Raw genomic sequence first — 116,747 nt, 5'->3', positions numbered from 1 at the left:
TGTATGTAATACATAAATATAATATATAAGAATTACTAAGATAAAATAATTTTGTAATGATATTCTTTTTTTTTTTGCTGCACCTGTAGTTGCAGTTTATTCTCTACTCAACTTAAACACATTTCATATGGTGACAATACATTAGCTACCTGTTTTTGTTATACACATGCAGAGATTGTTCATTATTAAAGAAGATAACAGCTGTCCACCACAGGCATTCCTCATTCAGTAACCTATTTATTAACCCCTGTCATCACAATCACTATGGTCAAAGTGTTTTTATTTTGTAAAGATCTTGAAGAGTTGTTTTTATTGTTTTCTTATTAAAACATAAATTACAGTATGCTATAAGCTGTCTTGGTATTTTAACAGTATGTATGTAAGCGGTGTAATTAGCCATTTATTCAAGTTTGCATCTGAGAAAGATAAAGTTTTCAGTGGAGCTAAAAACCAAACATGTAAGAACATTAGGTAGAAAACAAATATAAAGTTATATTTGATACATCTAACAGCCTAATTACCTATGTGGCATTTTTACTGTCACATTTATGTCATTCTCGCAAGAAGACAAATATGTGGTGAGATAACACAAATACAAAGATTTGATACAGATATTTAAGTCAGTTGATTCCTTTTATATATAGCTTCATTGTCTGATGTTCAAATGTGATGGGGAGGATTAAAAAAAACAAAAGCAACAGCAGTTGAAAAAAAAAAATATTTGTAAAATGTAATTTTAATAGAATTAATAGAACAGAAGAATTTTACTGGTAAAGGTAAAGTTTATGCAAAAAAAATATAAATTCAAACAAAAAAATGAATGCACTAATAAATACATACACTTACAGAGTAAAATCCGCAGTGTTAAAATCACTGTGTAAATATGTTTTTCACAGAGTTGGTGTTATTATTCAGAGGTAAAATTTAACTGGATCTAACAGACTCTGCCTCTTGATTTTGTGTGTGTCTTGGATAGGATAAAAAAGTAACAGATTCTGTGGTATAGCTCACATTTTATAATGTTTTGTAGATTTTCAGTGTTGAGTTATTTTAACACTAGAGTGAGTGGGACAATATGTTATCTAGGACAAATTTAAATTACTGTCAATTTTGCTGTGTATGTTTATTCATGTAGAACTTTAAAGCATTTAAATAGAAGTACACTGCTATTAAATGAGCCCCTAGGTGGCGCCATTTGACACCATCTAATAACAAAGCCTGTCTGTCATCTGTTCTGAACATAACACAACCCAGACTGTGTTTAAAACCACAAGCTATACTATACTATACTACACAAAATGAGAGTAACCTGTATTATGCCATACATAATGTGCTAATAAAACTGCACCTTATGTCTCCTAATGCACATATTATTTTGACATACAGCAACTGTTAATACACAAAGGTATATTTAAGGATATTGGGAAGCGATTTAAAACACATATTTAATCATGCAGTGGAAACACTGCGATACTGAACTTATCTACTGACTTCTTTTGTGTTCCATCCTTACGCAACAACAAGAACACATTCAGTTGACAGGCCTGATACAAGACATGGTACATAAAGAAAGGCTTTCAGAGGCAGAGCCCATCCTTCATCACATCTTCATATGAAATCAAATCTCTGAAACAAGCACCTTAACGAAGATCAAGGTTATAACAATGACAGAGTGCTGAAATACTGTGAGCACAGTCCTTGCTGTCTTATTCAAGGACACCAAAATGAAATCAGCTGCATTGAAATTAACTACAACTGCTTACTCCACACTGACACTCATGTATTTCAGATAAAGCATAAGATAGACCTGGTTTCCATTACATAAAGTCTAAGAAAGACACACAGATAGATTGAAGCTTTATTATCACCCTCTTCAAATTTGTTTCACCAATAATTTGCACCAAAATTCCTCTCACAAAATGGCAAACACTTGCAAGACCACAACATCCGATCTGTGACTCTGCAACAGGTCCAAACAAAGTCTTAGAAATTAATGGTAAAGAAAAAAACTCAGTGACCTTTACACAGTGACAAAGCTGCAGTGACAAATAGAACCAGGTTAACATTCCCACAGGAGGACCTTAGATCTATGAGTTTCATTTATGAGAGACAATATAGCATGTGGCACAATAGAAACAAATGGAACAAGTGAAAAAAACAATCTCTCTTTCACCTTCTAGCAAAAACGTATTACAAGCGCCTTGGTGAAGGTTGTGAGATCATTTATTAGCTTTAAATCAGCTGTCACAACAAAAGCCAGCAGCAAACTCTTGTGAAAATAAATCAATCTTAGTTTGATAGATAGATATAACTGTCAAATAAAAAAAGCACTTTTGAAAGAAAGTTTAAAGTGGTTTATGTGTATAAAAACAATAATGGCTTAAGTATTAAGCCTTGAGGTACAACACTTGACAGATGTTTAAGTCAGTGTACTACTGGAAGAGAATTATCTATGGCATCAATAAAGTGTTTCAAATAATCTAAATCTTTATTCTTAATACTGGTTTCTGTAGTAAACACCATGAATGATAAATCAGGAACAGCAACAACAACAAATCTCAACATTAATTATATTTAGAGTCACATAAGCAATTCCTTCATAGAGAATACACATTAGTACTATTGTTATATATGTGCATTTAAAATAGCTTTTTAGAAATAACTACTGCAAACGGTCCCAATAGTGCATTTATGTTAGGATGCGTTTGTTATTTGATTAGCTAACGGACTCAAAAAAATTGTAGTTTATCGAAAGGGTTAAATGTGTTCTAGGCATGGCACACCACAATTCTGATGTATTATTAGTGAAATGTAGCTCTCTTTGTAGCGTTACGATGTTACCTTTACAGGAGTAATACTAAAATTATAAGGGTGTAAAATGTATCAAGCATTTTCTTACAATTTTTTTAATATGTTGGATATCTAAAGCTTATTTATTCATACATACATTAATGACTGAATCAACTGTAAAGGGCAAGGACAGGAAAAATATGACCAATCATAATCACAGGTACCATTTCATATCGCAGGCATTTGCACACAATAATTTACCAAATGAGCGGATGACTGGACTGGTCTGACAACACTATGAGTATCAGAAATTCCGACTTAAAGTTGGCTCACAAGTGGACACAATGCCCCAACTACAGGCTTGACATCTGTATTCAGAGACTTTAGGCTTTGCTTTGCTGCTCCTCTCTCTCCTGTAGGCTTTTGTTGTTTCAGGAATTTCACCTCGCTTCAGGACAACTGTGTCAATGCAGCAGCTTCATCTGCAGGCTTCACATATTTCAAAACCCATAAACATCTTTGAACATGTTTAAATGCTCTCATGACAGCAGCAGAGAAAAGCAATGAAAGCACAGCGTTTTGTTGTTCTGCTTTCAACTGAAGCCTTGGATTACATGCAAACAGTGACTCAACAGTGGGCCCTATTCTTTTATCTAATCATAAAGATATCATTTTAATAAATGTTTACAAACTAAAGCAGACAGCAGTGTTTAAATTGACCATAATTGTTCAGGAGGACAATAGCTCTCTGTGTTTTTTGTTGTGGAGTGCCAGTGTGATTTAAAGCTGCTGACAGCACCAGACGCTTACATTGCAATCAGCTCTCGCTGGCTCTCTCCCTCCGACATTTGTATGGATGGGTACAAGCCTGTCTGCCTGGGCTGAATATTGCCTGCCAGTGACAAAGGGCACACATTCATTTCGGAAGGGCATCTTATATCGTTTCCCAACAGTTATTGTTCCGGATTACAATCATATCAACCTCACTTTCATTCAGGTTTGTTGACGAGTCCAAAGAGAAGGGATATCTATCAACTGTAGGTCACATCAGCTTTTTGTCCAATGAAGTACCGCATGCAGTTATTTTTGCATTACAGGGGTACACATTTGTATTTCATTGAATAAGTCCTGGATCTAAAAGCTTCTGAACCTCTGACAAAGCAGCTGTTTTAATGAGACACTGTTATATGCCTAAAATCTGAATTTAGTCTCTGAAAAGAAGGTCATTCAGGTAAGTATGTGCATACAATGAATATATGTTAACATGTTATCTCAAATTAGTACTTAGTAGTACCTCACCTCATATGACATAAAAATTACCAAATTGATTTCCCCACTAAAAAATATGTTCTTTCATTATTGGCTATCTATTACACTACTAGAATCAATTATCAAAAGCACTACAAACAACTCAACTAACAACAGACTAAACTATGCTACCCCTACCTCAACTTTTGTGCTTTTTGTTTTACTAGCAATTACACACTACACACCACATCTGACAAAAAAGAACTCTAGAAAAGTTCCAGCTAACTACAGACCTATTTTACACATTAACATCAGAGAGACAGTATGGAACAGGTCTTGTAAATGTCCAAAGAATGTACTGTTATAAAGTCCCAACCCCTTTAAGCAATGTTTGAATATTTCTTAATCCATAAGAGTGTAAAGGTGCCAGTGCAATCCCACCAAAGCTATGTATTTTTCTAAGTTTCATAATGAAAAAGGAATATGTGGAATACATTCATAAATACATTTGAAAATGGACACAACATTTATGTTTTTGTTAATATTCTGCAACTATTTAAAATAAATGTCATAGTATAAACTATATTATACAATAATATAATAATATTAAATCATTTTAAATTAGTTTTCATATATATATATGTGTTTATCATATATATAACCATATGTTTATCATGTTGCGCAGCCCCTTCCCCTTAAGTCATATTTTAAAACCCTTAACACATTAAACTACTGAGCCTAGAACTTTAGCTCCTACTCTAAACAGAGAGGACCAACCATCAGTGTGTGCAATGGCTGTGCAGTGAACACATGTGTTTGGTTGTTCTCTTCTGTCTGTGGAAAAATCTGGCACCTCTTTCAATGTAGCTAGTTGTTTTGTGAAAACAGGACACATTTCTGGACCATGTTAGTTAGCCACCAAGCTTGTTTCCCCCCATACAGTCTGTTTACACTTTGTTAAGCTGCTGACCCAGACAGAAGTCAACAAACTATCCTAGGTGGGTCTATTCAAGCTAAATAGCTAGCTAGCTATGCCATATAGCCCTGATAATGTATAACAGATAACTCAAAGTACCACCTTCAAGTCATCCACAGGAACATACACATGCAAACTAGGGGTGTATGATTTGGACTAATAATGCAATGTGTAATAAATATGTTGGATATCCTGAAGTTAATTTGATGTGAAACACAACAAATTAATGCTACAAAGTCCAATAAAAATGCTGTAAAATGAATTTCATTCTCATGACTTTTCATTTGGAGAAAAGTATGCTCATTTTAGAGTATACTCATATAATGTTTTTACTCAACAGTGACAACATGTTATTGTCTCCAATTAAACCAGGCAGATTCTTAAGACCCAGATATTTGGACATCCCCTGGTACCCACATGCATTTGCTTAAATATTTTTTTCAATCATCCATAATGTCAAATGTGAGCCATAATGAGTTTAAAACTGAGCTTGGTCTGCGAGCTAGCTTAACTGATTATTTAATTAGCAAGATACAGCTCTGGAAAAAAATAAGAGACCACTTACAAATTAGACACTTCTTTGATTTTACCAAATTGAAAACCTCTGGAATATAATCAAGAGGAAGATGGATGATCACAAGCCATCAAACCAAACTGAACTGCTTGAATTTTATCAGTTTTATCCAAAAGCAGTGTGCAAGAATGGTGGAGCAGAACATGCCAAGATGCAGGAAAACTGTAATTAAAATCAGGGTTATTCCAGCAACTATTGATTTCTGAAGTTTTTATGAAAACTTTATGAATATGAACTTGTTTTCTTTTCATTATTTAAGGTCTGAAAGCTCTGTTTCTTTTTTTTTTGTTGTTATTTTAGCCATTTATCGTTTTCCGCAAATAAATGCTCTAAATGACAATATTTTTATTTGGAATTTGGGGGAAATGTTGTCCGTAGTTTATAGAATAAAACAGCAATATTTATTTTACTGACACATATGCATATGAATATATACAAAATCAAAGAAACTTAAGTGGGCTTTTCAGAGCTGTATCTTTCTATCCAACTTAGCTATCTAGCTAGCATCACCCGGGCCAAAAGGACATAAGCGACATGAGGACAACGCCCACTGACAACCTCAGGGGTCCAGTGGAGATAAAGCCCCCCTCCTCCGGTTCTCTCACGTAGTAAGCTAAAGCTTTCTCTCTTTCTCCGCTGCTGGGGTGTCTCACAACCCCTCTGAAACACTTAAAAGCAGAAGTATTTTATATTATATTATATTAGACACTTAGAGCCATAGAGACAGCGGTTACAGTACGGTCAAGTCTTTTTTCAGCTGATAAATAACTAGCTAGCAAGCTATTTTGCAGATCTCTCCAACAGACCACCCCGCTCTCACCCTCTCCTGACTCTTCCCTTGTTTCTATGCTCATTTTTTTTCTAGGCTCACCCCTCCCTCCTCTTTCCTCCCTCCGCCTTTCCCTCAGACTGGCTTTATGTCTGGCTGTTGGCGGCGTAAACAGACATGCGCTGTCGCCATGTTATCAGCAGCTTCTCCTCCCCCTTTCGGTCTCGTCACAGGCAGATAGCTGGCTAGCAATAGCACAGGCTACATTACAAGGAGACAGAGAGAGAGCTGAAGAGAGACAGAGAGCTGTTGGGAAAGAAGATACTAGCTTACTATTTAGCTACTGGTGCAGCTAGCTAGCTAACACTGGATTATAACAAAGAGGACGGGGACATGGAATAAACACGGACTCCGGTAACGGTACTCGTTTTGGATACAGCCTGCCAGCTTGACAACGTCGGTGGATTGTATGGTTTTACGCCTGCTGTAACGCCGGATTCAAAATGCGAATCACAATCTAGTAGCTGTAACTGTACTACATGCACTTGTAGCCAGCCACCGCTGTTGGATATTGAAAACGTTAGGTTAGCTAACTCAGCTGTGTTCAGTTTGTTTGATAATAAATTTCTGTATTTGCTAGCTGTTTGGATAATATGAACTGTTAGTTAGCTAACTAAATTTGGTCATATCTGACAACGTTCTGGATCTGAAACGTCTTCGACAGTTAAATAGCTAAGATAAGCTAGTTATGTTAGCTTGCTAACTAACTGAGTGTAAACCAGTGTTTCTAAGCTGAGAGCACTAACGCTAGCTAGCATTAAACGACGACTGTTTTTAACTTAGCTAACGTTAGCTAGCTAAGCTAGCCATAAGCTAGCATTCAGTTTAGCCAGGTTAGCTAGCTAGTTATCTAGCGCGTAGCCTGGCCGGGACATTGTTTAAATACCTTGAACAAAAGTGGAATTATCGACTCCTGGCTGTTTTTGGAAAGGGGCCATTAGTTTTATGTGGAAACTACTTGGGCGAGGTGAAATTCCTACTGAAAAAGACCTTGTCAACACGGCAGTTCTTGTAAGCTGTATTTACAACTCTGCCGGAGACCACCCCCTAGAAATGCATCACCCCGACCCAGCAGGAGACTCGACGAGCGCCCGAAAAATGGCGCAACCGGCGACTTTTGCCCGACGGGCTGCCGGTAACACCGCTAGTGCTTCTCCCTCCGCGTTGACATCTTCGGGAAGTGCCAGCCTTAGCAACAACCTGATGCCGGCAGACGATTACAAGCCCTCCGCGCTAATCCAGCCGCTGGCCTCAGCCGCGGCCACGCTCGGCTCCCAGCTCCCTCCTCAAAGCCTCAGCATCCACCCCCAGCCCACGCTGCTGCCCCAGAACCTGCCCGTGGCCCCGGGGGCACAGATTAAAAAGAAAAGTGGCTTTCAGATCACCAGCGTCACCCCTGCCCAGATCTCCGTCAGCACAAACAACAGCATAACTGAGGACACTGAAAGTTGTGATGATCTGGATGAGTCCCACACAGAGGACCTCTCCTCTTCTGAGATCCTGGATGTGTCCTTGTCACGGACCAATGACACCGGTGGACCTGAGAGGAGCTCATCTGAAGAAACCCTCAACAACTTTCACGAGGCAGAAACCCCGGGGGCTGTATCTCCAAATCAGCCACCTATTCTGTCCCAGACGCACCACGGCGGCACACACACTATGGTCAATGGTGCTGTTAACCACCACCATCATCATCATCATCAAAATAATAATCATCATCATGTTCAGCAGCAGCAACAGCAGCACCACCACCACAATGCGGGGCACCCCCAGCCCCACCACCATCAGTTTCACCCTACGCATTCTGGAAATACTCATTCCACTTCTTCTGCAGGATCAGGCGCTACTCAAGCTGCTGGCATCCCACTCGGTAGTGTGGTGACCTCCACCATCACAACAAGCCCTGAATCTGTACCAATCATAGGCCAGAAAATGCCTTCGAATGTGGGTGGAATTCTGGAAAACGCCTCTGTTGCCACCACCAATGTCATTAGTCAGCCCTTGGTTGCTGGTGCACCAGGAACATCTACTGGCATAGTCACTGCGGCATCAGGTGCTACGATAAGTATTAAGCGTTTACCAAGCAATGCAAGTAATGTTAATATATTAAACTCCAATGTGCCTGCTTTGGGTGGCATAAGTACAAACAGTAGCAGTGTAGTTTTTTCCTCTGGCTTGAATAATACCAACAACCAAAACGTAAACCTAATGCAGCAGCAGAGTGGTGTAGTAAGTAATGTCATCACAATGACAACTGGCACCACTGCCACTGCTGTTACTGGGTCAACAAGTGGTAGTCATGTGGGGACAGCTGACGCTACCCAGCCTTCAAATGCTATCCTTGGCTCTAACACTCATTCTCAGCAGGCACAAATGCCTCCTCCTGCTACTACCAGCTCACGCTTCAGAGTGGTCAAATTGGACTCTAGTTCCGAGCCGTTTAAGAAAGGCCGATGGACATGCACAGAGTTTTATGACAAAGAGGCTCCAGGTTCTGGGTCCTCTGAAAATGCACCTAGCACCCGAACAGTAGAGAGCATCCGCCAGTTTGTACCTGATAACGTGTTGGGCTCAGAAAGAGACAGTGTGAGCTCTGTCAGCAGCTCAGTCAGCACTCTAAGTCACTACTCTGAGAGTGTGAGCAGTGGTGATATCGGAGGCTCCTCAGCTGTGCAGCAGATCTTTCCACAGCCACCCACTACTGCTAACATTTCCAAACCTCAGATGCCTCGCCAGGACATGGTGCATCCCCATCTAAAGGCTGGTGCAACCACCCCACTGCCAGCCTGCACTCAGCAGCAACAAAATGCGGTAAATATGGTAGGCTTGCAGACGGCCACTGGGCATCCATCACCGGCCGTGGCCCCACAGCAGATGACATATGCCCAAGCAGCACAGCTAACTCCAGCTCAGGGCCTCTCAGGAGTCACCCCACAGCAGATGGCCTACCCGCCTGCACAGCAGCCAGCGGCACCAGCCCAGGTAGCCCCAGCACACGTCAACCCTTTAAGCCAAGGGGGCAGCCTGCCACCTGACTTCACTCAGCAGCAGCCGCCTCAGGAGATCATCCAGGCTGCAGCTCCGGGATCAGCGCAAGCCCTTCCCCACCTGTCCAGCTCCATCCCCCCTGTCACCGTGGCAGGCAGTGCTCAGATGATGCCGGGTTCACAGCCACCTGTGGGCACTGTGCCCACTGCTGTAGCTCAGTCGCTTTCTCAAGGACTGATGCAACCACAACAGACTCCCTCACCCCAGATGGCCCAGGCCCCCACCGGTGGGGTCATGCCACAGCTAGTGCAGTCTACAGGGCCTGGAGTAATCCAGCAGCCCCAAGGACCACAGCTTTCCTCTCAGCTCTCCATGGAGCAACATGCGCCCCTCAGCAATCAGGCATTAGGAGCCCAGTTTGTCCCTTCAGTTACATCAAGCCTGCCTGCATCAAATGTGCCTCCCAATCCTCAGAGTGATCGCCAGTCCAGCTTGGTACAGAATGGCGCTAAGAATGCCAGCGCCCAGCCTGTTGTCAGTGCCCTTTATGCCACCCTGCCCTCACTGATGGCCACACAGCTGGAGGATGCCCAACGCCTTCTCTTTCAGCACCAGTCTGTGCTCGCACTTCCCAAGCTAGCAGCTGGTGAATGTGCCTCCCAAACTGGCTCCTCCTTAGGTCCTGAGGAGAGTGGTGGAGTTAATGCCTTAACTGCCTCAGCCAGTCTGCTGAAGAACTTGCCTGTAGATGGAGAGGAAGATAGGTGAGTGTCAAAATTTGTTTTGAAAAAGTTAAGAAAAAAAGTGTGGCTGATGTGAATGTTTAGAATTTTCTGCATTTCTTATTTCTAATATAAAGTATTACACTTATGTACAAGGTTATTTTCAAATATAGGTTGTTCTTGGGGAATAGAAGGTGTAGGGATATTGTCACATAAATAAAAATAGAGAGCAGACCCCCTTCATAGGCTGCTGGTCACTTTTCCCATGCTAAGTGACAACTGCTTATATCAGTGTACTGACAGACACGGATGCCCACTGCTTTCAATTCACACTCTGACCTTTAAAAGTGTTGAAGGTTTGAAGCTGACTTTTGCACATGTATCAACTGCAGGTGTAATATTTAAGCTCCCTCTATGATTACAGCAATATTCTAAATACCTGTCATAAAAAAATAGTAGTTTGTTTAATCTGAACTCCAGAACATCACACCTTCTGTTATCCAGCCAAGCCCTTTTTGGCCTTTTTCATGAAAAAAAAAAAACTAATGCGCTTAATGAAAGATGAATTCATGTAGTCATCCTAAGGGGCAGCGCGTGTAATGGAATGAAAGTAGGAATAACTGTTTGGATAATAAGATCATGGTCATACAGGTATACATACACACTGTATTTAACTCAAGAGACATGTAGACTTGCATTACCATCAAAGACAACACAGAGTATACTCTACATATGACTCCTCTGTTCCTGACAGAGCTTGCTCACAGATCTGGGATGATGAACTGCTCCGTCACCAGACACTCCTTAATGAAACTGGCAGTTCTGTTAGAGCGTACACATTAGGAGAGGCAAATTATCAGAATGTTTCTGGTATTCTATTTTTAGACTGAAGTTAATCACAATAATAACTTTTATCCATTGCTGTTAACTATGAAAGCCCATGATGATCAAACATTACATTGTATAATTACTTTATATGCTGTTTTTTGGGGGGTTCTTTATTAAATGAGAACAGCAGCAAATCTTAAACACGTGTGTGTGTGTGATCATACATCTTGACCAATTTAATCATAAGAGATCACACACATGATTGAGTGCTTTGTGACTGTAACTTACTGATACTGAGTTGCTCACTCACTCCTAGTATAGCTTAAACAGTAACATTAATTTGACTGTCAGATCAGATCCTCAGAAACTGGCAGGATGCTGTTAAATTTGCTTGTCTTTTTAGCCTTATAATGGTTCATCAAGCATCAAGTGAAGGTTTACTAATAATGTTGGGTGTTTCACCTTATTACCTTTCATCTGTGGTTCATTTTAGGGTGTGAGTGTGTGGATCATGAGCAAGTGAATATTTGCTCTCCAGCCAGCCTGTATGAGTGACTAAGAAGCCAGATTTTTTTGCGAGAGGGGATGATGTGTTAAGTCAGGGCATGTTTATCTAACTGTGGTGTGTTCAAGAATTTACAGACATTAGCATCTTAGTCCAGTTTGATATTTCAAATTCTAAAATATTGAACAAAAAGAGTGCCAGTATAAATATGTTGATTGAAAGTCAGAACCAGATCAGCAAAACTCAAAGTAAGAGACATGTGACTTGAAATGAGAGAGGCTGTCAGTGAATCTAAAGCAGTGATCCTACTTGACCCATCTTGCTACTGTCTTTTAAAAGGCTTTTATTGGCTAATTGGGGGTGTTTTTGGTTTTGTGTTTAAAAGTTAAAACCTACAGACAGGTAGTTCCTTAGAAGGAGGAGGGTTGAGGACCACTGTTTAAGATCTTTAAGGTAAACAGACAGATGCTGGTACTTCTGCTTAAATAACTTGTTACTTGCTTGATGTTATTTCAGCTGAAAATGGTGAATTTAATTGAAAATGCAAATAACAATGTTCTAAATCAATTAAATGATGTTCTATATGAGTAAATCTATTAGTAGAGTAGACAAAAAGTACTTGACAAAAAGGTGATGTGTGTAATTCTGGATATCTAATGTTAATATTTGAACTTGATCTGAGACCACTTTGCTTTATATTTTCAGAGACAAGTTTGAGTGCCTTTATTATATATTTTTTCTAACTAACAGAATAGAGAGCTAGCTAATGCTCCTATTGCTGATTGGATGGAATAATATTGTAAGACTCAATCCGATCAAATTTGTTTTCTTATAATGGAGGCAGGGCAGAATCCCCAACATGGCAATATTATTTCTAGTGCTGATCAGAGACCTAGTGAGCCACAAGAAAACAATCATTGAATTGTACAGTAAATATAGTGTGTATATACAGTTGTGATTTCAGCAGAGTTTGATAGTAACAAGCTGCATTTACTCAGTTACATTAAGTAACGTTTTGACCCAAAATTGTACTTTCAAGCGTTTTATTGTTTTTAAGACATCACAAACATTACAAACGTAAAACAAATTTAAGCGTCAAGTGAAGCCCTGGCCTCATATAGAGACAATGTTTTCACTCCAGGCTACCAAAACCAGCAGTTATATCATGCACTGCCTTCTGTGCCAGCCTAAACACGTGGACCTTTCAGCAGTCAAGAACTGAGAAAACATGTTGGCAAGTGGATTGGTGAAGGTAGCAGGTAAACAGTGGTAGAAATGTGGCTGAGAAAAGTGCGTCAGGTATGGCACTGTTGTTAAAAGTTGTTTTGATTTAGCTGTAATATATATTGGCTAAGTTGATGGTAAACACAGAACATTATTTAATCATGTATTTTGTCAGGAAGTGGTGTTCGTTTCTTAGACTAAGGTTGCAAATCCTTTCTTTTCTCTGTTGTCTGTTTCTACTTTTTTTTTCTATTTTTTTTTTCATGAGATTGAGATTACTGAAGTAACAGTGCCTTTGGATTTCAGTATACTGATGAAGTGTCCTGACAGTAGTGGGCCATGTGTATGTCTATTTTTTCCTTCCAGAGTGCCAGTGATGACTTTTATGGCTGAGTAGACTCCAACAAAACCCCGGCAAATCCTAACTCACTACTGCTAATTGACATTTAATTAAGACCCCCCTATATGTGTTTCTTTTGCACCAGGAATGGCATACAGTTATCCAAAGGAGAACATGCCAAGATGCATGAAAACTGATTTAAAAACCAGGGTTATTCCACCAAATATTGACTTTTGAACTATAAAAACTTTATGAATAAGAGCTTGCTTTCTTTGCATTATCTGAGGTCTGAAAACTCTCTTTTTTATTGTTATTTCAGTCATTTCTCATTTTCTGCATTTAAATGCTTTAAATGACAATATTTTTATTTGAAATTTGGGAGAAATGTTGTCTGTAGTTTATAGAGCATACCTATTAATAGCAAAATCAGAGAAACTGATTCAGAAACTAAAGTGTGGTCTCTTAATTGTTTTTCCAGAGCTGTATACTTTACCTTCTTTGCTTTAAGTTATTAGATCTAAAGTCTACATTAGATTAAAGTCTACAGTTCTAGATAGGGTGTCAATCAGCTTCATTATTGTTTAAAATAGTTTAATGCTTCAGCATTTGTTAGTTGTTTAAATGTTTTATGTTTTGCTCAAATCCCCATCAATACCACTTGATCTGACTCGGCACAAATGATGCTAGTGTTTTTGTAATGATCTTAGGTCATGGTGTCGACCGGCGGACCTGTTTAGGAAGATGATTATCTCATGTTTGCTTTTTTTAATGTAATCTGCTCTTGGCAGTGATAGAAGCTGCACACAAGAGTCTCAATGAATCGCTCTTTGTGTGGAGATCAAGTAGATTATCTCTCCAATTAATGGGCCCTGTGGAATGGGAGAGGAGAGGAAATGCTTTCAGTCCGCTAGTTCAGGCCAGAACAGATAACAAGGTGGATGACGGTATGCCGTGATGCAGCTGGGTCTCATGTTTGGCCTATCTCACATTCAACAGGCTGTACTTTTAAAGCGACAGAGACAGACACTGCTCTATTCTGCTGTGGGGCGGTTCTGGCAAGTTCATGCCCCCCCCCCCCCCCCCCCCCCCAAATATAGTAAATTACTTTTTGATGCTCATCTGGTTCCATGATAGAATTTGAGTAGCTGTCAGAATGTGTTAGACCACCAGAAGTGTCGTCCATCATCTGTAATTCAAGTGCATAATGAGCCATTGAAGTTTGTATCACCAAAAAGATACTGTGCATAAAGGTCTCTTATTTTTTCCAGAGCTGTATTTATATGTATGTAGAATATATTTATAGTTACAATATATATCCACAACCCCATTTGAAGGTTTTTTTGAAAGCTTTAAGAGAGACGACCTTGCTTTGCTTCAGGTCATCATGATTGTTCTCAGAAACATCATTATTTGTCATATGTTTTCATTTTCTTAAAACAAGGGCTTGTCGTCGATCATGTTTATATATTTTTTGCACAATAGCGGTCTGGAGGTTCTGATTTGCATTGTGCTTGTTTGATCCTGGAGCTCGTCAGCTGTACTGGACAAAGGGATTTTATTTTGTTTTGTTTGTTTCTTCGTGTTTACCTTTTTTGCAATGATAGTCTTTATTTTATAATTGGAGGGTCTATATGAATACATATACATGTAAACAGTATTTTATTGTGTTGAAGCATTGTGCTTGAACACATGGTAAATTGGAGAGTGTCAGGGAACAGCAACACATTGGTCATAAACTACGCTACTTGTATGGGTATTCATCTGGCCTATTTATTCAGCCACATTCAAATGCTGTTTGAACATCATCATGGCTAGTAGTGACAATAGCTGCATTGCTTATTCTCCATTGAGGCCAGGCATTGTTGCCAAAGGTTAATTGAATCACTCCTCCATTTAATTGTCAATTAAATCTCTGCTTTGATCTGAACAATGCAGGTGGTGTTGTGCCTGTAATTTTGATTTGGATTGTCTAATGTTTGTCCAGCAGTGGGAAGAAATTCTGTGTGTGTGTGTGTGTTTGGATACCAGTGGGAATGGCATTGTTCATAATAAATTCATTGTAAATTAGAATGCTGAGGCAGTAGGTCTGTGAATTAATTACATGTAGCAGTAGAGTGCCTGCTTATTTGTGATGGTTTGGGTTTTACTTCTTCACTTTCTGCACAAATCAAACAGGTTGGACAAGTCTGGCAAATGTTAAAAACCATAAATCTTCACATTTTTCAAAGAATTTTTGAGAGATTATTTGATAAACTTAGCTCCCTCCTTTCTAAACCTAAGACACTAAACTGTCATGTGGTTTTATTTGGAGTGACAGTGGTGCAGAAATGGAGGAGCCGCTCACATCTCCCAGTATGCTTATTTTTATTTTCATTTATTTTTCCTGATTTTGTCTGAATCTCTTTGCTACAGTTTTTGAGATATTGACAGTTTTTCAGATTTCAGAACAACTATTTATTTTAATTATTTATATTTAAAATGTCTTTTATTATAGAACATTTTATTATAGAACATTTATTATATTGTAATTTTGCACCATCTGTTTGTGTTTTATTTCTTAAAATGAATGCACATGGATTTTGTTGCGTGTAAAAATAGTTTGGATTGGAATTGAAGGACAAGCATGATTAATTTTTCACTGTATCTCAAACAGCATAATAATCCAATGGAGTTTATAAAAAAAATAAGTATACCATACAGATGTTTGTTTTATTTCCATGACTATTTACATTGTAGATTCTCACTGAAGGCATCAGAACTATGAATGAACACATGTTAAGTTTTATGTACAGTGAGTCCAAGAAGTATTTGATCCCTTGCTGATTTTCTTTGTTTGCCCACTAATAAAGACACTATCCTTCTGCACTTTTAATGGTAGATATATTCTAACATGGAGAGACAGAATATCAACACAAAAATCCAGAATATAATTTTAAAGAATATATTTTAATTAATTTGTATTTCAATGAGGAAAATAAGTATTTGATCCCTCTTGCCAAACACACTCAATACTTAGTGGCAAAGCCTTTGTTTGCAAGCACAGCGATGAGACGTTTGTTGTAGTTAACCACAAGTTTAGCACACACACCAGGGGGAATTTTGGCCCATTCTTCTTTGCAGATCCTCTCTAAATCATGAAGGTTGGTGGGCTGTCGCTTGGCAACTCTGACCTTCAGCTCCCTCCATAGATTTTCGATCGGATTGAGGTCTGGCGACTGGCTGGGCCACTCCATGACCTTAATGTGATTTTTCTTGAGCCAATCCTTTGTTGCCTTTGCTGTATGTTTAGGGTCGTTATCATGTTGGAAGACCCAACCACGGCCCATTTTCAGATCCCTGGCAGAGGGGAGGAGGTTGTCCCTCAGGATTGTGTGGTACATGGCTCCATCCATCTTCCCAGTGATGCGGTGAAGTAGCCCTGTACCCTTGGCAGAGAAACACCCCCAAAACATTATGCTTCCACCTCCATGCTTGACGGTGGGCACAGTGTTCTTGGGGTCATAGGTAGCATTTTTCTTCCTCCACACATGGCGGGTGGAGTTGAGGCCAAAAAGTTCAATTTTGGTCTCGTCTGACCACAAAACCTTCTCCCAATAACTTGGTTCATCTTTCAAATGATCATTGGCATACTTGAGGTGCGCCTCCACATGTGCTCTCTTCAGCAGGGGTACCTTTCAGGCACTGCAGGATGTGAATCCATTGTTGCGCAAAGTGTTGCCAATTGTTTCCTTGCAAACTGTGGTCCCAGCTGCCTTCAGGTCATTTGCTAACTCCTGCCGAGTGGTTGCAGGACGATTTCTGACCGTTCTCAGCATCATTGCCACCCCACGAGGCGAAATCTTCTTTGGAGCACCGGGCCGAGGTCTGTTGATTGTCATGTTATACTCTTTAAACTTTCTGATAATTGCACCAATAGTTGTTACTTTCACATCCAACACCTTACTAATCTTGTTGTAGCCCATTCCAGCTTTGTGAAGGTCAACAATTCTGACTCTGAGGTCCTGTGACAGCTCTTTGGTTTTACCCATGCTGGAGACTTGAAATCTGTGTGATCTGTCTGATTCTGTGGACAGGTGTTTTTCACACAAGTGATTAGTGAGAACAGGTGGCTTCAGGTCAGGTAACAAGTTGATTGGGAGTGTCTAACTGGTCTGTAAAAGCCAGAACTGCTAATGAATACTAAGGGATCAAATACTTATTTCACTCCATGAAATACAAATCAATTAATATATATTCCTTAGATTTATTTTCTGGATTTTCTTTTTAATATTCTGTCTCTCCATGTAAGAATACATCTACCATTAAAAGTATAGAATGATCATGTCTTTATCAGTGGGCCAACGAAGAAAATCAACAAGGGATCAAATACTTCTTGGACTCACTGTACTTAATAAAAAAAATATATTCTAGTTTCTTCAAAATAGCCCCCTTTGCTCTGATTAATGCTTTGCACACTCTTGTCATCATTCTCTCAATGAGCTTCAGGTGGTCACCTGAAATGGTTTTCTGACAGTCTTGAAGGAAGGAGTTCCCAGAGGTGTTTAGCACTTATAGGACCCTTTGCCTTCACTCTGTGGTCCAGCTCACCCCAAGCCATCTCATTTGGGTTCAGTTACGGTGACTGGGAAGGCCAGGTCATTTTATTTTTAAGTACATAAAACTCCACATGTGTTCATTCATAGTTTTGATGCCTTCAGTGAGAATCTACAATGTAAATAGTCATGAAGATAAAGAAAACACATTGAAAAAGAGAAGGTGTCCAAATTTTTGGCCTGTACTGTATATTATTTGGATATACTGATGGATGTTTTTGATGTTACAAATGAACTCTTACTTTAACATTTATACTTTGAGGGTTTAGTAATTTTCATTTCTCTTAAGAATATCAAGTTATGAGTTTTTAGTTATATCTCACAGTCCTTTTTGTGAATCACTGGTTAACTGTGTAAAACTAATCCAATCCAAATCAGACTAATATTTAGAACAACCCAGACTAATATGATTTCCTCTTGCATTGTTGGCAGAATTGTGTAAAATAGATCTTTCATACTTTTGTTCACAGTTCTAATTACAGCACTCAGTTGATAGGAAGCTCTGACTGATCTACAAATCATAATCACAGTTTGCTTCTTGCTCCTCTGGACAAACTTGTGTAGTTTTATTTGATACTGTAAGCACTGAGTGAGCACAGCATGAAGGTTTCTGGTTTTCTGGTTTCACAAAGAGAATTATTCTTCACAAGCAAGAGGATGTTTAAACCACGAGCCAGACCTCAAGCATCACATCTGCCTCAAGTCTTACTCTCACAAATGCCTGTGGGTATTTGTTGAAATAGTTTACCTTCAAGTTATTTTTTTTAATGGTCAGTTCTATAGTGTGTGTCAGTTTGACGAAGCTGTTGGATTTTTTAAATAAATATATAAAGCTAAATTAGCTGTAGCTTTCTTTAAGCTTTTGTTCTTAGACTTTCTTAGTCTAAGCTGAATGTGAGTCAGCAGAGTTGGAATGCTGTCGTTTGCTGTGGTTTTGGGCAGCGCAGGAAATCTTTGGCTCAAGTGTGTAACCTTGAGCATGTGACCATGTGCTGCTCGTGCTCTGTTAAACATGCACAATGAGATTTGCCCTCCTTGTGGCATCAGGCTGAGCGGTGTGAAATGAGGTCAGTGTGGACACAATGGAAGCTGCCGCACAAATTATGCCTCCAACGCAGTGGGGTTTTATATGACTTTTTTTTTTTTTTGGCTTTCCTCAAAAATGGTTAAAAAGTTAATGATGTAATTTTTACTGTGGATTGGAGTGGACAGCTACATGACTTTATTAATCTGTGCAACAAGTTTTCCTCAGGTGAAAGCATGTTTCTCTCATGCTTGTTTAATCTGATTAAAGGACAAATTTGAAACACATTTTGAGATGGGGGTAGAGATGAGACTGATCTGATACAATATCTGTATAGGGGGCCAATATTGACCAAATTTAATGTATCGGATATCGGGTGAGCACGGCCGATCCATGTACCGATCTGTATTCCAGTCCACAACTTGAGCTGGACAATAAACCAGACGTAACGTTAACACAAAGTGCATCGCTTATCCAGATCCCACAGTTTTACCCTAATCTTCTAGCAGCTTCAGTCTCTGCAGCTGAATGAGTAAACTTTAGCTAATTGTCTACAAAAAAAATGTCAATTGTCTGGAGAGTTTTCACTTTCTAAACAGTGAACAGCAGAACAGCTACACGTAAAATTTGTAAATTCAGCGTCTGAGGGGTAAACAGATTAACACCAGCAGTCTGTTAGACTAAAGCTAGCACTAAACCGACAGCTGCGTTCTGGTGTTGTAAAGGTATTACCTACATACTGGAGTAAACTATAGTCACAACCCACATATCCTATAGAACCACAAAGTCTACAAACACTAACCAGCACAAACACACCGATTAACTACAGTTAGAATCGCTAGTTAGCCGTTAGTCATGTCCATTAATATCTGCAGTCTGTTAGCCTAGCTAGCATTAGTCTCAAAGCTGCATTCTGGCATTGTGAATGTAATAAGTAACTAACTCAAGTGAATTACAGCCCTAATCCACATTTAATATCATACAACAGATCCTACCTACTTTAACCAGCACTAAGAAATCAATCTATTATTAAAAACAGTGACTAATTTAGCTCGGAAATACAGTTAGCATTGCCGGTTAGCCGTTAGCCATTGCAGCTAATCCATTACGACATGTGTCAAAATAAGAGTGTTCTGCGCTACCCATGCAGAAAAATAGTCTAGAGCCCTGTATTTAATATACAGTAAGGAGCCTAAAATGATTGTTTTAAATAAATGTTCTATTTTTTATTTTCCATTTCATGTTCTAAATCACATAATTAAAAAAAACTTGTAGACCATTTGAATCAGATTTTTTATGGAAAATCGTTTCTGAATTGAATCATAATCTAAATCTTGAATCGTAATCAAAACGAATTGCCACACACAGAGATTTGCATCCCTATTTTGAAATTGTTGCTGTGACTGCTCTCATTATAGAGCAAAGGCTCTGTCTTTATCCTCAGTCTGCTACCATTAAGGGATTTCTGCACCTGCACCTTATCACCATGTGTGCCACAGATTATCAGTCAGCCAAGTTTTGATCCTTTACAACTAGCTGACTGCTGTGGCATGTAGCGTAGCTGGTATACAGCTTGGCGGTCATTGAGATAAATTGCCCTGGGCGAGTCACCAGTCTGTCACCCGGAGGAACCTGGACATCCAGCATTGCGAGGTAGAGCAGCTGTGAGCACTTTGAGCACAACTGAATACCTTTGGGATGAGTTAGAGTAGCGTTTGTGATCAGAACTGATCATTTAATCTCTACCTGACCCTCAGTAATGCTGTGTTCACATTACAAGCCTCATTAATTAATTAATTCAGATGTTCTTTTTTTTCTCCCTCTTCTTGGTTCACATTCATAAATGTACATAAGAGACAGATGTCTTTTTGGTCTATTTTAACCAGAGATTTGTCACTGGTTTAAATATGAATGGAAATGTTTGTAATGCTTAACATAATGCCTGCCTACAGATAAAGTACAACAGTAAAGTACAACATACTAAGCCAATCAGCTTTCCTTATGCTGCAAGTAGGCGTGGTTCAGTGTGCTAGTAGATAAGTCCACCTTGATGTGGAGATCTGTGCAAGCACAGTATTCAGACTAAGCTAAAAGAGTTTTTTTTTTTTTTTGTGCTTTTTTTGAGCAAAACACTTCAAATTGTTTGAGATTCTTATCAGATATTATCTATTATTAAAATAAGTCACAGACACAGTACTTGTACCTTCAGTTTCAAGTATTTTAGTCTCCCCCTTTTATAAAAATAAGAGCCTGGACTAAAAATACAACTGCCCCATCACTGACAGCACTTGATGCATACAGGCAAAAAACATAATAGAATTTCAGGGGCCAGAGCATCCAGACTGAGACAGATCTGGTTGTAATAGCATTTTAACCCCCCTCCAAATGTTGTTTGAACAGATTTGGCAAAAATTGGATTTGACATGTTGTATGGCTGTCCAAAAATCAATCTGTCTACAATATAAAAATGCCAAAAAATGTATTTGTGCTGGCAGTGTGAACAAATCTAAAGTAAGTCGAATCTAATTTGAAAAGATTGTGTGTGGCGTGTCCACACAGCCCTGAAAAAAAATCAGATCTGTATCATATAAAGGCTTATTTGACTCACTTGAGCCTGATATTGTAAACTTAGCCTAATGTTAATGTGGTTGACGGTCATGCAGTGCAATGTTTCTATGTCTACCAGGAAGTGCCAAGGCTGTTAGAACCTCTTTATTAAAACTTTAGATTTTGACAGACATTTTGAAGGATATGTTGGTCTACGAATATTTTGCACATGGAGTCTATACGTATTATTGTAGTGAAATATATTCACACATTTTACTTTTTACTTTTAAGTATTTTTTTTCTACCAATTCTTAAAGTTTTGTTAAGTTTTTTACCAATTTTTAAAGTCTTGGTTAATTTTTTTTTTTTTGGATGCATGCATGCAATATTTGATATATAAAGCCCGCAGGATGATACGGTATGCACTGGCTGCATGCTCATGTATGGTTTCATCGTGGTTCTCCTCTTCATTTTGTCCAAAATAACACCCCCCCCCCTTCTCTCTCTCTCTCTCTCTCTCTCTCTCTCTCTCTCTCTCTCTCTCTCTCTCTCTCTCTCTCTCTCTCTGTGTCTCTGTCTCTGTCTCTGTCTCTGTGTCTCTCTCTCTCTGTGTGAGTGAGGAGGCTGAATGAGAGCTGGGCCCTGTATTTAGCATCCAGCGTGCCACTGTGAGAGCCATTAGGACTGAGTCATTGTTTCAACAGCACTGCCAGTGTCACCTGGCTGCCAGCCAATTCGCTGCCCCTCCATTCCTGCCCCACATGCTTGCCAGCTCTATCTTTTATACCAGTCTGCCTGCTTGTCTAAGCTGCTACCAAGCTGCTACACCATCAGTCTAAAACCCCCTTAGCACAGCCATTCCACAGCCAGCATGGGTCTCTCGCTGCTTCTCAATCAGCTTATCGCATTTTGGGAGAAGGGAGTGTTTCTTGGTGCTTTTAATACCTGGACATGTGCTATGGATGGGATTTGATGGCTTGAACTTTAAAACGAATGGAATGATGTCACCCAAGTTGAATGTTTTTGATAATTGTAGACTTTTTTTGTTTGTAGACTAGCTGTTGGGCCAATATGTCCCACTTTTTATATTCCAAGTGAAGAAGGGGAATAAAAACTAAAAATTTAATTAGGGCTGTGTATCACCACTGATTTACAGAACCATTTAGATTCCAATTTGCAAGGTCCAAAAATGATTTGATTTCCGATGCAATGTGATTTGATTCAAATTTGATTAATTTAGGGATATTATAACTACAAATTGTGTTGGTTCAGAAAGAGTTTTAAAAGTAGAGTTTTAGAGCATTTTAGAGCATTGGAATTTATGTGGAAGGGCCGAAAGGTGAAAGGGGAAACGCTAACGCTAAACGCTAACATGTTGTTTAAAATTGGGATTGTAAAATTCTGTTTCGTTGATAGCTGTTTCTACTGCATAGTTGGCACAATCTTTTTAGAATAGAAATCATTTTCTGAGGTAACCTGTGTAGAAACTGTAATATTACATTATGATCATTGATATCTTATCAATATCAATATTGATCTACCACAACCCTAATCCTAGGTTAGCATTGTTAGTATTTTCCCAGGTTGGCAAACACATGTAAACAAAGACTGTGCAAAACAGTTTAATAGTAATGTGTGTAGGACTGATTTAATGAGACACAAATAGGTGCTTATAAACTGTTTACTATTAATGAATAATACGTTTTAGTTTCTTAATGTTGCTGTGCATCACAATCGTCTTGGATCCTGGGACTGAGATTAGGTTGGCTCTCTCTTAAGTTTCCAAGAAGGAAATCTGACTTGTTTGGTTTATTCTAGATTAAATTTCCTACTTGCATGCAGCATTAGCTATAGGGAGCAAGTTTGAGTTTAAGACCTTTTGGCCCACCACACTCTTTATTGGATGGAGAAAAGTGTTTGTACTCTCTGTACCAAAATCTAGATGATTTCTGCTATAGTTTTTGGGACCCAGATTCTGGTTGTGTTGAAGGCAACTCCATAGAGCTGTGTTGCAAAGAGGACTTTCTGAGATTAGCTTTACTTTAGAGGCTGTTCTTTTCATGCCTGTCCTCTCTCTTAGGTTCATGCTGAATGGAAAACTACTTGTGAAGGAGGAATGTTTATGTTTATCCGCACTAACTGTGCCGGAGGTCTCAGTCAGCGGTGCAGTTTGTGGAAGCAGTGGCCGTGCTTCTGTCTGGGTCACTAGCTGACTGCTAGTGTTCCCAAATGACTCCGTCTCCTTACAGCACTCTCCCACGAGTCTTCTGACCATCTGTTCAAGAGAGAGTCTCGCACTGGGAGTGGACCATATATCCCCACTGACCAGATCTTTACCCCTGCTGTAGTTTGTCCATTAGTCTGCAACAGATAATGATTTATGAAAATCATGTTTAAATATGGTGTTGCACTGCAACTGAAAAATATATATCAGACAAGATATATATCCCTTTCCGGACTCCGGACATCTGGACGGCAATTGAAAAAACAGGAGGACCAGTGAGTTGTTTGGCTTTCTTGGTCACATGACATTGCGTTCAGTAGCTCCTCCATTTCCACTTGCTGTTGTGTTGACGTGTATCTTCGTGGAAACACGCGACCAAACTATAACTATTCCCTCATTCTCTACATCTGTAGCTTTTGAAATAAGACATAAAATTAATTATGTATCTCATAAATATTTATTTGTTAAGCAATGCTATTTAACTCAAACATAAAGCATTTTACTGGAGTAATTTTGGTTAGAAATTTACCCCAGTATCACAGTAGTTATACTGCCGCTGCTGAAACATCGTAACATACATGGATACACTGTAATATGACTTAAAATGAGTCATTGTTCAGTATAAATTATTTGGACATTTTACAATTACTTGGGGTTATTTGATAGTTAGAGCAATTGATAGAAAATTTTGTTATAGGCACAGTGCCTGTAAAGTAGGGCGGGAAAAAAAACTGACATTGCGGTACATTTATATTCTGAGAATATACAGCTCTGGAAAATAAATAAGAGATCACCTAAAAATGATGAGTTTCTTTGATTTCACGAAATTGAAAACCTCTAACCAAGTGGAAGATGAATCACAAGCCATCAAACCAAGCTGAACTGCTTGAATTTTTGCACCAGGAGTGGCATAAAGTTATCCAAAAGCAGTGTGCAAGACTGGTGGAGGAGAACATGCCAAGATGCATTAAAACTGTAATTTAAAAACCAGTTTTACTCCACCAAATATTGATTTCTGAACTCTTAAAACTTTATGAATATAAACTTATTTTCTTTGCATTATTTGAGGTCTGAAAGCTCTGCATCTTTTTTGTTATTTCAGCTGTTTTATGCTTATTTATTTGTTTTCTGCAAATAAATGCTCTAAATTTACAGTATTTGGATTTGGATTCTGTGCACGATTGGGGGAAAAATAAAATGCACTGAAACTAAAATTATGTAGCCGAATTGCAATTTATTTTTATTTTTTTTATTTATTTATTTTTTTTTTTTGAAGGTTTTTATTTGATTTTACCACTTTTTAAAATATTGCTTATATTTAATTTATCTTAAAGTTTTACAAAAATTAAGAGCAAGAAATGATCTGACAGTACACGTGATATTGCACAACCTTTGATGTGACTGCATGTTGCATATGCTCAGATTGCGATGGTCTTGTGTATTCCTTCTATAAAGCATTGTCTTTAGGATGCAGTTGTAGCCAGGAACACTGATTAACCAGTGACTGGTGACTTCCAGGCATGTGTTTATTTAATAACGTAAGACAATTGGTCTCTACACATAAAACATTAATGAGATTATTTTTTCTTTGTGTTTTGCTGGTTGGCTGTTGCAGTCTTGCGTGACTTGAAGACACATTTGGTCAGTCTGTTGATGGGTTGTCCCTCTGCTAATAACTCTTCTCTTCATTTTCTTTGAGGGCCCTCAAAACATTGAACTTCACCAAGGTTTCTGCCTAAGCTTGTTTGAGGCTGCAGTGCCTGGAGCTTCTTCACTGAACTGGGTTTAGTTTTCTGCGAATTATAGCCGTGTCCCTTTAGGCCATTTGCACATATACACGCACACACAGAATCTGAGACCTGTTCTCCCACTCTATGAGCACCAAGAGGGAATTCACCTTTCAAACACTCCTCACCTCCTTACCTAAAACTCTGCAGTATGATTAAAGCGTTACACATCAGCTCAGTCTCTGACGGGTGGCATTTACTATCTAGTCTCAGCAGTAACCATCCCATCTCCCCTCTGCCTCGCCCCCACCTCCACCTTGACATGGTGGAAACGGTATAATTATTTTATTTGTTTATGTGTGAGCTCAGATTGTTTCCAGGGCTTCTGTGAGAATGTGGCTATTATGCAGGTGGCTGCCTGACAGGTGCTGTGAGTTATTGTTTAAATTGCACTCAGCCAAGTCCCCATTCCAGATAGATGATTCACCTAAGCCAAACTTTGCTAACATCAGCAGCCCTCAGTTGCCCAGATTCTTGTAGCCAGACTCATTCAAAAGTTTTATATTCGTGACTCAGTGTCTGTCTGTTGTAATTTGTAGTATAGTAGTGTTTTTTTTAATGTATGTAATTGCTTTATTGTGCACTTGATCTTTTGCCATTCAGTCAGTTATTAGTAATCCTTGCCTTGTTGACAGTGTAGATTAGTAAATAAAGAGTAGAAGGAAAAAGAACGTTGAGTCAAAAGGCTAATCAATACATATTTATATTTGAGTCGATTTAAACCTGGGATGATTCATGTGAAACAAAGGGTGGAGGTTGGTGAGTAGGCCTCCTCTTATGCTCAGCATTTGTCAGTGGGTGAATTCTATCTGGCATGCTTTACAGAGGCTGAATCATAGCTGAGAGTTAAAGGGATCAGTCAGGAAATGATGGCTATAATTTACAGTTTGTTTTGCAGGGTCATTTAGGGTTATTTCTGTATAGTGTTTGATGTACACATTATCAGTATATCGTGATTAATTCTGAATTGCAAATGACTGATTTTTCCATAAATAACAGACACAACAGGCATTTTTATTTGATACAAGCTAGGGATGCGCTTATATTTTTAGGGATGCCCTGAAATATTAAAACCTTTTTTAGGCCTACTATGAAACCAAGCGACCCGGTTAGAACGTGTATGTAATGTTGAAGGCTTTGATTGGGCTGGGGTGAAATGTTAACTGTTTTTCACAGCTGGATTACTCGCCAAGTTGAGGACAGACTGATGTCCCTGTCAGAACTCTGTGTAACTTTGTGATACTATAAGCATTATGATACAGGGCCCAAGTTTAAATCGTTAAACTGTATTACTCAAAATCCTTTTTTCCAAAAATCGACAGTGTGCCTTATAATCCGGCGCACCGTATCTATGAATGTTACCAGTTAGGTTGTAAGAAACAGTTAAGCTACTCTGCTAAAGTACAGTGGTATAAAGTAGTTTTAGAGAAGTTGGACCAAGGCTGGAGCAGTATTAGCATTAGATGCTATCCACAGAGGTGAGCGTATCAGACTGTAGCATTTAACATTAAAGTTTACCTTGTTAAAACAAGCTATGTGGTAAGAACCGCTAACTGATAGCACCCTGGGTTAACAAAAAGCTCAAGGTTCCTCTTTGTAGCGCTGTCGTGCAGCATTTACTAGCACTAGCAGCAGTGCCAACCGCAGTTAGCAGCGCTACAACCACGCTAAAAAGCTTACTGTAAATAACCAAAGTGATTTACTCACCCAAATAAATCTAGTACATTGTTGCAAAACAAGATATTGTTATACTATACAATATATTAGCATCTGTAGAACTGGGTCTTCCCACTATCCTGTGGCTATTAAAATCTCTCCTGTCTGTTGATCACTGTAGGCTAACTCTGGCATCTTTTTGCCTCTGATTTGTATTTCTAAAGCCAGGCGGACACTGTGCGATTTTAGCCCGATTTTAAGCCCGATCTGGTCGGATGCGACTGAATTTCATGATCGGGCCGAATTTTAGCTTGATCGTGCGTCGTTTGTCGTGCAGTGTGAGAGGGGAAGCGATGTCCGATTAATTGCCCATACGAGCTGCGAATGAGCAGTCGGACGCGACCAGGGATTTCTGACATGCCAGAAATTTTGGTCGCTTGTCTCACAGTGTGAGCTGTTTTGCGGGCCGATTTCTTAACGTCACGACCTGTTTTCCCAAACATCTGCACAGTAACTATATATAATTATTAGTCATATTTATTTCTGTCAGTTATAAGGATTTATATTTATGTTCGGTACACAGACTTATAGCTTAATATAGCAGACACAGGCATTCTGCTGTTTAAGAATTTCAACAGATGCTTATTCTCAGTCAATAGCTGGAGTTTTTGAAAAGAAAAATTAAAAGAGAAAATATCTTTGACAAACATAAATTTATTTTATTTCACTTTGCTATTATATCTGAAAAATAAAGCACATTGTCAGCCTCTGATGCTGCCCGTCAATTATATAAAACTTAAAACATGCACAGAAATATAAAGCTATATTTTATTATTCGTTTCTTTTCGCCAGGGCAAATTTATTAAAATTATAAATATGTTAATTTATTAATTAAAATCTCGTCCAGTGCTCAAGAATATTAGCCACGCAAAGCCAGCTTAGCGCAGCGCGTGGCATTGCGCGCGGCATTGCCCGCATAATAACCTCTGTCTTCTAAAATAAACGTTTTAATAAATAAGGTCGGAGAAGTGTAGTAAAATTAGTGCTATTAAACTTACTAAAGCTAATAAATGTACTGATAATTATTCAAGATAAATCAGACAAAATGCGCTGCGCCTCTCTCTCGCTCTCTTTCGCAGCGCGGAGCTGAATTCAGCGCGAGGCTACAGAAACTCAGTTCAGTTGAATAAAAATAAGTAAGGGCCTGTAAGTACAAGCAAAGGACCTGTAGTAAATATTGTCAAATATAAAGAATAGTTTGAGGTTTTGGTGAGCTGTTTTCATGATTTGAAACTGAAACTAACTGAAACTTTGATTAATCTGCAGAAAGCCTGGGTTATTTTAAACGAATTTTTTATGAGTTTATATTTTATATTTTTTATTTATTCATTTTAATTATTTTTATTCTTTTATTAATCAAATCATTAAATATATATCTTCATAAGATATAAATTTTTTACCTTTTATGTCAATTTTTATTATCTTTTTTTAAGGTCCTATTTTTCCTTTTTTACGTATATATTTTATTCGTCTATAATAAATGTCAGTTTTTATTTCTATTTTTTATATATTTTTTAAATCCATTTTAAACTGTTAATGCTCAGCGGCACTGTAAATGAGGGTCCCTACCCAGTGTGAATAACCGATTAATTGTTTAATATTCAGTGTTTCAAAACCAGTTTTTACATAAACAATAAACAGAATAAAACATCAAATTATTTTATTTTATTTAAGCTGCTGGTGTTTCTTTCGCAGCCTGACGCGCAGTCATTTTTCTATGCGCTCTCCTTCTGTAAAACGGACAACCCGTAGAGTCCACGTCGCCTCAGCCACCTGCGAGTCCATGTACGTCTCTTCCGTGGACTTTCAGCGCACAACAGGGCACAAATAAGTAAAGCTAAGCGCTTTCTTTTGCAAGGCGTTGTGTTGAAGCGAGAAAGCAAAGAAAGCTCCGCCTACGGGCTGCGTTTAGACGTGCAGTGTAAGCTCCCCCGTCGCAGCAGGTCAGTCGGACCGTACAGTGTGTGCAGATGAATCGCAGGCGTTGTTCATACACGACAAACGATTCAAACGTGCAGTTTGAGCTCTCCAGAACGCATCCGATTAAAAAAATCGCACAGTGTCCGCCTGGCTTAAATCCAGTGACGTGCCACCACTGCTAAAAACAATTATAACATTAAACACTGTAACATGGCCCTAATACATAATACATAAGTAATTAACACATAAACAATACATAAACTTCTCTTATTTGGCTAAACACTGAATGACCTTCTTTTTCTGTTTTGTTAGGCATATATTTTTGGTTGGCAAATATTTAGTTCATTCTAATTACAAGCTGATTGAATTGTTCATTTGGTTTCATTTGGTTTGATTTCTCATCCACATTGCTTCCATGTCTTGGACTGCATGGGGCAGAGTCACATGACTACAAATATGTATTTTAAGAGTACCATTCATGAAGATCCACAGTGGAGAAAGTTAGTAAACTATCTATTAAATCTATTAAAATCTATTAATAAACAATTAACATTAGATTGGTAAGAGGCTCTGAGTGACTGAATGACAACATAACGTAACATACACATAATCATTTATACAGTTAGTGGATATTTGCTATAGTGGAGACTGGTGCTGCAGTCAACTGCACTGGGCTTTGCTTGTGAAAGATTACTCATAGTGAATACACTTATTTCATAAGCACATTCACAGCGTGGAAGTAATTGAAGCTAGGTTGGATTTTTATGAAGAGCACTATCTAAAAAGCTGTACTTGAGCAAGAGCTTGCCATCATGGTTCTGGTGTTTAGTAGTAGTTTTAGCACACCCTTGCAAGGCAGAAGAGCATCCGTGTTACACAAGCAGCCCTTGTAGTGTGAGGGGAGGAGGGCACAGTAAGAAGCAGTGAGGGGTTAATTTAAATTTGTATATTAAAACACAGCACGAGAGTGAAGAGCTTTATCCTATCAGGCTAGTCTCATTGGTTGTGTTTGTGCTTTATAGTTGCATGTTCTACTATATAATAATAGGATAAAATAATGTGTTTGTAAATATTTTTCTTTCTTCCATTTATTTCATTATTACCCTTCTCATAGCAAAATGATTTCCCCATTTCCAAATAAATAAACTGCTCTTTGTACAGTAAAGAGCAGCCAGCATAGATCCTGTGACATTCATGCAGTATTGATGGAGAACTTTCCTCTAAGCCCTCACAGACTGCTCATTCACTGTGGGGCCAGGTAATATGAGACACACACACACACACACAGAATGGTGTGGTGTGGTGTGCTCGCATTGTCCTCACTTCATTCATGTGTGGATGTCAGCCGTAGATCACTCTTTCACAGTGCTGATAATAACGCTTAGTCTATATCCTGTAATTAATATTTATATTTTTTTACCAGTGCTGTTTAAACTGTAGTGGTCAAAATTACAATATTATCACAGTTTATTCATTCATTTGTAGGTTTATTGTGCTTTGTCTGTGCTATATCTAGACTCCTCATTAAGAAGATAGTTCTTAGTGATGAGTGAAAAATAGTGCAGAAGGCAGTGTCTTATTGCAATAATATTCTAAATACAATTAAAGGTTACTAATAGCGATAAATAATTTAGATTAAATTTAGACTGATTTATTTATGATTTATTTATATTTATTGAGAAACTCCTGGAGTAGTCATATTAAACACAGGCATATCACCTGTGTCATAATGTGCCGAACATCTCTTTATGGAGCTGTAGAGAATCTCATTGGTTTTCTTGGATAATTTATCCCATTTAGCACAAAAATTCTCACAGAAAGTTTAGTGTTAGGGGGGAGTGATTATAATAGTGTGTTAAAAAGCATCTCACACATTTTCAATCAGAGGATACGTCTGGCTGCTTATGGCATAGAGACTGTGCTTTCAATGCAACCTCTTGAGATGGTAGCAGTATTGTCCTGTAGATGACAAATAAATTTGCACTGTAGTCTTTTTATCTGAAATCCATTTTTATGCATTTTTATGTGATTCTGCCTGTATCTCCACATGGCAGAAAAAATAGGGCCCTGTTTTTACATGAAGAATCTCAAAAATAGGTACTGCTTATCAGATCAATGCTTGAAAAATGTGCAGCTTTAAGCTATCCACAGTGCCTGTGGATAATTCCCTGTATGTTTTAATAGAAATTACTATAGAGACATGAGACTACTCATGGGATATTTTGAAAGAAATGATTACATTACATTTCATTTAATTGATTTGAAAGTAATTGCAGGAGCAATCTGATATCTCTGCAAATGAGTGCATATATATGTGTGTGATATATTTTTCTGATAATAGAGGCATAGTAGAGTCACCCCACTTGACTATCCTGTCCTGATTGTAGAGGCACAGAGGCTGCTGGAGGGAGCAGCAGTCTATTACATAAGAGGGTCAGTGAGCTTTTAGTATGACAGTCTGGTTCTCTGAGGACACGCACTGGTCAGGACAGAAACCAGGAATGTTGTTTAGCTTCTCATTTTTTACCGGGCGAATGATGTCTATATTGTAGTAATTAAGAACTCTAATTTGTACACAGTGATATTCTATATTTTTTAAATTATAAAAACATAAACCGCTCTGGGGAAAAAATGAAGAGACCACTTCATTCCACTTTCTGAATCAGTTTCTCTAATTTTGCTATTTATATGTATATGTTTGACTGAAATAAACATTGTTGTTTTATTCTATAAACTATGGACAACATTTCTCCCAAATTCCAAATAAAAATATTGTCATTTAGAATATTTATTCGCATATATCAAAACAATGCAGAGCTCAAATAATTCAAAGAAAACAAGTTAATATTCATAAAGATTTAAGAGTTTAGATATCAATATTTGGTGGAATAACCCTGGTTTTTAATCACAGTTTTCATGCATCTTGGCATGTTTTCCTCCACCAGTCTAACACCCTGCTTTTGGATAACTTTATGCCACTCCTGGTGCAGAAATTCAAGCAGCTCAGCTTAGTTTGATGGCTTGTGATTATCCATCTTCCTCTTGATTATATTCCAGAGGTTTTCAATTTGGTAAAATTAAAAGATTTTCCAGAGCTGTAAATTTGATAATAGTGATATTCTGTTTTGTATATGTCTTGTTTTGTGTGCTTGTTATTCGCAGTAAACAAAACATTTTTCAAGGGTCTTTTTGTATAATGGTTTATTTTTTTACATCAGTTTGTGTTAGTGCTCTCAGCATTAAAGCATTTATGCATGGAATTGATCTGGAAACATGAACGCGTTTATTGTTTAATCTTTAACATGAATCATTTTAGCTACTTTACCCACAGCTTTTTTCACATTCACTCTTTTTTTTTCGCTTTGTCAAGACTGTTCAAAAGTTCAAAAGCTAGATTACTGTTTATTATTGTTTAAATGTGGATTAATTCTCCTAAATTCTCCTTCGGTATGACACTCTATCGCTCTCACATGCTCTCTATCATTAAAAAATACCCCAAAATATTATATTAATTGTTTAAAAAAACTATTTTTGTGATTTAATACTATTATTTAGAATGATTGACACCACTAATATAAATATATGTTTATATACATTATGTATATCCATTTGCCACTATTAATATTTGAATGCCCATTATTTAAAGAGTAAGGCTTAAAAAAAGCGGTTGATTTAAAAAAAAAAAAAAAAATAAAAAAATAATCACAAAATGTTCTGTGATTATTCTCAATTAAACAGTAGACACCACTAGTTTCCATTCATACACTAAATATGCTCCTCTTTACTATTGTGGTAGATTTTTTTTATTATTGTTTTATATTCAAAATAAGAGTCTTGGTGTATTTTTTTTTAGTTTTTTTATTTATTTATTCTGATGGTTTGAAACTCTAATTAATAATTCAGCAATAAAATGTTTTTAGTTTTGTGTTATGTTGCCAAGAATAATATTGTCCTCATATTGACCCTGAATTATATATTTTTAGAGCTGCATCGGCCACCTTAAGATTGTAGAATTGGTTCTACAAAGTCTGATGTCAGGATTCATAATCAGTGAAGTCAAACAAATGCCAAACTTGCATCTGTTAAAGGAAGTGTATCCTTAGTGTAGCATCATGACTCAAACTCCAGCATTGCTCAATGAATGCTTGTGTGGCAGCAGCATAGTTTTCACATGACAAAATATGACTCATCCTGTTCTCTACTGAAACCATGAGACAGGCTTTAGCACAGCACTGCGGGATTGCCCTCAGAGCAAGATCACACCCCTGACAGCACTGCATCAGACACATCAAATGATTCTGTATTTTCACTGTTATCTGAAGTGAGATATATAGCTTATGCTAATAACGTCATTATAACTATAATATTGGTTCAGCCTGGACCAGCAGCAGAGTTTCACCCTCAGCGTGTGACGAACTGTTGCTCATGACAGTTCACAAACCGCTGAATAATGTCCCATGTTACTCAGCCCAGTATATTTGTTTTGGGACCTGATGTCTCAGGATGCATTAAGTTCTGTCCTCCAAAGCCTTTAAATCCCTGAAGGCTGTCTGCTCGGTTTTGATTGGGTAATTAGCTGTACTGACATTTTGTCTTTTTGTACGGAGGAGTATTGATTGGGAATGCCAGAGTTGTGAAAAACTGCACTGCTGAGTTGAATCATCAGCGTTGAGGGTAAATGTGTATTCTTTATTGGACGCCATCTAGTGGTCTGAATATGTAACTACTTAATGTGAATCATGAAATGATTTGGTTGTCTCTGCAGCCATCTAGAGGCCATTAAGCAGAAGACAGATAGAAAAAGAAAACTGGAACAGATAGAGCGAGTGAGCTCTGGAAAAAAATAAGATGCCACTTAAAAATGTGGGTTTCTTTTATTTTCCCAAATTGAAAACCTCTGGAATATAATCAAGAGGAAGATGGATGATCACAAGCCATCAAACCAAGCTGAACAGCTTGATTTTTTTTTACTTTGGTGGAATAAAGTTATCCAAAAGCAGTGTCTAAGATAATGGGACGATACACTTTTTTCTGCTCCGATCCGATTCCGATATAAAACTGAAAAAAATAAATAAATAAATAAAAATAAAAATAAAACTGCCGATACTAATAAAAATACCAAAACTTTTAGTTTATTATTAGTACTATGATTAAGGTTACATAATGAGGCTGAAACAGACCACACAGCCCTTTGAAGAGTTTTCACAAGTGCATTTAATGTAAATGCATTCAAAAGTCTTTTATTTGACACACTTTATATACAAATACACAATAGTTTACTTTCAAATTAAATGTTTAAATATTTATTAAACATTTTTTAAAAAGTTAAATATTAAATATGTTAAATATTAAATACAGGGCATTTTTTTTGCAGGTAACGTAGTGGATTAACTGCAATAGCTAACGGCTATCCAGCGGTGCTAACTGTATTTCCGAGCTGAATTAATCACTGTTTTTTTTTAATAACAGATTGATTTCTTAGTGCTGGTTAGAGTTGGTAGGATCTGTGGTTTGTTATTTGATGTGAATTATGGCTTTAGTTTACTTGAGATAATTACTTATTACATTTACAATGCCGGAATGTATTGGTCGGGCCGATGCTAGCTATGCTAACAGTCTGCAGATGTTGATGGAGATGGCTAACGGCTAACTGGCGATACTAACTGTGTTTCCGAACTAAATTAATGACTCTTTTTTAATAACAGGTGTGTTTGTGCTGTTTAGTGTTTGTAGATCCTGTGGTTTTATAGGAAATGTGGATTATGACTATAGTTTACTCCAGTCTGTAGTTAATACCTTTACAACACCAGAATACAGCTGCTGTCTGTTCAGTGCTAGCTAGGCTAACAGACTGCTTGTGTTAAAACTCTAGAGATAATTGACTTTTTTTTGTAGACACACAGTTAAAGTTTACTTAATTAGCCGCAGACTGAAGCTGCTGAGGGTTCAGGGTAAACTGTTAAACTGGAATCCGGATCAGTGATGCGTTTCATGTTAACGTTACAGCGGGTTTATTGTCCAGCTCAAGCTGCGGACTGGAATATGGATCTGTAAGTGGATTGGTTGCGCTCACCCGATATCCTATTCGTTGAATTACGTCAATATCGGCTCCGATACCGATATTGTATCGGATCAGTCCCATCTCTAGTGTAAGACTGGTGGAGGAAAACATGCCTAGGCCTGTCACAATAACTACATTATCGACTTATCGTTCAATAAATTTACATGACTTCAATCATTTTAATGATCGTGATATCGTGCATTGTGTTGGCACTTAAAAGATGCATTAACATATTTTGTGACTGTGGTTTTTTAGGGTTCTTGGAAGAGCTCCATCTGTTGCTGCATGTGGGTAATGCAGTTTAAGTTTGCTGTTATTGAATGGATTATCACACTTTTTTTTCGATGCATTTATCATGAAACATTTTGATGAATTGCACGGCCCTACTAATATATCAAAATACATATTACAGAAAAAAAACATTTATTTTGCAGTGTCAGATTTTCTTGTGTTGTGCAGCTCTGCTTACAATTTCCAAATACAGAAATTTAGAAATCAGAAATATATAAGGAACATTTCTATATTTTGTGAGCTCTTTGGGTCCTATGATATGCAGTTGGCCTAAAGGCTCAGTTATATTTCTGATTCAGGCGTGTCCAGTGTTCTTTATTTGGCATACATGTTAAGCAGTTCATCCACTAGAGGGCAATTCAGAGTCAGACAACAAACATGGTGATGATACTGGACTTGAAAGATGAAAAACTGTGCTGTAAAGCCTATGTTGTAACTTTATATTCTGCCTGTCTCTTAGTTGTTGTGTTCATATAGACCACTAATATTGTCATTCTGTAGTACTCATTATGCCCATATTTGGAATTTAGATTTGAAGCAGGATTTGAAGCAGATATTTGGCACTTCAGGTCTAACCCTCATTTTGATTGGTAAAAATGGAGCCAGCAGTGTTTGGGGGACATAGATATATTTTGACATTTCACTATTCTGTATTGATTCTTAAATATTCAGTGCTGATTTTTACTTATTAGTTTATATGTAAAATATATAATTATATATAATATAGAATATATTATAAACAATATATATATATATATATTCTTGCTTACAGCATGGACACATGTCTTCATGTATTAAATCATAATAATAATCCCTGCATTGTCATGCGTAATGTATTGCCAGGTTCTTGCCCATACCTATCTCCAATGTGTATCACTAACTTATTGTACATAGTGCTGTATCACCATGGCCATACCACATGCCTAAATTGCGCACTTACCTTGAAATATTTTGACTTGTTAAAATGGACTTGCTTAATATGTTTTTTTTCATCTGCTGGTCAGTATTTGTTATTGAAAAAAGCTAAGTGAGAAAAAGATGTCCTGATTCTTCAGAAGGCATAAAGTAAAAAAATAAATTGACACTAGATTGCAAGATTCTATCTTTTGCAGTTTGTAGTTAATGCTAAAAGAATTTAGGCCCAAAGCACCCTGCACAGTGTTTTTAAGATTTTCTTTTAGCAGTGGCAGTCTTGTCAGAATCTGCCTTTGTTGAGATTAAAATATATGAGCTATACATGTCTGAAATAGTTACATTAGCTGAGGTAACTTGGATTTAGCATTTTAGTACCTATAAAGTGGCTGCAAAGTTAATGTAGTGAAAACACTGCAGCAGTAATCAATAGTTACTACTTGTACGCTTTTAATTCTGTGAGTTAATTGGGCTGTCTTGCATGGTGTGGAGGTAAAGCTGCAGATTTTCAGTGATGTTTAGGTTCGGACACTATAAGGGGTCATGGCAAAAAGCATTTTTGAGATAAGGTCACAGGAAAGGGTATTTTTTTTGTCACAAGGTTGTATCTGAATAACATTGGGAAGTGTAATTGTAATGTAATTATCACTGTATGTAGTTTATAGCCTGCTCATTATGAACAATTAAGAACTAATTGTCCAACTAATATTGAATTATTAATACAGGTGGGTGGTAGGACTGTTTTTTTAAAGTCTAACTGGAGTATATAGTTGCCCCTTTCATTTCATTTATTTATGCTGAAATGTTTTACCTCCTGTGACTTGATCATATATTTTACTGATGTCCTGTAGTGAAAATACATTACTCCCCAGATAAAACTAATTATGTCTAAATAAGAATTTTTGTAAGCTTTCTTTGTTTTTCAGATTTCAATCTAATCTCAGTCATTCCTGGTCATTCTTGTTGTCTAAAATTTATAAAAAAAAAAAAAAAAAAACGTATTGTTTTTTTCCTGCTTTGTGAGCAGGGATTTAGTGGTTAGTCTATATAATTGAAAATAAGACAACCATTTTTTTTTTACTCTTATTTTGTACGTGAATGTCTTCTGGGTGTTAAAATGGTATTAAAATTCAGCTGTTTCTGTCATTTTGAAGTGACTGAGAAAGCTAAGAACAGAAGCCATACCACAGAAAGGATAGTTGGAAGGGCGAAGTTGGACAAATAATCAGCAGATTATTTGATTAAAAAAAATAATCCATTAGTTGCAGCACGATTCGTATGTATGACATATTTACATTTTTAAAGTATGAGGCAGCTGCTTAAAGGAACCTGTGACTTCTTTTTATTGTTAAAACAGTGTTTGAAGAATCAGAGTATTTAGCTTCTGAAATTTGCATCACCTCAACTCAGATCTTAACAAACAAACAAACATAGTCTTTACAAGCTTAAGTATGTTCTGAGACTGCAGTAGAACGTTCAGTGTGTCAGCAACTCACCCATAATAGATTCAAATGCCACCAGAAAGAGGACTTTACTGTTTGAACACACTGAATTGAGATAAAGGCCTCTATAATTGGAGGAATCTGATGCTAGGTCAGTGCTCACACTGTGAGACTCTTTGTGAATTTGGATCCTGGTGTGCTCAATTTTGTTCACAGCTCACAGCAGTACTGAAGGAAAGCAATGTTCAACTCCATTATTAGACACACCAGACTGGAACATAGTGTGATTACAAGGACCGCTGGGAGCAGATCAAATATAAATGATGTGCTGGTTTCTCAGATTATTTATTCTCATCATCTCATTTTAATAAGCATCTCCACCAGACTTGTGTGCAAGTGTGTACAGTCATTCTTCAGTCCTCGACAGCATTTACATAAGACTTTGAAGTATTTTTATGTGTAGAAGATTTGATATTTTTAATAAATACATCTTAGAGAAGGTCATTCAAATGTTTTATTAATGCTAATACTGCTAGTACTATAATATATTATACTTCATTCTCCTCAGATTATTCTCAGTAATTCCTTTAGTGTACACTAGAGAGCAGACTTGGATCTCCAGAGAGTTCATCTTCATTGTTTATATATTTAAGATCAGCCTGTGCTCCATACATGTGCTTATTTGTTGTTCTTGCAAAGGCATTTCACTTATTTCTGCAGAATGTGGCTCTGAATGAGATGCGTAGACACGTTTTAATGTCTTTTTGTGCCAGTGTGCTCAGTAAGCACAATCACAAACCTGGATCTGATGCAGGTTTAGTTTTTTAGTTTTTGTTTTATATTAACAAATATTTTTAATGTTTCAGTTCATTTTAATAAGCAGTGACACCAGTGATGTCATTAGTGTAGACTTTTGTGAGTGCTAGGGGTGTGCCATATTGCATCGTACACAATAATATCGTATTTTTTTTTAAATATGATATTATACCCTAAAATATCGTGCCATATCACCCATCCCATTTCCCATTATATATCTGCTATATATCTGTCCAGTATCATTTATTTTACTTTAATCCTGGATATATGGAGATATTTGTAGTGTATTATTGTTAGCTTCATGACATTGTGGATTATTGACTTTTGTTACAAATCTGATAAAATTCTTGTATTTTATAATATTTCACTTAGGGGTGTGCAGTATTATATTGCATGTAATAATAATATATATTTTTTTCTTTCAGCGTATATTATATTTTTGAAATATGTTTTTTTTAAATGTTTTGTCATATCGCCAAGAGTATCGTTATCACGAAAATGCCATAAAATATTGTGTGATTTATTTTAGGGCCATATCGCCCACCACTAGTGAGTGCATATGGTCAATCTTTAGTTTTGAATAATAAATCTGAATTGTTAAATAGTCAAAACTAGATTTTGTCATCTTCAAGCCTTTATGCCTTCAAGCCTTCTATAAACAGATCAGTAAAAAAAAAACCCTAAAATATACTGGTATTTTAAACAGAGTTATCTTGTTTACAATTCTGATTTAGTGCAAGGAGGGCTGGGTATTGTTTTAAAATTTGATACCGTTACCGATGCGATACTTTTTCCGTTACCGATGCAATACCTTTTTCTAAATTGTAGCCAAAAAACAAAACAATAATTACTATTATACATTGTTTGTGACTCTTTGTTAAGAACAAAAATCATTGCTTAAACTGCAAATTTAAATTATAATTTTAAATTATATTAGTGGTGTTAATCTTTTAAACATGTATTATATTTTTTCTTTATGCTGCTAGTTCCCTGTATTTTTAAGAGGGGAAAGTTATAATAGTTTATTGGAGTTTAGGTCGGGCAGACTAGAGGTTTTTTTTTATATTGTATTTGACGTGTTTATGCGTGTTTCATGCAAATAATCGAAAACAGACACCACTTTTTTTTTTTTTTTTTTTTTTTTTTAGACCTTTCAGTACCGAGACATATCACCTCATGAATTGTAAATGTGATTCATGACTTTTAATCCTCTTATCTTATGATATGTTAATAATCACAAAAGTTCAGTGTTGTACTTGAGAAAAGAGGTGTGTGTATTTACTCACCTGTGATTTACACAGCATTGAGATTTAGAATCTGTCGTGACATGAACTGAAGAATTCTGTGTTAAATGTTCATGTAAAGTATAGTGAAATACAATAACATTACATGGCATAAAAGTAACCTTTTAAGCTGTGGCCATCAAAAAACACTGTTTCACCACTGAACTTAGTTAAAATGTCATTCTCATTATTGTACCTACATGCGTCATAAGCTGTGGCATTTAGAATCACTGTTCATTGACCCTCATCAGCCTGGAAATTAAATACTCTTTATTACTATGCTCCGCTCACTGTTACACTGGCTACTGACCCATCAAATGTGTAAGGTCACTTCAGCACCGGCGCTTAAGAGCTTTTCTGTTTGGCATTTGTCTGTTTACAGTAGCAGGGTGGATGTTTATGAGGGCAAAAGTTAGTGATGAAAAAGGTTACACTCCTCTTAACTCTGTTTTCTTCTGAGAAATCCAACGGCGTACAAGTTTCGTCTTTCCAAGAAAATATGTACTTTACTGTGCCGTCTGAAGACCTTTCCTCAGAATTGTTAAGATGACTGCAATATTGAATTCTCTATCTCTACCTCGTGTTCTCTTGCTCAAACAATCTTGTTTGGATTCATTAATCAGTAAAGTGTTTCTTGAGAAAAGGTATAAATGTATTTCTTTAGAACACTTTACTGCCTTTATCAAAGAGTAGTTAATTACAGCAACGTGCAGATAAACAGTTAATATCACTCTGCATACATGTATACACAATAGAATTTTCCAACTAAAAAACACACACACAATTATTTCCAGTTTAAACACATGAAACGAAAAGCGGTGAGTAGAGATTCGACTAAAAATGTAAGCAGTGATGTATCTATGGTTTGGGTTCATAAAGAATATTAATTAGAACATAATATTGAATAATTTCTGTCCATCATGTTCTGTGTGCAGCAATCTTAAGCAGCCTTTCAGTTTATCTGATGTTGGTGAGCTAGAGCAGTTTTTAAATGCAAATTAAGTCTAGTCTTGAGGTAAATGGGTAAAAAAGGTTAAGTATTAACAGGAAAATGTGCTCCATATATAGTAAGTAGTATATACTATTTTCTGCAGAGAATAACAACTGAGTGCAGCCTCTTTACCTAATCAGTTTGTAATGTTCCTTCAAATCCATGTTTTTGTGCATACTGCATACTGAAATGGGTGATATTATAAAATACTCTTTGACCGCCCAGCTTAAAATGCTTAAAAATCAGATGCAAATATTAAGACAATTTAGATATTTGGCCATATTTTGATCAAAAGTTTGTGTACAAAAATCCAAAAAAGTCAAAAAATGAGCCCTTATGGCTAACTGGCTATGCTCACTGTTTTCTGAGCTGAATTAATTGCTGTGCTTTGATAACCGATGAACGGCACTGTGCTGATTAAATGGTTGATAAAAAATGTGAATTATGGCTAAAGTTTAATCAAGTCCAAGGAAGGCGATTGAATTAGTGTACAAAAAAAATAGCATAATTAATGCGTTAATTTATCTATTTATAATGTGTGCATTTCAAAAACTTACTAATGTGCTAGTTTACAGGGTAAAATGTGTGATTTATGATGTAAGTGGTAGTGATGACACAGTGGGAAGACTAGATGATGCACTCGATGAGAAATGCCTGGCTGTCTTATGTAGCTGTACCATGGGGACCTTCAGGGTCACAGTGGACCGGTTAGAACTGGATAGGCTCTGCTGCAACACTCTCATTTCTATCCCAACCCCCTTCCCCTCTCTCTGCCTGCTGTGCTCCTAACCCCCACATCAAAACTAAAAACCACAATCAGCTATTATTAAATTAACATCTCCAAGCATATGTTTGAAAAATGGAATAAAACTAATACCTATTTCCAAAATTATTTAGTACCTATGTTTCTTAGTATATTTTTCAAAAGCATACTAAATCTTACATGATGTTGTCCGTTCTCTTATGGAGGTTGGTTGATGGATTCTGTTAAATGCCGTTCATTTCTATTGGAACTATTATTTTACTTTGAATGTTAAATAAAGATGATCTAGTTTGGTGTTGTATCTGATGGTACACATAAGATTATCTATAAGATCAACATCTTACCACGCAACAAACGTTCACAGATTTTTCAGAAACATCCCAATTAAAACACAGACTCAACTCCAGGTTCTTTGCTCTACAACACTGCACTCAGAATTTGTAACATTGAAGTGTGTATTTTCCCTCTTTCAGTCGTGTGCAGTAAACCGTAAGCTCAAAGTTTACTTGATTTATTTTTTTTTTTATCAAGGTTGTCAACTAGTAGCAGCAGTTCTGTACTAAACTATTTATTCTACATTTGTACACCCTATACTGAAGTCAAGATAAATCACTAGAAATAATCTGTTTTGTTTTCAATTTTAAGTTAAGTTAAGCATACATTTGCGCTGTACCTGTGCCCACTCTGGTCATGCTATTGAAAGCCATGGGATTTTTTTTTTCTAGAATTCAGATCATTGTGCTCTGAGAGCTCACTCAAAGTACACTCCAAATGCTTTGACCTAAAGGCTGAAACTGCTGGAGTGTTCTACAGCAGTTAGCCATTTGAAATGCTATCCATGGTAAGAGTTTGGGGCACAGGCTGGTATTATTGCCCTTATTTAGTCACATGACTGTATAGTTATATCTGTCTTCAGGTGCATTCTTATGCACTGCTGAAGATTTTAGTTTTAAAAATCCCTATGGAAAGAGTCATAAAAAGGTCATAAATTAAGGCATTTTATATAGCTATGTAAATTTGTCTTAAAGTATCTTAAACTATCTCTCAGATGTCTTAAAATCAGTTTTGTTTTTGTTTTAGCTCCTTACAGCTCTTATTTCTTTTTTATTTTATATACCAGTGAGTTTACTGATTTATTGCTAGACTGAACAAAACAGAACCAATGGCAATATTTTTGGCTTTATTGCTATTTTCAATTATCTTTATTACTTGCATTTTGATAGCCAATGCGATACTGTAGGCATTGGGAATTGTAAGGATTAGTACTGCCAATTTTTAGCTGAATTCTATTTACAGTGTATTAACAGTTCCACTTTTGTTTGTTTGTTATTGTGACATTTCATTATTATGTTTGCCTATTGTATTGCAATATGTATTGCGATATTAAAGGCAAGGCCGTTTTAAGTTTATTTATGTAGCACCTTTTATACACAAAGGTCATTCAAAGTGCTTTACAAATTAGAAAATACAAAGACATGTCAAATAAAAATACATGTAAGAGAATAAAAAAAAACAAAGTTGAATGTTTGAATCATGTTTTTTCATACATCATTATATTTAAAAGAAGGAAAATTAACAATTTCCCATGTATTAATTAGAATAAAAGTGTGCGGAGCTGCAGTGTTTTAGGCTGAGCTTAAAATCACATGAGAAGACTTATCGGATGTAAACAGATTTATTGGAAGTAAAAAAAAAATGGTATTAATATAAAATAATATAAAATATTGGAGTAAAATAAACTATTTTAGCCAGGTATAATCTGCCTCTCATAGATGTGCATATTGCAAAAAAAAAAAAAAAAAATCCCCATAAGTGCAGATACCATGTTTGTTTTACTCTGCCTTCCAGGAAAAAATTATCATCGCCTCTGTTGAATAGTCTCTCCTGGTCATTTGGCCCGTGTCAAAATGGACTGGGACTTTTTACACATCGGTGTGCAAACACTTATCCCAGCCTGGAACAGTACTTAGGGATTAAGCCCTGATTATGGTAAAGATGCAAGCGTCACAGCTCTGCGTCTGATGTAATCCTGTACAGTAATCAGGGATACTGTTCTCTATTAACACTGAGGTAAAAGAGAGGCAGTACTGATCAGGGATATGACACACCGGTGTCACAGTGCTAACTGACATGATATGTTGACAAAGTCAGCAAGAGCTTTACAGCATGTGACTGAAATGACATTGCAGGAGTCTGAAGAGACTTTCCATTCATTAGCAGAAGTAGCTCCTTTATTTACCTGCCAGCCAAGTTTAATCCCCTGTGAGAAACCTAAGCACCTTAACATCTGAATAGAGCTTTGTGGTAGAATCTGTTTGAGTGTAGATTAAACACTGTATTGAGGCTCTTAATGCGATCTGGTTGTTCATCATTTTTCTGTAGCACGCTGCTCGCAGGTTGTAACACACCCTCTTTAATGCAGCGGATGATTGCCAGAAATTTATTTTGCTTTATGCTTCAGCTTGCTCAGACTTGATTCTTATCTGGTAATGACATTCTTTGGTATGTAACATTAAGTCTCAAGGCCATATTGCTGATCTAGTTCACTTGATGGCTGCAGTAAAGTGAAATGGAGTGAAGTCGTCAGGTACTTGGCCTAGTCAGTGCATTTATGGAGCCATTTGGACAAAACCAAAGTTACTTTAAGATTAAGAAAAGGGGTTGTGTGATCTAGTGTTTAAGTTATGCTAGGGGGTCTGCAATATGGCAGTTTTTTATTGTATTGTAATGCTTTTTATCTTGATTAGCGGGGTTGTGTTTCATTTTATTGCAATTTATTGAGAAAGATTGCTTTTTTTTATAGACTTAACGGTAAGAGTTTAGGCGAAACTTATTAATCTGCCACCCATTTTCATATTAAACAATTATAAAAATGAACACTGTGTTTTTGTGAAATGATACAGTATTGCAAACATATCACAAAACTGTGACATATCAATATTTTCATACACCCCTACACTGATGAGCTATATATTTCATTACAAATAGTGTAATGTAGTGTCCTGTGTAATGAAGTGAAGCACATTTTGAATCAAAATCACAGGACTCTTTATGGAATAGTATTAAAATAGCAGTTTTAAAGATTCAGACGCTACTGATTTTGCCTACATATCAAAATAGTGTGTTAAGTGCATATTGTAAAAATGTTTTTGTTAAAATATAGGTCTACAGCGCTGCCACTATGATTGGTAGATCGCTGGTTAGAATCCCGGTTACGCAGCTTCCCATCAGCTGCTGGAGCCCTGAGAAAGCACAATTATACTTACTTTCTCTGGGTGGGTAGTTGGCGCTCTTTTTCCCAGTCACTCCTAGGGTGATGTCGATCAACACAGGGCGTCTGTAAGCTGATGTATCTAAACCGAGTCGCTGCGTTTTTCTCTAAGCACACTGGCTATTCAGCAATGCTAAATCTGCAGCAGTTCCAAAAAAGAGGGGGCTGACTTCACATGTATCGAAGGAGGCATGTGCTAGTCTTCAGCCTCCTTGTATTGTGGCTTCACTTGGGATGGGAGATGTACAGCTGAGTAGCAGTTGAATGGGTGGGACAATCGGCCTAGCTAAATTGGGAAGACAAAATAGGAAAAATGTTCAAATACATTTATATAACAAAAGAAGTAATAATGATGTATAAATTGCCTTTTTTTAAAGATACGGAATTGCAGGGGTTCTCATTTCCTGTTCCCTTTTGCTTGTAGCCATTGGCCAATATCTTTCACATTTTGGACACAAAAAAATGCAGAGCCAGTTCTCTTATTTATTTTGTGATTTGCAACTGCAAACAAACAGCTAGACAAGTTGAAGCTTCACACATTTACAGTCATCCATCATTAATTTCAACCTTCACAAGCAAGCTCTGGAGTCGCGTGCAGGACTGTCGGCAATGAATCATATTTTGTAAGAATTAGGGCAGTGCAGGTGCAGTCATGAATAATTTCCAGTAGTACAGATTTGTGAAACCTATTTACCCCAGAATGTCCCGTGACTTTTGCCATGTCTCGTAAAAGCTCACTGCCCTGCCCTGACATATTGGATTTGTCGCAATTGTACTTACCACCCACTTTGTTGTCCACTTAGGGTGATGATAATTTATTTATTCATAGTGCACACATGACACAAGGAATATTAAATGCAGACACATCTTTGAAAATAGAATCTACCATCCATTTGGCATTCATTATTAGACCTCATTCACACAGCCTTGCCATGAGTACACTGGCCAGTGTTCAATCTCACTCCCAATATAACACCTCACAACGTATACAGATGTGGACATTCCCAAGATGTTCCCAGAGGTGACCCTTCACGATCAGTTTACACATCGCTTTTCCAAAAAAAAAAAAAAAAAGCAGACATCGTTGTTATCCCATATATCAAACACAGATTCCATATATTTATTAAACATTATTTTATTCAGAAGCTATTGCAATGCCATTGAGTGCTATGCTTTCATACACAACTTCCATAAGTAAATTTTTCATAAGTTACAGCTCAGTGTTTTGACCACAGCTCCTACTATTGTGATTCCTCATATTGGTTTATTGAAAATTTGATCTCACTCCACGCTCCCAGTCTTTTCCCAGAACACTGGCGCTCTCTTGCCGAGGCATTCTTCAGTCCCGCATGGCCGCGGCTCTCTCTCCAGTAAACAGCACACCTCTGTTCTCCTGCCAGGCTTGCGGAAGGAGGCAGTGTGCCCAATCTCCCTTCGCCCACACCCCCTTCCTGCTCTAACAAAAGGGCACAAAGGAGAGGGCCCAGCGAGGGGAGTGCAGGCGTACTCGATATTCCTGCACTAAGAGAGATTAGTGCAAATGGGGGGTCCCTCCCTAAATGAACAGCTGTTATGTAACATAATGGGTACAGACTGTGCTTGCGGTTTCTTTATGCTCGGCGTATGTCAGCTCCGAAAGGGGTACAGAGCAGCCACGAGCTGGATGGAGAACTCTGTTCTCTCACACAAGCAACACCTGAGACTAGTCAGGCTGATGGATAGAATAAGAGATTCCTGAAGACTCTTCTACACTTCTTCACCCACACCTGGCTACTTCTTTAGCCTTTGTATGAACTTTTGCTTGGTTACATTCAGGGATGTTCTGAATGTTTAGCACCTAATAACATTCTACCGAAAATGGCAAAAAATTATAACTGAGGTTTGGATTGAATAAGTTGAATTCATAAAAAGCCAAAATAAATGATTCATTGTTCAGTATAAATTTTCAAGGTCAAGTTATTGTTATTGGTTGGTATATCTTCTGCATAAAAAAAATGTTTAGTTTTCGTGAATCAGCCTTCAGCTAATTGTTTTTTTTGTTTGTTTTATTCCACAGGGATTACATTTTTTTTAAAAAACACATTAAAGCTAATTTAATGTATAGTTTAATTTTAAGGGAAAAAAGTGACAAAGTAAATGAAAAATTTAGAGAAAAAAAAAAAATATATATATATATATATATATATATATATATATATTTCTTTTTTTTTTTTTTTTTTTTTTCAGCCGTCACCCAAATGTTTTATTTTTTTTTGGTTACGGAAAAAAATCATGAAGAAAATCAAATGAAAAATATATGGTTGTATTTGGGTGTTAGAATTTCCGTAGTCCATGTAGGAAACTTTTCTGCACTGAAAGCTTGGAGATCCTCACCAACTCAAAGTTCTGAATCCAAGATGGCTACTCAGCCAGCCCCAAGCAGAGTAGTATTAAACAGTTTATTATTACCTCTCTCTGTTAAATCAGTTGTAAACACAGTAATGTCCAATTTCTATCCGTGGACATGTTTTCATTGTGTTTGGATCCACAAAATACTGATTGAAACTGAGTGAAAATACTGTTTGTCTTGTAACAGTGGTAATCTGGGACAATGCTTTAAAATTATAACCTGGGTCATAAAAAGAGAGGACTATTTTGATTGGGTTCGCTGTAAACGATTGGTAAATAATTGTCAAGCTAGATATAGTAAACTCTGTCAACTCTGGTGTGGTGTAACTCCCAGCTCCAAAATCTGAGATAAATGTAATGCATTAGTCCTGAGCTAATTAAGCATTTTTAATGCATGGCCTACATGTGTATGAATGCCCGTCTCCCAGTTTGGGTTTTGGGGCTTTTGGTCTTTGTGTTTGTATAGATGATAGTTTTACCTTTGTGGACTAACATTAAAAATCAAACTACAGATGACAAAGAAATGGTTCAAAACTAGGTTTACCTGTAAATGAAATTGTTTGCTTTGGGTTGAGTTGGTTCATTGAGTGAATCAATGATTCAATACATTGTTTACAAGCCCATGCCACTGGATAATATTTTAGAACACAGGTTTGTGACTGACTCATTTAACGTATTATTACTCAATTGTCAAATAAGAAACTTTGAAGGAGAGATTTTTATTGTTTTCCACAATTAATCAAGAATCCTCTCCGGAGAGCCATCTCCGGGGTCATAATTCCAGAGAACACAGTTCTTAGTACTGAGGAGCTTTATGTCCCTCTTGCCTAAGCTTGGCACTGGGCATGGTGCCAGTAGGTTCATACTATTCTTATTGCCCAGTATCATTTTATTTTTTTTAGAATCTACGTGGTACATGGTGTGCATTATCATTTATTGTGTGTCTGATCAGTTCCTTTTTATATACATATCTCTTTTATTTAGTGCATCATATAACAGCAACATATTGAATACACTACTTAGCCATGAGGTGCATCTTTGCCAGTGCTGCACAGTGCAGACCTAAAAGCATTGCATTATATAAATTAAATTAGAATATCATTTGCCAGTTATTAATATGTTGGTGTAGGTAGAACGACATAGGTTTGGTGCATTTCTGTGAGTTTAATTGTATAAATTTGTTAAATTTGATCGGGCAGCTTATCTGATTTCATTTTGAAAAACTGTTTGATTGCATAAAAAATGTAAACATGTGCCTTCCTCCATAAATTTTGGAATTTGATAAACTGACTTGCTGACATAAGAAATTATTACATTAAAAATTTATGTTTATTTTTAAATATAACTTTGCGTTATTTTTTACGAGATTAAATTAGCAATACTGCATACAATACACCATGTTGCATGTAGTAGTGATTTTTTTGGCTTATTTCCATTGTGTGATGCAACACACTGCTAATACGAGGTTCATAATCCCACTTGGATGCTTCTCTAGCGTTGCCGTATGTTATGATTTTGCTGTGGTGTGTTTAGCTTTTAGTCCAGCTGCGACGCTGCAGGTGTGTGTTCACACACAGGACGGCACAAGACTGAGATGCTGTAGCGATAGATAGATAGAGTTTTGAAGGGAGGGCTTTGAGGCCCGAGCAAACTGGATCCTGCCGGTTAGTGTTGCCTGTTAATGTTCCTCTCAGAATTAGGGCAGAGCAGCGGGGAGAGGAACAGTCGTCACGGGCTGACGTGACAGATGGAGAGAGAGAAGGCGGGGCTGTGAGCTCATAGGATCTGGGAAAGTGGACAAGTTGCCCTATAATAGAAAAATGGGCACTAGAAAGAGGAGTGTTGGGGGACGTCATACTGATGATGTTCATGACGGCTAAATATAAGTTTTGTTGTTTGGTTTGGTGAAATCAGTTATGGTCTCTATGAGATCACAGAGAAATGTTTTTCAAGGTCAACATAATATTTATACTGTGCATACACTGTATATTGTATGTGTATTAGGCAGCTAGAGGCAATTCTAATGCTGTTTATCTTCAGGATGCCACTACTGATAACCCAATGTTCCGATTGGTTGCCCTCCAGTCTAAAACAGAAGAGCCATCTGCCTTGTGGGATGGCTAAATGCTTTCTTTTCTGTCACATGCTTGTTAGTTTTATGTGAAAGTAAATGTCTCCTCCACACATGCCTTGGCTTCTGATCAAGTGATTGTGCTGTTGGGAGCGTTCGGTCAGCTGCTGCATTCATCCAGAGTAATAAAGCGTACGGCAGACAGTAATTTCAAAAGAACGAGGCATGCAATTAAGCTCTCTAGTGGGCCGTTTCACTATAACTGATTTATAGTTAAAGGTTTAAGCTTTACGCTTCAACACTCTTGATTTGATGGTGTTATGAAAGTGGAAAGATTGAATATTTAGCCCACAGTATTGCTGTTATGAACCATAATGATATCTAAGGCTATAGACTGTTTGCTAAAACATCTAGATTAGCCTGGGTGTTCTGAGATTTGGTGTGGGATGTGGATTATGGCTTGGCAATATGATCTATAAAGTAATCATCTCAGTATGCTTAAGAGAAATTGAGATACAGTTTAGAATAACATGTATAAAGAAAACCTTAGAAAAGTATGATGTAAAAGTATTTTTTCCAGTATATATTTGTAACACTCAAAACAGAGCATACTATACATTTAAACAGTGTGTACTAGTGTGTCTCAAAAATTGAATCTCATTCAAAACCTACTTTATTTCAGTAATTCAGTTGAAAGTGTGAAACGCATATATTACATAGATGTGTCACACACAGTGTGATCTATTTTAGGCATTCATTTCTTTTTTTTGTTAATGATTATGGCTTACAGCCAATAAAAACCCAAAAAGCAGTGTCTCAGAAAATTAGAGAGCCATGTCATCTGCTGGTGTTGGTCCACTGTGTTATATCAAGTCTAAAGTCAGTGCAGTGTTTTCCCAGAAAATCTTAAAGCACTTCACGCCTCCCTCTGCTGACAACTTTTATGAAGATGTGAATTCCATTTTCCAGCAGGACTTGGCACACTGCCCACACTGCCAAAAGTACCAATTGGTCTTATTCTTAGTTTTTGAGACACTGATTTTTGGGTTTTCATTGGCTGTCGTAATTAACAATTTAAGAAATAAATGCTTAAAATGGATCACTCTGTGTTTCACATTTTGAACTGATTTACTGAAATAAAGTAACTTTTCAATGATATTCTATTTTTCTGAGATGCACTAGTGTATATATAAAACTGTTTTAAAATAATAAACATAAGAGAATTGTATGCGTGTAACTTACCAAGACTTACCAATATTTCAAAAATAATTTAATGTACCTAAACAAATCACCTTAAAATATTAAAGTGCCGAAGATTTAATGCATGCATATAAACTACAAATATGAACAATTACATAAAAAATACTGTTAAGGCTTCAAAGCATATACCAGACTGCTTTCAAGACAGAATATCTCTCTCAATATGTATTTTTTTAAAATTACAATATCAATATTAATTAATATCTTTGGAGCTAAAGTTATGTGTGCAGCATGCACTATATCAGAGTATGATCAATTTTGTATCTCTTATAAAATATTGTTGAATATATCAGTATTTACAGTATATTGTCCAGCCCCAGTGCCAACTACCAAAATGTATTTAAGAAAGCTTGGATATTTTATGGATGCTTATTTTAGAACCACAAAGGGTGTGCTCATAAGTTCGTTGCTGAAACTTCCCCGTTTTGGTGGAAGCCCTAGACGAGGATACTCCCCACCTTGACTATGTCTGCAAACATACAGCAAAGTTGACAAATCGGGTTAGGAGCTCGAGTGGAAGTAATGCTTGCGCTTGACTGGCCGTCTGTATCAAGAACATCGTGTACAATGTAAACAACCCCCTCACGGTTCCCCCAAATCGGTCACGTCCCACCTATTGTCTGACTTGATCAGCTAACTGGAGCTTGTTCCTCGCCACGTTGAGTGCATGCCTGTCTGTCTGCTTCACTTGAAATCTTTCACTGTACCACTGTATGTATTTCTATTTTTTGTTGACTTTAGTGCAGAGCATATATATTTATATATGAATTTATATAACTGTTGATTCACTACTGCTGACTACTGTATTCCACACAGAGGATCACTGAAGTTACAGTGCATTTTTCATTGCATTATTATTCCCACATCTTACATCACTACAGTGCCTTTACTGTCACTTTATATAAAGGCTACAGTGATTCCAGACAAAGCGAGGGAAGGCACGGGCTGGTGCTGCTACAGGCAGTGAGGCAAAAGAAGGGGGGGAAAAAAGCCTCTACTGTTGTAACTGCAGGCAATTTCTTCATGCCTTGTGCAGAAGAGTCCACTTCAGCGATTCGACCCAGGTCTTCTTCCCGGGCTGTTTTGTCTTTGGGCTAATCCTGCTAATGCCAGGTTTCACTCCACATTACTTATACCTGCTGCCTCTGTATGCACACTGGCACAGTTATATAACCGCCAACGTGTGAGGAAGTGTGTTCACACTTCCTTAAACACTTGATATAGGAGATAAGTGGAGTTTTTCAGTTGGTATTTATTTTGGTATTATTTAGATGGCTGATTGAGACATGTTCATATCATATTCTGAAAGAAGCTCCTTATTAAAATGAGCCTAAGCATGATTTTCAATAAACCAACAAGAAAAATAAATGGTAACAATTGTATTGGTGTCAAGAAAACAGACACTAATACAAATTTTACAGACTTGAGTTTTTATGTGGAACTTAATTGGGCCTGAAATGTAAGTCAGACAAGATTCTAAGGCACACAGTCAGGTCTGAATCCAAGTTCAGTACCCTAGGCTTTTTATTTATTGGGCAAAATTGATAATGGTTAATAGAAACATCAACTAAAAGCCCATATCCAGCTTTGTGCTGTTGATACCCTGTCAACATCAGGGCGATACGTTAAAATTGCAATAGTGATTCAGATGGAGATGTTTATCAATACACTGCCTTCTAAAGTACTGACATATGAGTAGAGTTGCACAACGAGCCGAACTTTCGATTCAATTTAGCGTTCAATGCTTTCAATATTGTATAAAGCCCAGTTACTAGCTTCGAAGGAGTCAAATTAGCGCAATTTGATGCACTTCATAAGAAAACTGATTCACGCCGTGGCCGGTGTTCAAATTAACATAAAATTACTAAATCTTCTTCTCACTCTTCTGCCACATCTTCATACAGTCAGACAATCATTACCTTTGTGCTACACAGACACAGAAAATATGATAAATCTGTAGCTTATTACATCTGCGTGGACAAAGTGCCTGTATATACAGTTGAGAAAACCAGGGTTCAGAAATCTGATACAGCAGTTAGACAGAAAGTATGACATTCCTGTCAGAAACCGGTTTGGTATTGAGAATCGAGATTCTACAGTTGGTATTGTATCAAAGTCAAAATTCTACATGTGAGACAGCAAGGGCAGGAAGCAAGGCATCTAGTCAGCCACCTCCAGTTTTAGACAACACCCTAGCTGTGTACAAATCTGTGACTGTTCACTTTTTAGTGCACTGTTTTGGAGTTCTGCCATTTTTTTAAATGTTTAATTTGTTGTAACTATCAGACATGGACTGTTATGGGCCATATGTATTTTATCACAGATTCTCTGTGGAAGACCATTTATACATATTGTGGAAGTGATGCAGATTACTGTCACATAGTAATGATGTGTTCAAATTTCTTTGCTGTCTTTCAAATTCTCGTCCCTATATTGATGTTCAGGCTGGGAATAATGAATAGGGAACAGCTTTGTACACCGCCATGTGTTGGATAAAACATCTTGGGTCCTAAATGGAAAATTTAGACATTTAAATACTTGGCAATTGGAGGTTATTTCATGGAATATATAAACTCCATTTTAAAGATACAGACTATAACCTGGGTATTAAAAAATCTCATAAACATTATTGAGTTACTGTGTCATAGAATTTATAAAACGGCCTGTCGTTCCAGCATCTTCTCAGAAACCTATTGACTCTCACCAACCAGTGGTTAGTGCACATTGGCACAGTTCTCTCACACTTCTTTTCTTGCTTATCGGCAGAAACTTGCTAAGGCCGTCCAGCCTTTTCTGTGTGTGCGGCACTGTGCGTGTGGGAGCTGGAGAATACAGGATGGAGCTCTGTTGTGCAACCTGCTGCTGTCAGCCCAAATGGCAAAATGACACGCACACTCTCACGCAGAGTGGCAATGTGGTGCTCATTTGTCCTGTGTTACAATTCCACAAAGCAAAGCGTACATCCTGCACCCCATAGCTAGCCACACAAGACCACGGCCAGTGTGTGAAGCGTCAGCCTAAAGTGGAAAATTACGGTCAGTGTCCGTTACATCAGCCTAAAGTCCTGTGTTCATGCTGATGATGTGTTTGCAGCTCATAAAGAAGCATCTAATCACAGCTGCACCTCAGCCCCATCCAAAGCCCCCACTCCCTGCTCTTTAAACAGGTACAATCCCTCCTATTGTCAGGCTCTGCATTGTTTTATTCACTGCAAGCGGCCTAAGCCTGGGGAGACGTGCGTGTGTTTCATCAGCCGTGGGCGCCCTAAGCCTGCGCGGGGCTACAATACTGATGAGAAGTGACAAGATAAGTCCAGGCTGCAGTGCAGGGGCCTGACTCTCTCTAAAGCCCCAGTTAGAAAAGGGGGAAACTATGAGCTTCTATGCCAGGAAAGTAAGTGGTGAGGGTAGAGGGCTGCGATAGGTGAGATTTGGGTGGCCTCTGAAGCAGTGTGGGCGGCAGCCTCCTAAGCATCAACTTGTAAAAATACTGATCACTGGGAAGATCTTAATCTCAGCTGAAGGTTTATGTAACAGTGAGTCACATGACGTGACATCACGGCTGCCCCGCTCTTGTTTTCGATCAATCACTCGCAGTTCTGCCTGCAAGACGTTCACAGCCAGAGACAGAGGAGAGAGGAGACAATCAGAACGAAGAGGCACACGCAGCCCTAAGCCCAGCCTTACTACACTTCTCTGCTAGTGCTGTGAAACTCAGAGCGGGAAAACTGGCCAATGCACCGATGTGTTTGTGTCTGAGCCTGGTGGAGAGTAGTGGAGTAAATTCTGTTTGTGGAGGAGCACAGATTGACGCATCAATGAGAGAAACGATCCTCCAAGTGCAGGGCCGGGACGAGATGGCCGTCAAGCTATTGTTCTGGGAGTTGGAACAGCATTTGAAGAGGTAAAGCTAAATTATGGCTGGAAAAAGAGGCAAATATTTAGTGCAGGAATGTTTATAGGTCCCTCTGCAGATACAGATCTTTGGGATTTTAAGTGGCGTTTAGCCATTTAATTTTTCCATCCAGTTCATTCTCTTAATTGTTTCTTAATTGATATGGTCAGTTTCAGGTATATGTTGTACACTATTTCCGTATATTTACTGTATATGCACATTTATATACACAGTTACGTACATTTAATATGCACATGTCATTTCAGTATTGCAGTGTGTGTGTGTGTGTGTGTGCATAATAGTCACATCACAGAAAAGTTTTAGCACAATATAACAAACAATTGATTTAACATGCCAAAAAATAATATATATATATATATATATATATATATATATATATATATATATATATATATATATATATATATATATAACATAGGGTTATTTTTTGTTTTTTCAACATTGATGCTGTTTTTTTGCCATCTCTGGTCTCTGTCATCAAAAGTTGGCAAGTTGACAGTTTTTATAGGTATTTTATAGCAGTCATTTTGTTGTTTTGATTGTTTAATGTCACTTGCCATGTGTCTAGCTGTATTATACTAGGTCTGAACTGCCATCAAGACAACACTGTGTGTTAACAATCTTACTAAGATCGGGTTATTTGAGTCACAGGCGGTTTTGGCATTGGCTGTACAGGTGCGCTGTGGTTGGTCTTGAACAGGCAACGTGGTTTAGAGCTTGTGTCTTAGGATGAATGAGTAGCAGCGTGTGGTAAGTCCCCTGAATGACGGTAGTTGGAAAGCTGTGTTTATGCACTGAGGTCGGGTCATGGAGAGAACAGGTATATTTGGGCACTGTAATTGCTTAAATCCCTTTCCAGTCAAAGAATCCCGGAAGAGCTTGTTGAGCCGTGAGCTGCTTGGATTTTGTCCCTATTTGTTGCGCTGCTACATTTAATTGGGATAAGTGGTCTATATTTACTGTACACCGAAACAGACTACAGGTATAGAGTGTATAAACATTGATAATCCTGAACTCTGAGTGACATTGTGGAAAAGGATGCTCAGTATATTAGGATGTTCAAAGCACACCTTTGTTCAGTGATGCTTCACTGATATTTGACCTTGAAAACACAGCTAAAAATATTTCCTATCTAATCTATATATGGGTGTGTGTATATGTATATATAATATACATATATATGTATATGTATATGTATGTATATTATTTTTATATATATATATATATATATATATATATATATTTATATATATATATATATATTTATATATGTATATATGTGTGTGTGTGTGTGTGTGTGTGTGTGTCAGAGCTGGGATATGACTGGCTATTAGTTACTTTTAAGGCCCAACTTCTGAGGTGCCAACAAAGAACCTAATGCAGCGTCATCCATTGCTAAGCTGCTTTCTTGATACTTTAAATACAGCTGTGTAAATAACACTCGTCATATTTACAGACAAGGTGGTCTTTCTGAATCATTTGGTGTGTTATTATGTTATATTAATAGCTAGTTAGAAGCATTGAGTCAGCATGGTTAAATATACAGCAGGACTTCTGTCATCAGATTTCCTGGTGGCTTTTGTCTCCTGCACACCAAGAACTGCCTTCTTTGGTAGGAAAAGGGGATTTTTCTTAACACTGCTCCAAAACTGTGGTTTGAGTTTGTTTAGGGACATTTTTTTATCTGATCAAAAACAAAATAGAATGTTGCTTAATTTTAAGTATTCCTGTGAACATCTCATTTTTCCTCAGTAATTATATACAGCTCCTAATGCCCTGTCCACATATATCCAGGTATTTATATAAAAGAACGCTGACGTCACAATCTGAACTATATAGGCAATTCCATAAGTCATAAAACTACAATATCTATACACACAGCACAAGATTCCAAACTTACAGACATATGAATGTGATAAATGTATGTACTGTTCAATCACAAATATATAATGCTCCTTTTATATTCAGAAGTCCACTACTTGGGTAGTTGTGTGTAATCCTCATGTAAACCTTATGCACAAACATTTGTCTCTATGTGTGGACAGAAATATTTTTTTAAAAAGATGGATGATGGGAAATCCCCATAAAAAAAAAATCCATATACTTGTGGACTGGACCCAAAACTCAGTGTTGTCATGGTGGAAAAATAAGTGGGCAAAGATGTTTGTTTCCTGTCAGACAGGAGTAAACACAGACCTGTGTGTGGCCACTTAAAATGAAACCAACCAGATTGTAATAGTTTGTGGGCAGAACACCAGAGGCTGAGAGTTTGTGGTGGTAGTAGAAAACTGTCTACACAAGCTGAGGAAACTGTAGCATATCAGCAGTGCTTGCTGTTAATTTTGCTGTTTCAAAAAGTTAGAGCTCTCTTCCTGGGACTTTTCAAGAATGTCGTTATTTACTATTTGCAAGAAGCTTAAATCATAAGCTATGAAGGCATGTTTAGTAACTGTTTTACCAAGACTTTGACAGGCACCTCATGACTAGGACGTCATAAATCTGTCACAGTTAGTTGTGTTTATATTTTAGGACAATAAAAGTGTGTTGCTGCAAACAGACCTACAAGTGTTCTTCGATTAGGAAGAGCATTTTAAAAGCGAGCAGTATTTCTCTACTGGGTGTATTTGCGTGCTTGGGTGGAATTATACTATTGTCTTTGTGTTTGGGTGTTGTGGATTCATTTTGACATCTGTCATATGACATGGCATAAAATTCTGGCTAAAATCCAGACAGCTCTTTCCAAGGGAACATTTAATTAAGTGCGTCTTGCAGTTCCTCATGTGCACACAATTTTTCTTCTTCTGTTTTTTTAACTGCCTAATGCCTGTGTGGGCTGACCTGGAAGGGTCTGTACATCGAGTGGCTGATGAAAGGCTTTTTGTTTCGTTGTTGCCAGCACTGTCTTGGACGTTAGACACCAAACATCTCATGAGAAATTATCACAGTTTGGTTTCTTAACTGTGCATTCTTGGTTGTTCGTGTTGGAAAGATTTCCTTGCTAATTCATTGTGCCATTTTTTTTTTGCTTTGGGAGAGATCAGATCTTCCAGAGCATGTGCACGTTTGAATAATGTAAATCACACCACTGGAAACTGAGAGGAGCTCACATGAGTTTGGTTATCTAATTTACAAATTGAGTAATGGTACACTTCCAGTAATACTTTGTCTTTAAAAGGAAAAGGAGTGTGAGTGGCGGTTTTTGCTTCTTTGAGAACAGTAGTCAGTATGTTTTAATGTTTAAATATGCTGCTGTTCTACCTACGGCCAACAGGTGGCAGCATGTAGCTACTTGTTAATTCTGAAAGAGCATTGCAAGCATATATTTTAGTTCCGTTTTTAAATGTTTGCTAAATTTATTGTATATTTGTTTTATTATTCGTCCTCCATATTTAGCGGGATTAAGGCTATATATTATATGTATTTGGTTGTAACGATATCCTTAATAACGGTGTGAACAGAGCCTGTGTTTACTGTTGTGCCTTACTCTCAGAGCTGAAGGTATTGTTCCCATGCCGAGCGGAATTTCCTTATTAGGAATCAGAGTCCTGAATAAATTATGTCTGCTGGGTGGACTGAGCTCGAGGTGGGGGCGTGGCCGCATACATTATTCAAATCGCCTCTCCTCCCTTCACCAATCGGGTGCCGAGCTGCGCTGTTTTTCTTGGATAAATTATGCAAATAGCCCAGGCTGCAGATTTTCACTAGAGCAGGGATGAGCTGACCTTGGAGATTCTTTGTGCGGCGCTGGTGGATGTATGGGCTCCTGTAACGCAGGGCTTTCTTTACGGAGGTCCATTTTTCGCCTCGTTTGAACGCTGTAACCTGTGAGCAAGACTATGTAATGCTCGCCCAGCACGAAGAGGTTGTATTTTTCTAGCCTCCGTGTCGGTATATATGGACCTAATAGCATGAATTCTCAGTGCTACTCAGTGGCGATGGATCTTGGTGTATGTCAGCTGCGAAATTTCTCAATATCGTTTTTATCATCACTGCTGGGAACAGAAACTTCGTCAGTAAGGCTCGACAATAGGTAAACTAACAGCTATTTTAGCTTAGCTAACCTAGTTAGCAAGCTTGCTAACGACTGAACGTGTGTTTTAAGAGGAAATCCCTTTGGTGTTCTATAGCTTGTGGTCTTAAACAGAGATGTAAACCTAGCTAGCCAACCTAATCCACAGTGTGTTTACTGCATGCATCCTGTGTGGAGGATCTGTTTATCTGAGTTAGGTTTCATAAAATCCAATAAAATGTAAAAATACAAATACAGGACTAAGGATCACGCTAATCGCAGCACATTCCGGCTGCTGTGGTTTCGTTGCCTTTTCCATAGGTGCGCTTTCTTAGCTAGCGTTAGGTTAATATCAGTCAGTGTACGCTGGCTGGCTTGCCCTTGTGCACACGATGCTTTTCCTCTAGGAGAGAGAAAAAAGAAACACGATGCATAGCCGCATAAACACACAGCAGAACGTTGTTAATGTTGAATCAACGTAAAAATTTCCATCGCTCGTGCGTTGAAACGACGTTGATCTCATTTGATCTTAGTTAATTTATTTATCTCTGCCTATAGATTTTGCTTTGGTTTAACATTGATTCAACATTATGCTTTTTTTATGTGTCGTTTGTATTGACATTAAATTAAATAGATGTAACGTTAGTTAGCTATATTGTTTGCATTCTATCCGTATAGCCGCTACTTCTATTGTAGTACAGACAGGGACAAAAATATGATAATAGCTAATTATTATTTGTGGGTACCTTTTTGTCTAAACGCATTAAGTGTAATTGTTATACCATCCCCCCAAAATCCAAAGCCTTCAACTAAAGCCTTTAAATGTAGCTTGTCCACAATGAGTGTTTTTGCCTATTAACGTTAGTGTTAAATAAAGGTGGTTTTCCATTGTTAACAAAATATGTAACTTATATAAATAAATTACACTAAAATTGTAACGTTTATTCAACATTTACCTATTAGTGTATGCAGTTGACACAACTGTTAGTTAACCTAAGGGGATAACAGTTAAATAGTTATAGTTACCCCTAACTGACCTAGTTAGCTAGCTAGCTAACTTAACTATAGTTAGTTATAACTAGGTAGGTTAGGTTAGCTAACTTAGGTTAGCGGTTATATAGTTAAATAAGAGTATAGCTAGCCTATGGCTAGTTTGCCATACGTTGAATCGACGCTATGATGCAATCATTTAATTTTGTTATTTGGAACTATTGTGTTTATTTTCGTAAATCTAACGCTCAGCTAGCCAACCCAGCGAACTAACGAGTAATCTGAAGGTTAGTTAACCTAGTTTATCTAACCCTAAATGATGTTTCGTGAGCATTTTGAGAACGAAATAACGATACAAATGTTGTGGCATGTTAAAACTACAGTGGTTTGTACTTGTCTTTCTTATTTTACCGACTGATTAATTATTTGTTTGTGTTTTTTTTATTTTGCAGTTCTTCGGGTGCCAGTGTTGTGGCCATTGACAACAAAATCGAACAAGCCATGGTAAGTGTGCATCTTGTTAATTACACATAAGTTAATTTAAAAGGAAAAATACAGAGATGGGACAATGTTAATGAATAAATTGGTTAGATAATTAGCTGCTTAACCAGCACTGGTAAAGCTTGTGACCTTTTGTCAGTGCTGATTTGTATCTGATGTCTCTGCATAACTAGGTCTCGTTCAGGTGTGTCTTTTAAAGCTAGCTGAATATTGGCATCTACAATAAGGCAGATTCGTTGTTAGTTTGCTAGTTCGTTAACCAGATTAATTCAATGCTTAAATTATGATTTATTTAACGCTAGGTCGGGACGTTTTTAATAAAAAAATGAAACAAACTGCATTAAATACATGACCAGGGGCTAGAGGTTGAGGTTATGTTACTGTTTTATATGCTGACATTAGTGTGGAAAGATATATAGATATGTATCAGAGGCAGGTTTTGTTGTAATGTCTGTAATGTTAAATGTGTGTGAGCTGTTCTCACGCCATTCCTCGCCTCGTTACTGTTGCTAGGCAAAGCTCGAAGCTTTTACACCCAGTTAAAAATATCTCGGGCTGTGATTGGCTGCGCCGGGAGTGGGCCGGCCATTTTGTCGGGTGTGTGACGCGGTGCTGTAGTGAAGCAGTGGAGGTGTGTGTGCGCAGGTGGATCCTGACCTGCCTCACTGTGCTCTCTGTCTCACTGACTCCTAGACAGGGCTTATGAGAGACGCTTTAGTGCAGTTTCATATGATGTATTATTGTAGTTGCTAGTTTTGTAGGAAAGGCAATGTTTTCAAGCACATTTATCTGTGGTACAGGTACAGAAATAGCTGAGTTGCAATACTGTGATTGAAGGGGTTGTTTCCAGAATGCAGTTAACTCCTTTACAGGCCTTTGAACTCTGCAGTAAAATAGGTTATTCACATTATCTTTATTAACTTTGAAGGCTTTGAAATATCTTACATGACACTTGGAGAAGCTGTCTGTTCACTCTCTACTAGTGTATCAATATTAGCAATCAACCCAAATTCTGCAGATTTGAAAATAGATATAAAAACTAGACAAACGTAACAAAACGGAAGGTTTGGAGGACATGAACTGTTTGATTTGTATTCATGAAAATACTGATTTTAAAATGAATTTAGGAAAGTGGCAATTTTATTGTTGTTATACATTTATATTTGCAGATTTACTTAAATTTTTAAAATAATTTCTGTTGCAAATACAATTAGAATTTGTATTAACGTTTATCATCGAACATGAAGCCTTTTTATGTTATGCTTGAATAGAAATCATCAAGATTTTGGTGTGTAGTATATTACAAAAAATGCTGGCCTGTTAAGGGGTTAAAGTCATTTTCTGACACTTTGTTTTCTTGCGGGCAGAGAGTTTTAGAGAAACATGTTTTCTGGTGCTGTACAAATTAGGATTTTTCTACCATGATGGTAGAAAAAAATGGACCTTATTCAGAACCTTTCTTTTTAAAGAAAAAAGTTCCTTATGAAACACGCTTGGCCAGTTTCAACATTTACTATTTATTATTTGAATTTTGTTGAATTTTCTAAGAACATAATTTTAAAATCAGCAGTCCATCATAAATGTGACAGACTTCCTTTTTCCTTTTGCACAAAGCACACATTTAATGCACATTTTAGGAAGACAGTATCAATCATATTGTTTATTGTGTAAAATAGAGTTTTATTACTTTACATACTTTGTATGGACAAAAGTATTGGGACACATACAGAAACACTTGTCATTCAATTCTGGACCCATAGCAAAGAAAAAAAAAACAGATTTGGCCCCCATTTGTAGCTCTTACAGTAGGTTTGGAACTCTGAAGTTACTAAGTTAGCAGAAAGTCTGCTACTTTTATACATTCTGCAGACAGTAACCTTACACAGTAGTACACTCAAAGTTGATTGTGGAATATCTAGGTTTGAAAAAAAAGAAAGGTTTGCAGTTGAATTTGTTACAGTGGTGGCATTGTATTACAGTACCACACTGGAATTCAGTGAGATTTTTAGGATGTCATTCTTCCGCACGCTTATAAAAAGGTATTTTATGCACCTGTGGTGATGGGACTAAACAAAACACCTAAATTCAGTCATTAAACGGTCCCAGTATGTTTGTCCTTGTAGTGTATGGTGCAATACAGTAATGCACTTTAGATAAAACAGCTTAATATATCATAATTGTTAGGCAGCAGTACACAGTATGAAGAATATCTGATTGAAATTATGTAAAACATTGAAAAACTGCAACCAGTGACATGAAAGGTTTGCACATGAAGGTGTCAATACTCTGAAATGATGTTGTATTGATGTATATTGAAATTATTTCACATTCATTATTTCATTCATATTTACTGTGGAATAATTATGCTCAATATTAAATGCTCCCATGTTTGTTGTGCCTGCAGGATCTGGTGAAGAGTCACTTGATGTACGCTGTTCGGGAGGAGGTGGAGGTCTTGAAAGAACAGATCAAAGAACTAATAGAAAGAAACTCTCAGCTGGAGCAGGAAAACAACCTGCTGAAGAACTTAGCCAGTCCAGAGCAGATGGCACAGTTCCAGGCACAGGTTCAGACTGGCTCACCACCATCATCCACACAGGGGGCGCAGCAGCCGGCCGTGACCCAACTCTCCACACAGAACTCTGGACCCTCAGCATAGCACACAAGTTTTCCCTGTTAAGGGGAATGTTGTTACCTGAACTCAGATGGACTTAAATAAAAAGAACAAGTATGCATCACTCACAGGAGGATTATTTCAAAATTTGCACATATTTAAAGTCTCTAAACTTGACAAAGGCTAAAAAGAGACTCTGAACACGCTTACTGACAGTCCAGTACGCTGTTGACCCACGTTGGATATTGCCAAACCCTGTGGACTGTGACTGTCGGTTGGGAGGAAATATCAAGATGGACACAATTCAAAAGATTCACTGTGCCTGTGTCTAAAGGATTCTAAGCGATGTCGAGTGTTTTCATGCCTCGCTTACTTTTTTAGTGGAAATGCTGACCACAGTCTTTTTTTTAGGCTGCAAAAAGCAAGCACTTTAATGAAAACGAATATGACAAGTCTTTTGATGAACAACTAATCACTGCGCTGTCAGGTATGGGCGAGGTGAAAGATGAGATGGTGATCCCAAAATTTGCTTTAGCGTCATCATTATTCCTGGGTGAATAAAGGGAGTAAAGTTGCCTATGATGAGACGATCATTTTCAGTATTTACAATTGAATTCCTCACTCTCTATTGCGGCTTTAAAGCTGCCTTTTCCAGTGCCGTGGCACTCGCAAGAAATCAGAGGAAACGGTGGTGGGCTGAGTTGAGTGAGTGAAAGTGGGAAGGCTCTTGTATATTCTTGTATATTTAGTGTAAGTAATCTGTAAAATAGTGATATTGCGAGAAACACTAAGAGAAACTATTTAGGTTGTACAAACTAAAGACGAGGTTGTTTGCTTGCCTGAGACATTTGACCATCTTTTTTATGCTGTTATACAAGAATGGAGGTATCAGTCTTAGAATATTTACATCAAATGACAACTACTCAACGTCTTGGCTGTGTTTAATACCTACTGTAAACCACTGTTCACTTGAAGTTATTTGAAGTATATTGCACCCATGTGATTTCCGTTTCCATTTTTTTGACAATGAAGTAATCTGGAGATCAAACCTTTAACTTCCAGTTATTCTGACTATCATTAAGATCTGATATGCATTATTACTGCATTATATGTATGAGTTGTATGCTTATGTTTTGTGCATGTCCCTCAAAAACCGGAGATAAGGTGTAAAATAGTTCAATTGCACTTCACAACTTTCAATAAAATGTTTAAGGAACCATTACTTGACGCTTAATGGCTTTTCTTGATGTGTGTTTTGTTGTCTTAAATGAACTTATTAATTTGGTTTCCAGTAAATCGAGTTAATTGCATTAAATTATGGATTTATATACTGAAAGAAAATGTATGTGTGGTGGTGTTTAGTTGTTAAGATCTTACAATGGAATATTCTTCTTCTATACCATACACTAATGTTCTAAAAGTAGAATGCCAGTCAAGTTTCAAATTGGCCTGAATGTAATTTATTTAATGTTTGTCCAGTGAATATAGCTCTTAATGAAGTTTTATTCAAATCATGAAGCCAGTAACAGAATTAGCACTGCCTTTGCCATCAAATAAACCTATTTTGTACTCTTAGAAAAAGGGGTTAACTTCTATTTATTAACTGTACAGTCATCGACACCAGGTATGCTGCTTATGATTTCAGTTTTAAAGCTATTATATTGTATGGGATTTGGCACTGTTTGCTGTGAAAATTTACTAACTATATTAACAAGATTGTTACAGCAAATAAAGCTGAATAACAGCTTTTTGTTCTATTCAATTACACTGTACACTTCCTGTGGTTTTATTTTGCCACATGTTCCTTGTTCACATCCTCTACGTGAACTCTGCTCTAAAACCCAATAACCTGAGTTTTCCCACCACAGCCGAGCAAAAGCAGAAATGATATCAGACACATCCCAAATGTATAATATTTATTTGAAAAAGTTGTTACGATACACAGACATATATAGAAACCAATTATGGCACATCGTTCATGATCACAAAAGCACATTATCTATTGCACAAACATATATATGACCCATGATAAGACATTGCTGGCCATAATGTTTCAGTAGAAAAGCACTTGTTCCTGTTGTCCAGGTACATTTGTAAACAAGTGATGGAGGGTGGTGATGATGTACAGTACACAGGACTCATCTTCTTAGCAAACCGGTCACATTCAGAATCCTAAGCCTCTAGATTCCCCTCAGATTGTGCCTCATGGCCTCGGCTCTCGTGGACGCGTGAGGTAGGAGACGTGGACCACACTGGTGCTCACATGCCCATCCGGATGCTCTGAATGATCTGAAAGATGGCTGAAGAGACAAAAAGGAGGTAAGGAGCCACTCTTCTGGAATTTTTTGATGTCTAACTTCAGTACAGGGTCCATTTACTTGTCTTACTGTGTGGACCCATAACAATGCTCCAAAATGAAAGAGTAAAATACATATAATTTTCAGTGAAAGCTATGAATATTCTTTCATTTTATGAAGATTTGCCATTTTGTAGATACACAGTTTTTGTTTGACATGATGATATTAATGTGTAAATAAGATGTAGAGTTAAATCTTACCTGAACCACAAACGACAAATACAAAGAGTGCCAAAAGCCACGGCCCGACTGGATATTTCTCTTCTTGTGGTCGCTGCAAAAGAAAAAGAAAAAGAAAATGCATTTTAGCACAACAAATGTATTGTCATGTTTTCAAAAATATTTCTGTATCTAAAAGAGACATGAAACAAGACTGCACTGAACACTGAGTTGTCTCTGCATTAAAAAAAAAAAAAAACAATTTACGGTTCTGCCATTTTATGTGTCTAAAAACAGTGGACAATTTATGCACTGTAATATTCCTACTAGAGCTGCAATGATTAGTCGATATAATCGTCAATATCGATTATTTAAATTTGTCAACTAATCGTTAATTTGCAACAGTACAACAGGGTTGCAACAGGGTAAATGGCGCACTCACACAGTTTATACTCTACTCCAAAAGTGCCCAAACACAACAGATTACATATATACTCACTAAATATCAGTACCTTCCACATTTAAACAACATCTAGACATTTAAATGCCCTGTTTAAATCTTATTTTCAGCTGTTTCTATCATTTTTAGAGATGAGAGAGGCATGGCAAAAATAATCGTTGACTAATCAGAAAAATAATAATCAGATTGGTTGACTACCAAAATAATCATTAGGTGCAGCCCTAATTCCTATAGTCCCGCTTCACAAGAAGTTTACAAATGATGTACCACTGCAGGCATAAAATACCCATAAATAATTGCATTGTGTGCTTATAAGATGCACAAGCAACTTCCGTAATACCTTGGATACACTACATGAACAAATTATACTACATGACTGTAGTCATTAGGGCTGCAACTAATGATTATTTTGATAGTCGACTAATCTGATGATAATTTTTTTGATTAGTCGATTGGTCAACGATTATTTCTGCCATGTCCTCCATCTCTAAAAACAACAGAAAAACAGCTAAACATGAGATTTAACAGGCATTTAAATGACCACATGTTGTTTAAACGTGGAGAGTACTGATATTTAGTGAATAAATATGTAATCTGTTGTGTTTGGGCACTTTTGGAGACACAGACCAAGTTTCTTCTGTCCCCAGCACTTTGTGTAATGCGGTACTGTTACAAATTAACAATTAGTTGAAAATGAAGTTTGTAGACGACAAATTTAAATAATCGACATTGTTGATTATATCGACTAATGGTTGCAGCCCTACATGACTGTTTTATATAGAGACAATATAGAGCACGCTACATAACCAGATTACTGATGACCCACACCATTATGCACGTGGCTCACACTACCTAGGAGATCAGATACCAATATGGAGGAGCACGACCTTGCTTCACTTGTTTTTGTGCTGCTATGTGTGCAGAAGCAAACAAAAAAAATAAAAAAATGTTGTTGGGTAAAGTTATGATTCTGCTCAAAATCATAAAAAAAAAATCAAGTCTCAGTTCACACAAGACACAACTTACATTCTGACTGTCCACGCTGCCTGCACAGGAGTCTGCAGACTAAAGCCAATTAGCAAAGACTCAGCACAACTGGAAATCGGTGTTAAAATCAGGCTGACAGTCGTGTAGTGTAACTCAAGCTTTAATGAATACAGACATTAAGTCTGTCTGTGATGCACAGTAATGAGGCTTCCAAAATTATTCACAAGGGATAGTGAATAGGGCAAATTTCCAGACACAGACAATGTTATTAAGCGACTAAGGCATATTTAAAATACAGTTTACCATTGTTATCGATGCTGCCTAGATACTGTTGCTGAACCTAGACCTGACCAACTGCAACACCAGATCTTTTGTATAGTTAAATCCAGATGGCGATATTTTATATATACAGTTCTGGAAAAAAATAAAAGACCACTCAAAATTTATGAGTTTCTTTGATTTTACCAAATTGAAAACCTCTGGAATATGATCAAGAGGACGATGGATAATCATCAAGCCATCAACCCAAGCTGAACTGCTTGATTTTTTTGCACCAGGAGTGGCATAAAGTTATCCAAAAGCAGTGTGTAAGACTGATGGAGGAGAACATGCTAAGATGTATGAAAACTGTGATTAAAAATGTGATTTATTCCACCAAGTATAGATTTCTAAACTCTTAAATCTTTATGAATTTGAACTTGCTTTCTTTGCATTTCTCTGCATTTTTTTTGTTATTTTAGCAATTTCTCATTTTCTGCAAATAAATGCTCTAAATGACAATATGTTTATGTGGAATTGGGGAGAAATGTCTGTAATTTATAGAATAAAAAACAATGTTAATTTTACTCAAACATATACCTGTAAATAGCAAAATTTAGAGAAACTGATTTTTTTCCAGAGCAGTGAATATTTTTTTAAAATAAATAAATAAATAAAATACATTTATGAGTTTCACACTTTAAAATTAATTACTGAAGTAAAGTAGATGCACATGTACATCACTTACTAGCTGCCATGCTGTTAGAGGTACATCTCTATGGAGAAATGCCAGATATGTTTTGGAATCTGCTGTATAGGCCTGATGATGTGTGTGTGCTGAACTTGACCATATTTATTGCCACACATGAGAGGGCGTGACCATGGGGTTCCACTGCAGTTTACAAAAGCCTGTCACAATCCATTTATTCACATGCCCATCATCTAGCCTAGCTACCCCTCAAACACACGGATGGTTTGTATCACAGGTGAGGTTTAGTGTTTTAGACACCTTTTAAATTAGCTTTATTTAAGCTAAATTAATCATTCTCTAGCTACATATGGAATGTAGTGCCACGTTTGCCACGTAGGTTGAACACCTTAACGTTGCTTAAACGTTTCTTATCAGACTGTAGACAATGTGTATGGTTATTTAAAACCCCGCACAGACAGACACTAGCTGAAATAGGCGTTGTGTGGTGAGTCTATGATAACAGTAACTAGCTAATAGTGAACTCATTTTCCTCTCGACGTGATAAATAAATAAATAAATAAGCACCTGGACGACAGACAACGCGAAAACGCTAGCTAGTTAAATCATTATCGATTTGGAAGACATTAAATCACGACATTCTCACACAGAACATCAGAATTACGCGTTAATTCGGGCTCTCCTCTTCACACAGCACGGCAGCTAACACCCCCATCTTACCAGCGTCTTAGCTACGTTTCCCCTCTGAGTGATGTTTTTGCTGTGCTTCTCGTTGGCCATCCGAATCCTTTGTTTGGCTACCATCTTCCGTTCCTATCAGCAGATCAATAGCTCGCCCCTGTCAAGCCACGCCGTATTGCTTTATGTGTGGAGAAAAGTCACCTCTATTTCCCAGCACCTGCCCGAAAATCCACACAGAAGAGAGAAGAGCGCCTCCATAAACCCCCCTGTGAAGGGGCGAGCAGGACACTAGCGGAGGCTCCCCTTCATTTCTGTAGCCTCCTGCTAGTTAGCCTGACTGACCAGGTCTTTGACAAGCTGTTTTATCCCCAAATGATACAATTATACACCTGTACAAACTCACATTCTAGAGCTCTATAATGTATTTTACTAGTATAACTTCATTTTGTAATAATACAGCTTTTTAATAGTAATAATATCAGACCTATACATCTATAATCACATTCTGACTAGATATAACTACTGTAATGCCAAGACTACATATCCTCAATGCAATTCTGACTGGTCATTACCATTGACACCTTTTCTTTCTACATAACATATGTCGATTTTGCTATTTATAGGTATATGTTTGAGTAAAATGAACATTGTTTTTTTATTCTATAAACTACGGGCAACATTTCTCCCAAATAAAAAAAAATATTGTTATTTGGAGCATGTATTTGCAGAAAATGAGAAATGGCAGAAATCTTAACATGTTCTCCTCCACCAGTCTTACACACTGCTTTTGGATAACTTTATGCCTTGTGATCATCCATCTTCCTCTTGATTCTATTCCAAAGCTTTTCAATTTGGTAAAATCAAAGAAACTCCTCATTTTTAATATAATTAATTAATTAATCAATAGAATTATATAAATATATAGAAAGTATAGTAGTATAGTAGAAATTGTCATTTCAATCTATTTTGTAACAAACAAACAAAAAAAGATATCAGTAATATTATTGTTAATACTCAAAACTTAGATTAAAAAAAAAAAATTACAGTACTAGTTAAAAGTTTGGACACATCTCATTCTAAATTGTTTAATTTGTTTTCTACTATCTACTATAATCTTCAGTTTTCAATGTAAAACACATTGAATAAAAAGATGTGTGACCAACCCTTTGACTAGTGCTGTATATTATAGAATAAAATGCACATTATTACTACTCAAAACTAATTAGCATTTGTACTAGTCAGAATACATTTAGGTATGTGGATGTGAACTTTTGAGTTACAGGGGTGATATCAGGAATTACTATTTCTACTAGTATAACAATGAATTGTGGATATCTGTAATAGGAGTTTGTATTGGTGAAAAATGAGAGACAGTTCCATAAATCAAATGAAATTCCATGTAAGTCAGTGGACACAGATGACTAGTCAAAAGATCTAGCTTCATTATGGATATGTTGTTGTTTTTTTGGTATGGCTTGTCATAATAGGTTTATATATCTGTAGCTTGATCTATAAACCTAGAACCTAGTAAAGATATAACCTTTTAAGTACTTTTTCGTAGTAAAGTTACTACTCTGACTTGTATTGCTGATATGTATCATTTTTTGCTAAAATAACTACAAGCTCTTTTTAAAATGTTTTAGAGCCACTTGAATTTTACCATTAATACAGAAGCATGTTGCGAATCATTGTGTGTAGCTATAACTAAACCATCAACTATAGTCTACAACTCACAATGGTTCAGTTAGCCTAGCATGTAGCTATAGCTAACTCCCCATCTCAGAGAGCTAGCTGTAACTTTTGTGTGTAATCAGTGCTGTTTCTGTCTGTGAGGGAAGTTCCCCCATCTCTTTATCCTGCCTCCATACTCAGCGTACGTCACTCTGGGAGGAGATATTCCCTTTTTATGTTGGAATTAAGAGGAATAAATAAATAACTGAGTTGAGAATGGCGTTTTCTGTAGCTCTGCTCCCGCAAGATAAAACGGTTGCTTAGCAACTGCAGTGGGGTGTGTGCACGCGCTGCCTCTGGCCCACAGTCTCTGGATGTTCACACTACAAAGGAACCAAGTGAACTTCACCATAACAAACCGCTTCAGCATAAATGTCACCAGTGGTACATTGCTTAAAAACACATTAAAACTGCCTGGGATTCCTTTTATTAAAGTTCTATTGTCAGGAGTCTACTTTTCAGATAATAACTATACAATGTTTACTAGTAGGTACACAAGAAATGCTGCCTACTTATACAGGATTGTGAGGCAGCTAACTAGCGACCTAGCCTTCTGTTAAATTTAGTAAAAATGCTAATGGCTAATGATAACAGAGCTAAATATTCATATCTTCTAGGGCTGGGCGGTATTGGTCAATAATATAATACAGGAAGATAATAAACCCTGCACCTAACAAATTTATGCATAGAGCTTACCCAGGATCTATTATTCAGCTAACTAACAACAAACACAACCGCAACAATCTGATACTGGTTCGACAAGGATCCAGAAGTACAGCATAACACTACGTCATGGTCCATTGCCTCAACTGCAAAGCATTCAGACCTACAGAGAAAATTACCCAATACTGGAAACCCTTAAGAACAAACAGAAAACACTCCTTACTCTGGACAACCAACCAACCGAAGCACAATAGTAGACAATCATTTACACGTTAGGGTTGCGTGGAGCAGAGCATAGCAGCCGCTACAATCTGTTGCTGTGTGGAACTAGGTGGCTAGGTTAGCTCATTTATATCCACTGCCTTCCAGAGAGGAGGCACTGCATATGTGGTTGAAGGAGCTAAATTTAACACCCAAACGTCCATACAGTATGTCTGCTCTTATTATTCTGTGGAGGGAAACTTGGTTCTGAGACTCCAGACTCCAAAACACAAAATTGTCCTCATATTTTAAGTAGACCAGCTGGTTATCCAGAGAAAAACCTCCCCAATGCTAGTTGGCTAGCTCCTTAACTAGCTCTTGACCAGTATATAGACTATATGTATACTCCAGTCTATATGTGACCTGCTGGTCTTGAGCTGGATTTTTTTGCAGGGCAGCTGTGAGAACGTATAAATGGTGCGCTGCTGCACTGGAAGATCTAATACAAAGTTAACAAATAAAGTGAATAAGGTGGAAATGCAGTTGCTATGGTATTCCAGGTGGTTACTTTGGTGTTTGGTAATTGCTGTGATGTTGCTAATGGTTTGCCAGATGCAGTAGTGTTTTAGGCAGTTGCTATGGTGATATTGACTGGTTGTTAGGTGGTTTTTATTGTTGCTATGATATCCCAGATGGTTGTTTGATGTCTCAGGTGGTTGTCAATTTGTTGTTGTTGTATTCCATATGGCTGGTTATGTGTTACTAGTGTATTTGTATTATTCTTGCATTTAAAGGGAGACAAATCTTTATCTTTATCTTGGTACTACTACTACTATTACTACTACTACTACTATTACTACTACGACTATCACTACTACTACTACTAATAATAATAATAATAAGTCACCATTAACAAATAATACATAATATGTCACATTCACACACAAATCTTCCTGTCTCTTTGCTGTCCATAACTAATACTTTTTCTTAAGCTTTAAATTTGAGTTTTCCCGGCTGTGTTTGCCTGTATCTATATTACAGAACTAGTATGTAGCCATGGTGTCATATTTTTATTAGATTAGCTTATGTTACTTAGACTTTGTGGGAATTTTACAGCATTAAAATGTTGCTTCCCTTTCAAGAAGTGAGGTATAGTTTCACATGTAAAATTCTCAGAACTATCATTGTCAGATCATAAAAGCTTTTTTTTTTTGCATATGAGGTCACATTTTTTCACTTGTGATCAAGTTTTTTTTAATTAAATGGTAAATTTGTGTTTATGTTCACATGTGTATATATAATATATATTTTTTGGTTGCTATAATAGACAAATCTTAGCCATGTTTAAAACCAAGCCAGTGTACAGTATTTGTTGACTACTTTTTTGGGTAGAGCTTTTTGACAAGGGTCTCTTACTGTCAGCTTTGCATACACAAACACAAAAGTCACAAAGTCATGCAGCCTTCATGCACATATTTATTGTATTTATTGTCTTGTGAACTTATTGTCTCATGCACACTATTTTGTGTCTGCCTGCTGTCTATGCACTATTGTACCACATCTATACCTATAAGTCATTGGATATCTAGCCCAAAAGTGCTTAGTTGTACTGTACAACCCTGTACAGGTATAATGAAAAAACAAGGAATTACATATGCAGGTCCTTCTCCACACTAATGCATTAACCTATAGACTTAGGCCTATTTGCTGTGTTGTATAACCTGTACTGGGTTCTCCTTTATAGCAACAATCCATGATGCATAAACTAAAGTTCTTCTTCTGTTCGCCTTTGAATTCATCTCTGGTATTCATATTTATTTATCTTTAGATTGCACATGCAGGGATGGTCTGACCGTTGGGTGGACCAGGCAAATTTCCAGTGGGCTGCTATGTGTGTGGGCCAAAGAGAGAGCAAGAAAGAGGGAACTGTATCCTCATTGCTCAGTGGTGAAGTAAGCAGTTTTTTACTCAGCCTAACTGTAACCAATGCTACTAATGACTGGCTTAATGTTAATTTACTATCACACAGTAAATCTGGGTAATGACCTAGGTAGTTACCATGCTACCATTAGCATTCTTAATCAAGCTACATTATCTAAAAATAAGTTTCCATGTAGTGTTCCTGATAGCAGCATTAATATAGGAAGAACACACACCTTTTAACAGACAACTATAGTATTAAATACTGCTGAGTGTGTGAAAATAACATTTTATTTAAACCAGAGACTGTAAAAAAGATGGACGCCGTGTCGCCGTTCCCATTCATTCAATGAAAATGAAGCCAACATCTTCCGCTATGTTGGTTTCACTTTTTAGAGACGATGCTCTGTCCAGCTATACACAGTTTATGATTTAAACTAACATGCCAACTGTAATGGAACTAGTATTGTGTCACATGGCATGGCATGTCCCATAGATTAAATTTAAAAAAAAAAACTAAAGAATACTGCACTGACCTGCAGAATATCCTTGTAAGGTAATCAGTTTATGTGATGCTATTCCTTGACTTTTTGCATGACAGTGTATTGTGCTTAATGTTAAGGTTTATGTATTGTATTTTCATACTTAAGCCACACCGGTATATAAGGCAAATTGCTTTGTTTTCCTTCTAAATCAGCAGGTCTCGATGCTGGGTGAACCTCCTCTGTAAACAAAACTGTAATTCTTAAATAAAATATTTTTTTTTTCAAAGTCAAACAAGCACTGGAGGCTAAAATACACAGATTTCTCTCCTGACAACTCACCCTGTTTATTTGGGTGAGTAAAGCACTTTTATTTATTTACAGTAAGCTTAGATTTCCAGGTTTCCACTTAGGCTGGCTGCAGCAGCATTAGCATTCGCAGCTAATGCTAATGCCACCCGACAGCGTTAAACTGAGGAACCCTAAGTGATCCTGTATTATCTAGCAGTTCTGCCAGAGAGCTTGTTTTAACATGGAAAATGTTATACAGGCCGATATACTCACCTCTGAACGGTAAAAGAGCTAGCTTAACAGCTAATGCGGCTCCAGCAGTGCCAGCCAGGGATAGCAACAGGCTACAGGCTGATAATACCTCTGAACGGTGAAAGAGCTAGCACTTAGCGTGGTTATCCGCTAATGCTTATGCTGCTCCAGCAGTGCTAGCCAAGATTAGCAGCAGGCTACAGGCCGATAATACTCACCTCTTAATGATGAAAAAGCTAGCGCTTACCGCGGTTAGTGGCTAATGTTAATACTGCTGGAGAACTAAATTGGAACTCCTGTTTTTATGCTGTTATAAAGAGTGGCTTTACTGCTCCTTACAACCTGACTGTTAGAATTCATAGATAAAATGCAGTGGATTATAAGGCACACTGACACTGACTGAAAGTATTTTAAGTGCGCCTTATAGTGCGGAAAATATATATAAAAAGAATTGTATTTTATTAAAACATAATTTCTGCATGATATAAGGATAAACTCTGAAAGAGTTCCACATCTGACCCACTTCTGGGCCTCCATTCCATGTGGGAAGTGGGACACTGTTAAATGTCAGATGGCCCAGGATCAGATCATTGATCACTGATCAGAGATGATGCTTTCAAGGTTACCTATGATAATCAGGCTTTTTTTACCCAACAAAAATATCACATTCATTTTCTATCTGTTCTGTTTGGTGAAGGGAAAACATTATAGAAACATTTAAAAATAAGATATCAGGTTATTTTTGCTGTATGTAATGGAATTTATGATGTGTTAAGTGTAGAAAGACTGACAGGGATTTGTGGTGGAATTTCTATGTTTGTGATGGGCCGGTCTAGACATAAGTTTAGGGCTGAAATTAGTTTCCAGTCAGCCTCAAAGGGTAGCATGAATACATTGGAATTAATGCTGTTTTATGCTGTTCCTTTTTCCAGACGACTGGGCACATGCTTTAGGTTCCAGGTCACAAAAAGGGCTATAAAATCAGCTAGAAAACAAAGATGCACCAGACACCCTGAGGACTGTTAGGCTACAAGTACAGGCCTTTGTTGTCTGAGGGGTGAATATCAATATAACGTGCCTATTGTGTCCGGAGCATAGTTGTTAAAAGTTCATACAAACTGTGTAACAATAGATATATTTCAAGATCTGCTCTTATTAATAAACACATTATTACAAATATAGAATATAGAATTTTAACCTTCTCTCAAATGCACTTTTCTTGTCTCTTTGATGTGGGGGGAGGAGTTTTACCATGTCTGGAGTGCTGCGTGGTTAGGTTGAATGATTCTTTTAAGAGGTTATACATCACAATTTTATTTTTAAAATAAAAAAATAGGAGACCACTTAAAACTGATGAGTTTCTTTGATTTTATTAAATAAAAAAAAAAACTTCTGGTATATAATTAAGAGGAAGATGGATGATCACAAGCCATTAAACTAAGTTGAACCGCTTGAATTTTTCCACCAGGAGTGGAATAAAGTTATCCAAAAGCAGTGTGTAAGACTGGTGGAGGAGAACATGCCAAGATGCATGAAAACTGTGATTGAAAACCAGGGTTATTCCACAAAATATTGATTTCTGAACTCTTAAAACTTGTAAATATGAACTTGTTTTATTTTCTCTACATAATTTGAGATCTGAAAGCTCTGCATCATTTCTGTTATTTCAGCCATTTCTCATTTTCTGCAGATAAATGCTCTAAATGACAATCTTTTAATGTGGAATTTGGGAGAAATGTTGTCTAGTAGTTTCTAGAATAAAACAACAATGTTATTTTTACTCATTTTACCTATAAATAGCAAAATCAGACAAACTGATTCAGAAACTGAAGTGGTCTCTTAATTTTTTCCAGAGCTGTATTTTCTAAAGATTGTTTTTCTAACCATTTCCTTTTCGAAGGACTGAAGACACATGCTGCATGTTCAGCAATTAATAATGGTAATTTCACCTAAGATTTGTCATATGGTCTTCATATTTACCTGAGGTTAAACTGTCCATTATGTCATAGTAAAATAACGAGGTAAGTAAATTAATTTTACAAAAATCAAAATATATACATAAAACAAATCAAGGTCCAATGAACAATTGCAAAAGTTTGCAACTAAAATTGCAAAAAGCATAACAGGAAATAAAAAGTGAAAATATGAAGTTATATTTATTCTGAAAAAAAAAAAATATTTCTGTGTAGTTTAATGTCTTATAAAGTATGATGAAAGTTCAAAAGTAATTTTCTTAGATTATAAGCGCCCTAAAGCACCTAATCAAGAATTGTTCTCTTTACTTCACATAGAATTGACCAGTTTAAAGATGGGCATCCACGTCCCACCTCTGCTCGCGCTTCTCTCCTCCCTCTCATCTGCCTTCAACACAATAGCCTTCTGTCTCAAGTCTCTGTACAAAGCGCAGGCATCAAAACAGATCATTGCCCTTCTTTTTGTACTTTCCCAGGAATATTCTCCATTAAGGTGCAACAAAAGCCCCTCAGTTCTTTTCAGAACATTTCATTTTCTCTTTGTTTCATTGTCCTCTTGACGTATCATCTCTGTCGGAAAGTTCACTGCCACAAACATAATCTATGGCAGTCTCGTGAAGCGTGATCCGGTCGCCTGACTGTAAGTACCCCACTGAGGCCTGGTGGCAAACACCCATGGTGTATTCAAGAATGTTGTTTTTGAGCTGAAATGGGAGGAAGTTTCTGACCTAGATTCAGATCTGTTTACCTCCAAATTGCTCCCTAAATTATGCTCTTAATCTCTGAGAGGACTGTCTGTGTCCTCGGAACGTAGTATGTAAGTAGGGAAAACATGTTAATCTGGCTAAACAAATAGGTGGTTTGGCGTCTTTGAAACTTAGTCGTGTGTAAAAAAATGATAAAATGTGTGGTGTGATGGATGTGAAGCAGATGCAAATATCAGAAGGTTAATGGGCGGTATACCTGTTGTGCATACATTCAGTCAAGTCAAGTCAGACAGTTTTATTATCAATACTGCATATGTACAGGACATACAGATGATTGAAATTATGTTACTCTCCTTCCCAATTGTTACAACAAGTACAGCAAGAATAAGATACACTAAATGTACAATACAACAAGGTCACAGACATCGACATATATGAGACAAGAGGCAAAAGACAAGAGTGCAGCAGTGATGGGCGGGATTAAAAAGAGAAAGACAGTACCATTGTTAACTGAAACTCTATAAACATTAGTGCAATATAGTGGTAAAAAAAGCTAAACGCTGGTAAAGTGAATGAGTAAATACAGTTCTTTAAATGTCCAGTTGTAGGGAAATCAAAGTGAGTATGACAGTGCAAGTATAAGCAGTAGTGCAGGTAAGGCTGTGTGTGAGTGCATGTCATTTTTCATTACAGTACTGTGTTGATTGAAGGGAGGAGGAGTTACACACACACACACACACACACACACACACACCGCTGAACCATTGAGGTGTTGTAAGGTTTGTTAAGGTTTGATGGGCTCTGATTGGTCCAGCAGACTAAGCGCTGCCACTATGATCAGGAGATTTCCTGTTCGAATCCTGTTCATGTAGCTTGCCATCAGCTACCGGAGCCCTGAGAAAGCACAATTAGCCTTGCTCTCTTTGGGTGTGGTAATCCCCACAAGATTCCAAAAGGATGATGTCGATCAGCACAAGGCGTCTGTGAGCTGATGTATCGGAACTGAGTTCATGAGTTTTTTATGGCAAAATCAGACTAGCATTGTTAGCATTTTCTCTGGTTAGCATTGTTAGTGATACGAGTTGATAACAACATATTATACATGTGTATTTTGCACACATATCCACAGACAGAAGTTGGACAATACTGTGGGTACGGCTGATTTAATGAGATGCAAATAAATAGAATTTCTAAAATAATCTGTATTATTCAACTGTTTTTCTACTGTTGACGTGCAGAGCAGCAATCTTGGATTCTGAACTCGGGGTTGGTGTGACTCTCTTGAATTTCTTAGTAGTAATCTGACGTGTGGAGGGTGTTCCAGTTGAACATTTTGACATCCGAGTTCTGAAACTTACCTTGAACTTACCAAATACCATTGCAACTTATCCCAAGGTATTCAATGCTGTTGCTTTAACACTAATCTATTGGCAGTGGATATGGTAACATCACAGTGACTCATGTGCCACCACTCCAGAGCATCTTATATTATTGCCAATGCTTTTCTATGGAGATTATACTGTAAAAGCATTGCTTGTGCAATTGAATGTCTGTGTCAGTGTGGCTGAATTCATATACAGGATGTCTGGGTACTTTCGGGAATATGGTTTTGGGTGCTCTTGGTAGCTCTTTGTTTATATTGTTGTCTATAAACTAACAGACTAAGCTTTACCAGCTCAGGTTTTCAGTCTTTGCATATCAAAAACACAGGAAAGAGAAGAATCTTAGCTTCTAAGTATCTAAAGTAAGTCGTTCCTAAGCCAGGTATATTATTTCTACAACAGGAAGATAGAAAACAAACAGTATCATTCGGATGATTCAGTGGGTGGATAAGTAAGCAAACAAAGGTGAAGCTGTCTGCTCTTGTTTGGGTCTGGCGCGTTTTCTCCATCATTCCGCTGGACCTGCATGAAATGACTTGCCACTCTCGTTCATTCACAGGAAGCACAGTGCCAGGAGACAAAGTCAGAGTGTATTTTTTAGGGCGAGGGCAGCTCATGTGAGCCGTGCACCTCCCTTAACCAGCCAAATTAAGCAGGAGCGTACGTACGATGCAGCCAACTGGGATCTGAACATGTGAAGCTTCAGCAGATATTTGGGTCAGAATGGAAAAGTGGGCTAAGTGCTTCCGCAAAACCCTGGTCTAGGCTCCTCACTGCTCTTTTTCTTTTCCAGTTCTTACGCTCTCTATCTTTCTTCCTGTCTCTCTCTCTGGAGGCTAGTGGAGGTGCTTTGTAAGCTCTGCACTGTTTCAGCACACGCTTTGTACAGGGACACTGTACACTTCTCCCGGCAGGACAGGGTGAAGCTCAACTAGCTCAGAGATCTTTCACAGTTCTGTTCCAGGCACCATCTGGCTCTTTGTCTCTAGCCGTGCCGTCTGGGGGCTATTGTGTCACCTCAGTCTCTGTGGGGCAGTCAAATTACAGGTAGCCTGTCTGAGAAGGCTAAAAGGGGGGCTGGTTTCATTGTAGAATGCTGATTGGTCTGGATAAGAAGTAAAATAGGAAGAAAAGAGTCATGTTAGTATCTTCACAGCGTGGTTTGTTAAAGTGACCAGCCATTACAGCAGCAAATGCTAGTGAAAGTAAAGTGAAAAATACATTTATACAAGGTATGAAAGACAATGGTATTGCATTAATGATATCAGAGGAGCCATGTTTTTTAGTACTTGTACTCTGTTCATAAAGAATGCCATTACTTGTTTTGGATGGACTGTCATGTTTTGTCTTGTTTTCAGCACCAAAAGGGAAACCTTACACAGTATCATAAACAACAAAACAGATGTAAATCACATTTCTAGAAGGTTTGCCCATGGGTTTGCCCTGAGTATGTCTACTCCAATTTCCTCCCACCCCTATCAAACACACAAAAGAGCTTTTTGCACATATTTTATGATTGACTCTACCCTTCCCTTCCACAAAAGGTGCTGTTTTGTCATATTATACGCATATCCTGTTTGCCAAGTACTTGAAGAAGAATTGAAAAAAGTGTAGTGAGAGCTGTGTTTCTATGTTTAGGCTGCAGTCAAGGGAGGCCAGGTCCACTGTGAGACTGACCTGTAACTACTCATTTTTAGTAGCCTGTTGGTCCTACGTACAATACGGAACAGTCTAACAAAGCTTTGTGATGATGTCAGTTAGTGACACTGTGGTGTGAAATCTGTTTTTTTTTTTGTTTCTTTACAGAAATCATTTCCATCTTTTTTTAATACAATTTTGTAGTGCTTTTCTTCCTTTTTCTGTGGATTTGGAACAGTCTTCTGTGATGTATCGGCCAAGAAATGAAGCCCATCTCGGCTGAAGCTTAGAAATTGGACCTCAGTTTACAGCTATATGTACACTTCTTTGGCATGTGTATATGCACAAGGCTCAAAGTATATTTCAGCAAGCTTAGTGCTGCCAATATGATCAGGAGATGGTTCGAATCCTGGTTATGTGGCTTGCCACTGGCTACCAGAGCCTTGAGAGAGCACAATTGGTCTTGCTCTCTCTGGGTGGGCAGATGGCGCTTTTTTTCACTCCAAAGCACGAGGCGTCTGTGAGCTGATGTATCTGAACAGAGTCCTTGCGCTTTCCTCTGAGCACGCTGTGATGCTACTCGGCAATGCTGCATCAGCAGTAGTTTAAAAAAAGGCAGTGGCTGACTTTACATGTATCGGAGGAGGCATGTGTTCACCCTGCTGGTGTGTTGGGGCATTACTAGAGATGGGTTGGGTATTTGGCAGTGCAAATTGAGGAGAAAATGGGAAAAAATTGAAATAAAATGATAAAAAAATATATATTTCATAAACTTTGTACAAATCCTGCAATAGCTATTAACTCTCATATGTACGACTTCCTCTTATGACCAGGCTGAGGTTAAATGGTTGTGCTAAATTGTTCTTAAGTGTGAGTGAACACTGGACACTTAATAGCATATTACTTGGTACCACTTTAAAGTAAGACTACCTTTATAAAGGGTTTATAACTGGTTTACAATTAGTTTATTAATGGTTACTAATTAGGTTGTATTAAAAATCATTAATAATCAGTTATAACACATACATAGAAAGGGCAACAATATAGATGGCTGTGGATTCACTATTTGGCAAACAACAGGTCTACGTACATTTCTACGTATGTGTTATAACTGATTATTAACAATTTTTAAGGCATTTACAACCTAATTAGTAGCCATTAATAAACTAATTGTAAATCCATTTATAAACTCTTTATGCAGATTAAAATACCTCAGCAGAGTTAATTTCAGCGTGTTGAGTGCAGGTCCTGTTTTTTTTGTCTGTGTGAGCTGACACTGCAGGACACTGGAGGAGGACAACAGAAGCACATGAAAGAGATGTTTCTTGCATTCCTGGACAGCATGCGTCGTGACTCAAGGGTAAAGATTACAGTGAAGGATAAAATACAAATATGAGCTTTCGTACAGCGTGGGAAGACGATGCAGACGATTTAAAGTATATGTTGGTCTATTTGTGGAAGTTTGTGATTTATTCAATAGTTACTTCTTACTTGTGGAGTGAGCTCCAGAATCAACAGTGCTTTACCTAAAATAGTGGAAAATTGGAGTGTCAGATAAACATCCCTCTTTGGATTTGAGCTCGGATGGATTTAGCCAGGAAGGGAAGCTCTTAGAGGAGTCATCCTTACTGAGAAGAGTCATAATAAAAGCGCTGCTCTTTTGAGAATCGACTCGCTAAGAGCTGTTTTGACCAGAGACAGATGTGCTGAGAGGCGAGAAATACATCTGTACCTTTCAGAGTTTGTGCACGGTCGTAGAGCTGAGCTTTTAAAGACACTTTTTTTTCAGCTTTGGAAATAAATTCTTCGCTTTCAGGTGAGGAGACAGGCTGTCAGGCCATCTGGCTGCAGCGAGTAAATGACCTGAAGCAAACACCTCCTACCAATGGGATCGGCACATATTCAGCACAACTAGGCCACACATCCCTCCCTTCATAAGCCTGTCGTACAGTTTATGCCAGTTCTTATGACTGTGTGTTTCAGGGACTGGGAGAATGCCACAGCCAGCTCTGCACATCATCACAGGCTGTTAGTAGTTCTTTCCGTACCCAGGTACACGTCTTATTGCTTTAGTGGGTCAGGAAGCCGTTGAGAATCAGCCAGAAAGAGAGCGGGCCACACGTCGCTCAAAGGTCATGGATTATTTATTGACTCGGCTGTTTGTGGATGGGAGAGGAGAGCCCAGAGTTCTCACGCAAGTATGAGGACACACCCTCCTGAAGAACTTGCTGGGTTGGGCAAGGACAGTACTTCTCATTGAACACCAGATACTTTTGATATCATAATGTTTTCTGCAGAAGAGATGTTTAAGGTGCTACATATTTTGCATATTTTGGATTTGTTCCAATGTTGAACTGAAATGATAGCAGTAGGTTTAGAGTTTACGCAACTAAATCATTTATAAAACCCTTCCCTACTTTATCTATATATCTTACTGCTTGTTGTTTGTACTTTTCTACTTACCGTCATGCTTAATTTTAATGTACTGTATCTTCCTAAGACTTGAACTCTTGCATGGCATGCATGTTTTATTTCTCTCTGCTATTTGATCTAATTGGCACCTGATTAGCAAAACAAAAAATCATCTTATTATATGAGAAAATTGATGTCCACATATGAGGACTTTAGTTTAATACTTTAATAGAACACAACAAAATCGCAATTGGTAATGATGTGCAAAACATTTATTTTGTGCCTGAACACAGCAGCAAAACAACAGTAGAAACAACAACTGTGCCCCTTTGAGCAATATGGCTCACTTGAAGTGTATGTATGTTTTTCATTTTTGAAGTTTAAAGAACATCCACATGGTTTTAAAGTCCTACATAAGCTTGCAAAACGTATTTTTTTTCTTGAACTTTAGGCTACATCCAACCCAAAAACTATTCAGGAAATCAACAGGAGGTCTTTTTTGCACTCGTTTGCTGCTGCTTTTGTCTCAAAAATGTTCCGGCTGTATTTTGTTCCTGTCTCAACACTTGGCTGTGACTATAGACTATAGAGTTTGACTTGATTTAAACCGCTTTTGATCAGTAGAATATATTCTTGGAAAAGCAAAACAGGTCTGTTTGAGTCAGATACACTGAGGACAAACAGTAGCCGGTGTTAATCTTGCCTGCAATGAACAGCAAGAGAAAAGCGAGTACGCCCAGTGTGTGGAGCAGACATGTTTGTAGGCAGGACCTCGACTCTATAGCAACCGCACAACACACACTTGTGTGTGTGTGGGAGTGTTTACCTGGGCAGTAAGTGAGGGAGTGTCACCTTTAACTTAAGTTATTTGTGTCCGTGGAGATCCTGATCCCAAACACACTCGCCCAGTCAAATAAATGGGTGTAGCTGTTTTGCTAGGCGATTGGCTCCGGGAGCGAGTGAATGAATGAATGGAAGAGGCCTTGTTTTGTGAGAGATGTGCTGGACTGTGGCCAGCTCATCACACGGAGGGATGAAGCCCAGAGAAAAGTAGGCAGTGCTGCATCACAGTGTCACAGTGGTGCTTTGCCATGTTACTCAGCCGCCATTGTTTCAGGCCCAGTGTGTGAAAAGCCCGGCCATTTTCTTCTTTGTCAAATACTTGTAGTTGTTCGATAAGCTGCTCACTGGCCATATTGTTCATGCTGCTGCATCACACAAAACCATTTAAGCGAGGCCATGCTGTTTAAGCGAGTGAAACTTTAGAGGAACAAAGCAGCTAAGAACAAAAGGACACAAAGCCAGTGGGCCTGACCCCTGAAAACCCCAGAGAGAGCAGGAGCAGCGGGCTGCAGGCCACCACAGCACAGCGCGGGGTATCTGAGATCAGCTGGATTTCACGATTTCTCACAGGTATATAATTCTGTTTGTGTGTGTGAATATAAATAGCTTATGGTAAAGTGTTCCAGACTCTCCAGAATCTCCAGCAGCATGTGTCATGAACAGTGTATTGGTCATTCTAAAGTTGCGCATACATTTCGCATCTCTCACATAAACCTTACTTTTCCGGTATTTTTTCAAGAAATAATCTTTATTGAATCAGTTTGAACAATGATCATTCATTTTCCACAATTTTAATTAATAATGCTTGTTGTATATCGTAGGCACAATCTATTCTCAAAACTCTCAAAACTAAATGTCTCCTAGCTCACAACTACTGAGAAAACCGATACTGGATGTAATTGATTTTAGGGGGGTTAATAGGATGAATATTAAAAACAATTATTTTGGCTTTTAAACTGATTTTACACTACATAAAATCTGCAAGTATGTGACCCACACTTAGTGATGTTATTTTTACTGGTGATATATGTAAAAGGAAGAGGTGGAAAGTAATGAATTACATTTACTCAAGTTACTGTAATTGAGTAGATTTTATAAGTAATTTGTAATTTTTAAAGTAGTTTTTTTAAAATAGGTCATTTTACTTTTACTCAAGTTCATTTTGACACAAGTAATTTACTTCGCTACATTGGAAAACTCATCATTACTGAGTAAAAAAAAAATCGCAGGGGGAAAAAAAACAATCTGAATAATAAAATAATTAATAATAAATAAATATATTATATATTATGTTCAAATTATTATGTGGAATAATAGTTCATTAAAACAATTAATTTATTATTTGTTTTTACTTTTTTAAATCAAATAATTAAAAGTAACTATGTAACTTTTACTCAAAGTACATTTTAAATTGAGTACTTTTTTACTTTTACTCGAGTAGATTTTTAGATGGGTACTTTTACTTTTACTTGAGTAGAATTTTAGCAAAGTAAAGGTACTTTTACTCAATTACAATTTTTCTGTACTTTCTCCACCTCTGGTAAAAGGCAGTAAGATACGTCAAAGAAAGAGGATTGAAAGAAGATAAACACTTTTATTTATGATAGATTATGGTGATGTAATTTACAAATCTACATCAGCATGTACACTCAAACCACTACATTCTGTATATAATCAGATTTAAGATTCATTACTGGTGACCTGCACAGTACACATCCGTTGTTTTTTACTGAACTTGGAAAATCTGCTTTTAGCAACAGCGCAACAGTGAGCTGGAGTCACAAAATAATTTTAAACTCATAGTCCTTCTAGTCCTCCTAGCCACCTTCAGACAGCCTGCCACTGTTATAGTTCATTTTTAATGTTTTTATGATTTTTTGGTATGTATTTACGTTGTTTTTGGTCTTATTTTATTTTTAGTTATATGATTTGTTTTAGCTGTTTTTTTAACCTTCCTTTCATTGTTTCTTTATTTTTTTTCTTCTCTTATTGTTTTTTAGCTATTGCTTTTTTAACTCCTTTGTGTTCTTAGTTTTATTTATTCATCTGTAGTTGCATTTTTATCATTTTTCTTACGTTTGATTTTATGAAATAATTTCTTATTTTTTATTCTATTTATGTATTCTTTTTTTTTAAACAATACCATCCCTTCCTTGTGTTTTGGCTTGGCTACATAGTAAATGAGGGCTACCCTCAATGTGCTCTGAGTTTGACTAAAGGTTGATTGATTGATTTATTAATTGATAGATTGAAACTATTTTTTTTTCTCGAAACATTGATTGTGATATTGAATTAATCTCCTATGTTTGATTTTAATGAACAATAATGTAAAAATATAGCAAAATTCTGTGTAAGGTGTTAACATGGTTAAAATCACATGACACATTATTGGCAGAAAATAGTGGAAATGTCAGCTCTATTATTGTGATATATATTGTAAATTTTCTAAATGGTTTAAACCATAGACTGTGTATAGCTGGACAGAGCATCGTCTCTATAAGTGAAGCCACCACAGGTCGGGCGCCCCCTGCTGTTCGGTTGCAGAAAGCTGTGTAACCCTACCCATCCCCATAGGTTTCAATTCCAAAACAGACAACTTTCAATCACGTTTTTATTCTAATATAATGTAATTCTACCTCCATTATTTAAATGCAACAGCTAGTGTAAGCTCTGCTTATATTGTCAATTTTTTACATTCCCACAGAATTCGTTTTTTAAAATGTTATTTAGCTCTATTTAAAAAAAGGTGTGGTTATTGTAAAAGGGCTGGTTATGGGCGGGACCAATAACAGACCGTCAGCTCTGCTCCGCTCCACTCTGCAGCCTGTGACCTTAAGGCAGCCCTCGGGGGCGGGGTTATTTAAATGAGTAGGCTGTCTCAACACAGTCTTTCTCCCTCCTCTGGTCTCTACTGTGCAGAATTGGGTGTCAGGATCGCCAACATGACGGAAGATTTTGGCTTCATTTTTATTTAATGAATGGGAACGGTGACATGGTGTCCATCTTTTTTTACAGTCTCTGGTTTAAACAGTTTAGGAATAGCAGAGTTGGTTGGTGATTCAAATCTTTTTATACCTGTATGAATGCACCCATTATTCTAGAATAGACCACATACAAAACTCAATTCAGTAAATTAGAAGCATATTTGATATGATCTTGCACTTGATTCTTCAAATAAAGCTGATGGATATTGAAGTCTCTAATGGGAGGCTGACTAAAAGCCTATTATAAAAAGGGTTCTTGAGTATGATGCCACACAGTTCTATTCTATTTCTGAAGTAAAGCGACAAAAAAAACTGTTGACCTGAACACACTTCCATTAAGGTTAATGAGCACGGCAATTTCCAGTCAATGGGTTTCCTGTTCTTTCACTCATGTTGGAGAAAAACAACTAATGGCACTTTTCCACTGCATCACTGCATGGTACCTACACGACCCATGATATCTAATACCAGGTTCGTTTTCCACACCATACCACGGTTCCCTGCATAAATGTAGCTAGCTGATGACGTCTCAAAACATTGTGACTGCAGAGTGGTGATACAGTGACAGTGAAGACTGCTGAACAGATCTTGTTCCAGATTCTCGTGTCTGCATTTAAGTGCGTAGTGACGATTTTCTTGGGCCTATCTTTGCTTTGCGATGTTTACACATCACTTTTGAATGTGGACTCAGCATACACATAGCATGGTGCCATAAATTATTGTATATGGAAAGTTATTGCACTGTAAATGTTGCCATAAATTATTGTATATGGAAAGGTATTGCACTGTAGAAGGTATTGCACTTCTTTTTCAAATAACATTTGTGAACCTTACTTATTTTAATAATAATAATTTCAGAATTTTATTAAAGATGTGTTTGACTGAATACAGTGGTGTGAAAAAGTTTGGGCACCCTTGATAATTTTGATGATTTTCCTTTAAATAAATCATTGGATGTTTGGACAAGCAATTTCAATTAAATATATCATACAGCAGATGAACACAGTGATATTTGAGAAGTGAAATGAAGTTTATAGGATTTACAAAAAGTGTGCAATAATTCTTTAAACAAAATTAGGCAGGTGAATAAATGTGGGCATCCCAACAGAAAAATGACTTCAGTATTTAGTAACTCCTCCTTTTGCAGAAACAACGGCCTCTAAACACTTCCTATAGCTTCCAATGAGAGTCTGGTTGATCACACGGTAGCATTTATATCTTTGTATGTAGCTAAACGTAATGTAAACGTAAGCTGATTTAATAGAAAGTCATTTGGAACATTTCTATGAAACTGATTTCTTTCATGAAATGTTAAATGTGAAAAAAAGCATATGTTTAAAAATGTGTAGAAATATAGTATACAGCGTATGCATAGTATATAGTATATAAGATGTATGTTTCTGTCCAAATAGGGCCATTGTGTGCAGTCCTTTCTTTTGTCAACTTTATTATATAGTGTTTTACATTGCAATGGAAATCTTTCTAAGAGAAAACTGATACTGTGAGGAATTGCTATGTGTAATGTTGCTCTTTTCACACTAGAGCAGTCTGCGGTCGGAGCTCTTTCTCTTGAGAAAGGAGCCTGGAGAAATAGAAGGCTTAGTAATGTGAGAAATACGAGAATGATAAACAGAGAAGAGCATCTCTCTTCCAGACAGACGGATATGCAGGCCTCTGATGGGAGGCTGATTTAAAGCCCTTCATAAATATTCAGGAGCAAAACATGCCACCTCCCTTCCAACTCCGTTCCCCACGACAGTAATAGCACCATTACTTCTGCACCGCGATCCTGTCAAACTTCAGCAGGCTGTTTTGACTGTATATGTCTGAGTGTTATTCGCACCAGTCTGCTAGACAGCAGAACATGTTCCAAAGAACAGATGACAGACACGGCAATTAGCTTGGAGGGTGTGGTATGCAAAAATTCCACGAGACCAGATGGATTTACAATGACCTGTTTCACTGCAAAATATCAATATTTACATACTCGGGTTTCCCTCAGGGAGGCGCGCCACAATCAAAGGACGTTTGTCCCTGTTATTTGGATAAATAGCAGAGAAAATCGCTTCCCTTCAGTGGCCAGGATTTGTTAAATAGACTGCCGCATTTCAAAGGAAGCCTCGGTGTGTCTCGGAGCCAAGGTCAACATGAAACGTGCAAGTCAGGTTTCCACTGGCTGCGCTTGCCCTTTAAAAACAAGGCCAGGACTCTGCCACATAAAAATGCTGGAAGTGTGAGTTGGGACACCATCCCGTCTGAGCCAGTGTCCATCTGCTGACGCTGCCAGCCCGTGCCTCGTTCTTGACCAGGCAGCAGAAAGTAGGTCGCTCGCTGACAAGCCAAACAGATCCAGAGCCCTCTGGCCCACTTCAAACAGGGCTTCGCACGAAACGGAAAAGAGAGAGGGCAAGAGAAGCCCTCTGTCCTGCTTGTCGAGCATGACAGTCTCTTACGCCATCTCTGACCCTTTATTTCTGCACTTTTTTTCCTTCATCAGTGATCAGAGGACACTGCTGCACAGGGGATACTTCCCGCAGGACGCTGTTTAAAAACTCCAGCAGCACTGCTGTGTCTGATCCACTTGTACCAGCACATCACACACACACTACTAACTCACCACCAACATGTCAGTGTCACTGCAGTGCAGAGAATAAGCCACAACCCAAATATAATAGAATAACTGCTCTCTGGTGGTCCTGTGGGATCCTGACCATCAAAGAACAGGGTAAAATAAGGAAAATAAAGTACCGTATTCTTTGCATTATAAGGTGCACTACCAATTAACGTCTATTTTCTGGTCTATTTTTATACATAAAGCGCACCAGATTATAATAAGGTGCATTTTAAGAGACAATATAAAGAACTTATTATACAGCAGATCTCACTGCTGGTGGTGGTGGTGGTGGTGGTTAAAGGGGGCTGAACTTAACTTAGCTAACTAAGTTAAGTAAAGCTAAGCTAAGTAAGCAAAAGTGTAATAAAAAAATACTATCTTTTAAAGTCAAACGAGCGCTGGATGTTAATCTACACAGATTTCTCTCCTAAAAAGCTGTTTATATGGATGAGTAAAGCACTTATGTTTGTTTACAGTAAGCTTAGATTTCTGAATTTCTCCAGCACTAAACATTGAGAATTAGCATTAGTGGCTAACCACTAGCGACAGCGCTAAACTAAGGAACCCTGAGTGTTCCGGTAAGCCAGGGAGATATTAGCTAGCAGTTCGTCCCCCATAGCTTGTTTTAACACAGTAAACGAGCAGGCTACAGTCCAATATACTCCCCTTTGAACGAAAGAGCTAGCACTGTTAGTGGGTAAATTTCCAGCAGTGCTAGCTGAGGTTAGCAGCAGATTACAGGCTGATAATACTCACCTCTGAACGACAAAAGAGGTAGCGCAGGTAGCAGGTAAACCCAATGCTACTCCAACAGTGCTAGCCAGGCTTAGGGGCAGGCTACAGGCCGATATTACTCATCTATGAATGGGGAAATAGTAGTTAGCAGCTAATGCTAATGCTACTCCAGCCCTGGTGCTGAACTGAAACTCCTGTATAATGCTGTACTTCAGTGGAGTGGCTTTACTGCCCCTTACAACCTGACTGGTAAAATTCATACATAAAGCGAACTGGATTATAAGGCACAATGATGATATTTGGGAAAATTACAGGATTTTAAGTGCACCTTATAGTGCGAAAAATATGATATGCAATGACAGAAAAAAGCCCTTTGCCCTGCTTATCAAGCCTGGTACTCTCTTACTTCATCTCTGACCGTTTATTTCTTCACTGTGCTCTAGGGCAAAGGATGTGGAGGCAAAGAGAAAAAAATCATTACAAAACTCATTCCACTCAGTCCATTCACAACAGTATAACTAATTGGTTACAAAACCAGTGTAGGATAAGCTACTAAAACTTTACTATATATAATATTACTATATATATACTACACTACCAGTCTTGCGTAATCATTCAGCATTGGTTGTGTAAAGCCTTAAATAGGTAGACAAAAAATAAACAGGATGTCCTCCCATTGGTCAGGAATTACCGGTAGACCTAAAGGTGTCCAATTACCAATTAGCTATTCACACTCATACGTCACTCTGGGCGTACTAGAAGCCGTACATACTACATTTCACTGGCTGTGATAATGAGTGGTAGTCTAACCGACAGTGACGGCAGTTCTTTGCAAGGACTCCTTAATGAGGAAGATTCTGTTACATTTCACGTCTTTTACCAGTCAAACCACCAGTCCAATTGGGCACCACCTTCTTATTCAATGTTTTTTTTTTTCTGTTTTCTGTTTTTTACATTAATAGATTCATTTAAAAGTCATCAGAACTATGAAGGAACATGTAGTAAACATTATGTAGTAAACAAAAAAGTGTTTGGCCCTCACTGTAGGGGTGTACAATATGGATAAAAAAATGTATATGTGCGATAACCCTGTAGAATATTCTGATATCGATGTGAAAAGGGAAAATGATTGATACATTGTATTTGGTTTGATGTGCTCGAATGTGCTGATGTGTTCTACAGCTCCGGAAAAATTTAAGAGACAAAAGAAATGCGATATAATGTGATTCTGTATTGGTTGAGCTCCTCAAAAGTTTTTTAGCATCTGGTTTGGCTGTACAAATTTTTTACAGGATAAAGCCCTATCCGGATGGGATTAGTTTCTGAGGGGGATATCTGTGAAAAATATTTCACACTTCTACTCAATGATAAAACTCTTGCATACATACTGCAACTAAAAAAAAAAGGAGGACCAGTGAGTTTTTTGGCTTTCTCGGTCACATGACATTGCGTTGTCGCGTACCACTGACTCTTATTTTGGTTTGAGGCGATGAATTTGTAGGAATTGGTTCAGTAGCTCCTCCATTTCCACTCTGGGTTGTGTTTACATGGATCTCCGTGGAAACGCGCGCGCAAAGTGTAATTACGGTGCGTGAAAGTGGACAAATAGCTATTTTATTAAATGTGAGGTGATGAAACTCAGAGATGTGACTCTGGACAGGACTAAATTTACTGGAGGACCACAGAGTTCAGCGAAAAACCGCAGGTAATTCAGCCTGTAGTTTTCTCAGAGAATGTCTGAGAAAAACACATATATTCACTCTGGATGGGAATAAAATCATAGATTTTTCTCCAGTAAGAAAAAAAAGAAACTAATCCCATCCTGATAGGGCTTTTTGAAGTAGTTTAGTGTTTGTGCGTTCACTGCAGAACTCCAGTCTAGCTGTGTCTCATAAGCACAGTCTGCAGTCTAAAGAGCTCCTTATCTTGCTTTGTGTTGGTAATGCAATTTGAGTTCGCTCTTATTCACAAAGTAATTGCAGCTCTTTTATATGTATATTGTGAAAACCTGATATTCCAAATTAACAGTCATTGAACCTAAACCTAATACATATGGAGAGCAAAGTGAAGAAAAAGAAGCCAGCAAGTCCTCAAACCCTCTGGGAACTTCTTCAAAACACTAAAACTATTTTTATTAAGCTTTGACTGCTTCATAAATGTGCCAGTCAGTCATCAAAACAAATGGTGGCTAAAATTTTACCTGAGAAATCTTAACTATAAAATATATTCTGGTTCTTTAAATAAATATTTGTATGTGTTCCTTCATAGTTTGATGTCTCCAATATCTGAATCTGTAATGTAGACAACGATAATAATAAAAATAAAGAAAAAACATTGAATAAGGAGTAGTATTTATTAACATTTGTCTGGTATTGTATGTATTAAATCCACAGTGATAGCTTCTTAGTGCTAACATGCTGCTAGATGTTTTGGGCTGCTAACAGAATATAACTTTAGCACAGAGCTATTTTCCCTTCATTTCTAAGTTTTGACATTTTTGGCCTGAACTGAAGGCTAGGTCTATGCAAATATGATTCATTATGAATCTGTGAAATATCATGTGTACATAATGTCAAATCCAATCCCAACACTTTATTACACTCACAAAACAAACATTCACAAGTGTCTTTTAATTAGCATTTCAGCTAAACCCATTAAGCGTCCCCTCGGGGAGAAACACAGAAAAAAAGTGATGCATTAAATTATTTCAGCAACTAAAATGCTACATAACATTGCTTTTTTTGAGTTAAGTTTGGCAAATAGTTGAGCTTCCATTGAATATCAATATCAACTATTTCTCTTTTTTGGGAGAAATCCGTTATTTTCTTTACTGTTTATTAAATTATTTTATTTTAAATGCCTTAATAAATGGAGAACTAGAAATCTAAATAAAACACATTTTAATGTTTTTAAATAAAAAAGAATGAATAACTGATTTTTCTGTTAAAAGGGAAAATGATTAATACATTTATTACATTTATTAATACAGTATTTGTTTGGAAGTGCTCAAATGTGCTGATGTATTCTACAGCTCTGAAAAAAACTAAGAGACCATTGGATTTGACATTAGATTTTTATAGGTATATGTTTGAGTAAAATTAACATTGTTGTTTTATTCTATAAACGACAGACAACATTTCTCCCAAATTCCAAATAAAAATATTTTCATTTACAGCATTTATTTGCAGAAAATGAGAAATGGCTGAAATAATAAAAAAGATGCAGAGCTTTCAGACGTCAAATAATGCAAAGAAAACAAGTTCATATCATAAAGTTCATAAAGAGTTCAGAAAATTATATTTAGTGGAATAACCCTGGTTTTTAATCACAGTTTTCATGCATGTTGGCATGTTCTCCTCCACCAGTCTTACACACTGCTTTTGGATAACTTTATGCCAAAAATTCAAGTAGTTCAGCTTGGTTTGATGGCTTGTGATCATCCATCTTCCTCTTGATTACATTTATATTTTATATATATTTTTATTTTTATTTGGTAAAATCAAGGGAAAACATCATTATAAAGGGTTTTTTTCCTCACTGATTCCTCTCTGTGTTCCTCTGTGATCTCCTGCCTGGGAAAACAACCTTTCTTTCAGTGAGGCTCATGAAGTTTTGATGATCTCCGCTCAGAGCTTCTCCCAGTCCAGTAAAGTACGGTAAGAAACTCCATCACCTGTGTTTTCAAAACAGCCACAGTGACCCTATCTTTCCAGGAAGAGCTGTCTCTGCCCTGTGACATCATTAGCCAATCGGGAACTGGGTTCGACCACAGGTGCATAGCTGACATGGGTAGTCATAGTCTCCACGAACGGCTGCTTTGTGGGTGTGTGAGTGGGATAATGGGGCCCAGTGGTGATGAAAAACGGTGCTGAGGCCTAAAGATAAACAACATGTTATAAATAGACTGCTGTAGACCAGGCCGTGGCTGATACAAGCTGCTCTACACGTTGTTTACCTAAGACAGGTCTTTGTGAATTGATGACAAAAAAAAGTGGGATTATAATCAATAACAGGAGATCTATTTCACCACTCAAGTGGGCTTATTTCTAGCACAACTGCTGTTATAATTCAGATCTGTGTCTAAAGGCTTTGATAAATTGTCATATGCATTTTATTAAGGTTGGGATTGCTTTCCAGACAGTGTAATTACCATGCAATTAACCCGTCTTTTTAAGGCATGTCAGTCTTTTTTCTAGCAAATCACAGCCACAAAAAATGTGTTTAAAACACAATTTGGAGATACAAAAAAAATAAGCTGCCATTTGCAGAATGGTTTGAATAAATCATTCGTTTCATGACTGAGAAACTTTCCAAGCTGTTAAATTATATGTTTTAGCCTCAGCTTGCTCTGATTGCTATGGAGGCTTGATTAAGGGACAGACTTTTCAGGCTGCTGAATCCTCGCAAATGAGAGACACTGAATCCAATCAGATACGACTTCATTCACTTAGAAATAGTAAAATCACTTCATTATTGGTTTTAATCAGTTCCCTCAGTGTGTGTAACAAATATAATAAAACTTGCTTCTTTTTAATGAAATACAGAATGTCAGTTACTGCAGTGGTCAACACCAATAAAATCTGTACATTAATGATTTAAAATGTTACCATTTGAAATCTGTTACATTCAATATGCAATATACACAGAACATGCCTGCCCTGTACTCGAAGAAAAAATGAGAAAACTGTAGCTTTATCCCAAAGCCTTGGCTGATGCTGAGACAGGCTGCATTGTTTAGCTCTGCATCAAAGACTACACATATTTTCAGAATGATTTTAAGGATGTAACTGATGTGTCCTTCCCGACCTTTAAGTACCCTCAATTCTCTGCACACTTACCACACAAATGAATACTGGGCGAAAATGTTAGAAATCAAAGCCTTAAACTAGCGCACTATAGGTTCCTGTGGCACAAGCTTTTGTCCTTTGCATTACTTTTACTGTACTTTTATACTTTAAGTAGTTTTGAAACCAGTATTTTTAAATTTTTACTTGAGTAAAAAAGTTGATACTTTTAAACCCTGGTATCTGCACTTCTACCTGAATAATGAACGTGAATACTTTTCACACCTTTGCATAAGTCAGATGTGTCAAATGTGGACGTAAGAGACTACTTAAAAATGAAGAGTCTCTTTGATTTTACCAAATTAAAAACCTCCGGAATATAATCCAGAGGAAGTTGGATGATCAATTGTCTTCGAACCAAGCTGAACTGCTTAAAGTTACCCAAAAGCAGTGTGTAAGACTGGTGGAGGAGAACATGCCAAGCTGTTTTCTTTGCATCATTTGAGGTCTAAAAGCTCTGCATCTTTTTTTTGTTATTTCAGTCATTTTCTGCAAATAAATGCTCTAAATTACAATATTTTTATTTGGAATTTGGAAGAAATGTTGTCCGTAGTTTATAGAATAAAACGACAATGTTTATTTTACTCAAACATATACCTATAAATAGCAAAATCAGAGAAACTGATTCAGAAACTGGTCTCTTAATTTTTTCCAGAGCTGTATATCAATAAACAGTCCAATTTGGCTACATCTACTGGTCTTTACACTTCTGTGAGTGAGTACAATTAGTAGCTTTTATGATCACATAAACTAAACACTACAGGGGTTGGACAATGAAACTGAAACACCTGGTTTTAGACCACAATAATTTATTTTCCCGACGGACAGTTCTGGTGGAAACAGGAGAGTTGAGGTGCACATTGAATTCTGCCGTGATTTGGGCAGCCGTGGTTTTATGTTTTTTGGATACAATCCGGGTTAGCACCTGAACATCCCTTTCAGACAGCTTCCTCTTACAGCGTCCACAGTTAATCCTGTTGGATGCGGTTCATCCTTCTTGGTGGTATGCTGACATTACCCTGGATAGCGTGGCTCTTGACACATCACAAAAACTTGCTGTCTTGGTCACAGATGCACCAGCAAGACGTGCACCAATAACTTGTCCTCTTTTAAACTCTGGTATGTCACCCATAATGTTGTGTGCATTGCAATATTTTGAGCAAAACTGTGCTCTTACCCTGCTAATTGAATCTTCACACTCTGCTCTTACTGGTGCAATGTGCAATTAATGAAGATTGGCCACCAGGCTGCTTCAATTTAGCCATGAAACCTCCCACACTAAAATATTTTGCACAATTACATGGAACTGTTTGACAACATTTTGAGCAAATGTAACCTCTGGAAATTAGACTCAGAACCCCACAGAGTAATGTGTGCTTGTGAATTGAGAGTTTGGAGGCCTACAGTATGAGCCTCTTGTGTCCAAGAATTCCCTCACTGGACACTACTCAAGCATCTGCGTCCCTCCTGTCTCAGAGCCTGTCAGTGGTGATGTAATGTTTAAAGTGGCAATTCCTCATGAGAGTGCAAGTGCAATGACACGCGGAGAGGGACGCAGTGACAGGTGGGATTCACACAGGCATGCGAGGGACACTGCGGCTCACGTGGCCTTATAAGGATTCAGCACAGGAATGCAAGGAACGTCAACTTCAGTTTTTACAGCCGTCAGGTAACCTTCAGACAGTCAGCACTTTTTTATGAGGTGGTGCTGTCGGCTTAAGGTAACCTGGGAAGAAAAAAACAGGCCATTTTCTGTGCATCAGTGACTCAGCAGCAACCAAAAATGCACGTACTGCATTCCACCCAGAGGAAACCGCATGCCAGGCATAGGAGTGCTCAGCTCATCCAGATTTGCAGCTGTACGCAGTTCACAGTTTTCAATTCGAAGCATTCTTGTTTTCCACCATAACACATACAGTAGTTCCACTGAGATACGGCGTAATACACTCATGTGATAAGTCTCCTGCCTTGTGGCCCTTGTTGTTCAGAGCGTATTCCCCCTGGTGAGAGCCAATTAGACAAACACCTCCACTTATGGTGAGGCCCCTGAGACTTCACTCCACAAACACTGATCTATGGCTTAGATTAAAGGCTGAGGCGGTTTCAGTTTTACGCCTTATTATCCACACTGTCACGAAGGCATGTTCACAGGCAGGCATGTACTGTGTAAAGCTGATACCATAGACAGACAGAGATATCCAATCATGTGCTGTCACAGCCAGAGCTTCCTCCAGAAAAATCTCGAAAACTTTGTGAGGATCACTGGGGACAAAGAGAGGGGGGCAGAGGGGGCAACTGCCTCCCTAGTCCCCCATGTGTAAAAAAATGTCAAAAGAGACTAAGGCTAAGTTCACATTACAAAGCTGAAGTGACTCAAAACAGATTTTTTTGCTCAATGTGGCTCAGATCCGATTTTTCATGGCTGTGTGAACATGCCACATACGTTTTTTTTGTCAAATCAGATTTGAGTCACTTTCATATGTGGTTCTAAATTGGATACGTATCCGATTTATGGACACACGACATGAGTGTGAACGGTCAAATCAGAATTCATGTGTCTTTTTGCTTTTAAACATGCGCTACATGCGTTTCTATCGAACCCACACATCTCTCGACCTGAGCATGTACTTCAGATCAGCTGTTTGCTCTCCACTCGAGCAAAAGATGCTCCACATATGAGCTGCTAACGCATCCATTTCCCTTTATACAGCTACGAGTCATCTCTCAAGTATGATTTTTTTTATTGGTGAAGAAGGCAAACCAGTCAGTGTGCCAGTTGTCATTCCCTTTAAGAGCCAGTAACACCCTGACTTTGGCGCGTTTGTATCTTACAAAGCAGTGCCTTTGAGCATCGCAGCCTGCGATTTTACACTGTGAAGGTACGCCAGCAGCACATTTAAGGAAACAGCAATGTTATTTTATTTTTTATTTTGTTTATTGTTGGTGTAAATGTCGGGTTTGCACGCTGCAACGCCTCTGTGTGTGTGTGTGTAACAAGCTGGGGTGTATGCCGCTGAGGATGCACGGAGCTCCTGCATAGTTTAAGATATGATTGGGCGGCTGACTGTTGACTCTTGTCAGGGTTTTAATCAATCAGTGGCACACCTGTATTTCCTGCCGCCAAGATAGAAACATGCCAAATATTCACCTGAACACACCTCACTTCTAGACCACCACGCCCATCGGTGTAAATATATCCCTAAACTTTGTGAAAATAGACGGTTGACGGGGTGTAAGATAGCAACGAGCATTACGACGCACCTTGCACAGGGTGTACAAAAGGCCCCAAAGCGTCTTTTTTCTCTTATTGGCCCTTTTTGGGGAAAAAGGCGGATCAAGTGCCCCATTATGCAATTAAATAAGATGATGTGCCCTCTAGATCAAGACATTTTGTTAATGTGTCATAATGAGTGCCTTATATGCCACCCCGTTTAGACAGTGTCCCAGTGATGGATTGAAGGGGGGGTGGGGAGCCCTCTAAAAAGACTCCCAAAAAAAGAGAAAAGTGCCATAGTCGTTGCTCTTCTTGTGGAAAAAAGCGATCAAGTGCCTAAAAACATGTGCCAACTTACAGTAAATTATGATGTACCCTCTAGATCAATATCATTTGATAACATGTCTTAATTAGTACCCATCTATAGGTGTCCTTCAGGCCCTCCAATAAAAAAAAGGGTATCATTTTGAAGTGCCTTATGTGCCACCCCTTCTAGACGAATGGGCACCTCCCCCAGTGCCCCATGATTAAAAAGTGCCTTCTAAAAATGAAAAATGAAAAAAAAAATGACACATTTATTTGCAATAAATTATAATGATGTGCCCTCTAGATCAAGAACATTTGTTAATGTGTCTTCATGAGTGCCCATCTATGCCCTTCCAGTAGCAATGAGTGCTGTTTAGAAGTGCCTTATATACCACCCCTACTGAACATTCTCTTAAGAAGCACTGGTGGACTGAAGGGGAGGGGCAGTAAATCACCTCCCCTGGTGCCCCCATGATTAAAAAATCATTGCTTAAGTGTCGTCTAGATATATGAAAAAGAGACAAGGTGCCTTATTGGCTGCAGGAAAAAATTGTCATCTTCTTGCAATAAATGTAATAATTTAAAAAACTGTTAATCTCTACTGTACGTCTTAATGAGGGGCCATCTATGAGTGCCTTTTTGCCCTTCCAGTAGGAAAATGTGGTGTTTTAAAGTGCCATTTATGCAACGCCTTCTAGACCATGTTCAAATGTTTGTAGGGTTCTGCTACAGGTAAACAAAACACGAAGTGCCCAATTGGGTGCATCTCTAAAGAAGAAGGTCCCCTCCAGTGGATTAAATGTGCTGTAAAGGGTGTCTCTACATGTGTAAGAATGTGAAGACGTCTCTGAAAGCTCCATTCACTGCAGAAATTATTTTCGTTTACTATTATTTGAATTTAATTTTTTTACTTATTTTTTCACCCCTACCCTTCAAACAGGCTGAATCCACCACTGGTTTAGACACCTGAGTCAGGCCTAAATGTCTGAGAGCAGCAGATTGAGTTTGTTTTGCCTCTAGTCTACCCCGTCCCACCCTGCGCTGCTCTCTTATGTGTCACCTGATGCTGTCACCGATCTGACAGAATAACGAGTGCTTGGCGTGGGAAGCCGTGATCTTTCAATCGCCACTTTTTCACCTTCCAGACCACATTCCTTCTGACAATGATCTATTGTTTTGAATGTAGTACAAATCCTCAATAGTAGTAAAAGTGAACCGACCTGTAACATTTCTCTGAAAACAGAGAAAGTCAACAACAAGCCCGGCTTCTTGGACGCGTACAGGGAGGTGAGGTAAAGCTATACGCAGTGGGAGGGGTCAGTGGCTGTGATCTTTTAGCTAATGAGCGAGGATAGAGTGAGTGTTCCCGGTACCGCGAGCTACGTCCACAACAGTCTTCTATTCTAAACTAAACCCTGGAGATTAATCTTACATGGTGAAAGGATCCTCTCTCCTCTTCTTCTGGGAACATCTTTTCGGGGAGTGATTAAGAGATGCATTACCTCTAAGACACAAGTAACCGAATCTGGATTACTGAATAGATTCTTTTGAAGCCAAAGTAGAACTACTTTTTGCGTTTCATAAAGAAACTTTTAATGCATAGATCTTTAAAGAATCGTTTGTTTGGTCAAAAGAATCATACACTCACGCAACACTGACATATCGAAGTCGTGGGATAGTGGTACGTAAATTGATCATGAAGTATATCCTCAGGGCCAGGGACGGCTTGGGAATGCTTACACCTGTATAAGTTGTGTAATAGTGAGGTTGTGTTATCTTGTGAGTGAGGTTGATCACTGGCCAGCATGCTTGTGGCTAGGTGACGTTCACTATCAGAGTATAGTGGGTGCCAAATATAGTTAGGACATTCTGTTTGCGAAGTTGTGTGAGCATTTGACATGTGTGTGCCAAGAATATACTGTACATCATACAGTAGAAGGAATTATCACTCACAGTTTATAGAGCAGTGCATGGTAGGGATTGTGACCGGTGGTGTCTGGCTAGAATTGTCCATGGGAACAGACAAGCAGAAGCAGAAGTCTCATTCACATTCAGTGCAGCATTATTTAGCTTACAGGGGACATGGCAAAAGTCTCAAAAAACAAGAGTTGGCAGCTGCGGGTGACTATAATGTGCACTTAAAATCCTTTAATTTATCCAAAAATCATCAGTGTGCCTTATAATACGGTGTGCCTTATGTATTTATTTTACCAGTCAAGTTGTAAGGAGCAGTAAAGCCAGTTTTAGTTCAGTTCTCCAACATATACACTGGAGCAGTATTAGCATTAGCTGCTAATTGCATTAAGCACTACCTCTTTTGCCGTACAGAGGTGAGTATTATCAGCCTGTAGCCTGCTGTTAACCCTGGTTAGCACTGCTGGAGCAGCCTTAGCATCATCCACTAACCAGACTAAGTGTTCGACATTCGTTCGACATTCAGAGGGGTTGAGTATTATCGGCTGCTGCTAACTCCAGCTAGCACTGTTGGACCAGCATTAGCATTATCAGCTAACCACACTCAGCACTAGCTCTTTCGCCATTCAGAGGTGAGTATATCGGACTCAGTGATGGTATAGTTACTTTGAAAAAGTAATCCGATTACTGATTACTCCTTTAAAAAGTAACTTAGTTACTTTATGGATTACTTGATTTTACAAGTAACTAAGTTACTGTACAAGTTACTTTATTAGTTACTTTCAGCAGCTGCAGACACCACCTCCCGCCGCGGCGCCGCCTTAACATAAAAACTATAACCAGTTTTGCCAATACTCCCTTTATTGGAAAATGCATTTTAAACAGCAACAATGTATCTCTAGACATTTAAAGTTTTTTTTTATAAAAATAAAAGACAATTTCTCTTGAATTAACTTAACATAAGTTATTTTTTTATAAAAAATAAAATATGGTCTTTCTTGATTTCACTTAACATAAATACTTAAAATAAAAAATAAAGAAAGTCTTTCTTGACCTGAAATATTTAACACTGTAAATCTTAACATTGAACCTGTTGTTCTCTGCAGGGCAGCAAGGAGTGGTTTTATAAAACAGAACCGTGTATATGGTCTAGGCCAGGGATCACATATATGCGGACTGCGGTCCGGGTCCGGACTCAGACGTTGTCCAGTGCGGACCCATACCAGTAAACTACTGAAAAGTATGTAATTTGACAATTTTCCTGTCTTTACGGTATACGTGCTCTGCGGCACAAAATCTTCAAACGCTCTCCTCTGCCAATCAGATCTGTGCAGACCGCTGCCCTGACTAGTGAATTGGGACGCGGCCGGGAAAACCCGCCTTTATAAAGAGATAGGGAGCCCGAGAACTGGCGGAAAAATGAGAACAGGCGGAAACTAAAGACACGCAGAGCGCGAGAGAGAGACAGGGGAGGATTGTAAAGGTGACGGGAAAGGGAGCGGTGTGTGTGTGTGTGTGTAAGTGAGGTGGAGAGAGAGAGAGAGTAACACACAGTGACTTGGATAAGTAACTTTATTACTGGATTGGAAATAGTAACGCGTTACTATTAACACTGTAAGGAGAGAAATCTGTGTAGATTAACATACAGCGCTCGTTTGATTTTTAATTACAGTTTTGTTTACTTAACTTACCTAAAGGTTAGAAGGAAAACATGCAACACCACTGTTCCTTACTAGTGTCGCATAATGCACCTTATAATCCGGTGTGCCTTATAATGTGAAAAATGCGGTATGTATGATTTATCATATGCAGTAAAATACATAACAGTATGCAAGTTCTGCAGCTGGATTTACCATAAACTCAACAACTCCTGTATGATTAGAACTATTGTGAGGGCACCCAAATAATAACAGCTGCTCTGTGGAGGTCCTGTGGGGTTCTGACCACTAAAGAACAGAGTGAAAGGAAGATAATAATAATATTTATAGAGAAACAGAATAGACGACTACACTCTGTAATTATAGAACTACAGACTGTTCCTCAATTGCTCAAAAAAAATGGATGTAGAAACAAGAAGGTGGTCATAATGTTATGCTTGATTGGTGTATATCATCCGATACAAATTGTTATTGTGACAGCAGGCCATAATACAAGAATAATATAAGAATATAATAGAAAGTCAAAGAATAGCATAGAATAGAATCAATGCTGCTCTTTCTCTTCAAAGCTTACTACGTTGCACCAGAAAGGAAATGACTGGCTCATCCTCAGTGGTGTGAGGAAGTGTGACCCAAGGGGGATCAATCAAAGAGACAGATTCCAGTGCAGCCAGTCCAAACAGACTGTTCAAACAGCACACGCACACACGCACACACACACGCACAAACAAATGCCTCTCTTTCCCTGAGTCTCCTAGGCTAGAGGCCTTTACACAGCTCTGTGTTCTGTATTTACACATGTATGTACTCTACACTGGAGTAAAGTATTGGACAGGCAGGCATGTGACTGTGACCACAATGCAGCAAAACTATTTAACGCTGCTCTCCAGGGGGGAAGCTTGGTAATTTAGGAGGAAATCAGTCCAGAGAGGAAAGTACTGAGCTTCAGCATTCCTTGGGGAGCCTGTACAGGTAAATGGGTCAGCGCTGCCACACTGAAAAATCCTCCTCCTACTCCTCCTGCAGCTCGGCGCTAGTCAACCTGCTGAGTGTGAGGAAAAAAACAGCCCTGCGCTTGTTTACACTAATCGGCGCAGCAGCAGTCTCGCATTAGGCCGGAGCGAGAGCAAGCCAGCACTGGGACCTGAACAACAAACGGCCCATTCAGGCCCACCGCCGCTGAGATCACCTGCACCGCACTGACACTTCCTGCCTGAGCTCCAAGTCCAGCTAGAAGAGGAGAGCTCTTTCCAAAACAGCTGGCTGCCCCTGCCCTGCCTACTTCCTGTCAAGAAGCAGAGAACTGGTTTAGACCAGTCTTCTGGGACAGAGCGAGTTATCTGGAATGGGAAGAGCTCTGATCCTGTGTGCAGTTATCCACACGGCTAATGCTCACAATATCCAGCATAGAGAAACAAATTTCAGTACTTTACTGTCAAGTCAAGTAAACCTTTGTTGTCATTTTTTCACCTCACATACCGTGTTGGGTGAGGAACAAATTTAGCTCTGGAAAAAATGAAGAGACCACTTCAGTTTCTGAATCAGTTTCTCTATTTTTGCTATTTATAGGTATATGTTTGAGCAAAAAGAACATGTTGTTTTATTCTATTAACTACAGACAACATTTCACCCAAATTCCACATAAAAATATTGTCACTTAGAGCATTTATTTGCGGAAAATGAGAAATGGCTGAAATAACAAAAAATATGCAGAGCTTTCAGACCTCAAATAATGCAAAGAAAACAAGTTAATGTTCATAAAGTTTTAAGAGTTCAGAAATCAATATTTGGTGGAATAACCCTGTTTTTAATCACAGTTTTCATGCATCTTGGCATGTTCTCCTCCACCAGTCTTTTACACTGCTTTTTGATAGATTTATGCCACTCCTGGTGTGAAAAGTCAAGCAGTTCAACTTGGTTCGATGGCTTGTGATCATCCATCTTTCTCTTGATTATATTCCAGAGGTTTTCAATTTGGTAAAACAAAATCAAAGAAACTCATAATGTTTAAGTGGTCTCTTATTTTTTTCCATGATTTTAAGACAATATGACAGTATGACAAAGTTGTATTTGGCAGTCATCAAGACCTGAGGACAAATGAATTATTAATAGTTATTAATTAGGTTGTTACAACACAGGGGGTGTCAGTGAGCTATCATTATCCAGAGAGTGATTCCACATTCATTTATGCTGTTAAACCTCAAAAGTTGTTTTATTTTAATTGCTTTATCTTATTTTGTCTTCTCCATCAGTCATCATTAACATATCTGTTCGTAATACATTTATTTAATTTAACTACCAGGTTAATTAATTATACAGTAAGTATAATTGGATGTATGTTAACATATTCAATGACTAAACTGACTTTCTATATTATTTTATAAGATATGTAAATGATGCGTAAAATTTACTTGAAAAAAGGTTTTGCAACTTTCTGCATTTGCTTTTTTAAGTAATTTAATTTAATGTAAATTGGAGTAACTTCAACTCAGTTTCAAGACTTAAATGTTACATAGAGTAAATAAGTGAACTGAACTTCAGTCAATTTATTTTATTAAACTTTACTTAATTTATTTTTGCTAAATCAATCCTTTCTTTTAGTAAACTTTACTTAATTTCCGCATACAATATTGCCTAGTTACAATTAATTTATACAATATTATTTTAGATAATTTTAGTTAAAAGACACATTCAAATATTTACATAATCTCAAAGATTTAAAGAGACATTTAGTAAACTAAAAAGAATGTATTACATGCCATCCATGTGTTGAGACAGTGTAATATGTAGGTTTTAACTAAAAAATATTTAAATTTCAGGAATTATAATATATTATGTATCATAAATTATTTGAGTAATATAAATTAAGTAATTGTAATCAGGTAATAATGTATGCAGAAATTAAGTAACGGTTACTAAAAGAAAGGACTGATTCAGCAAAAATAAATGAAGTAAAGGTTACTAAAAGAAAGGATTGATTCAGGAAAGATAAATGTAGTAAAGTTTACTAAGAGAAAGGATTGACTGAAGTTCAGTTCACTTATTTACTCTATGTAAGATTTAAGTCTTGAAACCGAGTTGAAGTTACTTACATTTATCTGAACTTAAATTTACTTAAAAAAACAAATGCAGAAAGTTGCAAAACTTTAAGTAAATTTTACACATAATTTTTTCAGTGTGAGGTTTGACAGTATAAATGAATGAGGGATCACTATTGGCAAACAGCAGATCACTGTTGCCCTTTCTAATTTAGATGTTGTAACGGCTTATTAAACCATTAATAAACTCCTTTATAAATAATAAATAGAGGTTGGCACACTTTTCAACATGTTTGGTTTACTTACCACTTGTCTAAACTCACACTATTGTGACAACTTTTATTGCAGCTGACTGGCACTGTAATTATTATTATCTCTATTAAAACTGTAAACAAAAGTATGTGGTCCTCAGAGAGACTGAGAAAGCTTTCAACTACTATCTCAGTTACTCCAGCTTTCATCAGGTTTAGAGTGAATTGATTACCATCATTCTTCCATCCAGCATGCTGGCCCGAGCACTTAATCCCAGCCCTCTCTGAGTATCGAGGAGCCTGCAGTCCATTAGCAGTGTCATTAAAATGATTAAAGCTTAATAAAAAATGATCAAAGACATTTGGGGACATTCTCTTGTCCTCTGAGAGCTCAATCACATTAAAGTCTTTTACATATTTATCTCTGTGGCGCACTCACTATGAGGCGAGTCCACTTGGAGCCGGTGCAGAGAGCAGGACCCTCAGCAGTGGAGGACAGAACAGCGGAACCCTGATTAATTATCCGTGCCTCTCGTGAGCCTGTGGGCAGTGAAGAGCGGCCAGATAGAACCTGCTGACCCGCTGCGGCCGCACAGGAAGAAGAGGACACTCAGCACTCTTTACATGATTGCCTTCTCCAGGACCAGAGCCAGAAGCCCGAAGCGTTCACAGCTTTTATTCTAGACAGAATGAGGCCTGAGTAAACATGACTTAAGTGTTACACTTGTTTACAGTGATTTTATTGATTTAGTTAAATAAAATAACACAATATATGTAGAGGTGAAAAGGACAAACTGTACTTAAGTGAAATTAAAGCTATTGTGTCAAAGACGCAATCCTATTTCACCCCTTGGTCCTACCTCTCACCCCTACCCCTCTTTTTTGCATGTTCACACCAAGGGGTGGGTAGGGGTGTCTCGATTCCTGTTAGGCTGGAGGGGTATGGGGAAGGGGATAGGGCTTGTTAGCACTTTATATAGGAATTTTTCAAATTCACACTTCTGATTCTCATACTGAGGGGTATGAGAATCACTAGTAACATATACCAACACATGTATAAAAGTATTTTCCTTGTAAAAGTGATGATTAGTACAATATTACCATAGTTTATTGTGTTGTTTCAATGTTTTATGGCCAAATTCTTCATAACAAGCATAAAAAAGATTGTTAGTAGTTTGTCTCTTTTTCCCATTCATCCTTAAATGGTGCAACAGCCGGCAGGGGCTGCAGCATTTAAGGCAGAACAGAGAAATAAAATAACATAAAAGCTAATCAAACTAATTTCAGCTCCCCTTTACAGAGGAATTAAGTGATGCACAAAAATAATTAATTTCTGCACAATCCCCCCCCCCCTTTTCTAAAAACATACAATAACCAGTAACCAATAATTAGTTAACCAGCAGCTGCTAGGTTATTGAACTTCAGCGCTTCTGACGATGCATCGGGTGCTTGAAGGGGTTGTCCCAATTCTTAGGGGGAACATTTCACCCCTTCCCCTTTTTACACTGTTCCAAAGGAAAGGGTTACACTCAAAAACAAGGGGTAGTGATAATGGGTGGGCCAAGGGGTGAAATAGGATTGGACCAAAATCACATTTAGTTCAAAAATGAAAAATGAAGACAAAAACAGTGAGGCAAAAAATATCATATAGTCATTTTGGGGCATTTCTACTGGTCCATACATCATGAGATTCTGATGTAATTTAAAAAAACATTTCCAGATTGTAAAAACTAAGAAACTGATGTTTATTTTTCATGACAGTGATTTTGTACTACTGTCATTTAGCCTTATAAATGGTACCCTGTTAATTTGACATGTTAAATTAAATAAAAAATGCATTTATATAAGTATAATAACTATTACACAAGCATTTTCCACATACACAAACAATTTAACAAAAGTGCCCTGTGGCAGTACAGAATGACACAGTCTCGCAGGCATTATACATGTATACTTATGTCCAGATCCGGTGTACACTGTTCACTCGTCTGTTGCACCTGGGTTCCCAAAAGAATATCAAACTGAAACTTCCACAGAAGTCTTTCTCATCAGAACAATCAGTCATAGCTTTCGTCTATATGCCTCAAAGGTGAAATAACAAACCCTCAATCCTTCAGTTAATTCACTTACTCAGAACAAGCCTTTTAAGGTTTGCATGAGCAACCATGAATAAAAAGCATGATGATTAGAGTAGACGTTTCAACATGTCAACTTCAAGGTTCCTCTTACTGTAACAGCACAAATTATATCTCTGATTTCACCATAATCCAAAACTCACTGTCAAGAAATTGATTTATAGACTATTACATCTCACTGATAACAACAGTGGGTCTTACGAACATTTCCACAGGCTGTAGCAACTTTTCTTCTTATTCCGTTTGTACTGTAACTGGGACCTCCATATACAGAGACCACTTCAGTTTCTGAATCAGTTTCTCTGATTTTGCTATTTATAGTATATTTTTAAGTAAAATTAATATTGTTGTTTTATTCTATAAACTACAGACAACATTTCTCCTAAATTCCAAATAAAAATATTGTCATTTAGAACATTTATTTGCAGAAAATGAGAAATGGCTGAAATAACAAAAAAGATGCAGAGCTTTCAGACCTCAAATAATGCAAAAAAAAGCAAGTTCATATTATAAAGTTTTATCAGTTGAGAAATCAAAATTTGGTGGAATAATCCTGATTTTTAATCACAGTTTTCATGCGTCTTGGCATGTTCTCCTCCACCAGTCTTACACACTGCTTTTGGAGATAGCTTTATGCCACTCCTGGTGCAAAAAGTCAAGCAGTTCAGTTTGGTTTAATTGTTTGTGATCATCCATCTTCCTCTTGATTACATTGCAGAGGTTTTTAATTTGGTTAAATCAAAGAAACTCATAATTTTAAATGGTTTCTTATTTTTTTCCAGAGCTGTATGCCTTGACATCAACGATTAATGATAAGCACTATGAACAGTTTTCTTTCAAATTTGACTTCAATTATTTCATATAAACTGTTCAAATACTAGAAACATCACAGGTCTGACAAAACTAATTGTAACTGTGAAAAAAATTCATTCAAAGGTCTCAGAAATTGAATAACTGCATTCTCAGATTCAGCTTATTCTTTGTCCATATTCTACAGTATTAGTGGCATCAGTGGTAAAATACCACATTTTAAAGCTTTTGGTGCTGAACTATATCACTATCCTTATAAAACTATAAAAACAGAATGCACCATGCAGCAGGATTTACGCAGCAGGATTTAGGGTTTGTTGGTGTGTTGAGCATGCCTAAGCTAAAAACACACAAAAGGCATGTACTACTAAATCTCTTAATAAAAGAGTGTTTTGGGCAAATAAACCAAATAAACCAATAAGCGTTTCACTTGCCATTCCCTTTAGGAGCCAGGTGCACTCTGACATTGGCACATTGGTGTCTTAATTGTGCAGGGCTTTGCGAGTCTCAGCAGAGGATACTAACCTGCACGTTTACGCCGTGAAGGTGCAGCAGCAGGTAATTTAAAGGAAAAGTAATGTTTTTTTATTCAGTTTGTGTATTCAGTTTATTGTTGGTGTATAAACTGGAGTCCATATGTAACGAGCAAGGTATATGTGTGCTGAGCTGTGATAAATATAAATGGGTGAATATTGACTGTTGTCAGGGTTTAAATCGGTCAGTGGCGCATCAGTGTTTTCTGCCATAAAGCTAGAAACATGCCAGAAATTTACCAGAACACACCTCATTTCTACACCACCACACACAACAGTGTAGATATATTACTAAACTCCGACAATATTTTAACCACACGGGCGCAAGGCGTGAAAATAGATTTTGTAGGGCCCCTAGAGTTTAAGATATAGAGAACAGAATATGCTGTCATGATCATTTTTGATAGAAAAAACAAAGTGATAGAACCACTATAGACTATTTATTTTGTAACAGCTTGCTGACATCTATCTGATGCACTGTAGCATTAGCTTACATGTAGATGTAGCAATATTAGTATTATGACTCTTAAAGGACCTCATAATCTAGAGGATCCAGTGAGGTTCAGGAGAACAATTTACACAGAACAAGATGATGTTTTGAGGTTGGACCCAGAGGGCCAGATATGGGCATATATACATGGACAACATATCGCTGACTACAAAATGCAAACAATAACTATTGAAGCTTAGGTCCAGTCAGCTCACAGGTAGGTTGAATCTGCTCTACTGATCTACTGATCTACTGGATCTGCTTGTGCAGTTCATGTAAGCCAGAGTTCATGGTATTATTATAAAAACAAAATAGGTGCCTACCAAATCATAGTCGTGTAATTGTCAGGAAGACCAGTCCATCACAGGATATCATACACACCCACTCAATCACTCATCAACTTACCTAGGGCAATTCAGCTTAATCAATCTGCATGTGTTTCTGGGAAGTGTGAGGAAATTGGACAACCTGGATTATTTCCAGACAAACACAAAGAGAATAGATCAGACGCATCATAGACAGAGACTGGAGTGAGTATCAAACCCACAACCCCAGGCCTTTGATTATGCAATCGAAAATGTGGATTAAATTATTGTATATACTAGGGGTGTGCCATATCGTATCGCACGTGATAATATCACCAAAGATTTTGAATATCGTAAACGATATTATACCCTGAAATATCGTGCCATATCACCCACCCCTAATTACCTAATTATCACATTAGAGTATAAAAGAAAATGTCACACTGTTCTAAATACCCATTATATATCTACTAGAGACAGATTATATCTGTCCAGTATCATTTATTTTACTTTAATCCTGGATATATGGAGATATTTGTAGTGCATTATTATTAGTATCATGACATTCTGGATCATTGACTTCTGTTACAAATCTGATAAAATATATTTTTTTAATATCTCAGTTATCCATATCATATTGCATGCAAGAATAAAATTCAAAATATATTTTTTTATTCAGTGTTTTGTCATAGCGCCAAAAGTATCGTTATCGTAAAAAAAAAAGAATATCGTGATATTATTTTTGAGCTATATCGCCCACCCCTAGTATATCCAGATAATAAGCTACAATATTATCAGACATGCTGCATAAAACTGTACAAACAATTTTGTAAGCTAAATACATTTCCACTTACTGCCCAAGGTACAGGCACATGCAAAGGGTGGGGTGGGGGTGTGAGCGGTGGGTGGGTGCGGTGGGTGCTTGAGCACCTGCCCATTTGGGTCTTAGTGCCCTTACTGCCCCCAAAGTCCCTCAACTTAAATATTCGCCAGCATCCAATAACATAACACGAAGAACATGCCACGATGCATAAAAACTGAGATTAAAAATCAGGGTTATTCCACCAAATATTGATTTCGGAACTCTTAAAACTTTATTAACTTAATTAACTTGTTTTCTTTGCATTATTTGAGGTCTGAAAGCTCTGCATCTTTTTCTGCAAATAAATGCTCTAAATAACAGTATTTTTATTTGAAATTTGGGAGAAATGTTGTCCGTAGTTTATAGAATAAAACAGATTCAGACACTGAAGTCTTATTTTAACAATTGCTCTTTTGGGTGTAAACTGGATCATGAGAATACAATTTCATTCCACCTTATGTACCACATGTGATGTGAATGACAATAAAGACTCCTTGAATCCTTAAATATTATTTACAGCCCAATAGAATGCATATTAACCTGGCCAGGCTGTTGTGTTTTTCAGATTGCTGTGAGCACTGCTTTGTTGTTAAGTCTTTTCTTGAGACTGACAGCATTTCAGGAGCCGAGCCAGAAATTTGTGTCACTGCGTAAACCCCTCCATATCAGCAGACCTCTCGCCTGTAAGTGGAGGAAAGCTGCTGCCTCAGCATCAGCGCAAACTATCCACTCTGCACCTTCGCCAACACCGATCCGCACTGCAGAGCGTCCTGAAACCCTCAGACGAGCCAGAACCGTCCGTGAGCCAGGCCGTCCGCTCTGCCCAGAGCCCCATCAAGCCTGTCACTTTTACTGAGTGAATACAGGGAGAGGAGAGTGTAATGGAAACATCTCCATGCCAAGCCACAGAGCTGACTCGCTGACTCTCATTTCCTTCTTGTTCTAATTTTAAGGCAGCCCCAGTCAGAACAGTAATAATAAATCCACTGGCGTCCTCACTATCCAAACACAAAGTGGAAAAGGTATAATATTTTGTTTTCTGAGAATATTTTCTATGATCTAATTATGAATAAAATGTATTAAATTATATTCGGTTTCTTAAATAGAATATCATGTACGGAGTCTAAAAGCCATGTTAATATTTTTTTTACCATTTTCTCCCAAATTTACACGGCCAGTTACCCAACCCACCACTAGTGAAGCCCCAACACCAGGAAGGTGAAGACTAGCACATGCCTCCTCCTTTACATGTGAAGTCACTGATGCAGCATCGCAGTGAGATCGGAGGAAAGCGCAGCGACTCGGTTCAGATACATCAGCTCACAGATGCCTTGTGCTGAGCGACATCACCCTTTATTCCCTATTAAAGCCCATATTAGGGATTTCTGGTATCGATTTTCAATAGCAGAAATTAATAGGGTTCCTAAATATTTGCTTCTATCACATTTCTATGGTAGGTAAATATATTCTGAACCTCGTACATTTGCGCTGTATATCTTTGTTTCTTCTTAAACATCAGTGTTGTTTCTGCGAAACAAGATTTTTTAAGAGTCAAAATATTATTAATACAAGAATATTGCTATATGCAAGCTAATGCTACTGTAAACTGAATGTAAGATATTTGTCTGCTCTGCAGCATATTAAACAACCATACAAACTAGCACACCTCAGCAGCGTAGTTGAGTGGGGTTAGCTAATTCAATCTAAGTAGCAGATGTTTATCATGCTAGTTCCTCAACATGACCAGCTAGAACAAACTGGTCAGACACCTTGGTCACAGAAAAGGTACAAAATTCCAACACAATAACTATTGAACCTTAGGTTCATTTAGCTCACAGGTAGGTGGGATCTGCTCTGCTGATCTACAGAATCTACGTGTGCAGTTCATGTAAGCCAGAGTTAATGGTATTATTATAAAAGCAAAATAGGTGCCTACCAAATAGTAGTTGTGCAATTGTCAGAAACACCCTCTGGACAGGGCACCAGTCCATCACAGGATATCATACACACTCCCTCAATCACTCACTCATCAACTTACCTAGGGCAATTCAGCATAATCAATCTTCATGTGTTTCTGGGAAGTGTGAGGAAACTGGAGAACCTGGATTAATTCCAAACAAATACAGAGAGAATACATCAGACGCATCATAGACAGAGACTGGAGTGAGTATCAAACCCACAATCTCAGGCCTTTGATTATGTACTCGAAAATGTGTATTGAATTATAGTATATACAATGGTATGAAAAAGTTTTGGCACTGCTGATTATTTTAATGATTTTCCTTAATAAATCTTTGGTTGTTCAGATCAGAAATTTCAGTTAAATATATCATATAGCAAATGAACACAGTGATGTTTGAGAAGTGAAATGAAGTTTATAGGATTTACAGAAAGTGTGCAATAATTTTTTTAACAAAATTAAGCAGCTGCATAAATTTGGTCATCCTTGTCATTTAATTGATTTAAATACCTTTAGAACTAATTATTAGAACACAAAACTTGTTTTGTAATCTCATTTACCCTTGATCTACATACACAGGTGAATCCAATTATGAGAAAGAGTTGTGGGTTAAGGGTAAAACACAACTCTCAAATGACCTGATAACAAAGATTGTTCAACATCATGGTTTAGAGGAAAGATACAAAAGGCTATCTCAGAGATTTCAACTGTTTGTTTCCACTGTGAGGAACATCGTGAGGAATTGGAAGAACCACAGACAGAGTTCTAGGAGAAGGATGGTGAGAACCGTCATACTCAACCCAGAGACCAGCTCCAAAGATCTACAACATCAACATCCTGCAGATGGAGTCACTGTGCATCGTTCAGTGCACTTTGCACAAGGAGAGGCTGTATGGAAGAACAATGCAGAAGAAGCCTGTTCTGAGCACACGCCACAAACAGAGTCGCTTGTGGTATGCTAAAGCACATTTAGACAAGCCAGCTTTATTTTGGAATAAGTTGCTGTGGACTGATGCAACTAAAATTGAGTTATTTGGAGGACGGTATGCATAGAGAAAAAAAGAACACAGCATTCCAAGACAAACATTTGCTACCCACAGTAAAATTTGGTGGTGTTTCCATCATTCTGTGGAGCTGTGTGATCAGTGCAGGTACTGGGAATCTTGTTAAAGTTTCGAGGTTCGAATAGATTTCAGTCAATATCAGCAGATTCTTAAAAACAATGTTCAAGAATCAGTGAGAAAGTTGAAGATACTTCAACAAGACAACGACCCTAAACACTAAACACACTGCTCAAAATCTACTAAAGCATTCATGTAGAGGAACAAGTACAACGTTCTGGAAAGATCATCTCAGTCCCCAGACCTGAATATTATTAAAAATCTGTGGTGTGATTTAAAGCAGGCTGTTCATGATCAGAAACCATCAAACCTGACTGAACTGGAGATGTTTTGCAAAGAAGAATGATGTGAAATACCTTTAACCAGAAGTCAGACTCTCACTGGAAGCTATAGGAAGCATTTAAAGGTTGTTATTTCTACAAAAGGAGGATCTAATAAAGATTAATGTATTTTTTCTGTTGATGTGCCCAAATTTATGCACCTGCCTAATTTTGTTAAAAACTTTCGGTTAGTCGTATAAACTTAATTTCACTTCTCAAATAGCACTGTGTTCGTCTGAACAACCAATGATTTATAAAGAAAAATCATGAAAAAAAACAGGGGTGCCCAAACTTTTTCACACCACTGTAAATAACAAATCACACTGTGATTGTAAAAAAGTTGCATAAGTTAGAATGCTATAATCACACAGTACTGGACTGGCCTGTGTTATGTGCACACACACCAGCTCCTCCATTCGTCTCTACAGCCTCTGCTTCTTCCATGCTGAACTGTTCATTAACATTGTTCATTCTCTCTGGCCAGTCTCTGGGGATTCGCAAGGCTTCTAAATTATAGCTTTGTCTCTTCTCTACTTGGCTCGCTTAAAACCAGGAATAAACAGATACTCCATTAAACAAGTACCCCATTCCAGATACCAAGTACCACAATTGTGAATGTAATAAAGCAGAGTATAGTGGAGTTATCTAGGTACCATGCAGCAGAAACAAAAAGCACTATAATACATAACAGTAAATTGATGGTGCACAATTACAAAACTGGTACCAAAGCATAAATCATCACTATCATTTATCAGTCCATTATCATCCATCTGCAGTGTCCTGTACTAGAAATGAGCTGTCTAGATTGCACTGATCTTCTGTCTTCCCTGTAGTGTGACAATGCAGGTTATTTACTCTGTCTATATATAGACCAATCCCTGTGTGCACAAGATAGCAAGTCTGCAGACATGGCTTTGCTCCGGAGGCACTGCTGGCACAGAGCCAAACATCAGAAAAAAAAAAGTAAAAATAAAGATAAAAACATTCAAGCATAATAGATTGAAATGTTTGCTTAGGGATTTTCTGCTGAAAGAGTTTGAATAAAGGTTTAAAAGCTACAATTCCTGGAAAAGGGGAGGGAGAAAAGTGTTCTTTCCAGCTCTGGAGGAGAGGAAGTCTCCTCTTCTTCTGTCATCAGTCTTTGTGACTCACAGTTCTTAAGATATCTTACTATTTTTATAGAGGCTGAGTTATTGAAGAAGGGTTCATACTGAAAGGACACGGCATCGTAGTTCGTGGACCTGTGTCGTTTGAAATTCTACAAAGCGCGTTCTTTTTATTTCTTTCTAAAAGGATAGACTGGATATTTGTATATATTTGTGGCTGTAAGATCAAGTTCTGTGGGTGGTCAGGTGTATTTATACAGTATGTGTGTAGAAAACATGTGGATGGTGATGGTGGAGAGAGAAGGCACCACTTATATAACTCTTAGACTTCTGTTAAAACAAGAGACAAAAATAAATTTCACAAAAAGATAGAGTTTAACTAAAGTGCAGGCTAGCAGTGCAGTTTTTTAAACCTAGAAGTTGTTTGAACTCAAATAATTTGAGTCTGTTTTACATAAAAATGGTTATTTCTAAACAATACTCAACTATTTTGAGTTAGTTGAACATTTTTGGGCACATATACATTCAAACGGAGATCTTTGAGTTGAACCAACTTATAATAACTGATTTTAGTCTGATGCATTTGGCAGCTTCCTTTCCATTGGCTTCTGTCACAATCTATTTGCATACTGGGTGTGTCCAACAGTTTCTGACTAACATTCACCATCAGTGTGTAGTGATTCCCCCTGGGCTACCTTAGAAATAAATCAACTTCCCCTTTATTTGTAATAACTTGACATTTTAGTTTATGCTAACTCAAGTTTTCATTCCCGGTTATTTAAAAAATTGAGCAAAGTGTCTGAACTCAACTTATCCGGTCTTACAGTATAACAAAAATGAAAAAAAGTTAAATCAACTTCCCATTTAGTTGTAATAACTTGATGTTCTAAGTTATGCTAACTTAAGTTTTTATTACCCATTACTTAGCTTTTTTAAGGCAACCGGTTTCCTCAAATTTTTTAAGTAAATTCAACTTTAAATTCAAATCTGGGCTTACAGTGTACTATGAATCATCCAATAACTAGTATAAAACTAATACACCTATCAAATTCTTTATTATGAACTCTATTAATGCTGCTGTAAATGTCTCATCTACCACACTGTGCTCTGTATTGTACTGAATTGTGTTGTGCATGAAGCCAGTGGGAGTAGATGTAAAAAGTTGGGTAATGCAAAAGTTCAGCAACCGTCCTCAAAATAGGTAATTGGCCATTGGGGCCTTAAATAGATGCTTTTGCTACAAATTCTGACCGCATTTATTCTTTGTCATGTTGTGCATATAGATTATGTACTGATATGATTATAACCACATGCATTTACGCACAGTAGTCAAATGCTGTGTGCTGAATATACAAATCCACTGGTTACTCTTCCTGTGCTGTGCCAAATAGAATTGGTGCTGCAAATTTTGGCATGAAAAAATTATTTAATATCTATCACAATCCCTGCTGACAATGGAAAATAAAGACTTGCGCTTGCATCCTGCCTCCTCTCCGTTACAAATACATTGCTTCTGTAGACATGTTCCTATGCCTGAAGGTTCTATCTGAGTTCTATCTGTAGAATTTCTATCAGTGCAAACTAGTCTGTCGATTCTTTGTTAACCCCTGTTATCAACAAGCCATTTCTGTAGAACTGCAGCTCACTGGATGATTTCTCTTTATTTCAACATTCTGTGATCCCCAGAGACTGTTGTGCATGAGAATCACAGGAGATCAGCAGTTATAGAAATATTCAAACCAGCCCATCCGGCACCAACAATTATGCCACACTCAAAATCACATTTTTGTCCCATTCTGATGTGAGGGTTTAATACATTGCCCTATAATAATGGCTAATTACACAACAAAAAGTCAAGTGTTGATTTAACTTCCACAAAGTTGATTTCAACTCTTTTTTTTTATACAGCTCCACACTCTTTGGAGTTAAATCAACACTTTTAAAATAGTTTCCAGAGTTCCTTTTTAACTCAGATTTGTAATTCTTTAACTCCCTAAAGTTAAAGAAAATAAATAGAAAGAAGATTAGTCAATTGATATGTCTATTTATTATTGATTTTCTATTCGGGGGAGCTTGTGTTTTTGAGTTGTAATACATGATAAAACATCCCTGCTTACATCCACTTTTATTCCTCTATCCCAATAGAATGCTAAATGTTCTACTTTTGTATCTATTGGTTATGTACCTCATAATTTGTATTTTGATACGAACAGAGACACAGACCAATGACTATGAACACATATGTTTCTTTTTAGTAGTTTACCAGAGCCAAAACCAACTGATATAATCTCCACCCCAATTCTAGGCTGAAATAGATTTTTTATACAGCTTTTTATACCACTTCCCTTAGAACTAACCAATGCCATAAAATGGGTAAAACAAGGGTGCTGATACAAAGATATGTAACAATAATACAAATATCCATTTTCACAGTTTCATAGTTTCACAGCAACTTTCTGAATCACATGTATGCTCCAATTAAAATGTTTGTATACATTAATATTTCTTTTTTTTCTCTGTTACAGGTATGGTCCCCTTTCCCTTCTTCAAGGATGGAGACTCCCAGGTTAGTAAAAGCTTTAATTTATCAGGAGTTACTCTTTTTTTGCTTCTTTAGGGTGAGCAGGACTGGACACATGTAAGTCTTAAAATGTACCCTACTTTATTACATGGCGACAGTGGAGAAGGTCATGATAATGACCATGGTACTTACTTGTCACACCTGGTGCTGAGAGCGCTCCTGTCTCTCCCACACTCAGCTCTGCCTGCGAGCTCCAGTCTCCGGACTACATTGTCCAGAATGCACCTCACACTGACATCACTTCCATTCCCGATCATATGACACTAAACACGGCACCTTCAGAAAGCCAATCACCTGAATATTAACAACATATTGTTCTAGGCCTTATTTAAGGGACTTACTCCTGAGTATTGATGGATTTGTTTGACGGTCCTCGTAGAGCACGGTTCCCATTGCCTGTGTAAGCTCTCTCATTTTTGACTTTGTTTGTATTTACTGACCCTGACTCC

General features: G+C 37.6%; 2 protein-coding genes across 5 annotated transcripts; one reads left to right on the top strand and one right to left on the bottom strand.

The window, feature by feature from the left end:
- Window positions 1-6,489: 6,489 nt before the first annotated feature.
- tsc22d1 (TSC22 domain family, member 1) lies at window positions 6,490-63,634 on the top strand. Of its 4 annotated transcripts, none has more exons than XM_007251723.4 (3): window positions 6,490-10,169; window positions 59,750-59,801; window positions 62,203-63,634. In XM_007251723.4, the coding sequence occupies exons 1-3, from the start codon at window positions 7,363-7,365 to the stop codon at window positions 62,455-62,457; spliced, it is 3,114 nt and encodes a 1,037-aa protein (XP_007251785.3). In that variant the 5' UTR covers window positions 6,490-7,362; the 3' UTR covers window positions 62,458-63,634. The 4 variants fall into 4 exon arrangements, with proteins under 4 accessions (XP_007251785.3, XP_022536108.2, XP_007251786.3 ...); XM_022680387.2 differs by lacking the exon at window positions 6,490-10,169 and adding an exon at window positions 53,981-54,286; XM_007251724.4 differs by lacking the exon at window positions 6,490-10,169 and adding an exon at window positions 57,999-58,328.
- A 679-nt stretch (window positions 63,635-64,313) lies between these two features.
- Window positions 64,314-68,366, bottom strand: serp2 (stress-associated endoplasmic reticulum protein family member 2). The gene is made up of 3 exons (XM_007251727.4): window positions 68,062-68,366; window positions 64,970-65,042; window positions 64,314-64,712 (listed from the first exon to the last, which is right to left on the bottom strand). The coding sequence occupies exons 1-3, from the start codon at window positions 68,143-68,145 to the stop codon at window positions 64,672-64,674; spliced, it is 198 nt and encodes a 65-aa protein (XP_007251789.1). The 5' UTR covers window positions 68,146-68,366; the 3' UTR covers window positions 64,314-64,671.
- Window positions 68,367-116,747: the final 48,381 nt, after the last annotated feature.

This window comes from Astyanax mexicanus, chromosome 11 (genome assembly GCF_023375975.1).
Source record: "Astyanax mexicanus isolate ESR-SI-001 chromosome 11, AstMex3_surface, whole genome shotgun sequence".
NCBI classification, from domain to species: Eukaryota; Metazoa; Chordata; class Actinopteri; order Characiformes; family Acestrorhamphidae; genus Astyanax; species Astyanax mexicanus.
This window is presented reverse-complemented; position numbering and strand designations above follow the sequence as displayed.

Coding starts and splice junctions, on each gene's coding strand:
- tsc22d1 (XM_007251723.4), top strand. CDS start 7,363: ATGTGGAAACTACTTGGGCGAGGTGAAATTCCTACTGAAAAAGACCTT. Junction 10,170..59,749: donor GTAGATGGAGAGGAAGATAG/GTGAGTGTCAAA, acceptor TTTATTTTGCAG/TTCTTCGGGTGCCAGTGTTG. Junction 59,802..62,202: donor ACAAAATCGAACAAGCCATG/GTAAGTGTGCAT, acceptor TTGTGCCTGCAG/GATCTGGTGAAGAGTCACTT.
- serp2 (XM_007251727.4), bottom strand. CDS start 68,145: ATGGTAGCCAAACAAAGGATTCGGATGGCCAACGAGAAGCACAGCAAA. Junction 65,043..68,061: donor GAAACGTAGCTAAGACGCTG/GTAAGATGGGGG, acceptor TTTCTTTTGCAG/CGACCACAAGAAGAGAAATA. Junction 64,713..64,969: donor ATTTGTCGTTTGTGGTTCAG/GTAAGATTTAAC, acceptor TTGTCTCTTCAG/CCATCTTTCAGATCATTCAG.